Source organism: Sorghum bicolor, chromosome 2, assembly GCF_000003195.3.
Source record: "Sorghum bicolor cultivar BTx623 chromosome 2, Sorghum_bicolor_NCBIv3, whole genome shotgun sequence".
NCBI lineage: Eukaryota > Viridiplantae > Streptophyta > Magnoliopsida > Poales > Poaceae > Sorghum > Sorghum bicolor.
Genome location: NC_012871.2, coordinates 4,702,145 through 4,811,550, shown reverse-complemented (window position 1 = coordinate 4,811,550; position 109,406 = coordinate 4,702,145). Strand labels below are relative to the sequence as shown.

General features: G+C 44.8%; 8 protein-coding genes, 1 non-coding gene and 2 pseudogenes across 9 annotated transcripts; 4 read left to right on the top strand and 7 right to left on the bottom strand.

Annotated features, from left to right (window-relative positions):
- On the top strand, nt 24,613-27,009 carry LOC8081185 (annotated as a pseudogene).
- LOC8060726 (type I inositol polyphosphate 5-phosphatase 4) lies at nt 41,521-47,053 on the top strand. The gene is made up of 14 exons (XM_002461484.2): nt 41,521-42,425; nt 42,620-42,707; nt 43,377-43,463; nt 43,684-43,774; nt 43,982-44,086; nt 44,183-44,683; nt 44,779-44,914; nt 45,014-45,207; nt 45,300-45,408; nt 45,646-45,794; nt 45,893-46,136; nt 46,338-46,401; nt 46,568-46,608; nt 46,703-47,053. Exons 1-11 carry the CDS (start codon nt 42,396-42,398, stop codon nt 46,110-46,112), a joined length of 1,710 nt encoding a protein of 569 aa, XP_002461529.1. The 5' UTR covers nt 41,521-42,395; the 3' UTR covers nt 46,113-46,136; nt 46,338-46,401; nt 46,568-46,608; nt 46,703-47,053.
- TRNAF-GAA lies at nt 48,977-49,049 on the bottom strand. The gene has a single exon. It is a non-coding gene; the product is annotated as a tRNA-Phe (tRNA).
- Nucleotides 59,339-60,350, bottom strand: LOC8060725 (non-specific lipid-transfer protein 4.3). The gene has a single exon (XM_002459367.2). The coding sequence runs from the start codon at nt 60,088-60,090 to the stop codon at nt 59,548-59,550; it is 543 nt and encodes a 180-aa protein (XP_002459412.1). The 5' UTR covers nt 60,091-60,350; the 3' UTR covers nt 59,339-59,547.
- LOC8081184 (non-specific lipid transfer protein GPI-anchored 2) lies at nt 62,253-63,546 on the bottom strand. The gene is made up of 2 exons (XM_002459366.2): nt 62,971-63,546; nt 62,253-62,746 (listed from the first exon to the last, which is right to left on the bottom strand). Exons 1-2 carry the CDS (start codon nt 63,347-63,349, stop codon nt 62,490-62,492), a joined length of 636 nt encoding a protein of 211 aa, XP_002459411.2. The 5' UTR covers nt 63,350-63,546; the 3' UTR covers nt 62,253-62,489.
- Nucleotides 64,488-70,312, top strand: LOC8060724 (protein FATTY ACID EXPORT 1, chloroplastic). Its single transcript, XM_002461483.2, has 6 exons — nt 64,488-64,834; nt 68,395-68,617; nt 68,930-69,097; nt 69,319-69,365; nt 69,443-69,483; nt 69,614-70,312. The coding sequence occupies exons 1-6, from the start codon at nt 64,637-64,639 to the stop codon at nt 69,693-69,695; spliced, it is 759 nt and encodes a 252-aa protein (XP_002461528.1). The 5' UTR covers nt 64,488-64,636; the 3' UTR covers nt 69,696-70,312.
- On the bottom strand, nt 70,498-71,925 carry LOC8060723 (non-specific lipid transfer protein GPI-anchored 2). The gene is made up of 3 exons (XM_002459365.2): nt 71,470-71,925; nt 71,279-71,356; nt 70,498-70,952 (listed from the first exon to the last, which is right to left on the bottom strand). The coding sequence occupies exons 1-3, from the start codon at nt 71,840-71,842 to the stop codon at nt 70,747-70,749; spliced, it is 657 nt and encodes a 218-aa protein (XP_002459410.1). The 5' UTR covers nt 71,843-71,925; the 3' UTR covers nt 70,498-70,746.
- On the top strand, nt 77,077-78,686 carry LOC110432577. The gene is made up of 2 exons (XM_021453320.1): nt 77,077-77,189; nt 77,279-78,686. The coding sequence occupies exon 2, from the start codon at nt 77,371-77,373 to the stop codon at nt 78,598-78,600; it is 1,230 nt and encodes a 409-aa protein (XP_021308995.1). The 5' UTR covers nt 77,077-77,189; nt 77,279-77,370; the 3' UTR covers nt 78,601-78,686.
- LOC8060722 (pumilio homolog 1) lies at nt 83,415-85,715 on the bottom strand. The gene is made up of 6 exons (XM_002459364.2): nt 85,192-85,715; nt 84,949-85,090; nt 84,699-84,806; nt 84,225-84,437; nt 83,767-84,093; nt 83,415-83,633 (listed from the first exon to the last, which is right to left on the bottom strand). The coding sequence occupies exons 1-6, from the start codon at nt 85,713-85,715 to the stop codon at nt 83,415-83,417; spliced, it is 1,533 nt and encodes a 510-aa protein (XP_002459409.2).
- Nucleotides 98,903-99,464, bottom strand: LOC8060721 (annotated as a pseudogene).
- Nucleotides 103,415-107,542, bottom strand: LOC8081183 (potassium channel AKT3). The gene is made up of 9 exons (XM_021453318.1): nt 106,989-107,542; nt 106,487-106,862; nt 106,077-106,322; nt 105,843-105,941; nt 105,633-105,665; nt 105,329-105,514; nt 104,998-105,195; nt 104,836-104,911; nt 103,415-104,751 (listed from the first exon to the last, which is right to left on the bottom strand). The coding sequence occupies exons 1-9, from the start codon at nt 107,540-107,542 to the stop codon at nt 103,760-103,762; spliced, it is 2,760 nt and encodes a 919-aa protein (XP_021308993.1). The 3' UTR covers nt 103,415-103,759.

Sequence of the window (109,406 nt, the reverse complement as noted above, 5' to 3'; positions counted from 1 at the left end):
CGCTTGCATCTCTAGGAGTGGGCCCGTCATTGCCCTACATGTCATCCTGGATTTTGGCATAGTACACTACTTCACCCTATGCAGTGCAAAGCGCAAATCCGAAAAACAAAAAAAGTGTGGCGTCACGGCTCTCAGTCCTAAAAAGAGTACACATGTTCTTTTTTACGCCAATCAGTTTCATATTTGATAGTAGTAACTTAATACACCCTCCATCCCAGATTATAAGTCATTCCAAGAATCTTAAATAAAGAGTCAAAACATCTCAAATTTGATTAAATTTATACAATAAGATAATACTCTCACCATTTCACATTATAAGTCACTCTAATGATGTTGGAGAGTCAAAGCATCTCAATTTTGACCAAATTTATATGGTAGAATAATAACATTTATGATATTAACTAAGTATCATTAGGTTCTTCATTAATTATATTTTTATAGTATATCTATTTGATGCCATAAACTTTTATTTTTTCTATAATTTTGGTCAAACTTGAGATGCTTTGACTCTCCAAAATTCTTGGAATGACTTACAATTTAATATGGAGGAAGTAATATTTATGATATCAACTAAATATCATTAGATTTTTTTATTAATTATATTTTCATAATATATCTATTTGATGTCATAAGTCTTTGTAATTTTTTCTATAATTTTGATCAAACTTGAAATGTTTTGACTCTCTAAAATTTTTGGAATGACTTATAATTTGGGATGGAGGAAGTATATGTGAAGAAAATTTTGTGATGCCAAATAAAAATTATTAGATTATTATTCATGCAATATATCTTTATAATACATTTATTACAGATATTAGTTTCATATTTAACTTAATATATGTGAAGAAGATTTTATGATACCAAATAGATATTATTAGACTATCCCTGCAATATATTTTTATATTGCATTTATTTACAAATGCTAATATTACTGTTTTTATAAAATCTATACATAATAATAAATTGTGAAAATTTTCAGTCCGCCATGTTTTTTCTGTCCACCAGTCCATTAGGTATTAGGTTCTTTAAACTTCCAGTGTCCGTATAGGACTATGATTACAATTACTTAAACATGGACAACTTTCGTCCAACCAAACATCGTGTGTGTGCCTCTCAAGAGTACAGGTTAATCATATGCATGTCTCCTATATGGGCCCAACCACCAAGACTCTGAGACGAGTTTACATCGGTAAAAAAAAGAAAAATCATAGTGTGCGTGCGCCTCCAGGTTACTCACGTATATATGCCTCTATGGGCCCAACCACCACTTGTGCATGGGACCAAGATTGGATATCCGAGACGAGTTTACATTGAGTTTCGAAAGCACAGAGACATATTCTATAAAAACCATTGGCCTCCTATGGTCGTGGTAAACTCATCCGTGTATTTACAAGGTGCATACAAATTAAGATCACTAGACCTTTTGCTTGTTCATAGGTTCAAAGATGAAAAAACAGCAAACAAGTATAATATAAACAACAAATAAATAGTAAAAATCAATCTCGAGATTTACATAGACTTTGGCTTTCCAATAAAAAAGTGTATTGTTAGCTTCTTATATTTTCACGAACAATGCACAAATTGATAGAAACTTATACAATCTATATAAAATCAATCTAGAAATTATAATTCAAAGTTTGTTAGGTTCCTTTCGACCAAAGAGTGTAAGGTGGAATTACGCGTGAAATAATAAAAATACTAAAAAAGTCTAAGAGCATGTATATAAACTATATATAAACAGTCTATTTCAAAGTTAGTTTTAAAAGCCTAAAAATTATCAAATTTAGGCCTTGTTTAGATAGAAAAGATTTTGGATTTCGCTACTGTAGCACTTTCGTTTGTTTGTGGTAAAATATTGTCCAATTATGGACTAGGATCAAAAGATTCGTCTCGTGATTTACAGGTAAACTGTGCAATTATTTTTTATTTTTATTTATATTTAATGCTTCATGCATATGCGGAAAGATTCGATGTGATGGGGAAAATCTTGAAATTTTTTTGATTTTCGGGGTCAACTAAACAAGGCCTTAATAGAGAGGATATAAAACATATAAATAAATATAATAAAGTGTGAGATGCGAGAGGCACGGCGCTGACCTGTTTGGAACCGTCCAATCCCGGCACACGGCAGTTGCGTGCATGCTCGACTCCCAAGCGCGTGCTACCCGGCTACTGTCCCACTGAATCCACGGTCCCACGCTACCTACCCCGCCTTTATTAGTATTTATTGACGCTGCCTGGCGGGGTGCCGTGCCGGCCGTAACGGCCCCGCGTCCTCGGCACAGGATCAAGGGCCGGGATCTCCTGTGGCCCGCCCGCGTCCCCTGCTGCTGCCTGTGTGGCCCATGGCCGGCCCGCGCCTGGTGGTGGCTGGCTGGACGCGCGCGCGCGTAGGCAGATGGCATTTACTCAGCCGCCCGATCAACCTCGTGATCTGCGATGCAAGGACTGACAAGACTGACACAAGTGACGGCGGTGGCGCTGATAATACGGCGGCCGATCGAGCAGCAGGGCGTAGGAGTCATTTCGGCAGCAATACGATAAAAACCCTCCAAGCTTTGGACCTTGAATTAAGGTGACAAATGGTAAATAGACATGCGTTCTTCCATGGTTTCATTGTGCAGCACGATACAGAGTAGTATATACTGTAGGCTACTAAAAGAATGGAACGCATATTTATTCAAGCGATCCAAGAAGATGCAGTTTTGTGTCCCTTGCTTCTATTTTGTTCAAGCTTTGGAGTACTATTTATGAACTTACAGTAGTATCAATCTATCTCCAAATTGTAAGTCGTTTGACTTTTTAATATCAAGTTTGACCACTCGTCTTATTCAAAGTTTCGTACAAAATATCATTTTTTTTGTTGTGTATTGGTTTATTAATAAAAGTTCTTCAAGAATGATTTAAATTTGACTATATTTACACAAATTTTTTAAATAAGACGAGTGGTCAAACTTAAGGTAAAAAAAGTCAAACGACTTACAATTTGAGATGGAGGGAGTACTGCCGAACCTACGATTTGCATAGTACGACAGTATTAGCATGGCAGCCCAACCTAGGTAGAGGAGTAGGAGGAGGGAGATCGCTCAGAGGGACAAGGCCAAGCAGAAGCAGATCGATATGATGGGCTGCCGTTGCCGGCCGGCCACCACAAGGCTAGCTAGCTCCTAGTACACAAATAGAAGCGGGCAGCGCGCGTGCGTGAGGCGTGATGTGAATCGGCCGTCGTCGTTTTCCCGGCGGCGCGCCCAATGCTAGGCCACGTTTAAAAAGTTTTCAAGATTTCCGTCACATCAAATTTTATGGCACATGCATAAAACATTAAATATAAACGAAAACAAAAACTAATTACACAATATGTCTGTAAATTATGAGACGAATCTTTTGATCCTAGTTCGTTCATGATTTGACAATATTTGTCAAATAAAAAACGAAAGTGCTACAGTAGCGAAATCTGAAATTTTTTCGGACCAAACAAGGCCCTAGCTTCTGCCTCTCGATCCCGCGCTGGATTATCTGCCGTAGAAGTAAAGATGGCATTGGGTACCCGAAACCCGATGGGTTTTTGCTCTATTAGGGTAAGGATATGGGTTAACTTCGCTACCCGTAGGTTTGTTAATGGGGCAAAAGCTAGACCCAGCGGGTTTATGGGCGTGAGTCTGGATGTGTAGTACACAAATCCGCAAACCCATAGGTTTTTTAAACCCGGTTCACCATATCATCACACAATATAATTAGTACATAAAGTACAAAATGCAAGAAAAATAAACGAAATAGAGAGAACATGCGTGCTCCATACTTTTTTAGTAGAAGCTCCTTATGTGAAAGTTGCAGCTAGCTAGCGCGTTTTAGTGCATGCACTCAGTTTATCTGGACTCAAAGATATGACAAATGTTGGCACCGAGCATTAGCAGGTCATGGCCCAGTGCATGCTAGAGGTGAGTGTTCTGTCACAACTCGCAAATTTCTAGTGTGGAGGTGTAATAACACATAGCATGAATCCCACCTTACCAATTGATTCAACTTTAAGTATTTTTGTGCGCTATAGAGTAGACTTGCTCACCTGACTAGACGACCATCTTATGATATGTTGTGACGGGCACGAGCAACCCATTAAATACCCGTGACCCGATGGGCATAGGTTTGGGCACAAAATCAAACCCGTGACGGGTCATGGGTTTTTTAGTGGGCATATTTTATATTAATGGGCATGAATTTGGGATGGTAAAACCCAGCGGATTCGTTCCCGTTGCCATCTTTAGGGCTCGTTCGTTTAGCTTCTGTTCCCGATGAATTCATTCCAGATGATAAAAAATAATATAAATTTACATAATGTTTCTGGCTGGAATCATTACAGACCTCCATTTCAGGAGAAACGAACGGAGGCTTAAGCAGAAGCAAGAGCCAAGAGGAGGTGCGCGCGGCCATGCAGATGCATAGGTTGGGATCAGCAAACGGATAGCCGAACGAAAAGATGTGCGCTGCGACGACTATGGCCAACCATTTTGCAAAATACTGAATATTTTTTCAAATATCACCTCGAATATTAGGCACATATGAAATATAAGTAAAAAAATAACTAATTGCATAATCTATTTATAACTTATGAGATAAATTAATTTTTTTGAACCTAGTTAGTCCATAGTTAGATAACAATTATTAAATACATATAAAAATATAATGTTACAGTAATATTTTTTATTTTATCAACTAAACAAGACATATAATAGATTTTCACCAACTAAACAAGACATATGATGGAGTACTAGCATTAAAGACGAATTACCTGTCGTGCCGGATGGCCGGCCGGCAGTAGCCGCGCGGCGTACATCACGTGACGGCGTGGAAGGAGTAGCAGGTAAGGTACTACGGCTTTGTTTAGTTCGCAAAAATTTCCAAGATTTCCCGTCACATCGAATCTTTGGTCGTATGCATGGAGCATTAAATATAGACGAAAATAAAAACTAATTGCACAGTTTATCTGTAATTTATGAGATGAATCTTTTGAGCTTAGTTACTCCATGATTGGACAATGTTTGTCAAATAAAAACGAAATACTAACCAAAAACGAAAAATTTTGCGAACTAAACAAGACCTACGTGAACGTGCAGTGCTTGCTTCTGACAACGCAATAGTATAACTGCTGCTATCCTAGCTAAGGATCTGAGATTATGAGGCGCGTAGTAGGAGTAATTCGGAATAATTATTATTACTGCTCCAGTCCAAACACACATAAGAGAAGGATCAGAAGCCATGCTTGCAGTAGCACTCTGTGCTGGATCTACCTGCATGCATACCGGCCGTACGTGTTCCTGTAGGATATATGGGGCGTACACGTACTGGATGGAGCTAGTTGCACCGGCACGTACTGTGTGTACTACGCAAACAGCCAGCAGGTGGCCCGAGGCCGGGTTCATCAAGGTTACTATAGTACTAGTGAGTTATGACTAATGAGTTAAATTTGCCGCGCCGTGCAGTGCAGACCCGGACCGGCCAGCGACAGATCACCATCCGCGCGGGGCAGGCGTTCGTTTGGACTAATCGGTCGAATTTATCAGTCATTCTCAAAATAAATCAGTCAGCTGCCATGGCTTATTATCAGCTAAGGACGTCCGCAATGATGTTCAAATTGCTAGCTATTTGATCTCTAGGAAGAATGTTATTGGCTCTCAATGGCAATTTGTAAATAGCTAGCTTAGGGCACTCACAATGCAAGACTCTATTACAGAGTCCAAGATAATTAATTACACATTATTTATAGTATTTTGCTGATGTAGCAGCATATTTATTGAAGAAAGAGATAGAAAAAATAAGACTCCAAATCTTATTTAGACTCTAAGTCCACACTGTTCGAGATAATAAATAATTTTAGACTCTATGATAGAGTCTGCATTGTGAGTGCCCTTAGGAAGTCACTAGCTATCAGAAAGTTGCTAGCTATTGTGGAAAGTATTGTGATTGAGTTATTTCTAGAAGATCGTGCTAGATTAGCTATTTATGAGTCGCTAGCTATTAGGAAGTCGCTAGCTATTTGATCTCTCTCCTCAATAGCCAATGAGAGTGCTATTTTTTTATTATTTTTATACATCATCTCGCTAGCTATTTGTAAAGTGCTATTAAGAGCCAATAGAATTCCTCCTAACTAGCTATTTGATAACCATTGCGGATGACGTTTAGATCACCATCGCTCTCGCCGGCGCTGCCCGGCTGCGGCCGGCCGGCCATCAGCGCTTGTGATCTTGTCGCGCAGTGTGGGCGTCGATCTGGCTCCCCGTCCCTAGGTAAACTGCATAGTCACGGACGAAAGCATGTCAAGACACACAGATTAACGAGACGTGCGGCTGGGTGCAGTTTAACTAGGGACGGTGACAAGAGCTAGCTAGCCTTGCTGCCTTCTCATCACATGCAGTATACATATAGAGAGACCTCTAGCTAGCTACCGGTCCATCTTAGCTTTACCATAATAACCGTGGTACGTTAACATTCATCAGCAGTACTCAATGCATAGTGTTGGGTACCATAATAAGGGGTACCCAAATCAGAGCAGTTAAAAAACACACAAAGAACATACTAATTACAATCATCAGGGCCTCGGACGCAAGTTCCGATTCGCCCGACCCCTCAGGGCCTCGGACGCAAGTTTCGATTCGCTCGACCCCTCAGGGCCTCGGACGCAAGTTCCGACTCGCCCGACCCCCCAGGGCCTCGGACGCCAGTTCCGATTCGCCCGACCTCTCAGGGTCTCGGACGCAAGCTCCGTTTCGCCCGACCCCCTCCAGGCTCGGGCGCCGGACCCCACTCCACCTGGGTAACAAGACTTCCCCCGACATGACGGACGTGACGGCCCCCATAACGCGGCAGGGCAAGGCGACGACTGTTTCAACCACCCCGGTCACTGTGGCCTTACCTCTGTCACTATACACCCTTACCCCTGTTCACTGTAGCACACTACCGCACAGGAGAAAGGGAATGGGTGAGGTAAATCAGCACCACTGTTTGTGGTCGTTTCCCACTGTTGACAGGATATGCAGCAGTACCGGCGATCCGACCCCCGCGACTCCTACAGGGTTCGGTAACCCTCTACAGGAGTAGCCATGCTGTCAACCATCCCTCAAGGACGAGATGGACCAGCCTCAACAGGGTCGGGACTGTGGTTTCACCATTCAACAGAAGAAATCTACTCTTGTAAAAATCTGTCTTCCCCTTGAGACTATAAAAGGGGAGCCAGGACTCGCAACTGGAGGGGGGGGGGGAAGTTCAGAAAAACACACACACAACACCCTTTCACAGAGCAACAGCCCGCACTCTGTCCACACCAAGCCGAGACCTGGGACTTAGCCCTCTCTCGCAACCAGCTTGTACCCCCTACTGCAAGCACCTTTGGGTGCAAGGTTATACAGAATCCACCGCCACACTGGACGTAGGGCATTCTTGGCCCGAACCAGTATAAACCCTCTGTGTCTCACTTGCATCACCATCCAAGCTTGGTCAGTCACGCAGACTTATACTTGTTAGTGCCTAGACCGCGAGTCTAGACGCCGACAGTTGGCGCGCCAGGTAGGGGCCTTCTGCGTGACGCTTGCCAGTCCCTACTGGGAAGGCTTGGATGGCAGACGGATTTCGCCCACTCCGCCGCGGCACCATCATGATGTTTGGGAGTTTAGAATTCATGTCCCTCGGTTCCGGCTACGACATGGTCCTCCTCCCGCCACGTGACGACGTCGAGCCTAGCCCCGAGCCGATCCCGCCATAGTCAGTGCGTGGGAGACATTTGGGACACCATGCGGGGGGTTCACGGAGGGGGCGTCAGAGATCTAGGATCTCCCACCCTACCTCTGAGGCTAGGGCCCGTCCGGCCCTCCCCCCGCATATTCCTCATCAGGTCGCCCGTTCCTCCGGACCGACAGGCGCTAGAGGAAGGGCTCGCGGGGCATCAAGCCCCGGTCCTAGGACCAGCAGAGGATCATCGCGGCCTTCCGTTCCACCCCGGTCGAAGGGGAAAGCACGGCCCGCGCCCGTCGCCCGCAAGGGGGACAAAGGGGCCTCAACGTCCCGTCCTCCTCCACTTACGGATGGAGGAGCAGCAGCGGCACCTCCCGAGTTACCTTTTGGGCTCGGGAATGCCGCCGCCACCTACGCCTCTTCCGTGAGCACTTCGTTGAGTGCGTACGCGGAACTTCCAGGGCACCACTTGAGGTCTACACTGGACCTCATCTCTACGCCGCCCGTGTCGACATACCCTGAGGATCCCACCTCGGGCGACGACGAGTGGGCTGGCGCTGATTTCTCCGGGTATGGCGACCCGGAAACTTTCATGCGTTTCCTCGAAGCTAGCAACTACTGTTTCGGCTACTCCGACTCCGATGACGGAAGCTACGACCCGTCGCGAGAGTGCTTCAACTTGGAAGTCGGAGGCACGCCGCATAACGCCCAGGGAGACGCAGGGCCCTCTAGGCAAGAGAACGCCACTCCACCTTCCAACCCTACTCCCGGAACCGATCTCGGGGCCCGTGGGGTAGCATCTGCCCCCGTTGGAGGACACCGTCCTGACCTCGCACAACTCGATGAGCTGGAGGCCAGGCTCGAAGAAGAACGCACACGCCTCCGCCAACTCCACGAGACTCTGATCCGAGAGCCGACAGGCCGCGGAGACGGGGGTGAAGCCAGGCGTCGCGCCCGTGATGTCAACCGTCGCATTGTCGAGGGCCAACGGGGAGACGCCCCAGTCTTCAGCACGGCCAGCCAGAACGTGATGGCCGCTGCACTCCTCCTCAGGGCGATGCCCGAGCCATCGACCCCTGAGGGAAGAAGAGTGCGCCAAGGGTTACGTGGCCTCCTGGAGCAGGCTGTGGTGCAGAACGCGGAGAGTTCTGCCTCACAATCCCATAGCACAAGACGTCGTGGAGACCGACCCCCTCCGAACAAGGCACCAACAGTACAGGGTCCGCCGCCCCCTGACCCCCAAAGGGGCGACAAGGCCCCGTCGGTACACGAGCGCGTCGGAGCAGGCGCGGACGTGCGGGCCACCCTCGAGGCCAGACGTCGCGACAGGGACGAAGCCGAGTCCCGACGTTACCGACCCCGCCGAGGTGGGAGGTACGACCCCGATCACGATCGCAGCACGTCCCCAGAACCTCCGGGTCCCCACGTCTTCAGCGAGGCCATACGCAGGGCCAAGTTCCCGGCGCGATTTCGACAGCCCGCCAACCTCACCAAGTACTCAGGGGAAACGAACCCTGAGCTCTGGCTAGCGGATTACCGCCTAGCATGCCAGCTGGGCGGCGCGGATGACGACCTGCTCATCATCCGCAACCTCCCACTCCACCTGGCCGATACGGCCAGGGCATGGCTCGAGCACCTCCCTGAGCGCATGATCCACGACTGGGCTGACCTAGTTAGGATCTTTGTCGGGAACTTCCAGGGCACATACGTGCGCCCTGGGAACTCCTGGGACTTCAGGAGCTGCCGGCAGAAGCCTGACGAGTCCCTCCGTGACTTCATCAGGCGATTCTCCAAACAGTGCACCGAGCTCCCCAACATCACGGACTCCGACGTGATCGGAGCCTTCATTTCTGGTACCACCTGCAAGGAGTTGGTACACGAGCTCGGACGCAAGACCCCCACGAGCACTAGCCAGCTGCTCGACATCGCCACCAACTTTGCCTCAGGCGAAGAGGCAGTCGGCGCCATCTTCTCCGACGGTGCAGCTAAAGGGAAGCAGAAGGCCGAGGCCACCGAGGCCTCGGGATCACGCGACCCCAAGAAGAAGAAGAAGGGCCGCAAGGGGCGGCAGGGTCAGTCGGACGACAACCTGGTCGCCGCGGTAGATCGCAAGAACCCCAAGCGGGCTCCTGCTGGCCCCGGTCTCTTCGACGAAATGTTGAAGAAGCCATGCCCCTATCACAGGGGACCAACCAAGCACACCCTCGAGGAGTGCACCGTCCTCCGTCAGTACTATACCGACATCATCACCAAGGAGAGTGCCGAAGAACCTCCCAAGGACGACGACCCCGAGGGGGAGGTTTTCCCCAAGATCAAGAACTGCCTTCTGATCTTTGGGGGACGAGTGGCTCGCCTCACTGCGAGTCAGAGGAAGCGCGAGCTTCGAGAAGTCTGCGCAGTCAGCACGGCCACGCCCTCATACCTCAAATGGTCCGAGAGCGCGATCACGTTCGACAGACAGGATCACCCAGATCGGATCCCCAATCCCGGGAGCTATCCTCTGATCGTCGACCCCATCATCGCCGAGACCCATCTCACTAAGGTGCTGATGGACGGAGGCAGCGGCCTCAACATCCTCTATGCCGAGACTCTGGCCCTCATGGGGATCAGTAAGTCCCGGCTAAGGAACGACACCGCGCCATTCCACGGAGTGGTGCCGGGGCATCGTGCCCACCCCCTCGGACAGATCGATCTGTCCGTCTGCTTCGGGACCCCTGACAACTTTAGACGGGAAATCCTCACCTTCGACGTGGTCGGGTTCCCAGGGACCTACCACGCGATCCTGGGACGACCATGCTACGCCAAGTTCATGGCCGTCCCCAACTACACTTACCTCAAGCTCAAGATGCCAGGACCAAAGGGCATCATCACCGTCAGCACGACCAGCCAGCACGCCTACCAGTGCGACGTCGAGTGCGTCGAGCAGGCCGAGGCTCTGGCGGAGTCTCTGGCCATTCTTACCGGCCTCGGTGACTGCGACCAGGACGTCCCCGACCCCAAGCGTCATGCCGGGAGCTTCGAGCCGGCAGAGGAGACCAAGCTGGTTTTCCTCAACCCCGAGACCCCTGAAGGCAAGGCGTTGAGGATTAGCTCCAGCCTCGACCCCAAATAGGAAGTGGTGCTCGTCGACTTTCTCCGCGCAAACGCCGATATATTTCCGTGGAGTCCCTCGGACATGCCTGGAATACCGAGGGAAGTCGCCGAGCACTCCTTGGACATCCGAGCCGGCTCCAAACCCGTAAAGCAACGCCTGCGCCGATTCGACGAGGACAAGCGCCGGGCCATCGGGGAGGAGATCCACAAGCTGCTGGCGGCCGGATTCATCAAGGAGGTATTCCATCCCAAGTGGTTAGCCAACCCCGTGCTAGTTAAAAAGAAAAATGGGAAGTGGAGGATGTGTGTAGACTACACTGGTTTAAATAAAGCATGTCCAAAGAATCCTTTTCCTTTGCCTCGCATTGATCAGATAGTTGACTCCACCGCGGGATGTGAAATTTTGTCTTTCCTTGATGCTTACTCCGGCTACCACCAAATCAAGATGAAAGAGTCCGATCAGCTCGCGACTTCGTTCATCACCCCTTTCGGAATGTATTGTTACGTAACCATGCCGTTTGGCCTCAAAAACGCGGGGGCTACATATCAATGATGTATGCTCCAGGTTTTCGGGAACCTTATAGGCAAAACGGTAGAGGCTTACGTAGACGACATCGTCGTCAAGTCCAGGAAAGCGAGCGGCCTGGTCGCCGACCTGGAAGAAACATTCCGATGCCTTAGGGCGAAAGGGATCAGACTCAACCCCGAAAAGTGCGTTTTCGGGGTCCCCCGAGGCATGCTCCTTGGATTTATTGTGTCTGAGCAGGGGATCGAGGCCAACCCAGAAAAGGTCTCGGCCATCGCAAATATGGGCCCCATTCGTAGCCTAAAGGGAGTACAGAGGGTAATGGGATGTCTAGCTTCCCTAAGCCGTTTCATTTCTCGCCTCGGGGAAAAAGGGCTACCTCTGTATAGGTTACTTAGGAAATCTGAGCACTTTTCCTGGACCCCCGAGGCCCAGGAAGCCCTTGACAAGCTCAAGGCTCTGCTCACCAACCCTCCCATCCTGGTGCCTCCCGCCGAAGGGGAGCCGCTTCTTCTCTACGTCGCAGCCACTGATCAGGTGGCCAGCGCAGCAATCGTGGTCGAGAGGAAGGAAGAAGGGCATGCCCCGCCGGTCCAAAGGCCGGTGTACTTCATCAGTGAAGTGCTCTCCGACACAAAGACCCGATACCCCCAGATTCAAAAACTGCTCTACGCAGTGGTGTTGGCCCGACGCAAGCTCCGCCATTACTTTGAATCCCACCCGGTCTCAGTGGTCTCATCTTTCTCTCTGGGAGAAGTGATTCAGAACCGAGAGGCCAACAGAAGGATTGCTAAATGGGCCATAGAGCTCATGGGCGATGGAATCACTTATGAGTCTCGGAAGGCCATAAAGTCCCAAGTACTGGCGGATTTCGTGGCAGAATGGTCGGGACTCAGCTCCCACCACCTCAAATCCAGCACGAGTGCTAGACCATGTACTTCGACGGGTCTTTGATGAAAACCAGGGCCGGTGCGGGCCTCGTCTTCATCTCACCCCTCGGGGTAAGGATGCGATACGCGATCCGACTCCATTTCCCTGCTTCAAACAATGCAGCAGAGTACGAGGCCCTGGTTAACGGTCTCCACATCGCGATCGAGCTTGGGATCAAACGGCTCGACGCCCGAGGCGATTCCAGACTCATCATCGATCAAGTCATGAAAGAGTCTAGCTGCCACGACCCCAAAATGGACGCGTACTGCAAAGCGGTCCGACGCCTGGAAGAAAAGTTCGACGGACTCGAACCTAACCACGTGTTAAGAAAGTATAATGAGACCGCCGACGCGCTCGCCAAAATGGCATCCGAGCGGGCCACGGTCCCCCCGGATGTTTTCGTCAGCGACCTCTACAAGCCCTCCATCGACTGCAGGGACGACGTGGGGTCGGACGAACCCCCAAGCGAACAAAGTTCCGACCCCAAAGATACCACCGCCCCAGGTCAGGGTGTCATGGACATCGAGCCCGAGCCACCTGCGCCTGACGACTCGCCCGACTGGCGCTACCCTTTACTTCAACGCCTGGTCGACGGCACTTTGCCCATGGACCAGGCTGAAGCAAGGCGTGTGGCTCGTCGTGCTAAGACCTTTGTCCTCCTTGATGGGGAGATGTACAAGCGCAGCCCCTCGGGCATCCTCATGCGTTGCATCCCACGTCAGGAAGGAGTCAAGCTCCTGCAGGACATACACTCGGGGGCTTGTGGCCATCACGCCGCACCTCGGACGTTGGTAGGAAATGCCTTCTGACAGGGTTTCTACTGGCCAACCGCTGTAGCCGACGCCACAGAAATCGTAAGGACCTGTGAGGGATGCCAGTTTTACGCTCGGCAGATACATCAGCCCGCCCAGGCCTTGCAGACGATCCCCATCACCTGGCCTTTCGCTGTCTGGGGCCTCGACCTGGTCGGGCCTCTGTAGAAAGCGCCCGGGGGCTTCACCCACGTGCTTGTCGCAATCGACAAGTTCTCCAAGTGGATCGAGGTCCGACCCATCACAAGGATCAAGGCCGAACAGGCGGTATTATTCTTCACGGATATCGTCCATCGATTCGGAGTGCCGAACTCCATAATCACCGACAACGGCACACAATTCACCGGACGAAAGTTCCTACAGTTCTGTGACAGACACCACATACGTGTGGACTGGGCGGCAGTCGCTCACCCCAAGACCAATGGTCAGGTCGAGCGCGCCAATGGCATGATCCTCCAGGGCTTGAAGCCCAGGATCTTCAACCGCCTGAACAAGTTTGGGAAAAGGTGGCTCAAACAGCTACCGGCCGTCGTCTGGAGTCTGAGAACCTCCCGAAGCCGAGCCACGGGCTTCACCCCGTTCTTCATGGTCTATGGGTCGGAAGCCATCCTCCCCACTGACCTGGAGTACGGGTCTCCAAGGGTACAAGCCTACGACGAAAACAGCAGCAAGACGTTCCAAGAAGATGCGCTGGACCAGCTCGACGAAGCCAGGGACGTAGCCCTCCTGCACTCCGCCAAGTACCAGCAGGCCCTCCGCCGATACCATGCGCGGCGGATCCGAGGCCGAGCATTTCAAGTCGGCGACTTGGTGCTAAGGCTCAGACAGAGCAACAAGGGTCGTCACAAGTTCACACCCCCCTGGGAAGGACCCTACGTCATCGCCGAAGTCCTCCGACCCGGGACCTACAAGCTCGCCAATGAAGCAGGGGAGGTCTTCAAAAACGCATGGAACATAGAACAGCTACGTCGCTTTTTCCCTTAGAACTTTGTAAAAATTTCTTTGTTCATCCATTACCTTCAAGGAATAAATCAAAGTTTAAGTTATCAGAGAGCTTCGGACCTACCAAGCAGAGTCCGAACCTCCCTCGGGGGCTACATGGGGGGAACCCCCTATGTCGTCTCCGAATCTTCTTCTTTTTTCGCGCAAGTTAAAAGAACCCCGACCCGAGGTCTTCCTCCTCCCTCCTAAAAAGACTTAAGAAACCAAAAATCCGTCCCCTAAAACTTAAGGCATGAGCCCGAGGAAGGATCTGCGCTCACGAGCAAAGACCGCCTCTACTCACCTTAGATTCGGGAACGAATTCGGGCTTCCAAGAGTTACTAAGGAAAAAGGAAAAGCACTTAGGCTTGGGGACTCCGGTCAGCGCGAAAACTCTAAGTAGCTCACCCGACCCCGCACTGCCGAGGTCGGATCGGCATAAAGAGAAAGGAAATAAAATACTTAGGGAAAATGCTCAAAAAGAGCAGTTATATTTACATTCGACATTAACATTATATAAATGTTACAAGGCCCACCGGCCTCAACACCCGGGAATTCTTCATCTCTGGGTGCGTCGTCTTCTCGACCCGGGCGGTGATGTCCGAGGCCGAAATCGGCTCGGCCAACATCCTCGTCCCGGCCCACGGGACCCCCGGGTCATCTCGAACATGGGCACTCGCCGCTGCGCCAGCGGAAGTAAACTCCTCTTGTGGAAGGCGATTGCCACCGTCGCCGCGGTGACTTCGGCATCTCGTAACTTCTGAAGCCCCGCGAGAAGCGGGGCGAGCCTCTTCTGCTCCTCGGACGGAGCACCCCACGCCCACTTCATGGGAGCCTCCGTCACCATCTTCCCGGTGTACTTCGGGAGCAAGCCGCCGTCGTTCCGGAGGTAGAACCACCCGCTCTGCCATCCCCAGTTCGACGAAGGCATCGAGCTCCATATGTATAGCCCGGCCCGCTGCTGACGAAGCTGCAGCGTGCAGCCGCCGGCCCGCAGGGGGAATTTCTCCTTCCCCACGCAACGAGCCGACATCTCCGCCTTGAAGAGGTGGAGCCAGAGATTCCAGTTGACCGGAACCCCCAGGAACCCCTCGCAGACCGTGGTGAAGACGGCAGCCTGCATCACCGAGTTTGGGTTCAGGTTGTGTAACTCCACCTCGTAGTGGTGGAGGATGGCCCTGATCAGGCGGCCGGCCGGAACTCCGAACCCCCGGTCTAGGAACGACAGGAAGCACACCACATAGCCCGGCGGCGGGTTTGGCTGCCTGTCGTTCGCCGAGGGAACGATCCACTCCGGGAACCCGACATCCTTGAGAGGACGGAGAATCCCGGCCTTCACGCGCGCCTCCAACGCGGATTTGGTCACATTGCTGGGCGGCCACGCCTCGACGCCGGCCATGGCTTCAGGAGGAAGAGGAAAGTCTGCGTAATGAAGGTGGAGTGGACGGCGGCGCAAGGAAGAGTAGGAGGCAAAGGCTTGGTGGCGCAGGAGCGAGAGGAAAGAAATCAAGCCCCCAGTAGTCGCTTTTATAGAAGGGGCGAGCCACGACCACGCCCCTGCGAGGAAGGCCAAGAGAGAGCAACCGTCGCCCACTCAGGTGAAAAACTCGAAGCGCCAACTCCCTCCGATTCCCGCGCCCGCCGCACGCGCGCATTAAATTCGCAGGCGAAACGTCCCGTCCAAACCGGGGCGAGACGGCACAACCGTTTCGAGTCCCCACGCGCCGCGCCTCAAAAGAAGCGCCCTGAAAAGTTATGTCAGGGCGGTTCTTTCCAAGGGACGCGGCGCCCGACCCCCCGCTGACCAAGCGTCGCATGGAGGTCTCAGTCGTGCGTCAGATTCCGTCTCGCCCGACCCCGACGCGAAAGAACGAGTCTAAAGAAAGCCTTTCAATGCCCAAAATCCCCAGGCCATGGCCACCTACGTTCCAGAGGTTGCGAGACTGACCTGCGACACAGGTTCGAACAGTTGCCTCAGGATAACTGAGTGAGGGATGACTGGAGATGAGCACAATAGAGGCCAAGGTCCGAACCCTACAGGGAGTCGGCGCATCTTTGCAAGTCATATCCGAGACCCATGCGGGTGTCACGAGAGTGGGATCCCATCGAGGGAGGCATCGAGCCCTCGGGACCTAACGAACGGTTCCGTCATCCACCGTGACTGCCCTCGGGTACTTTTTGAGATGTGCCCATAAGGCCACTAGCCGACCCCTATCGAACGGGACTCGGACATCCACTCGGATCTACCCGCCTGCAACTCCCGGGAAGTGTCGTCACTCGCCCACCGAGGGTAGTACGGCACGACCCATCCCTCCTCCGAGCGAAAGGAAGAATGAGGGACGAAATTACAAGACGAGAAAGAACCTGATCGACCCTTACGGGGAAAGGGCTCGGGGACTTCCTCGCACCATGGGAACAGGCACTACGTGTAAAGAACACGCAACCTATCCCTTAAAACACTCCAAACTAAAGTCGTCAAGGGGTGAAATCCTTTGAAGGAATGACATCATTCCTCCAAAAGGCTCGGGGGCTACACCCGGCGGGTGCGCTCGCGCGCACCCCCCGGAGAAGAGTGAAAGACTCCTAGTCAGCTACAAGGCAGTCCCCGGGAAGGAACCTCTAAAAAGGTAAACCTACCCCTTCAGAGGCTCGGGGGCTACTGTTGGGTACCATAATAAGGGGTACCCAAATCAGAGCAGTTAAAAAACACACAAAGAACATACTAATTACAATCATCAGGGCCTCGGACGCAAGTTCCGACTCGCCCGACCCCTCAGGGCCTCGGACGCCAGTTCCGACTCGCCCGACCCCTCAGGGCCTCGGACGCAAGGGAATGGGTGAGGTAAATCAGCACCACTGTTTGTGGTCATTTCCCACTGTTGACAGGATATGCAGCAGTACCGGCGATCCGACCCCCGCGACTCCTACAGGGTTTGGTAACCCTCTACAGGAGTAGCCATGCTGTCAACCATCCCTCAAGGACGAGATGGACCAGCCTCAACAGGGTCGGGACTGTGGTTTCACCATTCAACAGAAGAAATCTACTCTTGTAAAAATCTGTCTTCCCCTTGAGACTATAAAAGGGGAGCCAGGACTCGCAACTGGAGGGGGGGAGTTCAGAAAAACACACACACAACACCCTTTCACAGAGCAACAGCCCGCACTCTGTCCACACCAAGCCGAGACCTGGGACTTAGCCCTCTCTCGCAACCAGCTTGTACCCCCTACTGCAAGCACCTTTGGGTGCAAGGTTATACAGAATCCACCGCCACACTGGACGTAGGGTATTCTTGGCCCGAACCAGTATAAACCCTCTGTGTCTCACTTGCATCACCATCCAAGCTTGGTCAGTCACGCAGACTTATACTTGTTAGTGCCTAGACCGCGAGTCTAGACGCCGACACATAGTTTCATGGCACAGTTACTAAGACTGTAAACTAGGTAACCGAGCCACAAGAGTTTCATGGGGATAAAACTCCTCTCTCATCTGATGAAACTCCTTCATTTAATGATCCTGCCAAGTCAGCAATTTTGCTTATGTGGCACTCTATTTAATGTGCATGACACTCTCATGAAACTTGTATTGAGACTGGCCTAACTGTGTAGTACATTAACATTTGTCGGCAGTAACTAATAACTTAAGTGCATTTATTCCTGTGATCAATAAAACCAGTCTCAATGGAGAGCTCTATGCTCTATGAAACTATTATTATCATCTACGTATTACTTTATTAATATGATACCACATCAGCATATTTAATGTCTATAAAACTCTAATAAAATCAAATTGAGACTGGCCTTAAGACTAATTAGGTGGTAGTTAATAATGAGCGAGTAGTTTGGAGTTACTTCCCCGATCCGTGCGACCGTGCGTAGTACAAGCATGTTGGCAACTTGGAGTGTTTGGATCAGGCCGGCTCGATCCTGTTTGCTGCAGCTGCATGCAGGACTATATTTGAGTAGTGTACAATCTTGCAATCGGATTGAAGTTTTCTATGAGCCGTGTAGTGTAAGGCGGGTCCAACTCCAGGCTGGGTTGTGGTTGTACGTCTCATGCATGAGCCCATTGTTAAGCGATGTATAGTCTTCCACCGTATAGGTATGGTCTAGATACAATATAATGTACCATGTGCTGTATATATAGTTAGTTCCTAGATTGTAGGACAAGTTGTAATCTCGTTTGCATGTATCTATTTGATGTACATGCCACCTTCAGGGGGCTCTTCCCCGTCTATATAAACATGGAGCCGAGCACCAGAGAGAGGTGACTCGTTAACCTATTCTCACACCCATATGTAGGGTTGGAAGCCACATGCACGCGCGCATTGATGGAGAAAAGTAGTAACAAGGAAGTTCTCCTCAGGGCTTCTTTCAACGCGCCATGGTGGCATATTACTCAACTTCCACATCAGCATTGAGTGTCCATATCACGCAGGTGGCATATATAGGTGCTTGCACAAGCAGCAATGGTCTCATCTGTCAAAAAGCTGAAGCTACCGCTAAGACACGCATTGGGGACAAGGAATGAGTTTGTCCTAACTCGCAAGATCTGTACGCTGTGAATTGATCAAAGAACAGGTAGTTGGGTTCCTTGTGGTGGAACCTGTCCACCCGGGATCAAGTCCTCGACTTGGCACAGGTGCTTGAATTTTTCTAGATTTATTCCAAGATTCAACGACGTTGTGCTTTTAGTGGTAGGCAACGTCCTCGTCGACTGTGAGGCGCCCGTGTGGTGACTTTATGAATCTCGTGATCTGCCGACTCAGTGCTCATAGGGCAGGGTTTATGTACGTGTGTTTATAGGGATGAGTTTACGTGTGTTTTAAGTGTCTTCATTTTATTGTGTAATTCTTAAAAAAAGGTTTTGTACAGCAGAACATAGACTAAAGCAAACATGAAAGATGTGGACGAGCTTGTGGTCCCAAGTACATTTGGGAAAGATACACAACAACTGGCCCTACAAAACATCTATTGGATAGCTCGTGGTGCAAGATCACTCAAATGCTCCACGGTGGACATGACATGTCTTTTTGATGAAACCACCGCAGAGTGTTAGCCCCGGCCGTTTGGCCCTGTCCTCACGCCATGTAGGCTATTGGACACCTTCTGTGCATGAATTAACACAATACAAATGGTGACCGGTGAGTGCTTCCCTTCGGGGCAGGCCCAACACAGGCATATATATATATATATAACAACATCCACCCCACCAAAAAAATGTGTTCCTGGTATGAAAACTACTACTGAAGATAATGTTTTTAAGGCACACGACCATTTTTTATCTCTACGGTCGTTGTGCCTTTGACTCTGTCCTGATCGAAATCGCTTTTTCTGTGTTTCTCTGCTCTGCATGGTAGATGCTCAATCGCCACAAGGCATGCCCTCAGAGGCTGTAGTGTTGGGAAAGCCCTCATCGGATATGCCGGGTTGGAGTGACATACTAGTGGATAGAAATTATTGATAAAGCTAATAATGTAATGGCTACTCCCTCTACTTAAGTTATTTAAATCATTTCTGACATTTGTAAATATATACAGCTTATATATCTTAATAAGCACAAAAGCTTTATCTAAAAAAATTAAAGCCAATAGGAATAATTATATCGGGATTTGAGTTGCTTATGACATCAACGGAAACCTTAGCATGGTGCATATAAATAGGCGGTCTGTCCTCCCCGGATAAGTTGCCCGGCTTCACAGTCACGACATTTCACAAGCTAAGCCTAGACTACGGTTCGTGTACAAATACGTCAAACTGTTTGGCGCCGTTCATTTTGACTAGAGCTAGACTAATTTGGCGGCCAGTCCAGCGCGGCGATCACCGATCAGTGGCGCCAAACTACCGAAAGTGTCAAATTAAAAGATCTAGATGGAAAAGAGAGTGTAAAGAAGGAAAAGAAAAAGGAGAAGGGACCGGCCGGACACCGGAGGCCTAGGAGGAAGGAACGGCGATTGTTTTCTCTGATCAAAAAGCGAGAGTGCTTTGATTAGGGAGTGTTTGGTAGAGTTGTTAAAGTTTAACGGATAGTATAACAATTTTCGTCTAATTTAATAATTAGTATCCAGTTATAGACTAATTAGATTCAAAATATTTTATCTTACAAATTACTCTCTAACTGTGTTTTTAGTTTCGTAAATATAATTTACATCTAATACTCTGTGTATATGTATTGACGATAAAGTTTAACAAAGGCGGGCTAATCACTCTATTACTCGTCTCCGTAGCGGAGAAGTGGGAAGCGTCGACGCCTTCAGCTTTGGACCTTTTTACGCAAAACGCAACGCAACGCGAGGCGGCAAAACTGAGGTGGGTCGTCTCGCCTCGCCTCGCCTCGCCTCGCGCCAAGGCGGCGAAACAGAGGCAGTCAGAGCTAGACTTTTTTGCTTCCGGCTCCGGCTCCCGGTTCCCTCCTCTCGTCCGCACTTCCCACAAGCGCGCGCATTTCCACGCGCGGCGACGGCTCTGCTCTGCTCTGCTGACAGTGGAATGATTGCCGGCCGAGACGGGCATCACGCAGGCAGGCAGCAGTATCTCTCTCTCTCTCTCCAGCCTCGGTTGCCGCGTCCACCAGGCAGGCACCACTTTGTGGTGCCGTGGACAACCACGTCGGTCGGACAATTTGCGTTGTTCTCGGTCGTCACCTGGCCTGGGACCTGGTGGTCGATCCATCGATGGCCCACCCACATGGGCTGCTCACACGATGTGAGCTACTCTACGCCGGTTCGGTTGCTTGGCTGGGCTCTGCACCATTGTTTTATTCCTCTTCTTTAACTGGGCCCATGCCCATGACGCCGTGAAGGACAGGACGGGCCACTCGAAATACAAGACATATTTATTCTTTAGATAGAATAGCGCTAACATTTCATATCTATTTTTAGTCTTCTCCAACAATAAAATCTAAAATACAACACTCTTTACAAAATATATCTCGAAAAAAGAGGATACCCAAATTACGAGGGTTTAGATTCCCAAATGAGTCCTCTATTGGAGACAGTAATAATTTGGGTACTGGACCTTATCCAAATACCTAGAATAATTTCAGGTTTCTAGAGCTGCTATCCTAATTTCTGACCGGGTATTCTGTTTCGGGTATTTAACGTTCTATACTAGTGTATTAGGCACTGAGTAATTTGCCCATGCCTAGATACGATGGTATCTCAAACCAAACACTCTGTAGTATAGTTAATCCTCGGTTTTGGTTGGAGAGTGTCCACTGTCTAGTAGCTGTTCAAACGGAAACTTGATTTTGTGGATGAATGCTCCATCTGACCTGTCTTTGGCGCCCGTGCTTAAAATCAAGCGTGATATCCAATCAAAAAAAAAAAATCAAGCGTGGTATCAGCTCACCCAAAAAGAAAAAAAACACGACCAGCCGCCCGAACCATAGCAGCCCCCGTTTATTGGTGCTCTAGATATTATTGCTGTATACTCCCTCCGTCCACGAAAGAGTCAATTTCTAGAGTTGTTCTAAGTCAAAAATTTTAAACTTTGACCAAATTTCTAGAAAAAAATGCTAAGATTTATAGTATCAAATTAGTATTATTAGATTCATCATAGAATATATTTTCATATAATGTGTATTTTATATTATAAATGTTGTTACTCTTTTTTATAAAGTTAGTTAAACTTTAAAAAGTTTGACTGACACGGATCCTAGGAATTGATTCTTTCTGGGACGGAGGGAGTAATTTACATTTTTTTTCGATGTCTGTTATAACATATATTATAGGTTCTTGTATTGTATATAGACTGCTCAAACAGCATATAAATTTGACTCTTTAAGATTCTTGGAATGACTTATAATTTAGAATGGAGAGAGTATATGCTATTTGCGACGTCCTTCGTACGTAAATCATGTCGCCAAATGCGAACTCCGACCACCAAATTAACTCAAGCATCGATCCATGCCAAAGAAACGAGCATGGAGAGCCTGGTACCCAATGGTTGCCAGCTGTTGGCCGAGGAGTACCGTACCGGCAACTCAGCGGCGTCGGTGGCGAGGTCGCCGAGCTGCGGGACGACACGTGGCCACCGTACCATGAACGCCGTCGTCCTCCACATGCAGTCCGACGCCGCCGCCGACGGCGTGGACCCCTTCGTCCGGGAGTGGATGAAGCAGTCGCAAATGATCACTGCCAAATTCAAGAGATATATTTTGGAAAAGGAAAGGAGATGAGTGTAATAGGTCTTTTTCTAACATCCTTAATCTATCTAAAAATTTTTAGAAACTTATTTATTATAGGATAGAGGAACAGGGACGTGCCGACAGACCCTATTCTAAACTCTAAAATAGGCCTTATTAAAAAAGAGAAGTGTGAAATATACATGTTAAATATACCATTTTTCTTAAAAAATATTATATAGCGTAATGTAAGACATTTTGGCTTTTTAAAAGTATATTGTTTTTACTATGTATTTAAATATAGTGCATATATCTAAGTGGGCCTTCATAAAGTCAAATGGATGGAGACGTGTGCATAGGTCGATGAACTGTGGAACAGAGAAGCAACACACTAATAAGCGAACTAATGTATACGCTCGTTACGGACCTATCACAAGCAGACTTAGCTATTGAGCATTGAAATCACGACGGACTAGTGGCCTCTAAAAATCAGAGGCTCTGTTCGATCGCACGGCTTGCACGCCTCGTACACGGTCTTGTAGAGGGAGTATGATTACATTATGACAATGTTAGATAGAGTGGTAAAAAAGGCACTTCCTAGAAAAGCTATAAAAAGGAAGCAAAAACGATGATCAAAATAAGCTGGCCTGACCTAGTTCTGCATTTTGGTAAAAAATGGGTGTTGCGGGAGAGAAACGTGACAAATAAAAGCTACAAAAAGCATATTGTTTGGCTTTTAGTCTCGGCTTATTTTTGACCATGAGCAGTTTAGAACCTATTACCAAACAAGTCTTATGTCGTGTCTATATTAATAATTTAATTTTGAGCACTCTACTTTTATAAAACAATTCTACTAAACATATGAATCTGTGAGATAACAAATTCGATATGTTCAGTGTTGCGGTGCAAGTGCAAGCAAAAACCACTATTTATGTCATTGCATGAACCATGATCCATGAGGATAACCTAGGAGTCTAGAGTCTATATATAGATGAGAAAATATGTAAATAGTGATTCATAAGTTTGTTACTAGCAAAAATGTCTGTGCGTTGCTACGGGGACACACAGTTTATTGACCTGACACTTATATTAAGTTTTAACGGGGACAGGGAAAGATTTCTAGGTGCAAGGGCTATTTGGGGGTTTCGAGGATGCGGTTTTCCGCTGGAATTTTGGGAGGTAGTGTTCTGCGGTCGGTTATGTTAATCGTATCGCCGTTTGGCGCGATTCTAGGATCCTCGTTGTGGATGTGTTATATAATTAGATAGAGACTACAAAATAATAGAGGTTTTAAATCTCCGGTTATAGCTGCTAAGGGTTTGTTTAGCACAGCTCAACTTCACTAGTAAAGCTGTTTTTTTAGAAAATAGCTTCATGAGTGACTTTCTAGATGAAGCTGAGCTGTTTTGGAAAAAGTGTTGGCAAAATAGCTTCACCAACTACTTCATACATAGTTGAGAGAGAGAAATGAGGGAGAAGCTGCAATAAGCTACTTTTTTCCAGCTTCATCCAACTTATGTATTTGTGAGAGGAGGAGAAAAATAGCTTCACCCATGAAGCTGTTTTGGAAATAAGTGTTTGGTAAAAAAAACAGCTCACAACCGCTCATGAAGCTGTTGTGAGCTGTACCAGGCCCTAATTGATGGCCTGTTTAGCGGCAGCTAAAAGCAAAGCAAATGGCCAAGAAAAGGACCTTGGCCCACGGATCGGTAGCCCATGAAGGCACGAAATGGCAGCCCACTCTAGCTTCAACCCTCTTCTTTCTATTCTCTCTCACTCGTCTCTCTCCTAAAATCGGTGGCGGCGGCGGCGGGGTGCCGTACTGAAGACAGCGGCGCGGCCCCGGAATGGAAACGGAGACGCGGTGCCTGATTGAATGCGGCGGCGCGGCACCATCGTCCTCTCCCCCAAGGTGGAGGCAGCAAGCGTCAACGAGCAGACCGGAGCCCGTAAGGGGGAGATGGCTGCGAAGCTTTGGCGGCGACGGAGGCGGCGAGCAGTGGTGGACGCGGCTATGATCGGCGACGGAGACGCGCAGCTAAGAAGTAAGAACTCCAAGTTGCAGACACTAAAATCCCCACTCTAGTTCTCTCCTTCGGTTCTTCCCCAAGCACCACGAGTTCCAAGTGCAGACACTATGGCAGAGCGATCCCGGCAAGTTTCAAATCCACTGCAATCCATTAAAAATCTATGCTTGTTCAATCTATGTTTAGTTTTACTGATGTCTGATGGTCATGGATTCATTATTTTACTACGTTTGATGGTCTGATGGCCATGGATTCATTATTTTACTACGTTTGATGGTCTGATGGCCATGGATCCATTATTTCCATGTCCCCCCCCCCCCCCCCCCCCCCCCTTTTTTTTTTTGGTAAAAACAGCTAAATCTCTTAGCTGCAGCTATCTCCGGATATGTTGCGGAGGACAACAGCTAAAAGACTTAGCCATATATTTTAAATACTGGAAATATATATTATGTCTATTCTGCTAGAAAATGAACAAGGTAAAATAACATACAATTCAATGTAAATAATCTAATTGTAAATAATCTTTATTAGTTAATTGTAGTATACTGTAAACAGTAACTAATGATATAGATGCTAGCACATATGAGAGCACGGATTAGTAGACAATTTCTAAGTTTGTACACATGAAGCAAAGCTCAGTTGTTAACTTGTTATTCCATTTCAGGTGTACGACAAAACTGATATATAGTGGTATATACCACTGCAGGTACCTCATTGTCATTGATGATGTATGGACCATACGAGCATGGGAGGCAATCCGATCTATGTTTCCAGATAACAATTGTGGTAGCGGAATCATCGTAACCACTAGGATAGAGAATGTAGCCAAAGCAGGCAGTCCTTCTATAGGTGGACATGATCACATCCATCAAATGGAAGCCCTCGATCATGTGCTTCCAAGAGTTTGTTCGTCAGCAGAACATTTGGCAACAACAAGGGTTGCCCAAAGGAGCTTGAAGACGTGATGGTCAAGATTTTGAAAAGATGTGGTGGCCTGCCATTGGCTATCGTTAGCATTGCTAGCGCCTTGGCTGCCTATACATCATCGGGAAGCGAAGACAAGTGGGAATCCGTCTACAGGTCTATTGGTTCTCTGATGGAGAGCCACTCTACCATGGAAGGGATGAGGCAGATAGTCACGCTCAGCTACAATCATCTACCGCAGGAGCTCAAGAGTTGCATGATGTACCTTAGCATCTTCCCAGAGGATTATGAGGTTGAAAAGTATCGGCTCTTGTGCAGATGGATTGCTGAAGGGCTGGTTATGGAGAAGCGGGGCTTCACCCCGATGGAGGTTTCAGAATCCTACTTAGATGAGCTGGTGAGTAGGAACACGATTCAAATCCAAGTCAGTTTTGGCTACTACTAGAAATTGGAGAGGTGTCGTGTGCATGACATACTTCTTGAGGTCATGGCGTCCAAGGCCCTGGAGTGCAAGTGTGCAACTTTGTCAGCCTGATAGGAGGGCAGTATGCTGGGATGTCGTATGACAGGATTCGTCGCCTCTTCATCCAGGGGGACGACAGCAGAAGGCAGAGTAGTGTAAATATGGCGGGACGACGACGACGACATGACAATGGCATCGAGGGGATGAATGTGCAGCATGGCCGATCACTGAGCATCTTCCATCAGAAAGGGCAGCAGAAGCTGCTGGATCACCTGGTTAATTTCACCCTGATGAAGGTGCTTGACCTCGAAGGCTGTGTGGGTCTAACTAAGGATCACCTGCAATGTATCTGCAGGCTGTACCTTCTCAGGTTCTTGAGCTTCAGGGTTACTGATATCAGCGAGGTTCCACCTCAGATCGAGAAGCTAGAGCATCTGCAGGCGTTGGATGTACGTGACACCACATCAGGCGGTTGCCACCTGCCGGAAACCGTGAAGAAGCTTTATCAACTTGAGTGCCTGCAGACAAGCCACAGCAGTGATGCCAACCGTATGTGGAGGCTGCCCCGGGGTCTCAGGAACATGACCAAGCTGCGTGAGGTGGGTTTCTCCGTCCTCGGTAACGACACCGAGGTTGCAGAAGATGTGGGTGAGCTAGAACACCTTCAGGCCGGAGCTGGTTGTCTATGTTGAGGACATCGTCTTTGACACGGAGGTTCTCCCTCAGTTTGCGCAGTCCCTGAGCAATTCACACTCCCTCCGGCGTCTCATCATCGGAGAGATGGGCTTTGGCTACATACTCAGCTTATTTCTTGACGCATTGGACCCGTCGCCAAGGTTCCTCCGCTACCTGATGATCGCCGGTGGCATCAACCACTTGCCTCCCTGGATCGGCAAACTCGCATACCTTGTTCAGATTAACATATCGTTGGCAAGACTCGATGGGTACAAGCTGTTCGACGGCCTGTGCAAGTGTCCCAGCCTCAAGACCATCACCATTCATCGACGGTGCTAGTGCTACGATGGCCCTGAGCTGGTTGCACGCACTAAGCACAAGTTCCCAGCGCTCGCCAACCTCAGACTGTCATCTCCCTCTAAGTGTCCTCATATTATTCGGTTTGAGAAAGGATCCATGGAAAATCTCCAGACGCTCGTTAACATGACTGACAACGTGGACAAGAGGATCGAGCACCTCGCCAGCATCAAAGAGGTACAACTCTGGGGTGACAAGAACAACACAGTGATAGCCCATGCAGTGGAGGAGCTGAAGAAGGAGAACCTCATGTGCGACGTCAATAAACAGTTTCAGATTGTCGTCAAATATGAGTGATCGGTTCAATTTGTCGATTTATTTCCTTCTCCCGGGCACTAAGAGACTCTGCATTTGATTTTTCTGTGTTTGGGTGTGCACTTTTCCCTTTGTTATTTATCATCATTGTTTGAGCTAAAATTCTATAATAATTGGCTTTGTGCCCATTTCCCTTTGTTTTCCTGCAGCGATAATTGGCTTAATGCGATGATGCAATAATCCATGCACTTAGACTCAGTCAGACACTCAGACACGGCATAAATATTTCATTTTCTTGTGAGCAACTAGTGTTCGGCCACTGTTTTTTATTTCTGTCACATTCTGATAGTCCAAAGTTGTTTGCTACGGTGGGTTCAGATAGGGTTACTATTTCTTATCTGACAATTGCGTGAGTTTGAACAAGTTGTTGCTGAGAGTTTCACCTATATATATACATATTCAATAAATAAAATATTCAGGCTTTGGAGGTACAATTTGTGCTTGCCGTGAGTTTGGTTCAGTCAGGTGTTAAAGACAATGTTGAGGCTGGCGCTGAGTTCATAAATTGTTTCAGCTATCTATCCATACAAATTCAACTCATACCTACTCTGATTGTTTCGCTGTCATCGTGAAGATCGGGAAATTTATGCCATCGTAGGCGTGTCCTCGTCACATCACATGTGCCTACCACACAATAGTAGTAGCTGCTTCCATTGCTCTACGTGTGATAGAAACCTTCCTTGAGTTGCAGCGCCAAAATGGTTCAGATGCAGAGGGAGCAGACCAAGAGGTTTGAGGCTCAGCAACGCCGAGCAGAGAGGCACGAGGATTCTCTAGCTGCACTGATCAGACGGCAGAAATACAATCCTTGAGCAGATCAGAGAGGACATGGCTCAAAGTGTCTATCAGTACCTCTATCAGCAATTGGCCATGGACAAAGTTGGCTCAAATCCCCCTAGTTCCTACCTTTTCATAGGGGACGCAGACACCGACGTGTTAAAAACGGACGAAAGACCATAGAAGAAAGAAAATTTTATTTTGATGTCATACCGTTAAGTTCAATAAAAAAAGAGACCATAAAAAGAATATGCATTTTTTTCACGGCCGTACATGTAAAAAGCTCTTATGTATGTATGTACCGTCACCACACTTCATTACAGCTAAGCTACCGTTACCCTTCATATCTAAACAATGCAACATCACCCACGTCGTAGTGCCACTATTACACATCTGAAATAGTACAGCACTTATCAATCTAGACTCTATGATTGGATTTGCATTATCATGAGCCTCGGCGAATTTGACGAAGACTGACGACGAATGTCAGCTGGGATGCAGCATCACTTCATCGTATCAGCTGGGATATATAGATTGAACTGATGCCCTTTGAAATAATGGTAGCCTGTCCCCGAACCATCGAATTCTCTTCGGTCTCTGCATTTTATTATTGCTGCATGCAGTGGTGTGCAAAGCAGCTACACGTTATATATTACGGAGTACGTATTTTAGATTTTTTTTTTCTTTATGAAGGCTACCGTCAAACACTGTACTACTGCCGGTGGCGTGCAGATGCCGCAGTCACTGTAAGTAACTGTAAGTCTGTAACCACGGCGGCCACACACCACTTGTGACTGTGAGTGAGATGGAACCAGAGTTGATTATGGTTAATTTGACAAGAGAGATGATGGATCACATCGGAGTAGCAACTAGCAACATGCAACGATAGCTCATCATTGCTGCCGCGGTCAGGGCATTTTCGCCGTGTCTTTAATTTGGACTACTGTTCAGGTTCTTGCGCAACGGGAACGCGAATTAAGCAATAACCAATGCACTTTAGACTCAGACAGATACGCCATGATAAATATCATCTTCCGTACTAGCTACGTAAGTATTGTATGACATGATACTAATACTAAGCAAATTAAATCCCTACTATAAATGACATGATGCAATGTGGAAAACAAAATCTAAATGTGAACAGCTAGTCTCACAATTATTGAGCCACTATGTGTGCTAAGTCATTGATCACAACGAGAGCCTGTTCGTTTGAGCTTATCTGTCAAATCTGTCAGCCATTCAACAATGTTTTTCTCTCACAACAAATCAACAAACAGTAGGTTTTTGAGTCAAACGAAGAGGCCCTCGTTTATCTCTCGCCAATGTTTACGTACTATCATTTAAAAAAAATCAAATGACTTTGATGATGATGATGATGATGAGTAGTAGTTTATTTTACTGTGTAGATCCATTGAGAAAAATGATACTAGAGTACATGTTTTGTTGTTTTCAATATTTTAGCATTTATAAATTGAATTAAATGTGCCATTAAGCCATATTATATAGAGAGTGAAACAGAACAAGTATGATATCATTGCATATGTTAGTATATTTTTCCATAGAATTAATCAAAGTTATATAGAATAAGTCTAACTTGTGACAAAATCAATAATCTGGCCTATTAACTTGAAGCAGAGGAAATACTTACTATGCGTGTATTAGTTTAACCCACAAGCAAAGTGCTTGTTTATTATAACCTGTTCATTAAGTTCTGCATAGTCACCGATCACCGTCACCGGATATCAAAGAAGATGACTATTATATTGGAGCTCTGTGCTGTCGCTGGACGGTCAGATGAGCATCGCGAACAGAATCAGATCCGACGGCTGGTACTGAACACCATGCATGATCTGCTAGCATTGGTCCCCAAACCCAAAGGGGATAAGGTCAAGAGGAAATGTACTGGAATGATGGCGACACTAGTGTGTTGTTAATTATGGATGTTGTCCCCTGATTAGCTAGATCCCGTGAAACTGCATGCCATGCATGCATACATCATGCACGGCCGGATGGCGTGGTGTGCATCATAGATCACGCCTGCATGCTCCAGTCCTTCGACTCTCCTAATGATAATGATGTGTGTACTGGAGAAGGCATCAATCATTTGATTTGCTTAGCACAACACAGTTTACAAACTTATATACATATGCATGTTCTTCTTCCCCTGTTGGACATAGGGAGTCCTTACTAATATGCATGGATGCTTATCACAAAGTGGAATTATATATAGTACATACATATACATAGATGTATTTTCAGTATTCAATTTGCAAATTCCAATGAGACAGAGAGAGCAATATATATGTAGTGTAGTCTAGGTCACTAACAATAATTCTCTTTTCAGCCTCTGCAGGCCCCACTATTCAGCTGTTTGGATCTCATCCTATACACTTTTGAGGGCAACTTGGTCCTGCAGCCTTTTCCTTTCGTCGTCGTCTCCACATCCTTTTTGACCGAAACCCCTGCCTGTGCCTGTCATGGTCATGGTCATGGCCATGAGAGTGCAAGAGACCATCACAACTCCACAAGGATATCGAGAGCTAGCTCAACCTGAGGAAGAAAACTACAAAATGGGCGTACGTGCAACAAATTAAAGGCCACATATCCTTGCAGGTCCAGACGTCGCTGCCAATGGAACAGCGACGTTCACTAGCCTAGCTAATGCCTAATGGCCAGTCCAGCCAATGCAAGTCTGTGTCCAGCAGGCTCCATGGATGCATGGATCGATCGATGGAGGGGCCGGGCAAGCTCTATCCAGTTATCCATGCCGGAAGGCGGAAACATCATGGAACTGTATGTGGAGGAACATGACGAAATACAAGAATTCGGACATGGGTGATGTGCGATTGTAGTATTGTTCATTAATTTATTGTAAAAAAAATACTGTTAAATAACTGACAGATTCAGCAGATAATCTCAAACGAACAATATATTATTGGTGCCGTTTTTCTTCCTTGGAATTTTTTTAAATATACATGACACTACTGCAAAGTGTGCGGTTTCAGATATATATATACATCAGCACAACAACATAACTAGCTAGCTGTGAGACTCACGTGTGGGTCTTTGCTTCCACAGGCCAGTGATGAACTGATAATGGTCTAGCAACGACACCCAACAGCATCTAAAACTGTTATCTATCTCTGTCACTTTTGTACACAATAAAGATTGATGGAGTAGTAAATTCTTTGATTATGAACTAGAGGCCTCATCAATTAATTAACAAGCAAAATAAAGATGGAAGTATGGAGCTCAAACTAATGAAGGGTACGGTGTTAATTGTGGTTTTTTCTCTGTAGCAGTAATGTGTCCTAAACTTTCATTTCTAGAAGTTGATTTAATCAGAAAATGAAGGAAATATGTTTTTAATTAAATTATATTAGCCGGTTTCCCATTGTTCAGGGTGTTGAGGGAGCCCTACTAATTAAAACCCTAGGATTTCCCTAAAATAACAAAATGAGTTAAACACTTTGTAAATCTGTTTTTTTTTTTTGCGTTTTGTAATATTGGTTTTCCTTCAGTACACAACTTGCTCAGTTTTATTCACAGAATGTTGCTGTGTTAGCTAGCGTCATAACTTAAGTTAGTACTTCTTTTTACAATATATAGGCATTTCCATTCATAGAGACCACTACGTACGCTGGAGCTGTTCGCTTTGTCATGGATGCAAGTCTAATAGTAATAGACTTTTTGTCATGCATAAATTTTTCATTTCTTTTTCTCTGAATCATCAGCAATATCTTTGAATCTATGTACTATTATTAAGATAAACACTGTATGCGGTGACGCGGAAGCGGGAAGTCTCCACCATGCATGTTCTTAAAAAAAGAGAGGCATTCCCATTCTCCCAATGGATCGGAAATACACACATAAATAGGCCACGCATGCATGGCATGCATGCTTGATGAGAAGGGGCACACTCGATAACAAGTGTGGTTAACGTACGGTGGTGCTTGCATTGTATGTAATCAACCTTTAATTTGTTCAACATGGTCATCGATCGCCGGCCGGCCTCCTCTGTCATCATCGGATACATATATATATATATATATATATACCATTTCGCCACAGGCCTACAAAGCGGAAAAGCCCTCTCAGCTCTCTGCCCGGTACGGTGTGGAGTGGGCGCGGATCTAGGATTTCACTCTAGCCTAGCTTTTACAAAAGTCGTGCCTCCGATGATTAGATCGGAGCCTCCACCAGTAGTGTAACCAACGCAATCAAAGATTCAGGCCGGCTTTGGACACCGCACAGTATCTCAACCCCCGCCCTCCTCTTCTAAACACGAAAAGACGACTCACAAGCTGGTGTCACCATCTGATCCCTGCTTAATACTACACATATTATAACCATCACGTACGGATTCCGATGCGCGGACGGTACCCGTGGACCAATGGCAATGCATGTTAGTGCAAGTTAATGTCAGCATATTAGTTAATAAATTAGTGAGAGTGGACTGCGTACTTGGGAGGATCTATTAGTTAAATTATGTTATTTCAAGAAGCAATGCGCAATGCAAGTCTCCCAAAGCAAAGCAAAGCAAAGATCCTGAACTGATGCGTCCAGGGGACTAAATAATAAACAAGCAAGTGAGAGTGCCCAAGGATGGGAGGATCATATCTATCCGTCCGAGAGGCGAGAGCCCGTGGACGTACGTGTAGGGTGCCTCGCTCCACGTCCACGTCCACGGCATGCTGCTGCTGTGCAGCCGGATCCAGCAGCAGGGATCTGGATATGCATGCCGTTGCTGTAAATAAATGGGGGTGGGTGCATGCATGCATGCATGCATGTGCAACCAACCATCACCTTGGTATCCTCGATCGTATATAGCATGTGTATATATTCTCATGCTATATTACTATGTAACCAAATTATATTATATGTAAAATGTGAACGGGTAAATGTGGTATATATATATATATATATATATGTAAATATAGATGTTATTTGTTAATTAATTACATATATCCTCATGCATGTTGTGCACCAAATTTTACTTTTACTTTTTACATCCATGGCGCATCACAGTTCTCGCAAGACTTGGTGATATGGGAATAATGGAAGTTTGTGTCAGGCACGGGTGCACAGCATCCACTCCATACCGAAAGGATCAGAGATCAGATACACAACCAGGACCATAAATATTTCTCGGATTCAAGGAACTGCCAGAGTTTACATAATATTTTTTTAATTATGTTATGTGGGAGTTGCTTATCGATCTGAATAAAAAAAAATAGGCACCTAAATTATAGAAGTGATGTTATATTTATTCAATATAGACATCGTAGCAAAGCTAAAAGTTGATTGCGCGGTCTCCATCATATATTCTTAAAATGCTTAAGCACAATGTGTGTGAGAGGACACATATACACCTACCTACCTACTACTACTTGATTCCTGTCACAAACAAAAATGGGAAATAATGAATAAACAAAACACACAAAGAGAGAAAAGCAAGACAACTTTCTACCAACCAAATTTTGGTCGCATGCATGGACGATGCATGCATGAGCAATATGCGCACATAAAATAGAATATGGATATGCACACATTGGTGGTGTCATGCTCGTGAGCCTGCATGTCCGGTCAGATCATAGCATAAGTTTATAACATATATTCAACGACGTCGCTGAGATGCGTGGAAATGGAATCCTTATCGATCGAGCATGTGCATGCAGACAACGGGACAAGTCGTCGTGTCCATCGATTTCTGCCGACGATGCCCGGCCGCTTGCATTGATTCTTCTTCGCCGCGAGCATCCTACACTGACACTTGTCAAATCGAGTGTACGTCAGCCTTTTTGCAAAGGTAATAATAAGGTCTTGTTTAGTCCAGTGAATTGAAAAATTTTGCGACACTCTTTGTGTTAATTATTGTTCAACCATAAACTAATTAGGCTTAAAAGATTTGTCTCGTATATTTCGACTAAATTATATAATTAGTTTTTGTTTTCGTCTATATTTAATACTCCGTGCATGCGTCTGAAGATTTGATGTGACAGGTAATCTTAAAAAATTTTGGGTTTTGAGGTGAAAATAAACAAGGCCTCTAGTTTTTAAAAAAATTCAAGATTCTCCGTCAAATCTAATCTTGTGGCACATGCATGAAGCATTAAAGAGTAAAATACACCGGCGGCTCTTTAAGTTGTCGCCCTGTGCCACTTTGGTCCATGAACTTGCAAACGCGAAAAAGAGGCCCCTAAACTTGCCAGCATGTGCCACTTTGGTCCATGAACTTTCAAACGCGAAAAAGTGCTCCCTGAACTTGTCGACGTGTGCCACTTTGGTCCATGAACATGCAAATACGAAAATAACACCGGCTGCATGGCACTGTTCTGCCACGTGGCCGCCTCTGGTAGGTCATGCATGACATCGTTTATGGTGCTGACGTCAGCAATGATGTCACCGCTTCCTTTTTAATTTACGAAATTGATATATTTTTATTCGTAGCGTCAAATATATCAAATAATATATCAATTCGTTGCATTTATTAATTAAAAGAGATAATTTTAAAACAAGCAAATTTTATTTGTTTTTTAGGTTTCATATTTTTCCTAGGCGGAGTACACATGAAGAGGCTACACAAAACATTTCATGAATTTAGTATTTCATTAATAATTAGTTATGAAATAAATAAATATTTGTTGACACGTTGAAAGATCGTTTACACGTTTATGGACCAAAGTGGCACAGGCCGACAAGTTCAGGGGCCACTGTTTTGCGTTTGCAAGTTCATGGACCAAAGTGGCACAGACGGACAAATTCAGGGGTCACTTTTTCGGGCTTGCAAGTTCATGGACCAAAATGACACAGGGTGACAAGTTAAAGGGCCGCCAGTGTATTTTACTCAGTATTAAATATAGATGAAAACAAAAACTAAGTACACTGTAAATCGCGAGATGAATCTTTTAAATTTAATTAGTCCATAATTAGATAATATTTGTCAAATAAAAACAAAAGTACTATATTGCCCAAAAACCCAAAATTTTGGGAACTGAAAGGCCTGATCCATTTGCATTGCATCTCTCGCCGTACGACTAGACTAGTAGAGTAGGAGTATGGCAAGATGATAGCGGCTGCAGGGGCGGGCCCAGCGTGTCACTGTCAGTACATGCATGCTATGGATGATGCATGCATGGATCAGTGGTGTTCCCCGTCCGTTGCACACGGTGAATTATGCTAGCTGTGTTGAGTGATGGATGATCGCCGGACGCCGGCGCCGAATCATAGCAACTGTCCTGTCCGAATGAAGAAGGCGCCTGTTTGCCGGCCGGCCAGCCGGCCGTCCGCCGGCGAACTCCATTGACCGCGGCAGTGCAACTGCATGCATGCCACCGCAATGAATATACTAATGACTAAACTTTTCAAAAAAAAAAAGAAGGAATGTAATGACTGTAGGAGCATGTGTGTGTAGTATATATGCATGCATGCAAATTCGTGCAGGGAAAGAAGCAAGGCCCCATGCTGTGTGTGTGTGACATTGATGCTCATAAGTCATAACTAGGGCTTTGTTTACTTCCACCCAAAAATCTAAAAATTTTCAAGATTCCCTGTCACATCGAATCTTTATACGCATGCATGGAGTATTAAATATAAATAAAAATAAAAAGTAATTGCACAATTTGATCGAAATTGACAAGACGAATCTTTTGAGCCTAGTTAGTCCATAGTTGGACAATAATTACCACAAACAAACGAAAGTGATACAGTGTCACGAAATTTTTCACTTCGGGAGCAGTGCACGTCGTTGTTAGCATCTTTTTCCGCACAACAGTTTGTAGGCCTTGTTTAGTTTCGAAAACTTTTCAGTTTTTGAAACTCTAACATTTTTATTTTTATTTGACAAATATTATTTAATTATGGAGTAACTAGGCTTAAAAGATTTATCTCGTAATTTATGATAAACTATGCAATTAGTTTTTATTTTTGTCTATATTTAATGTTCTATGCATATGCTACAAGATTACGGGAAATCTTAAAAAATTTTGGTTTTTGGTTTTTGGGGTAAACGGCCTTGTTTACTTCCACCCAAAATTTCAAAAATTTTGAAGATTCCCCGTCACATCGAATCTTTAGGCGCATGTATGAAGTATTAAATATAGATAAAAATAAAAACTAATTGCACAGTTTGGTCGAAATTTACGAGACGAATCTTTTAAGCTTAGTTAGGTTATAATTGGACAATAATTATCACAAACAAACGAAAGTGCTACAGTGTTGCGAAATCTTTTTGTCCACGAACTAAACACACGGCCTAAAGCGCGTAGTAGGGGACCGGACGGCCGACCCTACCAATCCATCTTGATCGCTACGTATATAGATGCTGTACTGGAGATCGATAGCGACGGAACCCCACGCGACATACATACATGATACATCGTGTACTACTACTACTACTACTACTACTACTTTGTACGGATAACGTACGTACGTGATGGATTCAGCCGTTCAGCATATGCAAAGCAGCATGTACTATATGTTTGTGAAAAGCGTTGTCACTACGTACACCTACGATTGTTGATCGGTTGTGTGGTTACATGCAACCAATATCTATCTATGTATGATGGTGATCAATGCAAAATCCCAAGCCAACATCCATCCTTTGATCTACAGTTCAATCATTGTACTATAAGCAATGTTCCCCGCGATGAGCGATCTGTGTGATGCTAGCTGGTCCAATGCATGCATGCCCCCCATTTTCCCTGCTCCATAAACCATGGCATCTGATCTCCTTTTGAGCTAGCCAAACCAAACAAAAAACCCAATGCAAAACATTATTGCATGTACCCCAAAAATTATATTGTGGCCAATAAGCACACACGCAGCTCTGTTCTCTTCGTCCATGAGAGCAACCTCGATCACCTCATAAGTTGCCGTCAAACACTGTACATGTCACTGGCGAGAGTTAATAAGTGTGATCACGAGCTGAGTTTATTTCTCTCCCAAAAGAGAGAAGAAGAAAAATACAAAGTGTGAGAGGCGGTGAGTGTTTGACAAGATGAGGCAGCAGCAGCAAGCTACAGCCGTTTTCGGCTTGTCCTCTCACTGTTTGCACACCACACGCCGACGCCGGCCTAGCTAGCTAGCAGCTCAGGATCAGCTGGGAAAGGATGGCGATCGATATGATTATCCCGTGTGCTTAGACGCCGACTCGCCACAAAAATCATCTGCCCGCCTGTCACTGCCTAGCTAGCGTATTATTCAAGGCAGGCTGCAGTGTCTAGTAGCAAAACTCTAATGTAATAAAGAGCGAGAGAGAAAAAGTATTCTGTCGGTCTCAAAATGTAAACATTGGCGTGGTTTTTTTTTATTATGAACCTTTGACTTGGACTAAGGCCTTGTTCACCCTGAAAACCAAAAAGTTTTCAAGATTCCCCGTCACATCGAATCTTAAGGCACATACATGAAACATTAAATATAGACGAAAACAAAAACTAATTACACAGTTTAGCTGTAAATCACGAGACGAATCTTTTGATCCAAGTTAGTCCATAATTGGATAATATTTGTCATAAACAAACGAAAGTGCTACCGTACCGAAAACTTTTCACTTTTCGAAACTAAACAAGGCCTAATATCCTAAAAATAACTACTGTTTTAGTCAAACAAAGCTAAAGCATTTTGCATGACAAACCTAGTGTAGCAGCATGTGTAGTACGTGATTTTTTTTCACTTTTTCCTATATATACCTCAGGTGTCTCTTTTTGTATATTGATGTGCCAAGTGTTTCTCGCATATACAACTTTAAAATACAAAAATGAGAAGGAGGAGGGTATTTTTTAAAAAGTGCGACTAGAAGCACACAACCCACACGCTTCATACTTACACACATGTACTCCCTCCGTCCCAAAAAAGAGTGTCGTTTTAGGTTTTCGTGCCACAAGTTTGACTCAATTTGTAGAAAATATGTGCAATATTTATGTCTCTAAATAAATTTGATAAAAAACTAGACTTAAAGATTTTTTCAATGATACTAATTATGTACTATAAATATTAATATTTTTTACTATATATTTAGTTAAAGTTATTTCTTGGGAAGCGCAAACGACACTTATTTTGGGACGGAGGGAGTAGACATGTCTATACACACGCAAACAAAAGAGCCCGAGAGCTCTAGCCTACAGTACGCGGGAAACACCAAACGCGTAGTAAGGCCTTGTTTAGTTCATCCAAAAACTAAAAAGTTTTCAAAATTCCTCGGCACATTAAATCTTGCGGCACATGTATGAAGCACTAAATATAGACGAAAACAAAAACTAATTAAACAGTTTGACTAATCGCGAGACGAATTTTTAATCCTAATTAGTTCATGATTGGACAATATTTGTCACAAACAAACGGAAATGCTACCAAAAAAAATTCACAGCTAAATACGGCCTAAGCAGGAAACAAACAGTAACATCAAACACGCACTCGTATGTATTCTACTTTTTTTTTTCTGAATTTCTTTTTAAAAAGTATGACATCAGGATTGAATCCTAGTTGGTAGCATCCCAATTGACAACAATCCCACTATATCTTTGACAAGGAGTGTTTGATAAGACTAAGCAAATTATTACCCTAATCATATATCGCTATAAAGGGATAAACAGCTGAGGCCTTGTTTAGTTATTAAAAAATTTTCAAAATTCTCTGTCACGTCGAATCTTACATGATGCATTAAATATACATAAAAATAAAAACTAATTGCACAGTTTATCTATAAATCGCGAGACGAATCTTTTAAGACTAATTACTCTATAATTAGACAATATTTATCAAATAAAAACGAAAATACTATAGTATTGAAATGCAAAAAAAAACGAACTGAACCAGGCCTGAAAATACGCGGAAGGAAAAGTTTAATTAAATGTATATACAAGGACTAAATTATTGGGCCTACTACTGTGCTCACTGATCACTGAAAAGGCTCGGCTCGTCATCGATCACGACCAAGATTCATTCAACAAACACGTCCTTTTCCCTTTTTTTTTTCTTCTCCTTCTTTTCTTTCTCTCTCTCTCTCTTCACGATCTTTACACGCTTTAATTCGCTTTTAACTACCGCGATCCCTCCCCATCTCCAAGCCAACAAGCATCGCCTGCGACCAGACCACACAGAAACTGACAAAGTGGGCCCGTATCGTTTCTGACCCCACATGTCAGTGGCGTACCCGCTCGCCCACTTCGTAGGGCGGTGCTGAGTGTCACAGTGGCAGGAAGACCGAATCCGTCCGGAAGCACACACGACCGCCTGACCGCTGTCAGAAAGTGGGCCAGGGCGCTGCGCACCGTCACGCATGGTGGGTGGCCCCGCCCCTGGAGCGGGTCCGCACATGAGGGGCCACGAAGCGAAATGATACGCACACCCATGCGTAGTGGAGTTGTAACAGTGTTTTTGTGAGTGGCTAATGGTGGTAGGCATGCCTTTGCTGGTTTTAGGGGTTTCTGTGTGGTGTACACAGTGCTGTACATGTAGCAACATAGCCACGTAGGCCAGTGGTTCTAGACAATGGTTTGGTATGTCCGTGTTCTTCGTCTCTTTTGAAATAGAGTCATTATAAATTTGTACTGTCTGAAACTGTTAACTCCTTCTTATATTTTTTTCATGTTTTTTTTTATAGAAAATGGATTCACTATATGTTCCATTTGTTCTTTTAGGAATTGGATCGACGTGCTGGTAATGTTTTCTAATTTTGCTCCTACTTATATAAGTCTAGATAAAATTGTTTGAAATAACACGTGCTTCTAAGGTTAAATAAAGTTGGCAATGTTATTTCAAAAGCAAAGGCTAGATGTTTCTACAGATCATATAGCATTTTTTTTTTCTGTCGTGGCCCGCGCGCGTTCATATAAGCATACGAGGTTCTCCTGAGTTAAGAACCACTAGCTATCTATAGGAAATCAAAACAGTTACACCACACGTGGCTTATATAGGTACACAAGTTTTTTCTTAGTTAAGGGTTACAGGCTATCTACAAGAAACCAAAATAATTACACAGCACGTGGCTCACACAAGCACAGAAGTTTCCTCCTAGTTAAGGGCTATGGACTACCTATAAGAAACCAAAATAATTACACTGTGTGTGGCTCGCACAAGCACATGAGTGTCTCCTTGATAGGGGCCACGGGCTATCTACAAGGAACCAAAAGCAATTACACAACATGTGACTCACACAAGCACATGAGTTTCTCCCTAGTTAAGAGTTGCGGGCTATCTATAAAGAAATAATTACACGGCGCACGGCTCACGCAAGCACATGAGTTTCTCCCTAGTTAAGAGTTACAAACTATCCACAAGGAACCAAAAAAATTGCACAACGCGTGCTCACACAAACACACAGATTTCTCTCTCGTTAAGGTTTATGGGCTATCTACAAAGAACCAAAACAACTGCACATGCTCACGCAAGCACACAAATTTCTACCTAGTTAAGGGTTGCAAACTATCTACAAGGAATCAAAACAACTACGAGTTTATCCCTAATTAAGAGCTGCGGCCTATCTATAAGAAACCAAAACAAGTACACAACACATGCTCACGGAAGCACATGATTTTCTCCCTAGCTAGGTAAACCAGAATAATTACACAGCACGTGCTCACGCAACCACACAAGTTTCTCTCTAGTTAAGAGCTACGAGCTATATATATAAGGAACGAAAACAATTACATGCCATGTAGCTCACACAAACACATGGGTTTCTCCCTACTTAAGGGTTGCAGACTATCTACAATAACGCAAACAATTACACATCGGTTACATATCTACCGGTAAAAGGCCATCGATTTAGGGGTTGTTTGGTTAGGGTAAGGCTGGTGAAAAACTCAGAAGCTTGTTAGCTCGTTCGGGCTCGTGGTTGGCTCGGCTCGGCTCGTTAGGATAATGAGCCGAGCCGAGCCAAGCCAAGATTTTAGCTCGTTAGCTATAACGAGCCAACTCGAGCCAGCTCGCGATCCGCTTGCGAGCCTAACGAGCTACAACATTAGAGAAAAAATCATCATAACTTATACTAGTTTTATATTACTTCATGTCTTACACTTTTATAAATGGTTGATATGTTAGCTCATATGAATATTTTGTTGGACTTAAGACAATTGGATTATATTATTATTGTATTATTACTATTTTTAATCTTTAGATGAATATAAATATTATATTTTATATACTTTTTATACCTGGCTCGCGAGCTTAATGAGCCAACTCGAGCTTTTAACGAGTCGAGCCGAGCTGGCTTTGTGGCTCGTTAAGATAACGGGCCGCTTGTTATTCTAACGAGCCAAAATGAGCCGAGTCGAGCTGGCTCGTTATCCAGCCTTAGTTAGAGGTGTTAAAGTTTAACATGTACTGTAGTATTTTCGTCTTATTTGACAATTAATGTCCAATTATAGACTAATTAGGCTTAAAAGATTCATCTCGCAAATTACTCTCTAGATATGTTTTTAGTTTTGTAAATAGTCTATATTTAGTACTTTATGTATATGTCTAAATATTTGATATGACGGGAGTTAAGTGAAGGTCTTTCTAGACTATTTGTAAAGTTTTTGATATGTCTTATCCCAAGGATGATTTTAAAAGTTTTTGATATGTGTATATTGTCTAAAGTAGAGGAAATGTAACACGCACACTAGAAAAATGTATGTACCACACTTACAAGTATGGCAATGACACATATGAAGGAAATGCCTCTTTTTGTTTTTCCACAGATGGCATAGAAACCCCCAAAACCAGGCAGCTAAAAAAATATATTCCGTGCCGGAATTGCCCTCGGGGCGACCAACAAACCGCTTTGTCCACACTCCACACCACTCGAGCGAGCCCACTGCCATTTTTGCTCCCTGTTCCTTCAGCTTCCGCCTCCTCCTCCCTCCCCTCGCACCCACGGCAGCTTTGCGTTTGCTGGCTACCTCCCCCTCCTCTTCCTCCTCCCTGGATTTGGGCGACAAAAGCTAGAGGAGAGAGAGAGAAGGCCAAAGCAAAGCAGGCAGCCAGCGCGAGCAGGGATGTAGAGAGAGAAAAAGAGCAGCACACACAAGAAGCCTCACTTTCTCTCTCCTCCACCACCCCCTTTTTCTCTCCCCTCCCCTGCACACAACACAAGCACTCCGTCCGTTCTCTCCCCTTGTCGTCGTCCTCCCCTCCGCCTCCTCTGCCACCCCGTGTCCTATTCCTCCTAGCACCCACCACCCAGCTCCCCCCTGTAATCTCTCCCTCTCAGTCAGTAGTAGGAGCAAGTACTACGAGGCTACAAGTAGTAGGCCTTGGTACCGACGAATCCCAGCTCCCGCGGTCGTCCGTCCGTCCTAGTAGAGGCTAAGCTGGCGAGGAGGGTGGCGGCAGCTGCATTGCCGGCAGGGGAGATTCCCGGCCTGCGCCGTTTCCTCCCCACTGGTTGGTCGGCTGGCGGCTCCGCCTTCTGAAAAAAGAAGTCCCAATCTTGGCGCGCGCGCCTCGTGGCGGGCGGGCGGGTGGCCGGCCGGCCGGCTGATTCGGCCTTGCGCCGTGGCTAATTCGGCCTGAGATTCGAGGATCCCCGGTGAAAGCCTCGCCGCGGGTCTTGAGTGGATCCTGGATTTGAGGCTTCCTGTTGCTTCAGGAATCACGGCTTGAGGAGGTGGCGGCGGCGGCGGCGGCGGGGTGACAGATCCCTCTTCCTTCTGCGCCACCTGCTGAGCTCAGCAGGAGCTATGAGACAATGACGGAAGAGAGCGCCAAGAAGAGCAAGGTATCATCTTCGGTTGCTTCAATGCTTTTTTCCCCCCTTCTTGATTGATGAGATAGAATCGTTTTCCGTCTCGTTCCTGCTCCATTTGACCTGTATTTTTCCTCAGGTTGTGTGGTACCAGCAGTAGGTGCTGTTTCCATTTCGTGATCCGCAGCTCATCTCTCCTGGCTCTTCACCCTTTTTCATGTGTGCAGCTTTCATGGTCCAAGTCCCTCGTGAGGAAGTGGTTCAACATCCGGCCCAAGGCGCAGGACTTCCATGCGGATTTCGACGCCAGCCAGGGTATGGTTCAACATCCGGCCCAAGGATGCATCGCTTTGGCTGTTCCGACATGAGTGGTGGTTGCAGCCCCATTTCTTGTTCGGATTGATTGATTTATTTATTACTAGTAGTATATGTCTGTGCATTTATTTCGTGATTATTAGAGCCGGCCGCATCCCTCTCAGTCCCAGCCCCCAAAACGGCATGCATCCTTTACCTTTGCTTGCTGGTTTGGTTTTTGGTTTGGGGAAATGGCTTTGCCTGATCCAAGAACGCCCATTGCTTGAGGTTGAGGTTATCCTCTTAACGCCCAGTTGTTTCTGTAGTTATCCACATTAGATTCCCAGTGTCGACTCAATGGTAGATCAGCAACCATGTGAAATGTCGCTATCGAACACTTTTTCCACTGGTTGATATCTCCTTGTGCATTTCAGTTTCCAGTTTTGATCTCGTGATGCACCAGACCTGTAAAGGTCCAACCAAACAATATCCTTTTTGCCACTGATCCTGACAAAAAAAGGGAAAAACGCTTGGTTGATTTCTTGGAGTGACTCGTCTGTCTGAATCTATTTTTTTGACTGAATCGGATAGAGATTTCATCAAAGATCACGAGCAAAGCAAGCACCTTTTCCTTTGCGTATGGTTCCTTCGTTTTCGTTTCTGCTCAACTGGCCTTGTGATCCATTTTAGCAAGGGATGGTGGTGGTGGATCATGGAAGCCCAGCTGTTCCTCAAGCGAAGCAAGCGCAAGCACTGCTGCCAAGAAAAGCAGAACTGGTAAGTGCAATGAACCATTTGGACCACACACACACCCTCTCTATTACAGGCTTACAGCAGCTCCAGAGATGCAGCTTTCTCTCCTCACCAGTCACCCCACAGCTGCTGCTTAGCTCAGTTCCACTTTGTTTATCTACGTTCAATCTTTGTTCTGCATCAGCACTTTTCTTCTGTCATGTTAAATGATTGTTCACGCCTGCTGTTACTTGTGGGCCTCTAGACCGATCGTCGTCAAAGCGGAGTGCTGAACGCGCTCGCCGAGGGAAGAATAATTTTGATGCAGCACGCCTGACAGAAGTGCAAGATTACAGGTACCATTGATTCACCATGTGGTGTTTCTGCTAGGGCCATCATGTCTGCTGGGTAATTAGGAAATTTCAGTTTAGTAGATCGGATGGAATCTTCTGTCCTTTAATCATTGTCCATATTACTGTTGGGTGGTTCATGCAATTTGACTGCAATAGTATGCTAAAGGAGTCTTGTCGATCATTATTCTTATTCTGTTCATTTGCATGTAGGATCTTTGCTGCAACGTGGAACGTCGGTGGTAAGTCACCACCAAGGGGGCTAAATTTAGATGAATGGCTCCATACTTCTCCTCCTGCCGATATCTATGTCTTAGGGTATGTATCAGTTGGATGGCCTTCCCTTCGAGCTAGCTTGACTTAGTTGGTAGTGTTTTTTAGGCTTTTCAGTTAATTTGATCTTCACGTTGATAGGTTTCAAGAGATTGTCCCTTTGAATGCGGGAAACGTTCTTGGCACTGAAGATAACCTTCCAGCCAAGAAGTGGGTGTCCCTTATTAGGCGGACACTGAACAAGAATCCTGGAGCTAGTGGTTGTGGTGGCTATCATACACCTTCACCAGTCCTGGATCCAGTTGTAGAACTGGATGCTGATTTTGAGGGGTCTGCAAGAAGGCAGGAGAACTTCTCATTCTTTCATCGCCGGTCGTTCCACAACCTCAGCCGTAGTTTAAGAATGGATGGGGACTTCATGTTCCCACAACCAAGGCTAGATCGCAGGTTTAGCGTTTGCGATCCAGTCAACTTAGGAGGCAGACCAAGTGATTTTGATGGGAATCTGCGCTGCCCTGGATCACCTGATGAGGATAACATAGATATGGAAGTGAGCGATGGTGCACAAATTTCACCATTCCCTCATAGCTACAGTGCATCTGCACCTTCTGAACAAAATGATGATCAATCAAACAGCTCTAGGTATTGTCAGTGCTTCATAATGCATTTAACTATACCACATGTTTAGGCTTTAATTCCTTTCAAACTAACCCTTTCAGTATGCATGCGGGTTTCAGGTATTGCTTGGTTGCCAGCAAACAAATGGTTGGCATATTTCTCACAGTGTGGGTACGCAATGAAATAAGAGATGATGTCAGAAACTTGAAAGTTTCTTGTGTGGGCAGAGGATTGATGGGTTATCTTGGAAATAAGGTAGCTAATAATCAATAATCCTGGAGATATTCCTTACTGTATTTTAGTCATTATCAATATGTCCAAAAAACTTTAGTAAGCTCCTCCATTTTGTTGCAGGGTTCAATTTCAATAAGCATGTCTTTGCACCAGACAAGCTTCTGCTTCATATGTTGCCATTTGACATCAGGGGAAAAGGAGGGGGATGAACTGCGCAGGAATTCCGATGTTCTGGAAATTTTAAGAAAGACTAGATTCCCACGGGTTCGTGGTGCTGGTGATGTTAAGTCACCTGAAACGATTCTTGATCATGAGTAAGAGACTTTACTTGTGTCTTTCAGCAGATCAATAGAAGCAAATGGAAACTTATCTGTTAACTGTTTATGCACTTAACTAAAAATTGCAGTCGGATTATATGGCTAGGGGATTTGAATTATCGGATTGCCCTATCATATTGTTCAGCAAAGGCTCTTGTGGAAATGCATAACTGGAAGCAATTATTGGAGAAAGATCAGGTAATTTGAAGTGCTCTTTTCGTTAGTATATATTTCAGTTTTACTGCAAATGTCTGTTCAGCTGTTAATGTTCTGAAATAGTATACTTTTGCAAGCTACCAAATTGGAAGATTAAGTTGTTTCAGAATAAAAAGGGCTTAAAATGTATTCTATAATTTATTCCTTCACTCTCCCTCCTTTTTTATATATTGTGAAGTCTAGCCAAACCTTTGAGTTTACCTCTTATATATGAAACAGCTGCGGATGCAACAAAGATATGGACGAGTTTTCCAAGGTTGGAGAGAAGGGAGGATCTATTTTCCTCCCACATACAAATATTCATTCAACTCAGATCGGTATGCTGGAGAGGGTAGGCACCCTAAAGAGAAGAGGAGAACACCAGCATGGTAGTTTCCTTTAGTTAATACAATATAGTTACATCTGCTATATTTTTCTTTTCTGTATTTGATCTCATTTATTTCATATCTTGCTTATAAACTAACAGGTGTGATCGCATTCTCTGGTATGGTAACGGCCTCAATCAGCTGTCTTATGTTCGTGGCGAGTCTCGTTTCTCCGACCACAGGCCGGTGTACAGTATCTTCCTGGCAGAGGTTGACATTGTACACCAAAGGAGGAGAAACATGGGATATTTCAGCTCTAGAATCGAGGTGGAAGAGCTCTTGCCGCATTCTCAGAGCTATAGAGAAATAAAGTTTTATTGAGTTTGACTTATAGCATGATATAAGGTAAGCTACCTTCTTTTGGTCTCCAAGGAGTCCCCAATGATACTACAACTTGCACTTTTTTTTTCTGGCTGGATTGAGGCCTAGAGATGCCTCTGTGCCTTGTTGACTTTGTATTCAATTTTTTTCTGTTTCCTTTTTGGCAAGCATTGACTTGTAATAGTACTCCACTGTTTATTTACACTTTCTGGATGCTTCATGCAGGTTAGGAGGTTGGTCAAATGTTCTATATGTAGGGTTCCAGATTCAGTTCTCTAGATGATCAGATGTGAGTACGCCTAAACAATTCCCCCCTTGACGATCTGTTTGCCAACTTGAGACAGATGCTTAGTGACAAAGATGTGGCTGTAAACCTTTATGGTCTGAATGGCTGAAATTTATGGTCTGAATGGCTGAATCCTAATGGTCTGTTTGTTTGCCATCCTTGATTGCAGATACCGAAGACAGAATGTGCAAATACTAACTGAATGAAAAGGTACAGTTTATATCAATCATCTATCAGCACCATCCTTTGTTACTCCAAAAACAAAATTAACTAACAAACAATGTATATTGCTCGTTTGCTGCAGGACATTGGGCAATTTTGCTGCTGATCAACAGAAAACGATGGCTATGTCGTCGGAGATGTACCAGCCCATGTCGCTAACTATACATTTCATCCAACTTTAGCCCCCTTAGTTCCTCCTAGTCCTAGCGACATATTTGCTTCATTTTTTTTTGTTCGCTTTTTTGGTAGTTGAACCCTGGAGTGTCAACAAACACAACAACATGTTTTCTTTTTCTTTTCTTTTGCTTTGCTTCTTTTCCTTCAAGACTAGAAACTTTGTAAAACCAGCTAATGTTTGTGTACCCCAGCAAGTCGTGGACCCGTTTTAAGGCAGTGAATGATACATGGAATGAATTAGCTTCAGGATGATATATATATATAAAATAATGGTTTCTATATATAAGAACAAGGCCGAGGGAGGAATGATGGCCTGGTGGGGTTGTGATTGAGGCTCGGCATGGGCTGGAGAGGAATCATGTGTGGGTGCCTTTTGTGTCGTGCTCGAGAGCATCGGCATGGCATTTGTTGCACTCATTGCCGCTGTGTCTGTCCTGTGTGCAGCAAAGAAAAAGGTTGGCTTGGCGCCCCTCCTCCAGAGATGGTTTCGCTCTCTGCATCTGCAGTGCTCCTTGAAAGCTCTGTTGTGGAAGTGCAGACCTGTTTGTGTTTGACACTTGTGGTTCAAGTGCAAGACTGTTGTTTTGCACAACACCGGTACATTTGAGCTTATATTCAGCAAGGTTTGACTCTTAGAATAAATCAGTGAATAATACTTTTAGCCAAAGTAAATGAACAGTGGGTTTTGTAAACTACATTCATCTGTGACCGATCTCCATGTGTGACAATAACAAGACACAGCTAGAGCTAGGCGTGGGTTCCCCAGCAGAAAGTTGCAAAGCACGTCAACGGACGGAACCGGCCGGCCTGGCGGTGGCGGCCTCCGCCTGCCCCTGGAAATGAAAAGCCGGGAAAGCAAAGAGGGTCGAAGAGTTGGAAGAAAAGAAAAGACGAGGGGCAAACCCAGCAGTGCAGTGCACGTAAAAGATAAAGCAAGTACAGTAAAACTAAAGGCGGTGAAGGAAGAAGGATCGAAATAATCTCGTCCAAGCAAAGCATCTGCACTGCAAGACACTTTGCTCTCTCCTCTCTCACCCACACGTATCTGTTGTATCATTTAACAGCAGCGTTTTTCTTTCACAATAAATTAACGAATAGTACGTATCATTTAACAGCAGCGTTTTTCTTTCACAATAAATTAACGAATAGTACTTTTGAGTCGACCAAGTGAAGTGAATAGAGATGTAATGTGTTTACAGTGGACAGGACACGGGCAAGTGGATTTTTGCCTCGTTTAGTGTCGCCCCGGCGCCGGGCGGGAAGATGGATGAGATCATCAGAGCCGCTGCTGGACCGTGGACGGACGCCACACTGGCGCACGACGTCTCATCAGGTATATATTCCCGGCGGCCGGTCGTTGGCGGTTTCGTATACGCTCACTCACTTGGCTCGCGCCGGGGCCGGGGCCGCATCCACTAGTACTCTGTTTTTGTTTTTGCACCAGAGAGAGAGAGAGAGAGAGAGAGAGACCTGGCGACGACTCAACCTATGTTTTGCTTGTGCGACGACCTAGTATTACTATTCATCCACTGTACTACGTAAGTATCGAACCGCAACGCACGGACGGAGGGACATGGCAATGCCAAGGCACAGTCAATCTCCAATGCAAAGCAGAGGCAGTCAGGGCCAGGGCCAGTGTCCCTTGTTTACTCTCTGAGGCCTTCTTCAGTTTTGAAAAAAAAATTTGGTTTTGGCTACTGTAGCACGTTCGTTTGTTTGTGACAAATATTGTCCAATTATAGACTAACTAGACTCAAAAGATTCATCTCGCGAATTAAAAATAAACTGTGTAATTAGTATTTGTTTTTATCTACATTTAATATTTTATACATGTGTCATAAGATTTGATGTGACGGACAATCTTGAAAATTTTTTGGAAACTAAACAAGGCTTGAAGGTTGGGTGGGGTGCTCGAGAAGTTGAGATGAATAGGGACGTGGCCAGAGGGAAGCAGATGCAGATGCAGATGCAGCAGTGTGTCTGCTCGTGCAGATGATGACATGCCTGCAATCCTTGTCCTTGTCTCTTCTTGTGGCCAAAAAAGAAAAAGAAAACAAGCTCAAGGAAGCCCAACGACAGAAGTGGATTGGAGGGGGAAAAAAATTAATGAAAAAACAAGAAGCCGAACGACAGAATTATTAGAGAGGCAAAAAACGAAAAACCAAAATTATTCATTTTTTGCGGTGAGCGTGGATCGAACACGCGACCTTCAGATCTTCAGTCTGACGCTCTCCCAACTGAGCTATCCCCGCTTGATAGAGAGCTTTGTGTAAAAACATTTAAAGTTATTCTGAAACTGTTTCATTGCACACTTCCTGCGTACGTGACCTGTGGCAGCTACCTCGGTCACCTGAAAGCCACGTGCCTGCCATGTGCCATGTTTAGTTTCCAAAAAAAATTGAAATTTTTTTCATATTCCTCAGCACATTCATAAAGTATTAAATATAAATAAAAATAATTAACTGTACAGTTTATCTTTAATTTATGAGACAAATCTTTTGAGCCTAGTTAGTATATGATTGGATAATATTTGTCAAATATAAACAAAAGTACTACAATATCTATTTTGCAAATTTTTTGGAACTAAGGCCTTGTTTACATGACATCAAAAACTCAAACGTTTACAAGATTCTCCATTACATCGAATCTTACGCCATGTATATACGAAGCATTAAATATAAATAAAAAATAACTAGTTATATAGTTTACTTATAAATCGTGAGACAAATCGTTTAAACCTAATTAGTTTATAATTAAATAATATATATTAAATATAAACAAAAGTGCTATAATATCAAAATTCAAAAAGAGATGTGTTGTGCCTTGACATGCCCGGACGGAACACGCCACACGGGAAGAGCCAGTTGCGCCTGCGCTGTGCATGCATGCCGATGCTGGCACGCACGGGCAGCACGACCTCCCAGTAGTCCAGGGACATGCCCCCATGCCGGGCCTGCTCGCCACGCTTCGTGTCTGCCACAGTCTGTCAGGCGTGTCAACTCTCGTCTGCACTGTGTCGATCGGGAACCCGGAACCACATTACCGGCTTGTTTGCAAAAAAATTTCAACATATGCACGGAGCATTACGCATAAATTAAAAAAAATTAAATATATAATTTATCTATAACTTGTGAGACGAACTTTTTAAGCATAATTACTCTTCGGTTAGATAATAATTGTCAAATACAAACAAAAATGATACATTAGCTAAACTTAAAAATTTTCGCGAACTAAGGTCCTAGTTACTCTTGTTTTTTTTTAACTCTACTCACATCAAATATTTAGACATATGCATAAAGTACTAAATATAAAATATTTATAAAACTAAAAATACAACTAGAAAATAAATTGCGAGACAAATCTTTTAAATTTAATTAGTTTTTGATTGAATACTAATTTCCAAATAAAAATAAAAATACTATAATAACCGTTAAATTTTAATACTCATTCAAACAACCCTTTAGGTGGTGTCTGGTTGAGATTGTTAAAATTTATCAAATAGTATTTTTATTTTATTTAACAATTAGTATCTAATTATAAAGTAATTAGATTTAAAAATTTTGTCTTAAAAATTATTCTCTAAATATATTTTTAATTTTATAAATAATTTATATTTAATACTATGAACCATGCCATAAGTGGCCACATTGACTGATGGATTGATGAGACGACGTGACGGGTGGATTGGACCAAGCACGACGACACCGACCAACGACGGGACGGCTGCCTGCATGGGCCGCATGGCGGTGGTACTTCAAATTTTTTCGACAAAAACATTACTCCCTCCGTCCGAAAAAGCGATTGATGTTTGGAGCGTTCGTTTTATTCAAAAATTTTATATAAATTATAAAAAAATAAATTATTATTAAAGTATCTTTAATAATAAAATAAGTTATTAATATGTCATCTGAAAAATAAATTACTAATAAAAAAATAAATTATATATCTCAAATGGAAACTGGAAGGCAAATCTATTAAGCATAATTAATATATCATTAGCATATGTAAGTTAGTATAGCACTTAAGGCTAATTTTTTAATCATAGTTAGTTTATGATTGCATAATATTTGTCACAAACAAATAAAATGCTACAGTACCGATAATTTTTTACTTTCGGAACTAAACAAGGCCACGGTCTGTCAGGTGTGTCAACTCTCGTCTGCACTGTGTCGAATTGTCGATCCGGAACCCGGAACCACATTACCTTCTTGTTTCAAATAAAATTTCAACATATGCACGGAGCATTACGCATAAATTAAAAATAATTAATTATAATTATGGACCATGCCATAATTGGCCACATTGACTTAGGCCTTGTTTAGTTGGCAAAAATTTTGGGTTTTCGGTACTGTATCACTTTCGTTTATTTGTGGCAAATATTGTTCAATCATAAACTAATTAGGGTCAAAAGATCCATCTCGCGATTTACAGACAAACTGTGTAATTGGTTTTTGTTTTCGTCTAAATTTAATACTTTATGCATGCGCCGCAAGATTCGATGTGATGGGGAATCTTGAAATTTTTTGAAACTAAACAAGCCGATAATGGATTGATGACCGACAGACGACGTGACGGTTGGATTGGACCTAGCACGACGACACCGACCAACGACGGGAAGGCTGCCTGCATGGGCCGCATGGCGGTCGTACTTCAAATTTTTTCCACAAATTTCCGAACACTTCTGTGGAAACTTTAAGACAAATCTATTAAGATAATTAATTTATTATTAGCACATGGAAGTAACTATAACACTTAAAACTAATCATAGACTAACTACTTTTAAAAAATTTGTCTCACATTTTTCAACCAAATTGTGTAATTAATTTATTTTTTTTATTTATATATTTAATATTACATGCATGTGTGTAAATATTTAATGAGATGTATGAAATTTTTTAGATGGGAAACGGCCTCAGAGAACTTGACGAGTACGTACTACGTCAATACATTTTATTGGTACAACATTATTCACCGTCATCAATCATCAATACAATACTCCGTATATCTACCACTGCATCGCCGACGTGCGTGCACACACAATGCATCCGCGGCAATTGCCTTGCGCCTGCGCATGCTGATTAGTACTACCGTACCTGTACGTCCGTAGTACGTAGTACTCCGTACGCAATCACGCAACAACGAGCCAGGTGACAAGCAGTCCACGACGACAAGAAGGTGTCACCAACGCAACATGCATGGATGCGTACCCACACCTGGCCGGTGCACGTACCAGGCACGTACTGCTCCTGCTACTCCGTATGGTACCTCTGCACCCTGCAAGGTTTTCGCCTGTGCGCGCATTCATTCCGCAGCTGCATGCGCATATCCCAAAAATAATGTAAATCTCACTTTTAAAAAGTAAAATTAGTGTAGGTGTGAAATTACATTATTTACTCATTATTATCATTTTTCCCATAAATAGAAACTGAAAAATAATTATTATATTTTTCGAATGTTCTTCTGTCATGGATAGGTAAAGTAGTGGTATTTTTAGTGCAAAAAAGAAGTAGTGGTATTTTAATAGGTAGGTCATTTTGGCAAAGTTGACCCCATACCTGTACGTTGCGTCGTCGCCTCCAGGGGCGTCGGCCGGTGTGCGTGCATGTCTGTTGCGTGCGGCATGCGCTACCACTACCGTACGACTACGATAGCTAGCGTTGTTTGCGTAGTGTGTTTGGTTGCACTCTACATGTGGCTAGGGCTGATTTAGGCCAAAAAATATGTGTTTGGTTGGTTGAAGAGGGCTTGGGGCATGGCCAACTTGGACCAGCCGTACAGAGATAGCCTGGCCAAGCTTTGGAAGCCCAAATCGGGTTTTCCCAACTGAGCCAGGCTCTGGCCAGCCGTCTCCTCCCGTTCTCGTCACCTCCGGACGCCGCCTTCCTCGTCACCTCCCGACGCCGTGCGCCCAGTCCGCAAGACTCTTGCTGCAGCTGCAACGCCGTCGTCTCGCACCAGCATCGATGGCCCGCGCCACCCCGCCGCGTGTCCGATGAGCGCCGCCAGGCTGCTCGGCCTCGCCGCGGAGCGAGAAGGAGATGGGGGCCGGACCAGCGACTGCTTCGGCGACGGCGACATGGCGGCCACCTCCATTTGGGAGGGCTGCGGAGGGCGATGCCGGAATGGAGGTAGAGGCTGACGCGCAGGCGGAGGGGGTTGACGACGACGAGGCGGAGGAGCTCGACTGGAAGACGAGGCGGACTTTGAGCACAGGGCTCACCAGCGCAACGGGCAGCAGCGTCCCAGAGCCCCCGCGCGCGCTCACGCATCATCACCTCGAGCGCCTCCTCCCGCCGATGCCGCCTTCGCCGCGCGCCTCCGTCCCCCATGTCCACTCCGTGTCACAGGTGTCTCTGATGTGGATTGGGGAAGGAGGCGGCACAAGCCCAGCACGAGCAGCACCCAAATTCCGCAACCTCTCGAGCTCGCCCGTGGCGGTGGGTGGCTGGCCGCGGTCGGAGCTGGGGAAGAGAGAGACGAAGTGGAGGAGGGAGGGACGAAGCCGGTGCTTGTATTGCGGGGTTTTGTTTTGCGCAAGGAAGGAGGCGAGGTGTTCGATGAAATGTCTAAGAGGGGGTGAGCTCACCGGAATAGAGAAGAGGTAATTGTATGCAATGAAAATCAGACAGCCAAACACATCTAGTAGTTGGCCAGGTTTAGTTGATACATGCAACCAAACAAGACTATTCTAGCTAGTTGAAGGCAGACTTGAGCTAGCCTGATTTACTTAGTTTTACTAGCCAGGTTTGTAGAGGACACGAAACAAACACACCCGTAGTTACATACAGTACTCCACTGGAAAATAATACCCTTGATTGCCTGCCTTTTATTTTCAGCCTTGAGACGACGATTGACGGCACGACCTACGCCGGTGCACTGGCACTACAAGTTGCTTGCTACTAGTAGGAGGAGTACTGCTCCCCACGTCCCATAAATAAATATATTTCTTTGACTATTATAATTCATTTCTAAACATTTATTTTATTTAAGTTTTTTATACAAATAATAGAATAGATAAATTATTATAAAAATATATCTAACAATAAAATAAATTGCAATAAATAAATAATGTTTATTTAAATCTTATAAATAAGATGAATGATTAAATATGAATTATAGAAATAAAAAAATACGTTTATTTATGGGAGTACATCATATCATGACGACACGTCTTGACTCTTGACGCGTGGCCTAATTAAGGCCTTGTTTAGTTCCAAAAAAATTTTGTAAAATTTTTCAGATTTCTCGTCACATTGAATATTTAGACACATGCATGAAGTACTAAATATAGACAAAAATGAAAACTAATTGCACAGTTTGGTCGGAATTGACGAGAGTTGGTCCATGATTGGACAATATTTGTCAAATACAAATGAAAAAGCTACGGTGTCCATTTTGCAAAATATTTTGGAACTAAACAAGCAGGGGCGAAGCCAACTCGAAATTTATGGTGGAGCACTTATAAAGAGACATACACAATTTGGTAGCAATGTATGGTGAAATTTTATCTAGTTAGTGGTAATTTTTTACTTACCCCCTGGTGCCGGTGCACCAGGCAACGTGAACGTGGCTTCGCCCCTGTAAACAAGGCCTAATTGTAGACAGTGTCTGGACGTACAGACAGGCCGCAGCATGCTGGCACTTCCATACGCTAGCTACTGCGTTGCGTTCCATGCATGCACATGCTGTACTGTTGACGTACGTGATATGAGCGCGCGCCGTCGACGACGACGTCGTCGTTAAGCATAGCAGAGATGTGTGGCCCCGCCTGTACAAGACAGTTGCCAGCGCGCCGCACGCACGTACTGTACGTCCACGGCTGGCATGCATGCCTGGCGCGCGAGACAGACACGGGGGACGAAGCAGGCAGGCCGTGCATGCATATGCGTGTGTGTGTGTTTGGCCCGTGGTGCACTGCACCACTGCAGTTAGGCCCTGTTTTAAATGATTTCGCTACCGTAATACTTTCGTTTATTCGTGTCAAAAATATTATTCAATTATGAACTAACTACGATCAAAAGATTTGCCTCTCAATTTACAGTTAAACTGTACAATTAGTTTTTATTTTCGTCTATATTTAATACTTAATGCATGTGCCGAAAGATTCAATATGACAGGTAATCTTGATAACTTTTTGTTTTTTAGGTGAACTAGACAAGGCCTATATGCCTTGTTCAGTTTGCAAAAAGTTTTGGCTTCCGGTACTGTAGCACTTTTGTTTGTTTGTGGCAAATATTCTCCAATCATAGACTAACTAGGGTCAAAAGATTCTTCTCGTAATTTACAGATAAACTATGTAATTAGTTTTTATTTTTATCTATATTTAATGCTTCATGCATGTGTCTTAAGATTCGATGTGACGAGGAATCTTGAAAATAAATTTTGGTAGTTAAACATAGTCTCTCTCTACCACTCGCCGGGCCCATTTCTCTTCTTTATTTTATTTTTCCCCATTCGTTCGTCGAGCGTCTAGCAAATACGTACTAGTAATCATGCTGATGTAAGTAGTTTTTAGTGATTATTCATATAACTTGCAGAAATTAAATGTATTTCTTCATCGACAACATGTAAGTCCTGTTTAGTTTCCACATAAAAACTTTTCATCTCATCATATTAAATATTTAGTCACATACATAGAGCATAAATATAAATTAAAAAATAACTAATCAAACAGTTTGTATGTATTTTACAAAACCAATCTTTTAAGTTTAATAATTAGTTTATGATTAGATACTAATTATTATAATTATAAATATGCTGTAATATCAAAAAACAAATCTTTTTCGTAAACTAAAACCAGGCCTGCAGTGTACTTTCACGGCCTGCGAGAGCCTTTATGGACCGTCGTGTAGGACAAGAGTCGGTTGAAGGCCCAAAAACCGATCCGTCGCGCGGGTCTGCACGCCCAACAACTTGAAAGCCCACGGCATCATATCCATCGGCCGCTCACTTAATTTTAATAAATAAATAAGGAAAATCATCAGCAGCTAGGCCAGTATCAATGCATGTTTCATGAGAGTGTCATACACATTAAATAGAGTGCCACATAAGCAAAATTGCTGACTTGGCAGGGTCATTAAATGAAGGAGTTTCATCAGATGAGAGAGGAGTTTTATCCCCATAAAACTCTTATGACTCGGTTACCTAGTTTATAGTCTTGGTAACTGTGCCATGAAACTATGCATTGAGACGCCGTGGTCGGCGGGCATCCCGTGGTGGTCTGCTCCGTTGTCCTCCGCGAGTCCGGCGAGCCGAGCAAGAAGGTCTGAGCCGGCCGGCGGTGTCCCGTCTGCTTGCTAATCGCCGTTTTGACGGTGATGATGTTTGTGCATGTGCAATAATATACTGTTTGATGGTGATGAGACGTTTGTGCAATACTGTTGGCTGATAAATTACGGTAGAAAGTAATAGATTCGGCTGATAAACTTAAGCGAACAAGACATATAAATATGTGATGATGTTTGTGCAATACTGGTTGGTGGCTAATTCTACCCACATTCACATCATGCACGGTTCTCCAGCTTATACTTCTATTCAAGTCCACTTTTACTCCCTAAATAGTTTATATGAAAACTAGCAAATCATATTAATTATATTAAATCATGATTTTTTAATTAAATAAAGATAGTTTTTATATAAAAATTATAGATCTCGATGAGATATCTAACTTTCTATTTTTGATTTTTTTTTCATTTGAGTTCATTAAAATACTAAAAAAATAATGATATATTTAGATTTAAAGGTATTTTTAACTTTTCACCCTCTATTGTTTGACAAAGTTAGTCCAATCTAACGGCAATGGCATAGAGGGCAAAAAAATTTTTAGAATAGTGGTACTAAAATTCGCTAAACTTTGTCGGTGGCTCACCGAAAATTACGATCTTTTTGGTGGCTCGTGACGAATTTCTTTTAGACATATTGGATTCTTTTTCTCCGGTCCGGCTCTTTTTATTTTCTGATGATGAAACCTTTTCCGTGTCAGATCGTCCATTGCATTGTGTTTGGTGGAACTGCTCCAAAATAGTCTAGGCTACGTATATAAAAGACGCGAGCTAGCTGGAATGTATCACAACCGAGAAATTTCAATATTTATGACTCAATTCGCATGCCTCTAAAGATTTAGGACTCAGTTCGTTTGCCTTTCAAAAAATAGGACTGAACATGCGAATTGCTTCAAGATTTAGGATTTCAGACATTTTCAGTTATTTCTATTTTTTCTGAAATGTTTTCACCTCTCCCTGGCACCTAAAATGACTAGAGTGCCCCTTACATCTAATCAAGAAGGTTGCCCGTACCACGGACATCGCCATTCACATGAACAAGCCGCACGGGTTCAGCTACAAGAGCGGTTGGCGCTGCTGGTGATGCTGCAGGCGCTGCACCACGCCAAGAGCCGCGTCGACGTGGTGTCCGAGACCCGTGTGCGCAAGCACTTTGCCTGGCCCAACTGCCGAGCCTCCTCTTAGGGTCCAGCCGAAACCCTAGCTTGCTGCAGCTTGAGCGCAGGGCAGGCCGGCGGATGGGGATGGCGGCGGACTGGAGGGCAAGAGGAGAGGAGGAGGGCGGCGGAGAGAGAGGGCGGTGGAGGACCGGAGGGCGCTGGCCGGCGATGGAGCACCAGCGAAGGTCCGGCGGACGGCAAGCGTCGCGCTTGCGCGACTGGGAGTTGCGGCCGCGACGGATCGAAGAGAAAAGTAGCGTACGAAGGAACCAGGGAGATGTTTTAGATGCAAGGGGCACTTTGGTCATTTTAGGTGCCAGGGAGAGGTGAAAACGTTTCAAAAAAAATATAAATGACTGAAAATGCCTGAAATCCTAAATCTTGAAGTAATTCGCATGTTCAGTCCTATTTTTTTGAAAGGTAGACGAATTAAGTCCTAAATCTTGAGGGGCATGCAAATTGAGATTTCTCATCACAACTCGGGCATGATTACTGATTCGTACCTACTGCTCCCTCAGAAATCTATCTACTATATGTTAATATATGTTCCAACTTCCAAAGTAACTAAGAATTAGTAGTTCTACTGTTCTAGATGGCCCGTTATAGCTTTCCGTACGGTATACTGAATCCAAAGTAATTAACTACTCCGGAGTTTCATTTCTGAGGTTTTAGACTTTTAGGTAGAGTTGTTATAGCTTTACGTTGGTACTGATTTTATTTCTATAGGTACAATGTGGCTATAAGCAATAAAAAGTTCTTAGTAGCTAACAGTTTTTGTGCTGCTGCCCTCTTAGTAGCTCCAGCACCCCTATGAGTCTGATTTGTCCATTACATTAGTGTTAATTAGTCTTAAATTCTTATTAATCTCTAGCTTTAATCCTATATGTTCACTATTTAGCCCACCTTTTGTCCCCATCCTGGATCCGCCAAGCGGCTTGCATGAGGAAGCAAAGAGCTCTTTTTGGCGGATGATCTGGAGAAAGCAAAGCTGGAGAAGAAATGAATTAGTTTTGCTGGGATGCGTGAAGCATGGAACATGCAGTCTGTTGTTTTCTTTTCATCTGCTATCTGTGAAGAGCTGTTGGAGCCCGTCAATGCTGTTGAGTTTTTCTGATGTGGATGTGATGAACAATGTAAACGCTTAAACTCATGGTCTTTGCAATGCAGTGAGGAATTGCATGCTAATGGAACGAGCGGATCCAAACAGGCTATGGAGCGAGTAATTGCAGCCTCCTAGCTAATAGTTTGTTGGTCTCTATTAGCAGATCCATTTGGATTCACTAGTATTAGTTTCAGCTGCTAACTAGGTGGATCCAAACAGGCCCTAAGACAAATAAGGATTGCTTGCTTTAGATGATTACAATGTATGCCTCCCCTTATGTTCTTCACTTAACAAATGGTGTAGTTAAATTATTACTTTTTACAAAGGATGGCAAAAACTTTGCCGTTATTTATATTAGCCGATGAAAAAGAAGAACAAGTGTCGGTCCAATTTTTTTTGGTGCAAACCAGATCCAAAAACCACAAATGGTGTAGTTAAATTATTATTGATTTTTTCAATGTTGATCTTAGGCATGACTGTTTATTGATTTAATGAATGTTAAATAATAGACTTAAAAAACATGTTTTTTGAGAAACTTAAAGACATTTTCTTGTATAGTACAGTACATGTTTTTTATTACATTGTTTAGAATTCTTTCTTATTTACATGTTTCTACGCATAACTAATTCACAATTTTATTTTTGTTTATGAAAACTACAAAAACAAAATAGTGTCCGCTATAGTTTTTTGTATCTCTTGGAGCATAGTATCACTAAATATCTTAGTCCGTTATTTTAAATCATATTGTATGTAGAGAATGCAAATATTACAGAAATTACTCTTGACGTACCAATGGATAAAACAAGACACATCCTTTCAAGGTCATAGACAAACCTAGTTAAACAACCGGAGCATTTTATTTGTTGTCTTTTCAATCCTGTTCACGGGAGGTCACTAGAGAGGAATTAGAAACTAGTAGATCAGAAAAGCTAACTACTCTTAATGATTTATTAGGAGTAGCATAAAATTTTCCATGACCAACTGAAAAGCAACAAAGATAAAAAAATCGAGACAGGCATATCTTTATTCAGCACGAATTCAGTGAGCAATCAAGTCGATCGATGAATAAGCTCTCTCAAGCGAAGAACAAATCACGAATGGGCAAAAGGCTGATCGATCGAGCCGAGGCGCCACCAATGAAACAACACAAAATCCGCTGCAATTCCTACACACCAACCAACAGTACCGAGAAGCTAGCATCCGATCATCACACGGCGAAGCCGGCGACGACAACGGCCGCGACGACGAAGCCGGCAACCACACCAGCCGAGCCCCGCGGCGACGCAGCTGCGGTTTCTGGCACAGACGTCGTCGTGGGCGTCGTCTTGGACCCCGTGGCGGGTGTCGTCGTCGTCGTCGTCGTCCCGCCGGGCGAGGTGACCGGTGCTCCGGCGGCGGCAGCGCCGCCCTTGCAGTTGCTGACGTCGGGCGTCTTGACCTTGCAGGCGTCGGGGAGGCCCAGCGCGCGGGTGCGGTTGACGGTGAGCCCCAGCGACGCTGGGTCGGCGCTCAGCGCCACGCACAGGCACTGCGGGTCCGACTGCACCACTTTGGCCAGCTGCGTGCAGCACGTCGCCGGCGCACTCGACTCGTTCCCGGAGATGTAGTTCAGGCACGGCGACAGGCTCACCAGCACCGTCGTGCACTGGCTCGACGGCGACGACTGCGCCGACGCGCCGCCGGCCAGTAGCAGGACCGCCAGCACCATCGCCGACGACGCCGCCAGGGTGGCCACCGCTCTCGCCGCCATCGTTCCTTTTCTTGGTCGCCGCCTGGTGGTCTCCTTCTCCTCGCTCGCTCTTGCCTTGGCCTTGCTGCCTGGCTCTGTGGCTCCCGCTTGGTGGTGGTGGTGTGTGAATTGTGATCTGAGTGGACCTGGAGATTGTGAGTGGTTTTATAGGTGGTTTTCTTGAGGAGGTGTGTGGAATGGATTTGGAGAAACTATAACTAAGAGGACAGGTAGGGTTGGTTAAGCAGGTGAGCTGAACTTTCCAACTCCTGCAAAGGAAAATATGTTTCCTTCAGGAGTTGTTATGCTATATATTGTTTCAAAAAAGAAGGAGTTGTTATGCTACTACTGTATGCAGCAGCCAGCACTTGAGAATTCCAGAATTCAGAAAGGTGTTCAGCGAGGCAGGCAGTCTTGTCTTGTGCTGTCTGAAACTCTGATTTTTCATCGGTAAATTCAGAATTCAAATCAGACCAGGTGCAGCCGTGTTGCAAGGCACAAGCAACAGCGTAGGCGTGTCACTGCCAACGACCATCTTCCAACACTGACGGCTAGAATAGAACTGGTTGGTGTGACTGGCAAACAACACGGGATCTTCCGGCTGGACTGAAATCGACAGAGTTGCTTCTAGACATCAGTTGCTTGAAGAGCGAGTGCTTTGAATTTTACCAGTTCTTTTTCTTTTTCCCGGAACAACACCTGTCATCAACTTTTGTTAAAGAACGAAAAAAGGGTGAGCTACTCACATGCATAACACAGTACCCTCTGATTTGAGAGGCCAAAGTTGAAACGAACTCGCATATCATTGGTGAGCTTTGGATGTTTCATAAAGCTAACGATGATTAGCTTTCTTTATCAGCCCTGCTCCTAACACACACAAAAAATGCATGTCTGTTAGTGCTTTTAAAACAAATTATTGGCAGGCACCGGTGATTCGGGAAGCTGCGCGCGAAATGGATGCAGTGTTGCATAGACTCCTTTTGCTGCATTCCTTGCTTGTTTTCTGCTGGTCGGTTTCGGTTGTCCTGTCCCTAATCTTGCTCATCGTCAGTCAGTCAAAAGTTGTTTTGCAGTGGTTAAGAAAGGTCGGTTACCTGACGATACCTTTGGGTACAAGTATTTGCTTTTGTTCTTGTGTTGTGTGTGCAAATGCAACCACCCTGTGTATCATCTGTTGTGTGTGAACTGGTTCAGGTCGGACCTCACAACATCTCTGCGTGTTCAGCAGTTCACAGGCTGTAGGCTCTGCTTTGTTGCTGCGTTTCTGAATGTTTTCAGCTTCAGATCTCACTGCCACACTTTGGTTACGGCATCAGCAGAGCATATGGTCGATTATTAGGCGTAATGCCATCCTTGATCGACTGATTAGCAAATTTTGGGTACGGGGGTCCATTAACCCGAGCTAATTTTAAAAGACATAAGTTTTAAAAGTTCATAAATAAACATAGGGCCTATGGACAATAATCAAAATTAATTATTTTCTCTCCTTTATTTGCTCATTTACCAATTTTCTATTCCTCAACTGCCCTACTACTTTACAGTAGCTCCGCGTCTCCCTTGAGTTCCCAAACTTCAAAGACAAAACATAGCTTAGTTTTGAAGAAACGTTTTGTACACAATGTAGCTAGTTTGGATTTATATATAAAAAAAAACTTAGAAAACATTTGCCCGGAACCTTACAAATTAGTTTGAGTTAAATATACCAACATCCCAAAAACTTGTCACGCTATACCCAACAGTCTACCACTGGTCCAAGTTTCTGATGTCAGCATCTAATAGGCTAATAGCCTATGTGGCACGCAGCCGGCTGACATGGACATTGATGGAAGTGAAAAGTCGAACCGAGCACACTGCAGCAACCGAACCATGTGTGTCAGATTTGAAAGCGGATGCTGCCGAAGAGTCGAACCAAAGCTACATAAAAAAATCATCTCTTAAGTGCAAGATGATACCACAAACCGATGCTCACATAGTAGCCATTAAACCCTCTGACACGATACTGTTTAAGCAGAGTAAAATCGATTTATACAATGGAGATGCCCTTAGGGCCTTGCATGCACACGGCACAAGTTGGCTCCAAAAAGTCGTGTGCGTCGTGCTTTGTATAAATAATTAAGCTACGCATGAAACAGACTCGATGAGACTGCAACGTCAAAGTTTAATTATTCAACACATGCTCATGAAAGCCAGCTGAAAAGAATGCACTATATATAAAATTTACACATACACTAGTGCGTTCAATCGCAAACAAATGCATATACTACAGTGCCAGTACAAATCTTTGAACCACTAGCTGCACAGTCTCGGGGCAAACAATCAAGCACACCACTGCACAAAAACACGTACACACTCCACCAAATCAATTAAAATCTTTCAATGCGGCAGCTACCTAGGTCACACACACACCGCCGCGCGCGCGATCACACCAGCGCGGCCGCAACGGCGAGCAGCAGCAGCGCCAGCGCCGGCGCCGCGGCGACGTGGGCGCTGGTTGTTGTTCTCCGGGCAGAGCTGGGCAGCACCATCTGCCTCGTCTGCCCCTGGCTCACCGGTGCCGTCGCCGTGGGATCCACGGTAGTAGGCGGCGCCGGAGCTCCTTGCGTCGTCGTCGTCGACGCGGGCGTGGAGGGCGTGTCTGCGACGGGGCCTGCAGCCGGGCTCTGAGCCGACGACGTGTCTGCATGCACAACATCACGGGTTAGCATCGTCCTGCTTCTCGGACTCTCGGACACGGATATGCATAGGCGAGGCAGTTCTCAGCTAACTGTCAGTGGAAAGATCCATTTCCACTAGTCTTTAGCGATGTCGCCATGTCGGTTCTAAGAAACACCTATGGAAATGATTTACGAACCGTCTGTGCAGAGCGTACTGGTGGTACGGCGGCATGCAGGACGGACGTACCTCGGCACTGCAGTGGGACGGACATGGAGTCGCAGGCCTTGGGCAGCGACACGGCGAGCGTGCGGTTGACGGGGACGCCGCCGCCCAGCGCCGGCAGCGGCACGGCGCCCGTGAGGACGAGGCACGCGCACCCCGTGCTGGCGTTCACCAGCGCCGCCAGCGACCGGCAGCATTCCCGAGTCGGCGGCGCGGACCCGTTGCTGCCGCCGCCGCTGCTGGTCAGGAAGCTGAAGCACGGGGTGAAGCTGGTGAGCAGCGACGCCGTGCACGACGCCGCCCCCGCCGGCTGCTGCTGCCCCGACGCCAGCGGCACCGCCGCCGTCGCCAGCAGCGTGATCGTCGCCATCAGGCTCATCAGCCCCATCGATGATCGATCCATCTGCTGCTGCTGCTGCTTCTAGCTAAGACGGCCGGGCTGCTTCAAATTCAATTCTCACGCCACCCCTGTGACGACGGCCGGCACCAGTCGTGTCGTCGACCGATCGTGTTGCTGCTTGCAGAAGAATGCAGAGTTGCAGTTCGTTGCGCGGTGTCGCTCGCTCTCGCTATGCGTCGTCGTTGCAAAAGTGCTTTGCATTTAAAGCGATGCATGGTTGCATCGAGATGATCCCGGCGTCTTATCGTGTTGCTGGTAGTTACGGAATCGGTTATGGTAGCATAACTACCTCAGCTAATCTCCACCATTCTCTAGTTGATTGTGACACGAGAGACGGTCCGGGTAGGCAGGGTTCGTAACCGTCACATCCATCTGCCGGGAAGACGGAAGGCACGTGTGACGATTGACGGACACTGAATTTGACCAGTCGTGGCGTCCCGTGTGGCATGGCCGCATGGCTCAACTGCTGAAGCAAACGGGTGCTGTTCGCCCCCTCGTCATATTTACACTAGGGCTTTGTTTAGTTCATCCAAAAAACCAATTTTTTTTTAAGGTTTACTGTCACATCGAATCTTTCGACACATGCATGAAGCATTAAATATAGATGAAAATAAAAATTAATTGCACAGTTTAACTGTAAAATCGCGAAACGAATCTTTTTATCCTAGTTAGTCCATGATTGGACAATATTTGTCACAAACAAACGAAAGTGCTACGGTAGCGAAATCCAAAATCTTTTCGCATCTAAACAAGGCCTAGTTATTAATATAATTAAACGACACTTTTCATATAACTTTTTTTTTTAAAAAAAGAAGCAATAAAAGTTACTGAGACTATTGTTTTCATCCGCCTGTAAATTAATTTTACAGGAGCAATTGGATACAGGATCGTCCCTATGAATTATTTTCAAAAAATTACAAACCAGGTTAAAAGAAAAATAGTAGTAATTGTTTTAATCTCAACAAAGTAGTAATTGCTTTTATCCAAGAGAAGGCCCCCATAAGTCAGTCACGAGATTTTTGAAGGATTTTGCCCCTACGGGTGCCCGTTGGGCCCGAGAACATAAGGCCCAGCATTACTTTGAGCCCACAGTGGAAGTGCTGCCGAGTCAACCGTGTACTTTTTCTTTCTTCCCAAGACAGACACCTCACACCCGTTCCTTTCCTTCTCTCCCAGTCGCCGCTTCTCCGTCCTCAGTCTTCACACGCCGCCCGCCCGCCACAAAGTCTGCGTAGACGCCGCCGAGGCACCGGAGTTGCCAGCTACTGCGCACCTACCAATCTGCCGCCGATGCTGCGCACCCATCTGCCGCCTGAGGCTTGGCGGCGGCCGCTGCCCCAGGAGGCAGGAGGAGCCCGAGATCAAAGTCCGCGCATTTCCTTCCACCGAGCCGCGACGAGATCCAGGATCCCAGGTGGGAAACTTCGATGCGGCGGCCTTGAACCGCGATGGCTGTCCTCGTCGCGGAGTTCGTCCTCAGATTCAAAGGTCAGTCCAGTCAACGAACCCAGACCAGCACCAGCTCGGGGTATCTCTACTGTATCTCCCAGCCATGGAAAGCTTGAATCTGGCGACGGCGACGGCGACGACGGTGTGGCGCGACTTGCAAGGTAGGTTAGGTAGCTGTGGAGGAGGCGGAGCCGCGGTAGATAGCAGCGGCAAGACGGGCTCGGGGACCCCGCGCGGGGACGGGGACGGGGGAATGTTCGCGGGGACGAGCACGGCGCCAGGCTTACCCCGCGGGGACGGGGATGGGAAAGCGTTCCCCGACGGGAATTAACTTTTGGCACCTCTACTTTTAAAGCAGCCTTGACAACAATGGGAGTGACAGGTGCAGAGCTTTTGCAATGTTGAAACCCATCAAAATTACCTGCACTTACAAAATTTTATTAAGCGAAAAATACTGATAGAAAGTTCTAATTTATGATTCTTTTATAAAACTCATGTCCAATTCTATGCCAATTTTCAACACAAGTCATTCGTACTTCCCTGATTATTCTAGAGACTAAGGTAGTAATAGAAAAATTTCCTAAAGCATTTCTTTAATTCATCCCTTCTGTCTCCTGATACTAGCAACCCAGAACAAGCAATGAATCATACACATTTCTAAAATACATCCGGTTGGGTAGTAGAGGTAGCTAAAAAAAAAATCTGAAGTAGGAAATTCACCTTGGACATGGCACTACTGGCAAGGGTGCTGAACGATCCTGGCAAAGCGACGCCGGGATGGCAAAAGGAACCAGTGGCGTGAAGCAGAGGATCTAAGCCTGAGTCGGAGACTCCTCCCAGTGCTCAGCTCTTCCACTTCGTGCAGCTGGTCCCTTGTACTGTCCCGGCATCACTTTGCTGTGGAGCGTTCGACATCCTTGTCACTGGTGCCACATACAAGGTGAATTTCCTGTTTCAGTTTTTTAGCTACCTCTACTAGACTACTACCTGGCTGGATCTTGATTTTAGAAATGTTCATGATTAATTGCTTGTTCTGGGTTGCTAGAATCAGGAGTGTTGAGTTAAATAAACAAGGGTTTTGCAATCGAGTGAGTCTAGGAGAATGCTTTAGGAAAATTTTATATACTAACCCAGTCTTCAGAGTGATATGGGGAGTAGGCAGATCTAGTGGTAGAGAATGCACCAGATTGACTTGTTGAAAATTGGCATCATGAAGGCATCGCCTAGTTGTTGCCTAGGTGTCCAGGTGCTAAAAAAAAATCTGGGCATCCTCGTCGCACCACCAAAATCAGCAAAATGCTAGCAGGGGTGGGAGAAGAGGCCAAGAGGGAGGAAGAACTGGAGGAGGACCAGACTAGGCCAAGCACCCGTCTCTGCTCCCATGTTCATTGGATCCAGCTCCTGTAGCCATCGCAGCTTTCTTCATTAGCCAACTTCTATGACGTTGGAGATCTGAGAGGGGCTCTCGAAGGTGCAGCAGCAGGCCAGCTGCTCTTGCAGAGGGGATCTTTAAGGGGGTGGCATCAACAGTGAGGAAGGGGAGGGGAGGAGGTAGGGAGAACAGGATCAGGAGGGAGACCAGAAGCACTGTGGAAGGGGTAGTGGTGGCGCTGGACGCTTCACGATGGTTGGGAGGACCGCAAGTAGGTCACATAACTTGCCAGAAGATACATTGCCTGGCTGGTGGGCAGGACCTTTTTTTTGCCTTGTACTTCTTCTTTCCTTTTTCTTTTTCTCCTTCCATGCTGCTGTTTTGAAGTTTCTTATAAATCATATGGCGCCTCCGTGCCTCGCCTTATGATCACCTAGGCGACTCGAAGGGGTGGCTCGGCATGTCTCCCCTTACCGTCTTAAAAACCATGATTGGCATAGATTCATAGAATGTGACAGGGAATAACACTAGTATAGGTTTCGTGAGTTTTAGAAAAGAATAATAAATTCAAACATTCTATCAATAGTTTCACTTAGCGAACCCTTAAACAGATAAAATTTTGAAATTGTTACCCCAGTTTTGTTAAGTGCAGCTATTTTTGATGGCTTCAACATTGCCACAGTTCTCCACTGTCACTCCCATTGTTGCCAAGGCTGCTTTGGAAGCTATGAAGCCAATGTCGTGGAGCATTGTGAATCCATGTTTATTACTGCGAAAGTTCCCAGGGGACACATTCCTTGTCTTTTGCAGGAGGGGTTGCCCAGCCTTGATTTATCCTGATTTACCATGTCAACTTGTAAAGTTGTTCTGTTTTATCTCCAATTTTTTGTGTGCATCCACTCACAAGAAAGAGAAACCTTTCAACTTGCTGTGAATATTAAAGGACAAACTTTCAACTGAAAGTGAGTCTGTAGGTTCAACTTGAACTTGTCAAAACTTCTGTCCCTGTGCCAATACAATCTACTGGACTGCTATAAGAGCTCTTCCTGTATGCAGTAGTGTCCTTGTCTCATGTTTTCAGTGATATCACTAGAATTACTCAGGTATAATTGTGGGTTTAGTTACTGAATATTTTCTGTGTTGTTTGTTCAGAGCTAGCTGTATTCATGTGCAATTTTTGTGGCCTTTGTTCTTTAAATTTGAATTTTGTAATGTATTGTTTCCACTATACTGTGTTATCTATTCTAAACATCAACTATACATGATTGCTTGTGGTTGAAGTTACTTTAGTAGCATGTGTTTTGTCTGAATCCTATAGAGACCAATCATTTTTTTGTACAAGTGTGCTCTTTATTTTATTCAGCTTATCTAGGCCGAAGTAAGAGTATTCAGAATTGTCATGTGTCGTTTGTTTGCTCTGTTTATCTGTGTTATCTATATGATATTCTTCAGCTGGATTTCAAAGTCTAAAAGAACAACAATGCTTATTTGGTGGTCTGAGTTTAGGGAACCACAGTTTTGTCTATCATCATGGCCTTACCATTTGTTTGCTCCGTTTCTTAAATGAACATGTGCCTATGGTGCTGAATAATTTTGATTAATACCTAAGAGTGTATTTCTGGTGTGTATTACATTACTGAAGTTAAGTTTTAGAATCTGAGCTTTTCAACTGTTGTCATGAGTGGCCTTAATACCTATTAAAGCTTCTTTGCATTTGCTATAAACAGATTTACAGATGTTCAAATATGTTGTTTGATCATGTTATTGGATGGTGCTTAAACCCCAATATTCTCTTTGCAAAACACTGCTTTAGCCTAACTACCAGAAGGGCTTTGAGTATTGGATCTTTTGGGTTGAAGCTAGGCGCTTAGTGAAGCTAACATCGATTATATGAGTTCGAAGCTAAGCCAAATGTTAGATCTCATGCACTTCATGCTTGGAATTTTATCAAAATTTTTAGGTGCCAGTGTCTGTCATCATATAATAAAAGCGAAAAGGGCGCATTTGTCATGAAAACAGGCTTTGTTGAACTCCATGAATATATTTTTGTGATTATGAATATGTGCTGTAGCTTCAATTCAAATAGCTTAATTCTCTTCCTTTTTGTAGAAGCATATTTGTCGTAGCAAAAAGATCTGGCATGTTTACCTACTCTTATGTTCTTCCTCTTGTACTCCTAATCTCAGGTTAATATTTCCTCTCATGTCATTGCTGTATTGCCCTGCAGCCGTGGACTAGAATGTGCACGAAGGCAGACTATACCACTCCTGTTGATTCTGTTGCCACCTCGGAGCAAACAGGTGGTGAAACTGAAGCCACCTCGGAGCAAACAGGTGGCAAAACTGAAGAGCCAGCCATTGTAGCACCTGCTAATGAATATACAGTGCAGGAGGCTGCTCCTCAACAGAAGTGTGCAAAGATACACGACTTTTGCCTAGGGATACCTTTTGGTATGATTTCAGCTTTGTAGCTAGCAGTTTTTTGGGTGAATACCTTTAAGTAGAAGTTGCTTATTGCTTCAGTATTACTGATATAGCAGCATGGTTTGTTTCTATTTCTTCTTTCTTTCCGCACCCCTGAATAAATCTTTAAATAGGGGTTTAGGGAGCTTCTAAACATTTTACCATTAGATCTAATCGGGAAACATTTATATATCACAACCTTTTTGAGAGCTTCTTAATTTCTCCAATACTATGCTATCCATTCAATATTGTCTCTAAAATATTAGGAAAAATTCTAAAAATACAAATTTTCTTGTTCAGGTGGATTTTTATTCTCCATGGGCCTTATTGGATATCTATTTTGGAGGAGCCCTGCAAGTCTTACTTTTGGTGTTGCACCTGGCCTTGCTATATTGGCTCTGGCTGTACTTAGCCTTAACGTCTGGAGGAGTGGAAAGTCCAGTTTACCGTTCATACTGGCGCAAGCAGGTAGTTTATTTTCTGCAACATATAATCTTAGCAGATTTTGTTGAATCAGGCTAAGCGTTTCGATGCAAGTTGACATTCTCTAGATCTCCTTAAATGCATTCTGAGCAGGCAATATTATAGTGTCTGTTAATATTTGGTCCTGCTAACCCACTGTCATAAGCTGAATTGAGGTTCTGCATGTGGAAACCTACTAATTAATATGCTATGCACATTATTTGCAGGCATTGCCGCTGCGGTAGCCTGGAAGCACAGCCAGGCATACACCACTGTAAGTCAGACTGTAATTTGTTTATCAAGGACCCCACTTGGACTAGCTTTCTGATCAATCTTACTCTTCCATTACAGACTAGGAAGCTGCTTCCGTGGGGCTTCTATGTTGCGCTGAGGTACTCCTTTATTTTATTTTCTTTTTTTTGGAAATCCACTACTCTCATCTTTGTCTAAATTATGTTATGTTAATATGCCATTTCTCATATCATCCCGCACTGCCCTTCTGACAATCTCTTATTTTACCAGTGCTGCAATGATATGCTTCTACTCCTATGTTGTTCTTGCTGGAGGGAATCCACCTCCTAAGAAGGCAAAGGCTGCTGCTTGATCTGATCTTGAAGACATTCACCGAAGCTTCTCATAATTGTACTATATCTTTCTCTGCTGGTGAATACTGCACACAAAAGTTGTGTTATAGGCTCTGATATACTTAGTAAAAGACTGAGGAGATAAGATTTCCCTCTATCCTGCATAACTGTTGTTTCCTACATCAATAAAGGATGGTTTGGTGCCATCCCATTTTTTGGTGCTGGATTGGACCATGGTGGTAAATAGGGTTGTCCCAGGTTATTGCTTCGTGGCATAGGACTTTGGGCAAAAGCCTTGCCTTGCTTACTTTGGCCGGCAGCCGTTTGGCTGATAAGCCATGGCAGAAAGTACTGTTGGCTGATTGATTGTGAGAGAAAAACACGGCTGAATGGCTGGGCTGAAGCGAACAGGCTGCGACATCCCTGACGTCATATCCCTCTTTGAAGGCGTGGTCAAAGAAGCTGTTGTGGCTAGTGAATTGCAAGGCGATACCATAATGGTATATTAGAATGGTCTAATGTCGTGTCTTTGTCTTCTGTTGCTGTAACTGGTTATGCCTCATTTGCTGGGGCTTGTTATTGTTGTTATTTGTGGTAATGCTACAACTTCACCCTTGAGCTAGGGTGTGTTCTAATTCGTGGTTGCGCCACATCTTCTTCACACTTATGTTGGGGGTGTGGTTAGCTGTGATGCCTAGGTTAAGGTAGATTGTTGTTGTTTTAACCCGGTTTTTGATAAACATCCATTAGTGTCGGTGTTTTCAGCCTCCGACTAGTAACCCATGTATCACATGGACTAAAAATATTAATTGATGAAGGCAATAAAAAAAAAAGTTCCACCATAACAGTACATAGTACATTATTCTCTTCAAGTCCTGATGATCAAAGGCTCAAACAACGTGAAAAAATGTGACAAAATACAGGTACTACCAATTCAGAACACCATCAATTTACAAACAAACAAATAATACATACTCAACTAATAAAATTCACCAAGACACTCCCCAGTGCTCAGTTATTTAGCTAACCACTGCTAAGGACGGATATATCACATAAATATTCGTTCACAAATCAGGCCATCAGCGCAGCTCCAATTGCAAGCAGCAGTCCAAACCTAGCCGTCGCTGGCACGTCCGAGCTTGCTCTCCCGGCGGCGCTGGGCACAACCGCCGGCTTCGTCTGTACCTGGCTGATCGGTGGCGTCGCCGTGGCCGTGGGTTCCGCAGGTGGAGCTGTCGCCGGCGCTTCAGGCTCCGGCGCTGCCGCCGTCACTGGTGCTGCCCAGTTTCAAGGAAACCACCATGCACGCATTCATCAGTAACATTTCTAGAAATTAAAGAAAAAACTCTAACCATGTCACTGCAAAAGTTCTGACAAGGTAGTTATCCCTTAATATTAGTCGTCATGTTTTGCGCACCAACAATTTTAACTCAATTTATAGAAAATATATGCAATACTTCTATCTCTAAATAAATTTATTAAGAAAACTAGATTTAAAATCTATCGAGTGATACTAATTTTATATTATAAATATTAATTTTTTAATATATATTTCAGTCTTGTTTTTCGAGAAGCGAAAACGACGGAGTGAGTAGGTTCTTACGCAACGGGGCCATGGGCATGGAGGGCGCAGGCGCATCTGCGACGGGGCCTGGAGCTGGGCTCTGAGCTGACGACGCGTCTGCAAGCAAGATCATCATCACAGGGGTTGATACTTTAGCAATGCTAGCTGCAATGGACGACAGTAGCTATAGCTAAGTCAGTGAATGCATGCTCATCAGCTGGATGGATCACCTCGGCATTGCAGCTGGAGAGAGGTGGAGTTGCACGCCCTGGGCAGCGTGACGGCGAGCGTCCGGTTGACGGGCACGCCGAGGGGCACGCTGCCGGTGAGGATGAGGCAGGCGCAGCCGGCGCTCGCCTTCGTCAGCGCGCCCAGGGACCGGCAGCAGTCGTCGGTCGGGGACGCGCTGCCGTTGGTGATGAAGTTGAGGCACGGCGTGAAGCTGGTGACCAGCGACGTCGTGCACGACACCGCGCCCACGACGACGCCGGGGCCGGGCTGCCCGGACGCCGGCGCCGGCGCCGAGGCCAGCAGCTGCAGCATCGCCGCCGCCGCGGCCAAGGTGAGCATCAGCCTCGTCGTCGTCGTCGTTGTCATGCCCATCGACCGTATTTTTCTGTTTCTTCTGTGCTTTCGTGCACGATGACACAGAGCTCTAGCTAGTTTTTTGCTGGCTGATGCGATAATGCGTCGTTGCAGATGTGCTCGCTCGTGTTTATATATATATACACACATATACAGGTAGCTAGTGATAAAAAGAGGATTGATTGGGTGCATGACGCATGAGTGGAATGTGGTTGTGACTTGTGAGGTGTTGTTTGCGTTGGTTCGTCAGAAAGTTAGTCATGGTAGCATAACTACCGTAACTAATCTTTATATTCTCTTGCATTGGTCAAAAGTGAGCTTATTAGGTAGGAAGGGTTCGTCACCAAATTGGTTTCCCTCACGAAAAAACAAGCTGGCTAAGGGATTTCATTCGTCTTCTTAGGAAGACACCTGTTAGAACATATATTGACTTTCTTTCGAGTGTCAACGTTAACATCCATGCAGCATGGGCTAATATGTTAATTCTACACCTACCTATAGTCATCTTCATCTACCAATTGATGGGCAACATTATTATGTACAATATTCTTGCATTAGGTCTAACTATATTACCTCTTTCAAAATCTTTGCACACGTTTTGTCTGTAGTGCGCACTACTATATAAATAAATGGCTTTTACATATGGCATATTTTATTCAAGAACAATTTACTTAGCAAACAAATTTTAACTAGCGTTGTGAGGACGTCAACACTCTAGCTTACAAACCGTAACTGAAAATACATTTTTAAGGGAGTGTTCCGTTAAGTAAACTATATATATCTATTTTCAGGATGGATGGCCTAAGAGAACCACCCTAGTTATAAAAAAAAACCAGGACAGTTGCTTATAGCAACCGCGCTGAAAATAAGTGATCTATGGGCTTGCGGTTGACTTCCCCTCTGAAATATGGCTGCAGTTGGAGTATAAATAATTTCGTAACTTTTTTTTTCCAAAAGAAGTTGGTTGATTTATATCAGAATTGTCGAGCTTAACAAGATTTTATAGTTGATAAAATTTTTATTTGAAATAGTTTAGGGGCCTAGATAGTTATATTAAGTTCTTTAGATTTTGAATTTTAATTTTTTGATTTTTTTTAAATGATCTTGAATGGGAACATATTGTATATTAAAATTACAATTCTCGATAAGATCTAAAACTTTATTGTTGAAAATTTTTTCCATTTAAAATTAACTACAAGTTGAAATATTAGTGCGTGTGATGTGTGTGGTGGTGCGCATGAGACGAGAAGTCGTGGGGTTGCATGCTTGCAGATGTACTTGTGCAAAACGAACGGAAAATTTGAATCCTATAATTGGTGGTCAATCCTATAGACTTTTTGATGGGGACATGATTCCCGATCTTTCATTAGATTCAAGATAATTATCGATTTGATCGAAGAGCGATACATTGGTCCGGCTTCAGATCACAAAAACCCAAACTTTGCAATCTTAGCACCATGTCTCTTCTGGTTATCAACCGTATCACAGTCCGGTTGACCTCGCTAAGAAGGCTAATCCCTGCTACAAATCAAAGAACACAAGAAAAAACAAGATAAAGCACAACTCAATTGAGGTGACAATTGTAGATGAAAGATTAAGCACACGAACTTGGGGTCTCACAAACCGATTGTTCGATGATAGATTGATCTAAAGCAAAATTCAAACCCTAACGTAGGTGGTGGCTACTAATTATATAACCTAAGGGACGTCTAAGGGTCTCTCTTCATGTCCATAAGGTGTCCCGACATGTTACAAAGCCCAATGGCCCAAAAGATGGCGACGTAGCGCCCTGACAGACGTCAAATTATTTCGACAAATTCTGTTGATTCTGGTGGAATTTAGACCTCAAACTAAAGTCATTAGTTAGCTTATGAAATTAGATTTCCATCCATATGTGGACCATAAAAAATGGAGTCTGCATGCAACCTGAGCGTCCGTTTTACTACACGCTGCTCCTAAAGCCTAAGATGAACTCGAACTTGACTTAGATTAGGCCTCCAACTTGGCTTAGACAATCTTAGTGACCCCCTAAGGTGGTGGCAAGGAAGAGAATGTCCAAGGGCTTCCATTGAGTGTTTTCCATCTCTTTGGAGCGTGCTCTAACTTAGACCAAGATCTCAAGGGTAAATAAGAATCTTATGATGTTGACGTAGCTCTCGGCAGAAACCACGACAACATGTCTCAATGATTTGGAGGCCTTGCCAATATGATACTGAGGTCAAACCAGATCCATTTGAAAGCTTATCAAATAATATTTTCATCAAGTGTGCATGGACCTCAAACTCACTCCGGACAAAGGAGCTATGACATTCCCAATGAAGTGTTGTCGGGTCGCTAGTGAACTGAAAATTCTGCTTCGACGACCTTGCACTTTGAGACACATTCATACATATAAGCAAATAATGACATGTTTATGTGAAATCAAATGAATTGTACTAAAAATCACTATACAATATAGAAATAAACTTACCTTATAATCAAAGATCATATCGAAAGTGTCACGTCCTAGTCACCTTCGGCCCCTAAAAATAATTAGCGTGGGATCCTGGGAGCGGGGCTCTCCCACGAGTCTTTGGAACTGCCCGATACAACTTCTATATATAAATATGTACACTGTTCATTAATAAAGTTAAAACTTCACTCTTGTTTTTTACTCTCTATTGTTCCTACACTTCAACAGTTGTTTCACAAATGATTCTTCACTCTTTATCTTAAGACGATCAGATACATGCACGCACCTTACATTTATGAATGCACACACTCACGCTGTATTAAAAAGATGAACCAATAAATGTTAAGATTGATAAAGTCAATCATCCTAATCCGTGCACCAACAGACAGAGAACTGCATGATCGTGTCAGTTTGGCTTGGGACGAGGAAATCTGGAATGTAACTTTTGGACAAGTACTACTGAACCTGAAAATATATTCACATCGTTTAGTTCACTGAAATCCTGTCTTGTATAGCTTGAATATGTGGAATCTTGTATCTAAATTTTTAGAAGTTTCAGGCAATAACCTTGCACAATCAGCTACTAGTATACAATTAAAAGGACAACTCACAAGCGACAATCCATAATTTTTATCTACAGGTAAACAACGACACAATTCGATTCCCAGACGATCACATTGTATTATTATTACTAACTGTAAAGACTTGAAGCTAACGCATTACTGACTGTTCAGACTTCAGACTCGAAACCAGACACCTGGATTGTTCAGAGAACCCACTTGATTTCGTCAGCGTCGCCGGTCAAACTGTAACGTTTGGACTTATGCTTCACCATCCTCGGCCCTCCTCCGTCGTCGTCGCCGGCGGGAAGCACCTCGACGCCGCTGAGCACAACAAGGTCTTCTGTATCGAAAGGTTCTGCTCCATTATCACAGGTACAGAAACAGTAACGACAGTCAGTTTCAAACTCTCTCATCTGCTCGAGTCACACAAGGCCTGCCTCCACCAAGGTTGATCAGGTGGTGGCCGCCGTGCGGGAAGTAGCCGTACGGGTACCACTCGTTCCACCTCTCGATCTCGAACTCGCCGAAGCGCCGGCTCAGTTTCATCTTCTCCCTGGTCCCTCGGCAGGACGAGGTCCTCCCACACGTCGTGCTCCAGCGTCGGCGCTCGGCGAGCGTCCATGCATGGCGGTGGCGAGGTCCGAGGAGCCAGGAGGCGCACAACTGGTGGTCGTGATCGTCGTGGTCGTCGTTGTGGGCGGCTCGACGCGGCTACTGAAGCCGAGCTAGGCGAGCGCCGCGTGCGCCTGCCTCATCCTCACCGGCAGCGTGCCCCTCGATTGGCGTGCCCGTCAACCGGACGCTCGGCGCCGTCACGCTGCCCAGGACGTGCAACTCCACCTCTCTCCAGCTGCAATGCCGAGACGATCGATCCATCGATCGAGCTGAGGCTTTGTTTGGATGTTATCAGATTTACCTTAATCCACATGTGTTGGGTAAATCCGATAACATCCAAACAAGGCCTGATGAGGATGCATTCACTGACTAGCTAGCTATACTGTCCATTGCAGCATTGCTAAAGTAACGAATGGAAGCCTTTTTTTACCCTTTGTGGAGCCCTTTTATGTCATTGGTATATCTCGTGAGCACAACACTTTCCTCTAGATGGGCAAGATTTTTAAGCATAATACATGCCTTCAAGATAGTTGTTGATTTATACTACTACTGTAATTTCTTATAGAAGCCTTACTATGGGAAAAGTTTAAAGCAAGAACACTGGTACGGTAGCTAGACTTAACTGGTAGCTTCAGCCGAAATTGTACTAGCAATGGACAGGGAGTTAGAGAGACAGTGTTAAAAGTTGTGCATGTTGATGTAGATGAAGTAGTCTATCATCCTCGTGCCCTGCTAACACCAATCCCACAATTGTGAAGATGACAACAATGCAACCATAGTGCCTCCACAGTGTCCACACGTACAGTTATGGAACATCATGTGTCAATGTGTTGACACCGTGTGCGCCTAGCTAGGGTTTCATGGAGGTGAGGTGAGGAAGCGACTAGAGTTTTAGGATATTCAAACTAGTGTGTGTCTTTGCTGCGAGCATTATGCCATGAAGGCATGACCTAGACTTGAGGCCAATGCATGAATTCTACCCAGAAAAGAACAAGCAGATTCGTTATTGGACGTGGTTGAATTGTAAATGAATGGTGATGAAGACGAGTTTACTTGATCCTGCCACATTTATTGTCTATATAGGAGATGGAGAAGATCTGATGAAGAAAGGAGAGAAAAATTGTGCGCCAGCTTCCCCAAAATCCGTGGGATATACGAAACAAGCAACCTAGCTAATCCCATCTGCTCCCGAATTCTAATTAGCTTTAATTGTTAGAGTTATTTTAAGTAAAACTTTTTATACTTTGAGTGAATATTTAGAAAAAAACACTAAATTTTATAGTACCAAATTAGTATCATTAGATTTATCATAGAATATATTTTTATAAGATACTCATTTTATATCATAGATATTTATACTTTTGTCTATAAAGTTGATCAAACTCTAAAAAATTTAACTGGCACGAATTTTAGAAATCGAACCTTTTAGGCGACACAGTGAGTAATATAGTCCAGATAGAGGCCCCGAGAAGGAGAAAAAAAAAACAGAAATGCGTTGGGTAACTTTGGACGGTGGATTTGCATGAATGGGTTAAATCAAGGCGTACGTGCCGCATGCCCGCAACCCCGGCCGCATGACCTCGTGCACATCATCATCATCATCTGCGCCGCCGTTTGCAGATCTGCTCCAACTCGAAAGCAAGATATCCATTTGTAACTGGCGGCGGCGCGGGGCGGCGCACACACCGTCGTCAGACCGCAAGCTCAGCGCCCCTGCCTCAAGATCGATCCGTTTGTAAGTTTTCATGCATCCATGTTCTTCCTTTCAGATCCATGAAGGATAAATTTTCCATTATCCATCTGAAAATGCAGCATCTTCATCAGGATCTCAGATTCGTCCGTCTTCCTGCTATCAACAAACACCCTGATCGAATCGTTTCGATCAATCATCATTCAGGTGTCTGCAACTGCAAGAGATGATGAACCGACGGCTTGTGAATCTGGCGATGGCAGACTGCAAGAACCGCAGGTTTTCGTTGCACCGCATGGATCTCTCCAAACTCCTCTTCTACCCGTCGACGGCCGAAGCGGAAGCCGCAGCCGCAGGTGGTGGCCACGGCCGCGGCGGCGGCAAGGGCAAGCCACCCAAGATCCGCAAACTGCGGCTGCCGCCGCCGACCATGGGCTTCGAGCCATTCCCAACCGCGGATCCGTTCCCATCCAGGGATCCGTGGTGGCTGGGTGGAGACAGCAGCATATTCGTGCTCCTCCACGGCCCCCGCGGCGAGGCCAGCAGGATCCTCTTCACCAGCAGCGAGGGACAAGCCTCCATGTACGACGTCGACTCGCGCTCCGTCATCAGCGTGCCCGACCTCAGCGTGCCCACGAGAGACGGCAACGGCATGCCCAAGGCCATAGTTACCGGCGCCGGCGCCGGGGAAGAAGAACGTCTGTACGTGATGCGTGCCGACGGGCAGTTGGAGCTGCTTGACTTGAGCGGCGGCGGCGGGGACAACAAAAGCCGAGCTACCTTCTCGACGAACAGGAGGGGGAGGCTGCTGTGGCAACCTTTGCCACCGCTGCCCATGGTAGACCCCTATATCCTGTCGTTCACGGTGGTCGACAGCGGCCGGATCATCTGCTTGTCGATTGCTGGGTCAGATGGCGCCGGCACCTTCTGCTTCGACACGGTGAGCCAGGAGTGGTGGCAGGCCGGCGACTGGCGCCTGCCGTTCCACGGCAGAGCAGAGTACGTCCCAGAGCTCAATACCTGGCTCGGCTTCTCCGACGACTACCCCGACCACTACCTGTGCGCGGCGGACCTCTCCGGCGTCGCAATGGCCCCTCGCCAGGCGCCGGCGCTGCAACACGTCTGGGAAGATTTTGAGCCACCGCCCACGGAGAAGACGGTATCGCGGGTGCCCAACTGCCCCGGCATTTTTGTCACCAAGACGATGTACTGGTCGATTCCCCAGCTTTTTCTTGTTAACCTGGGCTCCGGGAGGTTCTGCGTTGCTAAGGTCGTCCATGGCATGGAGCTCGTATCAGTCTTCTGGTCCATGGATAGCCATGAAGGACCAACGGATACGTTTACGGTGCTCACCGGCGTTGAGGTCATTCGCGGCGGAGACGGAGAGCTGCGGATGGTCAAGCACAAGTCGAGAGAGTTAGTGCACCCCGGACTCGACGTGGCTTGCGTGCTTTAATTAACGAAGAATCAGGGTGACACAGAGAAGGGTAATTCTAATAAACAAACTCGGTTCGCTTACTGAATACGTACGTACGTGTTTTACATCGTCTTTTGTCAATTGATCAATCCTATATACACCCTCCGTCCCAAAAAACATATAAATCTCTATTTCCGAGAAGTCAAAAATCTTTAAATTTAACTTAGTTTATAAATCTTGTTGTTTACATTTGAATATCTAATTAGGTTCATTATGAAACTATATTTAATAACTAATCTAACTATACTCATTACATATCATAAACATCGATATATTTTTATTTGTATTAGTCAAAGTTAAGAATCTTTGACTCATTGAGAACCGAGATTTACATGTTCTTTGAGACGGAGGGAGTATATATCTGGAAAAAAAATGATAAGATCTTATATTTCTTGTGCGTTTTTGTGCCATATCGATGTCTATTTCAACACCAAGACTTCTACTTTCTCATAATAATAATCTTGTACAAAACACGGTGGAAATGTAGATGCTCACGTATATGCAACCACTCACCACGGTGGCAAAGAAATTTGGTTGCATATATTTCAGGCTGTCATTTTTTTTGACATTAGGGTGTCAATGTTTTTATTATTGCATGTTCCGTTACAGTAGGAAGTAGACTTCAAAATTTCACACCAGGCCCTAAACGTCAGTGTATGTATTTAATTTATATTGATTGACAGAGTATTTTTGTTTGTATTTAATTTATCTCCACTATAATTGAAAACTTTTTGGGCCGTTAGACCAGACAAACTCACACCCCAACAAACTCATCGCAGCCCACTAATTCGGCCCACTAATCCCCACCATAACCAGGTCAAAACACGCATCTGGCTCCAGGAGTGAATTTTGCATGCATGCATGCAGGAGACAGTTTCTGTCGCAAAAAGATTCTACTACTAGAGTAATAAATCTTTTTGCTGAGATTTTGTTTGATCTTTTTTTAATAATAAATAATAAATAGCTGCAGTAGCCAGTAGGTGTTGTATATGGTCCCTACTGGAGTACATACAGGAGAAAAGGTTTTTCCTCCAAAGGCCAGCCTGATTACGGTACGTGATATGTACCGTGATCATAGATCGATCTTAGTATATCCGTATTCAAGTAATACTATAGGTTACACGTATACATACCGGATCGGATCCAGGCGACGCGTTGTGGAAGACGTCGTGGCAGCTGGCAACGGCCGACCGTAGCGCGTCGTAGTCGAGCAGGTCGGCCTTGCACAGCGCCAGCCTCTCCGCCGCGCCGGGGAGCGTCCTCAGGTGCGCATTCTTCAAGCGCGAAAAAAAATTTGCCTGTGACCCCAGACAACAGGGAGACGGTGATCAGCGAATTCCAGTTGATTAGCGTACACATCGACCAAGCAATCCCCATTTCCAGGTACATTAGTCTGGTACCCAGACCGACCCCTCTTCTCCTTTATTTGTCTGTAAGTGCATTATTTATGCCTGTGCAAGTATGCGCCGTGCTTAGATGTTGCCTCTGCCACTAGCTGTTCTTGACTTGATTAGGTCCCTGACGGCAACCTCAAATGAGTAGCAGTATTCTGATCTAAATGGTAATAGTTTTAGATATAGGTTCAGATGGGTGATGGGTGATTTGTATGAGGTCATAGAATGAGTCTCTGACTAATCATGCAACGTCTAATGATAAAATTCATGAATGTCCTTTTGTAGTTCCTTTTTCTTCATTCAGGAGGCTTCAATGTCTACACCTAGACATACACATGATGTGCTAAGCGACATCACCAACGTCACAGGTATGCTTTTAATAATTGGGTGTTTTTTCTAATTTTCTAATCTTAATCCAAATTTGTCAAAATTCTTGTTAAAGATGAGGCCTCGTCGAGGCGGGCCCAAACATCGCAAGGTCGCAATCGTCGTGCTGAGATTACCGATGAACGAAGGGAGGAGATAAATAGGAGACAACGTGAGTATCAGCGTGATCGTCGAGCGAGGATGACCAAGAAGAAAGGAAAGAGAGCAAGAGGAAACAACGTGAGATTGCCGCCGACGATAAATAATATAAGTTCATGCAGTCTCCAACTATATTTGCGTCAATGAACGATTAAATATTGACAAAATATTATATGTTACTCACAGCTATCAAGATCACTAAGGACGGAGTTCTTGGCTGAAATTTTAGCGAGTCCTGCAAACGAGTGCTATGACAACATTTCTGAAGATATCTAATATTTGATTAAAAAGTTAGAGAAAATGTAAAGATGTATTTATGTACTGATGATTCATAAAATGTATATAGACTTAAAAACAATTATCCAAAATTAGAACTCAGTATTCCCTAGAAAAATAAATAGATAGAGTATATCATAGACTCAGTCGACCTCACAGCGGCGCAGAGAGCTTTCTCCCCATCCTTGTCGGTGGGGCGGTTCTAGGATATATCGGACACGGTCAGTTCCAGCAAGTGTCGAGGTCGATCGGCTGCAGTTGGGTTAGCTTCTCGCGTAGTGCGGAAAGAGACGCCTCGTGCGTTCCCCTCCTTCCCTCTCCTAGCTGCCCTCTAACTCACTCCGCTGCCGGTCCCCTGTCCTCCCCGGCGAGCTCGCCGGTGGCAGAGTAGGTGGGCCGGCCCCCCTCCCTTCCTCCCTTATTCCCCTCTTCCTCCTCCTTGTAAAATTCTCTAGTCAAATAAAGGCCTTTTTGGCCATTATATCTACTACCTTTTCTCCCGTGCAGATCCATCTCCATCCACTTACTTCCACTTTCTGGATCAGCTCGGGTTCATCTCTAGTTTGGTTGTTGTTCTCGTCGCTCATCCGGTCGATGTTCATTCGTCTGGCTAAGCTGCGGCCCCAACCACTCCTCCTCGCACCCACCACAATCCATCCTCTAGTTAGCAGCCTTGGGCAAATAGACAGCTGCCCGTTCTCGCCATCGTCGTCGCCGGTTCTGCAGAAAGCTATTCCCCCGGGATTTGGTGAAGTCGATCCAGAAGCCTCCGTCGACTGCTTCAGCTTCATCCTCGGTTCGCCGGAGAAGTTTATCAACACTGGCTTCGTCAGCCCTTGTCAACCGTCGCTTAGCGCGGTATGTCCATCCTGGCTCCATGCGGTCGTGCTCGGCTCGCCTCTGGTGCATCCCCTCGGCGGTCTGCCTGCCGACGGCTTCGGCGAGGTCTTCTCCAAGGCTCCGTACAACGTGGTCTTCTTCGTCGTCCTTCGAGTGACGCGTGGAAGTTTACGTGTCTTGTTTCTCTCTGGAGATTTCGCTGTTATTTGGTCCTTGTTTGAGGGCCATTCTGTACTTCGGCTGCTACCTTAATATATTATTATATGTTGTTGTCAAAAAAAAAAAAAAGATTCTTCTGCAGTTCTGTTCATCCTGCTTCCAGCTGAGCACGGGGACAGGCGTGAGGGAGAACACCAACCAAGGCAAGGACAACGCAGGAAGAAGTTGATCCATCAGGAAAGAAGTGGTTAACATGTAGGTCCTGCTGATGAGATAGGCTAACGGAGTGGCAAACTCCATCCATCCTATATATTGGGCTGAATCAACCCAACAAAATAAATAAAAAAAATATAGATGAATCCATTTCTTTCAACCAAACACAGAACGAGACCATCTCATCCTCAAATTCAAGGATGGAGCCATTCCCCTAGGGAATTCCTCGCGAGAAATGAGAGATCGGGTACTTGTTGCCATCGAGTACGTCGGGTGCATTTGGGCATCGTGGGAGTTGGGGATGTGCTGCCGTATGTTTTGAGAGCGTGCGGCCGTGCGGGTAGGGGCGGATCTACACCTTGTCGTGGGAGTCCACCGACCCCAATAAATTTCTAAAATTCTAATGGACATTATTATACACAGTGCTAATCTATATCTCTTATACTAATTCTCTTGACATGCAAAGCATCCACATCATCATCCACTAGAGCATCCCCTAACTAATTCTATTGCCATGCAAAGTGTCCACATCAGCATCCACTAAAACCCCACTAGTTAATCTTATCTTATCTTATACTCTTATAAAGCTAAACTCCGCTAGAGATTTCTCTCAACATGCAAGCTATCCACATCAACAATCCACTAAAATTTACAATTATAGCCAACTAGCACATGTAATTATGATAGTTATTTCTTCATCTACCAACATATATTTAGTTGTTCATATTGATGTGTCAAATCATTCAGCAAAATTAATTTAAGATAATTTTATCCATATAACTATAAATATAAATAGTTTAATTTTTTTTAAATTATTTAAAATTCTCACAGCAACGCGCGGAGTATTCTCCTAGTTATTATCTAATAGCCACACCATTTTCAGAGAAACCCGGGTTATCTAGCCTAGATTCGCCCCTGCGTGCTGGGGAGGCCGGAAGGGCAGGTCACGGTGCCACTCACGCATGGGATGGAAGTTGGGCCATTTTCCTTTCATGGGCCGTATGCACACTAGCTCAAACGTGTCTGATACTTGTATCCAGAGTACGGCCTGGATACGTATCCATATCCAATACGTGTCCGATGCGCGATACAGAACCACCCCTCCCCAGAGTAATCCGAACCTGTACCTGCAACCGCAATCTGTCAGTCTATTTGACAGGGTGCAACCACAAAACGTCACAACCTGCTGACGACCGTGTCGATGAGTTGCAGGACTATTACTACAGGCAACAGCAAACAGAATCAGCATAAACAGAGCTCGAAAATTGGTTGATTTCTTCATTGATTGGTTGCCGATGACCAGAGGTATACAAAGGAGAAGCTAAGCTAGCCGACGAATTCAGTATACTGATGAAGAGACGCAGGTGCCTGGCCTCAGCTCGCTCATCATCGGCTGCAGCGGGGTGCAATGTCTGCGTGGACACCACCCTTGGCGGCGCTAAGGAACTTCTCCATGGCATCCATGACGTGCCTTCCATGCGGGTACCTCGCCAGTCTCGTCGCGTTGCTACTTGCCACCTCCAGCAGCAACTCCACCTGCTGCTCCTCCGTCGTCACCACCATCTTCTGGATCACAAAGTTCGCGTATGGATTGATCATCATATCCTGCACCACGAATCACATAGTATGATATGATATGAGTGAGAAACATCAAACATCTAGTAGTACCGCACTGAAAGAATGAAGGTCGAATAAAGGAAGAGAAATTTTGTCAGAATGCAAAGTCTCGATCACCAACCACAAGATGGTCGAAGTGCTGATGGCCACCACCACCGCCGCCGGCGCCGACGACGATCTCGTCGGCGATCAGCCGCCGGTCCTCCTGGCTCCCGAAGGTCAGGCACTTCTCCACCACGTTGGAGGCGAACTTGTGGTAGCTCATGGTCACCACGCGCCCGGCGAATTGCCTCACCATCGTGGATCGCATGGCGTGGCCTCCGTGCTCTAGCAGCTGCTGCACCACGTAGTTCCCGAACTTGTCCGCTGACAGCTTGTTAATGTTCTCCATAATCTCTGATGTCAGCGCGTGGTAGATCTCTTGGTCTTTACAACGGGTCAACACTTTCTGGGAATGATTGTAGAAGATAATTAAACTGAATCAGTTTTTTTTTTCTTTTGATAATTAACTGAATGAGATTTCAAGTTGAATCAGATGAGATAGCACTGAGAAACTGATACAAATATCAATGGGCAAACCTGGATCACGTGGCAGCCGTAAGGATGGGTAGAAAGGGCCTTGGCCCTGCTGCAGAAGCTTTGGAGGATGAAGTGGATATCCTTCGGCGGTAGGCATTCTATGCACTTCTGAATTACGTGGTTCGCGAACTGGTCGCGAACACACTTGAGCACTTTGCTGCTGAGCTCTTTGGCCATCACAAGCTTCTGATCGTGTTCCCCTACGTCAAAAGCCTGAAACAGAGACAGCAAATTGAACAGAAGCCAAATGAGTGACCAGCGATACACTTCACTGCTGCAAAAGAACATCACATACAAATATATATAAATGCTTAAATGCACACGACTTAGCAATGCATGTGAACAATACAAATCGGAGGTAAAAAAAAAAAGGAATCCATGTGCAACCTTCAGAGTTGCAGAAATATGTATGCACATACTAGTATAAATCATTTCTGAATCGATCTGAAACTGAAATAACATTAGCCGGTTTACCTTTTGTATCACCCTGCAACTGTACTTATCAAGGCTTAGGGGTAACATATGGCCAATCAGATTACTGATGACCTCTCGTTTGCAGGACTTTGGTCCATGCTCAAGAATCTGTAGGTGAAACAAAGATAATCAAGTTAATAGTTTCTATGGGACGTCATGCTCAACTTATGTCCTAGTGCTTCAAAGATTCTAGTAGTTAATTAAGTAGAAAAACATATATACTACTGAATCAAATTGGGAGAAACTTAACCTTCTGGATGGCATGATTTCCAAACATATCAACAGCAAGCGTGCGCACACAAGGCATGGTTTCCTTATAAACCATAACAATCTCTTCTGGTGTTGCCACCTCAATCGCCTGCTGTACAAAGCGGCTCCCATTGCGATCAGCACTGCACGCCAAAGATACAGTAATTAAAAAAAAGGTAATAAGTCACGACTCACAATGCAAGTTGATCTATATAAGCTGCTGACAGTAAACAGTTAAGCACACCAGGAAGCTGCCACTTTGCCCTTGATGTCCATGAGCCTCAAGGTAGGGCTCATCACCGGAGCCACAGTTTCCATCTGTTCAACAGAAGAAACCATATTGTTGAATTGTTTGGCTCTGTGATGCTGCTGCACTTGAGAGGATCCAGCAGAGTGAGTACTTTGTTGCCGAATAACTGTAGTATCTGCTGCCTCTGCTGGATTGTTCTCATAATGTGCCACCAGAGCATCACAAGCACAGAGGTTCTTCAGGTTTTGCATAGCCTGCTGGAGCAATCTCCCAGAAGTGGCCACCGCAGGGTCGAGGCATAAACGAAAATATGCCACTTGGACCCAAATCAAATGTTCATATCTCTTCATGGCATCCTGGCTCAGCAGTGCATCTTCTTCGAGGTCTTGCTCAACATTCCCTGGAGCACCTGAAACCTGACCACCTGAAACAGGAGCAGGAGCAGGAGGAACAAGCACAAGGTTTCCAGCAGGGAGCATTTGGCCATGGGCATTCAAGCCAATATCCTGTGCACCCATTGCTAGTGAAGGGGAATGGATGCCTCCATGATAAAATGTTGGTAGTTGACTCCTGGCCTGAATAGGGAAACACAATTTCACTGCTGTTGTCGCTTTTGGATCAACCTGAGGAGGAAACAACAATGGTTCAGTACCATATATGACGAGAAACTGAGTCTTGATGCCTAGCATGCATACTTGCTATATAGTATTATCATTCACACTGCGCAGTGAGTCATACAGTATTGAATCAAAGGCAATTCTCAAAGGAAAACACCAACTTTGTACAGTAGATCAATAGTTCCCATAATAGAACAAAGTTAAATCCCAGCTTCTTTTTCTCCATCATAGAGTTATGTTATGCAAAGCAAAATAGAATGTCATACAGTATGTAAGGAAACCTACTGTCATACACAATACTTTTTCTTATGACGCAATACCATTTTTCATAAACTCCAAGCATTACTAGAGTAAAGATCTGCATGTAAACTCTCTACATACACCACATTCGCTTATCCTTGGAATAAATCTTGTAATGAAACCATCAGTTTTGGAAACCTTAAGGATGCCGGATCTAGAATTAGATCTCTGTTAGGGCTAGGTTACCTCCTCTACCTAGCTATATCTAATATCCCCATGGTAGGGAAACTTTAAGCGATATGCCAAACCTAGATTTTAGACTACTGATAGCCATTGGTGCCAGATTACATCCATTTGGCTAGATCTAGGATCTCAATCCCTCGGGTAGAAAAAACCATATGGGCACATCATGCTCAAATCTTAAACCACCATAGTGAATCCTTCTGTGTAGACTAATCGACACCTTCGCCTATGGTTTTCATAGTTCCTACTATTTCTAGATCCTCCTGCGGAAAGATCCTTTCCCTAGAATCATATATAGAGGGCCTCACTATTAGCTCTTTGATGAAAAGTATAGTACCACACAATCTTTTTGTTTCCAACACACAAGACAAAAAGCAATCACCTCTCGTATAAAATATAATTACAAATTCCTTCAAATTCCAAGTTTCAACATTGCAGAGGATAGTGTAATAGATAGTGATTTACCTTGTGGCATCATTAAAGATGTCATGGTGTTAAGCGTGCAAAAATTTGGTGGAGGCACTAGTAGATCTGGGGAGTAGCTAGGTGTGTTGCGGCGGTGAAGTCGGCACGGGTGGGGAGAGAGGGGGAGTGATTCACGAATGGGAAAGCAGCCTGGTTTATATAGAAAAACCCTAGCCGAAATGCATCGTTGCATTGGGCCAAGCTTATTTTGTCTTGACTTGGGCTAAATTTTCTACTTGTTGGGCCTAGCATATACTAAAATAATGTTAACCCAAAGTAAATTTTGCCATTGGGACAACCTTAGACAAATAGTATAGGATAGCTTGAAGAATCACTATGTTGATGGTTCATGGGACCTTTGAAAAACATTAGGACTATAAGACAAAGGACATTCATCAGTCAACTCTCATTCTTTTATTTCGGATAAGTATCCTCCAAGCACTACACTTTAGTAATGCTCTATATTGATGTGAGCATTCAATCAAGATTCCCTCATGCTTGGTCCTTTTTTTCAAAATTGTCTTTTGGGATTGATCATTTGCCATATTAGGAAGAAGGATGGCCAATGCCCCCTCCCCCTCCAAACAAGCATAGAAATTGAACCAATTGTAGGACTTCTATAATAACATGTATCTTCTAAGTGTGTGAACCAAGCCCTTTGGAATCCACATGTGATGCATGTTTCATTCTACTTACAAGGCAACAACCACATATGTTACATCGGCATTGTCATTACATTATATCTTGTGATCTAGTCATGGCTTGATTTAGTACAAGGTGCCACCTTCTCGTCATTTACTCGCTCAGATTTTCCAATTTTCTAACATGTTTGGTAGCGTGGAAAAAACTTGCTCCGCTAAGCAATATTTTTTAGCTAATTGTTGATTACTTGCTGAAGTGGGAAGCCAAATAAGTTTCATGCGCATGGAAGCTTTGTTGCAAGTGCCAAGGCTAGGAATCAAACATCGAGCATAGTGACTTTGGCAACACTAGAAATAATCTAAAGCGTCAACCCCTACTAGCTTCATCGACCTCCTAGATCATAGCTAGTTACCCAAATGAACTTGGCCACTTTGATTCTAGTACTTGTGCCTTGAATCGAGGACTAAGGCACAAATGTTGTCTCTATGTAGGATTGAAAAATGACGACTGGTGCCTAGAATGAGCTCCTTGCTACCAATAGTCAATCTTGGTCTTTGTGGAGTTACGTTGTTTACACCTAAGAACCTCGGCAGTGACCTCCTTTTTGTGATCTTTGAGCTATAGTAGGGATGAATGTCTCATTAACAAATTTGAGCTCAGATTGAGGTCCTCCTATTGTGATCTAGGACATCAACACCTGATCAAGTTGCCATCCTCACCTTAAGAATTGAGGGAATTGGTATTAGGAGCAGGTACTATTGTACTTATCACTTGGTATGAGGATAGCGATTAGAAGGGAATAGTGTAGGGGAGGGAACCAAACAAGTGCCCCAAACATGCTTTGCTTTTCTAGGCTATGCTAGGCTACTCTTCCTTGGCGAGGAAATTCGTAGAAAGGATCCAAACATGACCTTGGGTCAGATCTAGGTAGCATGACATTTAATGAATATAGATCCAATGTCCTAATTTGATCTTGGATGTGAGGCTCACCAAACAGTCAAAAGTTGCTTTGCTTATGTTGGTCTCATAATGTGTTACACTGCTAATCCATACAAGTTATCCTACTTATTTTGTTACAACAACAATAAATAGTCTCAATCACATGAAGATGAACCTATTAGAAGTTGCATTCAATGTTCTTCATCAAAATCTTACATATAGTTTGAAACTATTGAACATATTACAAGAGAAGTGGACAAACTATGGATCATATTAAGGAGCCTCACATGGAAAGAATCGAATGATCAATTGTTCTTGATACCTTAAATGTTGTACATGTTTGTTCGCAACTCTAATACTATCATAGAGTACAACTCAAGGACTAGTCCAAACATCTTAAGCAATATAATAATTTCAAATCAGAATAATTGAGAGCATGGGGTGATAGATGGATGATGAACTCCTCTCCCACAATGTCTAGCCTTGCTTGTAGTCCCATATGTATCCACCTTAGCTTGTGCCATATAGAAATCAATTCAAATTGTCATCAGGGATAAGAATAAAAAATACCATAAACACATAGTGGATGCATTTAATTCTATGTATGTTTCCTTGAATCCTTAGCCCCATAACTGATTGAATAGAAACACCTAGGTAGATAAACGCAATGAAATATCAACCATCAATTTCACAAATAGATGAGGGAGAATTTCTCCTTCTTCATGTAATGTATGCCCTCGCCATAAGGTTTGGTCCAAATATAGGTACGTGTTATTTCACCAAGAAAAACAATGTGTTCTGATGGCAAACAAAGATGGTAAAGCCCATTTAAAAGAGTGTCACACAAAAGGACCTCCTATTTCACTCGATCTTTAACCAAACAAGTGGTGAATTCCACCAATTTAGCATTCTGTTATCATTGTCCAATTGAACAATGCTCAACAAGTTACTACTAATTCCGGGAACATACATAGAGAATGTTGGTGGGATGAACTAGAGTGGAGAATTAACATAAAAACTATGGAAAAGCATGAGGAACTCAATTTATCCATCCAAAAAATGAATTGACACACTATGATGATCAGAGAAGTATTGCCTGAGGTCTATGAAGCTTGAATGAACCCCTAAGGTGTCAAGGAACCACTTGAATAAGAGGCGGGGGGTCCTAAATCATGGATTGTTTTAGAGGATTATTGGAAGAGCACGGATGACTTGAAGAAACCCTACTAACTTCATGAAAGGATATCTTAGGACGTGGAAACTAGACACAAGTGCAAGGGTATGATAGCATTTTTTGAGTGATTACCTACTGAAGCCTCAAAAAATTCCTAGTGTTGTCAAATTGTTAGGGTCATGTGCCCTTGAACATGATTTTATTATGGCTTTGATGAGTACAATGACAACCCAATCACTTGGACTAACATGTGTGAGCTAAGGTGTGTTAGACAACATGTTCTACAAGGTCCTAGGAATGCATGGAGATAAAGTTTGATCAAGGTCCAAGTTGAAATGGATAAGAAAGAACATAGAACCCTAGAAGATTTATCACCAAACAAAGCACTAGACCACTTGATTAGGGCCAAAGGATCATACAGTGCTGATCAACAACTATGGCAGAGAAGGAATGGGCCATTGAATGGATGTACTAAAGGGTATGAATGTGCCACTAGATCATATAGTGCACATTAGTAAGGGTCGAAAGTTCAAGACTACCATGAATTGGGCCACCAGATCATCATACGCTGCAAGATGAAGGCGGCAGCAAATAACCTGGTGCGCATCACTAAAGGTAGCATCGAGTTGTAGTGCTTGTGACGGCCACCTAATCGCGGCACCCAACGGATGCTGCCAATGCGTTGTGGTAGCTCTAGCTAGGCACCACACCGCGTAGAGCTGGCTGCAAACAAGGAACACGAAGGTAAAGCCGTGTTGTACTGAGATGGGTCGAGTGGTTTACGGGGTGTTGAGTTTTGAAGTAATAATAGCCCAACACGGTTGGATGGAAAATGGATGGTCCAGATTGGTGACTACAGAGGACAGTCGACGAGCATGACTGCAAACGATCTGGTTCCCCCTTCCCTAACTATACTATTGTGATGTCCTCTTCCCCCTACCCGTAGTCACCATGGTCCGGGGGTGACTCAGCTGCCATCAGACCCCTAACCTCGTGGCATCTATGTTCGTGACCAAAATTTGTAGCACTATGCAATATGGAAACTGGATGACCCGGTTTCCCAATACTAGATTACCTAGTTTTCTGGTGCCATTCAAATCCTATATATAAAAGTTGAGATACAAACTCGCTTTCAAAAAAAATCATATTTTAGATGCATGTGCACTATATTTTGTCTTTTAGTGCATATGCATTTGTCATTTTCATATGAGTTTTTCTAGTTTATGTTTGCAACTCAATTTATATATTTGTATGCACTGTAGATATACCTAATTTCAAGTAAAATTTAAACACTGAGGAAAAAAATGAACAACCGAAGAGGTTTGCACTACATATTTTGCCACCCAAAGAAAAGGTTACTCACATCGAGATAAGTAAGGCATATCATCGTTTGCAAAACTATCTCACAAAAATAGTTCTAAATCTTTGCATATGAGTAATTAATACATACATAGGTAAGACGTAGATAATCAAGCAGTAGATACGTAGAGTAACAATCACCAGGGAAATTAATTAAGTAGCAGGAAATAAATGAAATTTAAGCCGCCAGCACATACATGGTATGGAGTATATATCTAATACACATAATAGATGATGAGGCACAGAATTAATATAATCAAATCAAACCTGATAAATACAGTAGTAGTTACACACAGCAGTATATATGATGGAGGATCCAAATTATTAGAAATTAAGAAGTACCTCCAGCTTTGGCTGCTGGCGATCCACGGAGAAAATCTCATGGAGCTGCAGGCCGCCGTTGCCGCGGGCCGTCTCCTCCGGGAACAGGCAGTAAGAAGAAACTGCTGCCGCTCCTTGACGAAGCTTGTTGTCATGCCCAGCACCAGTGGAGTCCCTCCCTGACAAACTTCCTTGGCATGGATCCATCGATCACCTGTATTTATATCTTGTTATAAGCAAATCATGTATGAGTTGTTCAAAATTCTGTCGATCTGTGTTTGATAAACCTACATATATACTGCAAACATGGTATACTACAAGGGAACGACAAAAATCTACATACTGGATGAACAGGTAGGCAGATCTAGAGCAGAGAAATCGAAACAGCAGTAGTATATAGCTCTCTGATATTTGTAGGAACAAGAAGCAGAGGAGGCCTCTAAGAACGGCAAAAAGAAATCAAATTCCTGATGACGAAAAGATCGAAGAACACAGCAAATCGAGTTCGAACAGATTGATATAGTAGGTACCTAGAACCTAGCTAGACTCACCTCTGCTTGAATCGACTGGGAATTAAAAGTAAAGCCTGACGATGCTGGAAGACGAAAATAGCAAGAACAGGATGCCGATGCGCTCTGGCTAGCTCTCAAGAGCAAGAGTTGCCTGTTGTTTCTGAGAGAGCGCGCGAGGGGGGGTCTGCTGCTGCTTAATAACGCTGTTATTAGGTGGGGAAAAGTCACAGCAGTAGCAGACATAAATCAAGCAGTACCTGAAGCCGGGATTCCATGAGCAAAGGTGAAGAGCGCGGACACATGCAGACCACGCAGTGCAAGCCGGATCAGTTACCAGTGGAGGTGACGACCGGAGGAGCGAGGACCAGCGTCCAGATTCCAGAGATCAGAGACCCTGCATGGCTGCAGGTGTTATATGATGATATTTTTGTTGCAGAGGCCCTGACACGACTCACGAGGAGGCCGGGTTCGGCATTTTACAAAATTTAGGGGCCTGCTGATGACCTCCGGTGGCCTTGTTTAGTTTCGAATTTTTTTTCAAGATTTCTTGTCATATCAAACGCATTCATGAAATATTAAATATAGATAAAAATAAAATTTAATTATAAAAAATACAAATGAAAGTGTTACAGTAGCCAAAGCCAAAAAATTTCTCCAACTAAACAAGGCCTAAGTATTGTACCAGTACTTTCCTATTTCGTCATTCGGATAAAGTTACATCTTAATTTTTAATCATGATTTTACAAAAATTTATAAGAAAACAGTTTTCGATCCTATAAGTCTCTTGTGGTATACATGACACCACCAGTTTTCCACTGCGCCATAGATGCAAAGAATGAGGAGTACAAACATTGTTGTTGAGTGTGCGTGACATCGATCTTGCCATTCTATGGAGAAGTGTAATAATAAGGACATAAAAGACAGCAAGAAAATACTAGATATGGTGTTACATTAGTATAAAAGAGTTTCATCCCTAAAAAAGTATCTATTTTTATGAAACTTTTATCATCTCTCTCTTCATCGATATGGTGTTACATTAGTATATTTAGTATTTATGAAACTCAGTTGAAAGCCCTATTGAGACAGTTCTAATAATAGTATGAAGTATATTCCAAGAAGTATCGTGTTCTGTTAAAACGCACATGCATGTTTGCTATTTTCTATTCTATCCGCGTCCACCACCTTCTGGTTCTATGTTCTTCTATTTTTTGTGTTTTTCTTATAAATGCCAAAACCAAATAATAATAAATATAATACCATGGATCTTTGAATCTTCTTTCTTAAAAAAAACAGAGATTTTCATCACCAAGATATGTAATTTAAAATTTTAATTAAAATTTTATTACAATCTGGTTCAACCAAGGTACAACTAATCAAATATAAACTGAAAGCTTGAGCAGTTTGTTATCCTGTTCAGTCCAGTATAATTCCCAACGCGGCCTAGCATGTGAAAAAAAAAGAGAACTCCCCTTATAGGTATTAGTGGACAAACAAGTTTTGAGTTTTGACACATCAACAATTAATTTCTTGCTGATTTTGATCCAATTAGAATTGCAACTTTTATGGATCTATAAAGGAAGTTGTGGAACTCATATTTAACTGTACCATTGTACCAAGGTATTGTATTAATAAATTAAAATTATAATACGTTTATAAGTAAATATTTCTATGCTTTGTAATGAGAGAAAATATATCAAAAAAAATATTTTAAATTTGATATTGGATTAAGAGGACGGTGTCATATTATTGCTAATATTAACTTATATTATAGATGTAATATTCATCTTAAAATAAACTATAGCTTTAAAATTTTGTGCAGCATTGTATCATTCCGATCACTATTTTTCATAAACATTTGATGGTTTTCTTCTCCCGTTGCATCGCACAGGCATGTTTGCTAGTAAAAATAAATGATAATTGTACTATTATGGGTCCCTGAACCTTTAACTCTTTTCTAATAAATAAATATTTTCATAATTAAATCCTTGATGTAATTTGATTAGTAATAAAATTTACTTTTATTGGCGCCTAGATAGGCCAATGGTATAACTAATCAAGCCATATGAACTAGAATCTTGAAAAGTTTAATTATCCAATATAATTTATATGTATATCTATCCTATATCTATCCTTTTTTTTTTACTTCCCACACGCTTCTCTGTCTCGTCCATTATTCTCATGTTCAAACAAGTTAAAATAACATATGTCAAACGGTTGTACAGATCATTCTCTATCCCCACCACCTATACTTACAACCAAAGTTTTAAATAGCGGGCTAAGCCTCTTAGCGGCTGCCTCTCTGAAAAGCTAAGAAAGGTTATGGCGGGCTAAGCCATTTAGCGATTGAGCAAAAATTATGTCAAATATCAGGTAATTTTGCACATAATAAACATAGAAGATGAGGACATTACAAATACCAACTACCAAGTAGGGGTAGATAATTCAAAGTCTTACTAACATATTAGATCACAACTTCATAGTTCATACAGATAATTCAAAGTCTTATATTTGAAGCATAGGTTCAAACGTTACATGTTTACCAACGATATAATCTAGTGTGTGCTCTGAATAATCCAGCATCAAGTCTGAATCCCTTTATGTTGTGTGCCTCTTAATCTGGCAGAGGCTGGGAGTGATTCAAAGTATGTCTATCAACTCGAAGTACTGCTCTTTGGTTTAATAAAAGCTTCTGTTACAAAATTGAGTTTTCTATTTTATGATTTTTATGTGATTTATTGTGATTTTTCAAAAAATTCAACCGAAATAAATAAAAAGAAAAAGACAAAACCGCTTTCAAAACCAGGTCGGGGATGTAATGTGTACAGTTTTAAAAGTTGAGGGATGTATTTTGTCCGATTTTAGAGTTCAGGGATGAAAATCATATTTTCGTGAAAGTTGAGGGAGTGGACTTTTTCTATATTACAATGAAAAAAAATACAGTTGTATTCTTGTGCACAAGATATTACCATTGGAAGCTTGTTACCTGTGAAAATGTTTAAACAGAGCCTAAAGGAAATAAAAGGTCCTTTCGATCCCCTTAACTTTTTGCGTACGTCCGATCTACCTTTCCCATTTATAAAATCGTTTTTTTCTTTTTTGCCAAGGCTGAGGGAGATCAATTGGACTTAGTTAAAAATTCAGTAAGGTCAACCTTACTTGAAATATTTAAAAAAACAAATAATTAGACAAATAATTTTTCAAAAAATATTCAAATATTTTTTACATGAAAAGAATAATGCAACTAAAAATCATAAATTTTGGTTTACTCTTACAAAATCCATAGAAATTTTGTTTTAACTTGCAAAATTATGAAACTAGTTTTACTATTTTTTTTTCTAAAATCATGCTTTTTATCTTATGGTGCATAGCTTGACACTGTTTAATCTATATGGACTCATTTGGTGCCTATTTACTAGTATAAGCTCTTATTGTCTATTATAATTATAGGATTTGATCGTGTGAACTATGTAGAAGCAGTAGTGGAGTGTCGTTAGTCATTGTTCCTTACCCTTGATATTTTTTAAAGTACTTGTGTTAGCTTGCAATGCTACATGTACCCTACTGCACATATGCATGTATGCACCCTTTGTTTAATATGTTTACTTAAGTTTTATAAACTATTGAATTTAATTAAGTTCTAATACAATGAATTAAGGAGCCTAGAATTCATAGTATTAGAATTTAATAAAATTCAAAAGTTTATAAAATGTAATAAAGGGTGTGTATGTGCGGTAGAGTTCAAGCAGCAGAGGCTTAGGGCAAGTACATTGGTATTGTCTCGTAGGTGGTCTCATTTAGTACCACGTAATTTTGAGACAACTTAACAGACAACATATACAATAGTTGTTTTTTTAAGTTGTCTTGAAGTAACTCATCATTTCTTAATTTATGCATAGAATTAAAGTAAACTTGAGAGTTGCATAGTCCTAAATCTTAGCTTATGAGGTGGTTGTTTCGTGAAATAATGACCTCTTTCTCTGTGACCTCTCTCTTCCTCCACATAAGCAAAAATCCTATATGGATTTCCATTTTGTTCCCCTATTCTAAACACCTATGTGGGTCGGAGGGAGTCAATTAGGCCCAGATCGCTGATCCACTGGGCCGAATCGCATCACCCCGTCGTACATCGGCAGGCCTTCGGAAATGACTGGACCAGCAGCGCCGCCAGAAACCAAAGCAGAGCAGGCTCCTCCCTCGACCCTCCGCCTATATATATCATCCCAATTACCAATTCGCAGGCAGTTGCAGTTTCTTCAGTATTCACCTCTTCCTCTCCGTGGCATCGACCCTTAGGTCTTGTTTAGATAAAAAAAATAAATTTTAATATTATAGCACTTTTGTTTTTAGTTGACAAACATTGTCCAATCATGAAGTAGGTTTAAAAAATTCGTCTCGCGATTTACAGGCAAACTATGTAATTAGTTTTTGTTTTCATCTATATTTAATGCTTAATACATATGTCGCAAGAATTGATGTGATACGAATTCTTGAAAAGTTTTTAGTTTTTAGGGTGAATAAACAAGGCCTTCATTTCAGGAGAGAAAAAACTAGCGGCCATGGAGGAAGAAGCTCTCACCGAGCCGCTGCTTCCCCGCAACCGCGACGACAGCTCGACGCACTCCGTCGTCAACATCGCGGCGGCTAGTACCGCAACGGCCCCAGCACACCGTCGCGCCATCAACGACGCGGTCGCTGCTACGGCGAAGTACGCGGCGTTCTACGTCGCACTTGAGAACGACTACGCCTCCGGGAAGACCGCCTCGCCAACCTCCCGCCCGTCGCCGCTCTTAAAGGTGCCTTCGATGTGGACTGTAACGTCCCGCCTCAATGAGGCCGGGCCCGCTTACATCTGGCAGCTTTTCTAGGACATAGTCAGCCCCCACAGACCAACACTAGCCTTTTCTGCACACTTTGTCCTCACTCGTGCGCACCCGGGAACTACTTCCCGGTCGGTCACCCATCCCTAAATTACTCTAGGCCAAGCACGCTTAACTTTAGAGTTCTTTCGAGATAGGCTTCCGGAAAAGAAGTTGCAACTTGTTGGTATGAGTCTCCTATTAATCCTATTAAGCCCTGGGCCGGGTGTTACATCCTCACCCCCTTAAGAGATCGACGTCCTCGTCGATCAACCCCAAGCCAGGAACATCCCCTCTTGGCCACGTCCGTGCATCCAGTGCCAGCGCATGTGCCATGCTGTGTGACCACTCTGGGTCCACACCAGCCATGCACATCATGCCTGCACAACTGCGACACACGCGCCCGTGAAACCGCGAGGGTCGGCTCTGATACCATTCTGTAACGTCCCGCCTCAATGAGGCCGGGCCCGCTTACATCTGGCAGCTTTTCTAGGACATAGTCAGCCCCCACAGACCAACACTAGCCTTTTCTGCACACTTTGTCCTCACTCGTGCGCACCCGGGAACTACTTCCCGGTCGGTCACCCATCCCTAAATTACTCTAGGCCAAGCACGCTTAACTTTAGAGTTCTTTCGAGATAGGCTTCCGGAAAAGAAGTTGCAACTTGTTGGTATGAGTCTCCTATTAATCCTATTAAGCCCTGGGCCGGGTGTTACATGGACCACACCACCGCCCTCGACAACGCCTCCGCCCCCACTACGGCCGCTCTCACGTCGGCCTTACCTATGATGACGAATTGGCAAAACCGCCGCGCCAACCACGCGCCCGATGCCGTCCACCGCGCCTTCGATGTCGACCACGCCGCCACCCTCAAGAACGCCTCCGCCACCACAATAGTCGTTATCACGTCGCCCTACCCTCTGACAAAGAATTGGCAAGATCGTTGTGCCAACCTCGTGCTCGACGCCGTCCACCGCGACGCCGCTCTCAAAGGCCCCTCCGCCTCTCCTTCAGTGACGCGCTCGCCTCGCCCCCGCGCTAACCTGTTGGCCCTGCCCGAGGCTTACGTGAAGGCCCGCCTCACCTAGCCCTCGTGCCAACCTGTTGTCCCTGGCCGAGGCTCATGTGAAGGCCCATCGCAGCAGATGTCAGATGTGAACCTCTTGAAGAATATTCTCGAGCCCTGAGTGGCCACAGGGGTGGCCAAAGCCGGCGAGGCGCATGTGGTAGATATCTGCTCTGCTGAGCCAGCCGAGCTTGCGCGCTCGTTTGAGCCCGGTGTCTCTGAGCAAAGGGGAATCTAGTATTTCTTAACCAGGCTGTGGCCTACTAAAGAGCGCGTCGTCCTCGACGCCGGGAGCTGGCATGCCGAGGTGGCCCCCAAGAACATCCTCGACGGCGACCGCCTCCTTGGATACTCACATAAGCTCTCCTTCTTGCGCAAGCGCGGCGATGGTGTGCGCCACACAGGTTGGGTCATAAACGAATTCCACCTTCACAAGCACGATGAGGACGGCCCTGGTCGGAAGATTGAAGGGCGCGTTCTGTGTAAAATGTATCAAAGCAACCGCACCAAGAACTACGGCGCAAGGGTGGCAAGACCGAGAAGTACGGTGACTACGACTACGACGGCAGCGGCGAGACCGTCAGGCCCAAGCTGGCGGACGACAAGCCATCGCAGGGGCGGAAGAGGCCGGGTGGGGGCGCTACCACCCGCACGAGCGCAGAAGAGGGTGGCGGCGGCGGCTGCCTATGACGACACCCCGGCGTCCTGGCTGCAGCACTGCCCCTAGTGTGGTTTTCATCTGGGGGTGGTGCAGGCCATCGTGACTCCAATCTCCAAATCGGAGGCAAGGAACGCTCCTTAAGATTCAGGTTTTGTGCTTGAGATTTGATTACGCAGACAGTGAATAGATTCAGGTTTTAGTGGTTCTTTCACTAGCATTTTGCTTTGCTTGGAATGTTGCTTGGTAAGGTTTTAGTTGTGGTAAAGGGGTGTTTGTCAGGATGAGTAAGATTTCTTGGATGTTTGGCACCCTTACCCAAATACATGCCACTCAGCACTTTACCGCCATCCGTCTGCTACAAGAACACTTATACAACTGAATATTGGCAGATGTAATACTTGAAGAAACAACAGTACAAGAACATTTCAAATGAAACGACAGTACAAAGTCCATTGCAGTCTTTAGGACTGACAAACCTGCTATTTATAGTCTGATATAGGGCCTTTAAGACTGACAAACCTGCTATTTATTGTCTGAGTTTGGACTGTCATACCCTAGGAGGGTATCAAAATCATAGTGCCGAGAAGGATCAAGATCCAGATTCATTACTTACGTAGGTTTTACATTCCCAATAAGATCATCCTCTTGCCTTGTTGGGTGATCAAATGGTACTTGAAGAACACTAAACTCTCCAGTAGCATGTTTTCCAGTGAAGACAAACTCCATCTCATCAAACGGGGGAATTGGAACATTGTAGTACTTGGCTCTCTTGTCACCATTCTACATTTACCCAAAAAAACCATTAGGATACAACCCTGTTTGCAACTGTAATTTATGTCATAGAGATATTTAACATATATTCTTACTGCTTTCATTTTGACAACCTCTACATCATCATAGATTATCTTCTTTTGAACATCATCAAAACTAGCACCATTAGCGGCCTTTGCCTCCATGATCAACTTCCATTCTCTTTTGAGCTTATGGTACTTGTTGTGGACTTGTTTCCATGTGAAGTTGGTGCCATACATTTCATTAAGCCTTCGAGCACACTCTTCATCATGGGCCTCCGTTGACTGAAGGCCCTCCCTGCCTCTTGGATTTTCTCCTTGTGATAAAGAAGGAGATCCTTAACTTCCGTTTGCTGCCATATCGCACTGTTCCCAGCCATTTCCTTCAGAAAAGGGACAATACCAGTAGCACAACATACATCTCATATAAAAAGATTTCTTACTTAACTAGACATGTGTGTTTTGATTTTATTAAAAATGGTGAAGCATACCTCAAAATATGAGGTAGAATCTTGTGTTGTTTCGTATTTTGGATGGTATATAGTTTCAGTAGATCTTGAAAAATGGAACTACTTCCATCCACGAAGTCGAGACCTAGGACTACTTCCCTCTCTCGCAACTAGCTTGTACCCCCTACTACAAGCACTTTAGGTGCAAGATAATACAGGATCCGACCCCCACACTGGACGTAGGGCAGCGTTAGCTCGGTCCAGTATAAATCCTCTGTGTTCTTCTTGCATCACCACGGCAGACTATTTCTTGATTTGCATGATCATGTCCTGATCCTGCTCCTTAAGCTTCTAGCTCCATTTCTACATAAGTGAAATTGCAATGTATATATAACGCCAGTTGGAGCTTCTAGGGTCATCTTTTCAATAGCAATCTTATTTATAGTAGTCCATAAAGCCCACGCAAAACCTGAAAACAGAAAGATGATCAATCTGGTTGGGACAGGCCCCTTGCCTCTTAGCCAAGTATCACAAAAATCATCCCAGGAAGTAGGATAGGTAGATAACTGGAAGATTTCAGCAATGACAATGACTTCCCAAAGCAGTTTAGCCAGATGACATGTGAAAAAATATGATCAATATTTTCAGGACATCCATATAGGCAACACAAAGGAGAACCCTTCCAACCCCTTTTGACCAGATTCACCGCAACTTGAAGTTTGTTATTAAGTAACTGCCAAAGGAAGAACTTGATTTTTAAAGGGATCCTACTTTTCCAAGTATACCCAGCCACCCTGCTACTGACCCCCTGTCAGTTAGAAATCTGTAAAGTGATTTGGTAGTGAATTACTTCTTCCTATCCAAGGCCCATTGCACACAATTGGCTTTATATTCAGTTAAAGCACGGTCATTTAAAGAGTGCAAAAGACCAAGCCATCTTTCTTGGTCATGTACTGTCAGACTCCTTTTGAAGTCCACCCACCAATTGTTTTCTACCCAACAATCCCTCACAAAACACTTAGGATTTCTAACCAAATTGTAAAGATCACTGTAAATGATTTTAAGAAGAACCTCCTTTATCCAGCAGTCCTCCCAAAAACGACACAACCTCCCATCCCCTATCTTAAAGCTAGCCCCCCATTTGAAGATATGTTTAACCTTGTGTAAACCTTTCCAAAACTGAGACCCCCTGTCCCAGTAGAGTCAAAAAAAAACCATTCTGCCCTAGGCTCTTGGCTTGCAAGATCTTATATCATCCGGTTGTTGATGAATTTTCCAAATCCATTTGACTAAGAGACTCTCATTCATGATCTTGGTGTTAATGATTCCCAAGCCACCTTGATCTTTAGGCCTACTAACCATTATTGTCTAATCATAGACTAACTAGGCTTAAAAGATTTGTCTCACAAATTATAGATAAACTATGCAAATAGTTATTTATTTTATCTATATTTAATGCTCTATGCATGTGTTGTAAGATTTGATGTGATGGGGAATCTTGAAAAGTTTTTGAATTTTGGGTGTAACTAAACAAAACCTAAGACAAGTTGTTTGTTTTCTGCCCAACAGTGATGCAAAATAAAATCCTTAAGTATGTTGTTAATTCTGACTAGCATTGAGTACATCTTATATACGGCTTATTGACTGAGACATCGTCTTGCATCATTTTTTAGAAAATTATGCAGACTATATAAGTGCCATAGAATCTCTAAGTTGCACTAATTTTCCTACTTGGAATAATTAGGTGCATGCCATTGTCAAGGAGCTGGACCGTGATTATGCACTTCATGAAGAAAAACCACATGCTACTCCTCCTATTTATGATTACTATGTTGAGAGAATGAAGGAGTACACAACAAAAATAGAAAATGGGAGAAAGCCGATTGGATACCAAAACTATATAACATTATAAGATGCTCACTCAGCTAACATAGTGAGGAGGTTTTTTCCAAAATGAAAAAGTACAACTCCATAAAAACACACTTTATAAAGACTTTCTTGTTGATAACTTAATTCCTGTTGCGATGGATAAGTTGTCTGGGTGACCATATTAAAAGATTATTTGATATGGCTTTATGAGTTGAAGGCACTTGGATTAGATGTGTCTCATGTGTTTTATGGTAAACTGTATTATGAGTTCTATGCAAAAAGAGACAAAAAAGAAACATAACAGGCATGATAAGATTTTCCAACAGTTTGCAAAATTTGCAAGCTGCCCTATTGATGATAAGTATAGAAAATGGCTTTGAGACATAGGTACTAAAAATGTCTCAGAAGTTTTACTTAATCCTTTTCTCCAATATATAGTGGATTAACTAAGGTGCAATGACGCATATCTTAATTTCTCCCTAGGTCTTGCCAAACCATAAGTAAAATGGGAGAGAGGGGAGCAGAGTCGAAGAAGCCATTGATGTCAAAAAGATGAAGTCGAGCCTTGGAGCTTCACATTAAATCAGATTTAAGTCTACTTCTTTGATGATGCTGAAGTTATTTAAATTTTGAGAAACCTATTATATTCTAAACAAATGTTCTGAATTTGGAGTTTATGAACACACCATCAAATTTATTCCATTATCATTTATCTAATTAATTGGCAAAGAGATTTATTTCTTGTGATATATATCCGTCAATCATGTCTTATGAACCTCTTGATAGGTCGACTAACTACCATGGGATTGATGTCGTTCCTGCTCCCCCTGCGTCATGCCATGTCCACTAGCACATGGCGCATCTCCCCAGAGAGGCGTCGTCTATGGCCTTCTAGTTGCTGACCATGGCCCATAGAGCTCGTGTGCAAAGGATTACCGGTTGGGAGTCTGTGTCAAAAATGAGCTAGACATCCATGACACTACCGGTGGGTCGCAATCGCAACTCTTCAGCTTAAAATGAATCAGTTCTGAGTTGGCAATAATAAAGTGAACAGCGAAGGGTCCCATATACCTCAAAAAAAACAACACACACTGATCACGCCACACTCTATGGTTGGAGCCATCGAATTTTGGAAACTCCATTTCAGGACCATGAGAAGAATATGGCAAAGTCGAGCAATCTGAATCAGAAAATTGCAACTACGGAGTAGTATTAGGAGGAATCATACCCGGAGGGTTGTGCGGCGAGTGAAATCCATGGATTCTCTCGCCGTGTGCGCGGTCAGTGCCCCTGGGGCAATTGAGTGCTCGACGCGGACAATACAGGAGGAACGTTCAGATCGAACGTTGTTTGTGCTATCTCAGAGGGATGCGGAGCGCTCGGGTGTGTCACCACACCCCGGATTGGCCAGCAACGCCCAGATGGAGTGGCGGCATAGTTGCGCGATGCAGAGCACCCAGGTACGGTTGATGCAGCGTTGCCTCGTAGCGGCGGCGGCGGCGGTGGTGGTGGAGGTCACGTCTCCAACTGCTGCAACCGCGCCGCTGCTTCTGTCGACTTCTGCATCATCTAGCCCATCGACGTCTCGGCGACGGTGTGCCAGGCCTCGAGGTTGAGCTTGTCAAACGTGGTGGTCATCATGTGCTAAGAACCAGCGAACTGGCTCGCCATGTTCTGAATTCCGACGAGTTGTGCCGCCATCGTGTCCATCGTCTTCTTTAGATCATCAATTGAATTCGTCATCTCCAATTGAAACTTAGTTGGCTTCTTCTTCGGCGCTAGATCAAAGAACCGGATCGCGAGAAAAAAAAAAGTTCTCTCTCTCACCGAGGCTCTAATACCAAATGTAATGGTCTTGATGGTGGATTTGGGAATTTTGGAGGAATCTAGAGCTTTATTGCAATCCATAACAGGTTCGGAGGACGACCCGCTTGAGAATTCTACCGCTACTTCTATTATTCCGTAGAGTCTTCTGTTAGACCAGTTTTAATGGAAGATTCATTTGCATTAAATAGGTTGTCACATATACTTTTTTGATAACATGACGGTGTATTTAAAAAGAGAGAAGAAATGAGTTTCATCTAGACGAAACTCCTTTGACATGATTACCAATTTTTTATAAGTCTTGGAATTATAAAATGAAACTCTCTATTAAAAATGAATGTTATATGTAAATTTCATTTCATTTTAGGCAGTCTCTAACACTGGGCTTATCAATCGATGCCGCCGCCTTCGTCGGTGATGCCCTTCGATGGTCCTGGGTCCACTTGCAGTTCCTGACACAGCCTCCCAATAGCCACGACGTCCAAACACGTGTGCAACGATCACTCGCTGCTCTAATATGCTCCCATCTACTGTTACTGATTCGTTTGCACGACCTTAGTGTCAGGCACCCACTGATGAGTGACGAGGAGGAGGTGGTCGCCGTCCCTGACGAGCCTGGCGTCGTCAACCTGGGCACCGTCCATGGTCACCGCCCTCGTCGGAGCGAACCCGAACTGGCTCCCGGCGAGCTCCACGAGCTGCACCATCGTCTCAGGCATGAACACCAGCTTCCTCGCGCTGGCGCCCTGCTCGGGGCAGGAGATGGTCACCCTGACACGCGACCTGCTGCTTTGCGTCTGCCTCTCGTGGCGGCTAGGCCCGCCGCCGCCGCCTGCTCCTCCTCCTCCGTCGTGCCAGTGCAAGTGCGACGATGAGAGGACACCAAAGAGGGAGTTTCGGAAACCGACCAGCCGCCGGGGAGTGCTGTGCCTGGACGACTGCGGCGGCGACGGCGACGGCGACGGCGACGAGCCGGCGCTGTCGTGCTGCGGGACGACGGGGACCCTCGGCGCGGGCGCGCTCTTGAACCTCGTGACTGCCGGCTGATGAGCCGCGACGACCGCGAGCCTGCTGCCGCCATGGTCCGTTCCCGAACCCTGCTGCTGCTTCGGGCTCTCCACCGCTCCTTCCCGGTGGTGCGACGACGACGACGACGACCCGATGAACAGCTGCTGCATGTCGCGGTGGCCGAGCTGGTCCGCCAAGGCCCTGGGGGTGCGCCCGCCGCCGTCCTCCCTGTCGGCGTCGGCGCCGTGCTCCAGCAGGACCCTGGCCATCCCGACGTTCCCCTGCAGCACCGCGCGGTGGAGCGCGGTGACGCCGTCGTCCCAGCACGCCACCGTCACGTCCCCGCCGTGGCGCGCCACGTCCTCCAGCAGCGCGACGTCGTCCGCCTCCACGGCCGCGCGCGCGTACAGCGCCGCGTCGCCCGCGGACAGGTCCGCGCCGGCGTCCACCAGCAGCCGCGCCGCCGCGCGGTGCCTCCGGGACAGGGCCTCCCACAGTGGCACTCTTCCTTGCGCGTCTGGGGACATTAACGATCGATCACAAGGTTTGGTTGGCGACATGTAACAGTGATGATCTTAATGGCAGTCCATGAACATGGTACCTGTGGCATTAGGATCAGCGCCATGCTCTAGCAGAAGCTTGACGCATTGGTCATGTCCGCTGGAAGCTGATATGTGCTGTTAGATCATCACGAGCAGTGTGAGCATTGAAAAATTTGTAATTTAGGCAGTATATATAGACATAAAAAAGCAATCTTTTTTACCAGTGCCGTATGCCAGTAGTTATCAGACTCATTTGGGTCGACACCGCGCTTGAGCAGCTGACGCATCAGGAAGTCGTCGCCTTTGGACGCGGCGTAGCAGAGAGTGACGGGGAGCTCGAGCTGTCCCCGAGCTAGCATGTACTCGATCTCCTCCGCGACGCCGGCGATGGCGCAGCTGTCTCTCTTCTCCTTGAGGTACTGCAGTCAGTGTCATTGGAATTCACAAGCTCATCAGAGGAGAAATAAGCAGTACAAATTCAGTCATTCAGAGTTCCTCTGGTTTATTATTTCCCGGTAATTTTTCGATGTCAGAAGGGTGGCTAGGATTTGCCTGGATAAGGTTGTTGATGATTATGGTGCCGTCCCCAACGTTTGCCTGGACGATCCTGAGGAACGCGGTCCGTTCCATGCGCAGGAGCTGGCACAGTGTGCGTGTCCTCGCCGTGAAGAGCTGGGGCTTGTAGCACAGCACCCCGATCTCGCCGACGACGTCGCCAGCCCTGGCCATCCCAGCCAGCTGCAGATCACACGATCACAGGCATGCCGAAATTATCCAATCGCATTGTGCAAGCAAATCGTTCGATGAATGAAACCTCAGCTCTGAATGCATGATCAGAGCAGGGACAAGGACTTGCCTGCTCTGAACCGTTCTGGAGCTCTATCAGCTCCTGTCAATAATGCATCGCTTGTCAGTGTCATTTCTTGTTTGTTCAGTGATCGACCACTTAGTAGTAGTAGTAGTAGTTCCCGACAAAGATGTTTATCAAATATATAGTTGCCTCGAACTAATCGTGAGAAAACAGAAAGAAAAGAATGTGTGTGTGCTTTTGTTTTGTCTTTTTTACCACACTACCAGTGACTAGGACGTAGAAGTCCGACGGCGCCTCGTTCTGCAGGATGACATCCTCCCTGGGCGCGAAGTACTCGGCGTTCATCTCAGAGACCTGGATCATCGCAATCACAATCACTCAAACAGCTCAGGATGATGGAGGTTCCAATGCATGCCATTGATAGTGGTGTTTGTAGTTACAGTAATAGTAATTAACTAATTACTACGAGTAGTTTACTCACTCCCCTACCAGCTGGAAGATGAGGTCGTTGGAGACGCCCTGGAAGAGGTAGACGCCCTGGACGAGGGCGAAGAAGAGGTGGTGGGAGATGCCGGAGCGGATGGCCTTGGGCAGCGCGTCCAGCGTCTCCTGCTGCTGCAGCCCCTCCGAGTCGGTCCTGAACTTGAGGCTCAGGTGGGAGACCATCTGCTCCTGCAGCCTCGCCGGCAGCTGGTGCCGCACCGCGAAGCTCGTCGCCGCCTTGATCGCGTCCCTCTGGATTCATCCATTTCCATTCCATGGCGACGACGACGGAGGAGCAGCATGCAGACAAGAAAGATGTCAGGGCGGCGGGCGGCGGCGCTATATATATATAGGTGTCGCCGGCTGAGCGAGGCGGGCGGCGCGCGACGGCAGAACAAACAAGCTAGCTAGCGTACGTATTTCCTGGTGCGGCTGGTGCCGTGGACGACGAGGTTGGTCATGTTGCCGATGAGGTAGGCGGTGAGGCCGAGGTTGAAGAGCATGTAGAGCGTGGTGAACACCATCTCGCCCGTGTTGACGGCGTGCATGTCGCCGTAGCCGACGGTGGTGAGCGTGGTGATGGACCAGTACATGGACGCCGCGTACCGCTTCCACACGCTCTCCTGCTTGAAGTCCGGCATGGAGGAGCTCAGCCACGTGTGGTCCGCGTCATGGTACCTGTCCGCCAGCAGGTAGTAGAAGCACCCCGCGCTGTGCACCGCGAACAGCGTCACGCAGATGAGCCTTATGCATCGCACCCAGAAGTAGCTCAGCTTCCTGTTCTTCTCCAGTCTAGCTAGGTATGTATATATATATGTATAGATCGATCAACGAATAACCCAAGGAAAAACACCAACGCCATTGTTAAGTTCAGGAAGAAAAAAAAAAGCATCGACCAATCCATGGATCGATCGTTACCGTGTGAAGAAGGTGCCGACGCGGTGGAGGCGCCATAGCCGGAGCATGCCGAAGAAGTTGTAGCCGCTGGCCTGCGGCGGCAGGATCCGGCGGTAGACGTCGATGGGCACGGTGGAGGCGACGTCGAGGGCGAGCCAGGTGCTGGCGTACCGCCACGCGATCCGGCGGGGGTCGTCCTGGAGCAGGTACGTCCGGCCGTCCGCGTACGCCACGAAGAAGGTGAGCGCGATGTCGACGGCGAACGCGGCGTTCACGGCGTTGTCGGCGATGGCCAGCGCGCCGTGCGGGTCCGGGACGAACCCGAACTCGAAGGGCGCCACCCACGCGCAGTACGCCACCAGCACCACCAGCGAGTGCTCCCACGCCAGGTACCGCGGGTCGTAGGGGGACACGATGAACCGCCGGAGACGGAGACGGGGACGCCACCCGCCGCCGCGCGCCGGCAGGAGCGCGCCGATCGAGGTGCTGTACCGGTTGCTGGTTCTCCCGGCCGCCAGCCCACCCGAGCTGCTGCCGCCCCCGGCGGCGCCACCGCCGCCGCGACACAACGGCATGGCTGGCGCGCGCGCGTTCGGTCGGTCGGTCGTCCTGGTGGTGGCTAGCGGTTCCCGGCGTAAACTGTCACGCGATGCGACTGCCTTTCCTCTGTGCTGCCGCCAGATCGTGGCATGCTATGATCCGCTTCGTCGTGCGCGCGGCGGCTTTAATTAGTAATCGAGCAGCGAGCGCGGCGGGAGTGACAGTGGTTTTTTTTTTTTAATGTAAGACAGTGGCTTCGCCACCATCACGCAACTGGGCTTCATTGGCCTTTGGGCCTTTGGGTTTATCGTTAAGGCCTTGTTCAATTTGCGAAAAATTTTGGGTTTTGTCAATTTATAGCACTTTCGTTTATATTTAATAATTACTGTGCAACTATAAACTAACTAGCCTCAATAGATTCATCTTGCAAATTACAGATAAACTATACAATTAGTTTTTTATCTATATTTAATGCTCCATGCATGTAGCATAAGATTCGATGTGATAAAAAATTTTATAAACTAAACGAGGCCGACCTGATTAGAAAATCTCCAATGCAACAACACTCGACACTAGTTAATATTGCTGTTTCTCAAAAAAAACACTAGTTCACATTTCTGTGGCTTGCAATTTTTTAATTAAATGTGTCATATAAAATAGTCAAAATCTATTTATTTTTTGGAAAGGGTCGGCTAAATTATATGTTGCAAAAAAAAATAGCATTGCATTTGCCTCCTCTTAGGAATTAATTTGACAAGCTTTGCCACTTATGTTTGAACCCATCTAACAAATCATATTTCATTGAACCTAGGAATTTACATCAAATCATAGGAAATATTTCACTTTCTACTAGGTTAGGTTATTTTTAAGGAATATGTTCACTTGGGTTCTAGTTTTATACTTAGCACGGGTGCTCATATTTCCTAGACTTACTCTATCGATGTGTATAGCCTATTCACTAGTCTGAAAAGTCATGGCTGAAAATACTGTTCGATGATTTATTATGAGAGAAAAACAGTATTGGCTGACAGAAAAGGTACGCTTATAAGTACGGCAGAAAAAGTATCGCTTGTCTTATAAGCCGTACTTTTTCTGCCAGCCAATAGTATTTTTCTTTCATAATAAATCATCGAACAGTATTTTCAGCCATGGCTATAGTCGTACGGATACATGTGTGTTTGTGTGCATTACTTTTGTTCTATGTTTAAACATACAAAAGAGATTAGCAAAGAACTTGAATTTCAAACATGGAGGGTTAACACATTTTTCTTTTATCAAGTAATGTGACTGAAACATATTACTCCCCTGTTCTATTTTATAAGACGCAATTTAGAATGATATGTTCTTCTAAATTATACTTGATCATTTATTTACTATATATTATACTATAAATCTAACTATATCAAGTTTGGATTAGAATGGTTAAAACTTAACCAAATTATTGGTCAAAGAATTTAAAGTTGAATTCTCGCTTTTCGAGGAGTCAAACTGTTTGAACTTTAATTAAATTTATATAAAAAATACTAACAATCATGATACAAAATAAGTATAATTAAATTAGCTATAAAATATATTTTCATAATAAATTTATTTGAATACATAAATGTTGATACTATTTACAATAAACTTAGTCAAACTTGAGCTAGATTGACCAGTATGGTTCCATAATTACATTCTTTTGTGGAAGAAAGGAGTATAATTCAAGTTTAGATAATTTTTCTACATAATAAAAATGGTAAATAACCATCTAAATTCTTGTGGGGAAATAATAGGAGGGTGCCAAAACGCACGCAATACATGATTTTTTTCTGCACTAAATGGTAGTATTAACTAAGTTCTTCTCATAGTAGTATCAAAACGAAGGCATATTCCCACCATAGTGGCATACAACTAGGCACT

Coding starts and splice junctions, on each gene's coding strand:
- LOC8060726 (XM_002461484.2), top strand. CDS start 42,396: ATGACGGAAGAGAGCGCCAAGAAGAGCAAG. Junction 42,426..42,619: donor AGAGCGCCAAGAAGAGCAAG/GTATCATCTTCG, acceptor TCATGTGTGCAG/CTTTCATGGTCCAAGTCCCT. Junction 45,208..45,299: donor GAAACGATTCTTGATCATGA/GTAAGAGACTTT, acceptor TAAAAATTGCAG/TCGGATTATATGGCTAGGGG.
- LOC8060725 (XM_002459367.2), bottom strand. CDS start 60,090: ATGGCGGCGAGAGCGGTGGCCACCCTGGCGGCGTCGTCGGCGATGGTG.
- LOC8081184 (XM_002459366.2), bottom strand. CDS start 63,349: ATGGATCGATCATCGATGGGGCTGATGAGCCTGATGGCGACGATCACG. Junction 62,747..62,970: donor CGTCCCACTGCAGTGCCGAG/GTACGTCCGTCC, acceptor TTGTGCATGCAG/ACACGTCGTCGGCTCAGAGC.
- LOC8060724 (XM_002461483.2), top strand. CDS start 64,637: ATGCTGCGCACCCATCTGCCGCCTGAGGCTTGGCGGCGGCCGCTGCCC. Junction 68,618..68,929: donor TTGCCTAGGGATACCTTTTG/GTATGATTTCAG, acceptor TTTCTTGTTCAG/GTGGATTTTTATTCTCCATG. Junction 69,098..69,318: donor GTTCATACTGGCGCAAGCAG/GTAGTTTATTTT, acceptor CATTATTTGCAG/GCATTGCCGCTGCGGTAGCC.
- LOC8060723 (XM_002459365.2), bottom strand. CDS start 71,842: ATGGGCATGACAACGACGACGACGACGAGGCTGATGCTCACCTTGGCC. Junction 71,357..71,469: donor TCTCCAGCTGCAATGCCGAG/GTGATCCATCCA, acceptor TCTTGCTTGCAG/ACGCGTCGTCAGCTCAGAGC. Junction 70,953..71,278: donor CATGCCCATGGCCCCGTTGC/GTAAGAACCTAC, acceptor GAAACTGGGCAG/CACCAGTGACGGCGGCAGCG.
- LOC110432577 (XM_021453320.1), top strand. CDS start 77,371: ATGATGAACCGACGGCTTGTGAATCTGGCGATGGCAGACTGCAAGAAC.
- LOC8060722 (XM_002459364.2), bottom strand. CDS start 85,715: ATGGGTGCACAGGATATTGGCTTGAATGCCCATGGCCAAATGCTCCCT. Junction 85,091..85,191: donor GGCAAAGTGGCAGCTTCCTG/GTGTGCTTAACT, acceptor TTTGGCGTGCAG/TGCTGATCGCAATGGGAGCC. Junction 84,438..84,698: donor GTTGCAGGGTGATACAAAAG/GTAAACCGGCTA, acceptor TCTCTGTTTCAG/GCTTTTGACGTAGGGGAACA.
- LOC8081183 (XM_021453318.1), bottom strand. CDS start 107,542: ATGCCGTTGTGTCGCGGCGGCGGTGGCGCCGCCGGGGGCGGCAGCAGC. Junction 106,863..106,988: donor GTCGGCACCTTCTTCACACG/GTAACGATCGAT, acceptor ATACCTAGCTAG/ACTGGAGAAGAACAGGAAGC. Junction 105,942..106,076: donor ACGACCTCATCTTCCAGCTG/GTAGGGGAGTGA, acceptor GCGATGATCCAG/GTCTCTGAGATGAACGCCGA.